Source organism: Nelumbo nucifera, chromosome 3 (genome assembly GCF_055504915.1).
Source record: "Nelumbo nucifera cultivar China Antique chromosome 3, China Antique-T2T, whole genome shotgun sequence".
NCBI classification, from domain to species: domain Eukaryota; kingdom Viridiplantae; phylum Streptophyta; class Magnoliopsida; order Proteales; family Nelumbonaceae; genus Nelumbo; species Nelumbo nucifera.
In genome coordinates this window covers 78,322,140-78,444,035 of record NC_142651.1, presented here as the reverse complement: position 1 = coordinate 78,444,035, position 121,896 = coordinate 78,322,140, and the positions used below count along the sequence as shown (strand labels likewise).

The window sequence follows — 121,896 nt, the reverse complement described above, 5'->3', positions numbered from 1 at the left end:
CCTATTTAGTGAAGGTACATATCAATCTTGGCCAGATTGGGTGTTCCGCTTGTGTTTGTCGGGTTTGCAATCAGCATCATGTTTCAGAAAATGCAAATGCTGATGGCTTGGTATATTTATTTATTTTTCTATCTTCAGTGATTGCGATTCTCTTCATGGTTGTCGATAAAAAAATATTTGTTCATTTCTATATTTCCATTGTTGATGTGAATGCTGGTTAGAGATTGGGTATTGGAGGTGGTTACTGGTTAGTAGGGGGTGTTCACGGTTACTGGTTAGTAGGGGGTGTTCACGGTTACTGGTTAGTAGGGGGTGTTCACGGTTACTGGTTAGAGATTGGAAAATTGGTAACCAAAATTGAACTGAATCAATCAGTTAACCGGTTGACCGGTTCGGTTAACTGTCGGTTCTGTTCGTTGATTTTTTGGTTTTTTAATTTTTATAATATATATTATAAAAATATATATAAATATAGAATAAAAAACTATAAATATATATAAAATATTATATTTTAAATAATAAATAATATATCACATATTATAAATAAAATGTTATATATTATAAAATTATAAAATTATAAATGTTATATATTATAAATAAAATTATAAATATATATTATATAAAATGTTATTTTTAAATAATAAATAATATATCATATATTATAAATATATATTTATATATAATGCATATTTATTAATTTATAATATATAAAAATATTAATATATATATATATATATATAATATACATAAATATATGAAATATATAGAAATATATGTATATCGGTCGGTTTGGTTAACTACCGGTTTTCTATATTGGTTAATCGAAACCAGACAATCGGCTCGGTTAACCAATTTTTTGGTGCGGTTTCAGTCGGTTTGGTTTTCGATTTTTTTTGCTCACTCCTACTAGTTAGAGATCAGATACCAATCATAGGGAAATTAGATGATAGGTGAATGGAATTTTTGTATATGATACTTAACGTCCATTAATGCTTTTGGACCAACTTGATACTTTTTGAAATTTTGGGTAGTGCAATGACACGTTTTTGAAAGTTTGGATACTACCTTAACACTACCCCACAGTTCAAGGTACTAAACTAGAATTTTCTCAAAAAAAAGGGAGAATGACTGTTCAACCCGCCTCAGAATTCTTAGCCTCACCTTAGAGCTGGGATGAATCTCGATGTGGATCGATGCTAGACTATGGGGGCTAAGGGTGCTCACGGTTCGGGTGGGGCTTTTTTTTTTAACCAAACTAATACTATTGGTTTTTGGAAAATTGGTAATTGAAACCAAACCGAAAACAGTTGATTAACCGGTTAACTGGTTCAGTTCATCGATTTTTTTAATTTTTATAAAAAAATATATAAATATATAACAAAAAATTATAAATATATATAAAATATTATATTTTAAATAATAAATAATAAATAATAAATCATATATTATAAATATATATTTATATATAATGCACATTTATTAATTTATAATATATTAAAAATATATAAATATATAAATATATATATTTATATATTTATATAATATACATAATTATATAAAATATATAGAAATATATGTATACCGGTCGGTTCGATTAACCGCCGATTTTCTATATTGGTTAACCGAAACAAAATTGGTACCTTCGGTTTTTTTAAAACACCAAAGCGAAACCGAATTGATTGATTCGGTTGACCGATTTTTCGGTTCATTTCGATTGGTTTTTTTGATGGAGAAGTACAAATAGGCCTAATGTAGAATTCTGAATTCTGCTAAACTCTATAAACATTCAGAAGTTCAAAAATCCACACCCTATGCACTCATATCCGCCCATGAATTGCACCTACTTGAATTGTAGTTTAGGCCTATGAATTCTGACCCTGGTCATTCTCCTGTTTTTTTGATTGGTTCAATTTTTCGATTTCTTTTGAGAGAATAATGGTTCATCCTACGGCCAAAATTTGTAGGCCTAAAGTAATGTTGGGATAAGTGCCAGTTCGGAATTGGTGAATAAATTGTGGGTTATTGAGATTTTTAATGTTTATAGTTTTGTAGTAGAAATCGGAAATCTGCATTGGGCCTGTCCGTAGTTTTCCGTTTTTTTTTTCGATTTTTCTGCGGTGAAAAATCCTCACCCGTGGAATCTTGAGTTCTCAACCCTTCTCTTAGTAAGCCAGAACGATCTCCGGACAAAGCAGGAGCCTCCCTTACAATTGAACCCACCTTTACCTGTAGAGTTTGAATGGTCTGTAAAGGAATTACCGAAGCCTTAATTTCGTAGAACGGTTTCAGCTTCACTTCACCCTTAAGGAAATTCTGATACTACCTTCTGCCCTTTTCCAGTCCTCCGACTTTTAGTACAGAGGTAACCGGTATCGACGTCATTGATACTCCCTTCTCTTCGATGAACCTGTTGTAACATCTGAGACTTCAACTGCCGCCCTGATAGGCTCATTACTGCAGGGACACATTATTTGTTTTGGGTTTGTAGTCTGGTGTTCAGTTAAGGTTATGAATCTTTCTTTCGTATTTGTTGATTTGTTCTCCTCTCTGCCACATACTATTTCCCATTGCAACTCTTAGCTTCCTCTATTTCGTATTTGTTTCTCGGCATTCCTCTACTTTGGTACTTAGCTTCGACCGTGAAGAATCCTCTCCACTTCCTCGCGGGCGAAAACTCTGTTGCTTCCATCCTTCAATTCTGTTTGCTTGTTTCCTTAGGTTCCATTTGTTTTACTGTAGATGGGACAGAAAGATTTTCAATTGGTAAAGTCTCAATTATATTTTTGGACCTTTTATGATCAAACTGTTGTTTTCTTCCCCTTTTACATAGATTGAAATTTTTACCAATTGAAAATACAACTGAGGTCTTTCAGATTGAAAAATTTTATGCCCCTCTTACATAGAAAGAAATGCTGCCAATGACAAGTTTTGTCTGCTTAAGTTTAAGTAGTTCTTAACTCCTAAAAGGTTCTTTTGTTCTTCAGGACATGGAAACAACTCCTAACTTGCCGTTGCCGGAAGCATTTCTTGATTTTCTAAAGGAGAATGATCTTGATCCTTCAATTTATGTTTTGGGTGATGTGACTCCACGCTATATAAGGTTGGTGGTCTGATATTGTTATTGGACTAATAAACACTGATTTTAGCTAACTAAATTTGTTTTGCTTTTTAACGAATTATAATTTGGTGGACTTGAGTTAGTTCTGATGCATGTTGACATATGTGACTTTATCAGTGGCTAGACATCCTTCTGCACACTTTATTGTCCAAGCATGGTAGCCTAGTAGAGACTGCAAACACAAAGTGGCAATATGAAATGCCACATCTACTGATGCATGTCTATGTTATAGTCTTTATATCGCCTTTTGTCCTGAATCCTGATGTTTATGGTTCTATGTGATGATGTGCTTTTTCCCTTTGTCAGGCTGAAGCCAGGTGGTGGAACTCAAGTTGAAGAGATTGAGGCTGACATAAAGTGTATGCTTGAGGAAGTGAGTTGGTTACCAGGGTTTTTTTCTATCCCTCCTCATATTCAGATTGCTAACTCGAAGGCATACCAGGAAGGAAAGGTGAGGCTTAACACGTCTTGGCCTAAGATTTATTTGGCAATGATACTAATGTCACTTGTATTATTGCAGACCTTGCAAAATAAGTTTTCTTGTCTGAAAACATTGTTTTGGGCCTTGACTCCTTAGGTTTGAATCCTTTTAGGTTTTCATACAACTAGAGGCTTTTCTATTTTCATTACCTGTTTGTTTGGTAATTTTGGATACAAGTGTTTCTTAGTTGTGCTAGTCATATGATGTTTTTGACATACTGTACCAATGACAAAAAATAATATGTTACAAGTTGTAGGGTCTAGAAGAACTAGTGGTAGCAAGTTCTCACTTTTGAAAAAAAAAACAAATGAATAGGAAACGATAACAGGTGATTCAACTAAAGGAAACAAGTCCTCACAAAAAGAATGTGTGGCTCGACTACTAGAAAGGAATAAGTGATGGTGCTAGGCAACTCTGATGAAGATGATGAGGTGGTTGTGATGAAGGGTTGATGGTGGGATCTAGAAAACAGAGCTTTCCTCCTTTGCTGATAAAGCAAAACCACTTCATGGTCCACCGGTGGTAAGGTGACTATGAGAGCTGGATCTTAGAGCATTTTCATTGTAGTTGAAGGAGAAGAAGGGCAGAATCACAAGGACTTCTTGAAGTCTTGCTTAGTGGGTACTATTGTTGCAGTTGCAAGGTAACTCCTAGTTGAGAAAATCCAACAATGGGCTATTTATAGTTGGATATTCCTTTCAGGGTATAGGTGAGGTGAATATCCACAAATAGGTTCTATTCATCTTCCTGTCCGAGGAAGAGGCCTTGAGAATTTGAAAGAGGCTTGTGGCATATGTAATTGTGTTGTGGTCTAGGTGCTGCCTGTGTGTGTGGTGGGCCTTGGACCTCATCTGTTCTTTGATTTTTCTTTTGCATTTGAATAAAAATTTACCCTATCTTTAAAAAAAAAAGAATTTGGAAAAAGAGGTCGAGGAATCTGGAAGGGGAGCTGCTTCACCTTAAGCCTGTTACCAATCATGATCCACATCATCAGCATGGTTTGGAAAAATTTCCCTGAAATCTCCCCATTTTTTTTTTTTGAAAAAGGTAAGGTACATTTATTGAATGAAATCAGAACCATACAAAGAAGCCCCAAGGAAGGAGCAAAGGCTGAGAACAGACTCTCAGCTTACATTACAACTCAAACATACTAATAGACCTTAACTGAGTCCCTAAGACCCTAGGATGGAAGCCTTTCACGCCTGCAGTCCAAGACACTAATTTTCCCACTGCACATGGCACAAGACAGTCCACCTCCTTTACTTTATTTTGAAAGATTCTTCTGTTTCTCTCCGCCCATATGGAGTTGATCACAGCTGCAGGGATAGCCCACCACACACTTCTAGCCAGCTTAGAAAAACCTATCATATCCTAACTCCTTAACAGATCTGATACCTGTTTTGGCATGACCCAAGAAATACCTTCAGAAGAGAGGAAATGATTCCATAATCCTGCCACGAAAGGGCAATGGATGAAGAGATGATTGTTTTCCTCCTCTGCTTGACCACACAGCTCACAAAGCATGTTCTGAATCAGAATTCCTATTTTTGCCAAATTCTGTTTAGTTAGGTTTTTATCCAACACTATCACCCACAGCAGAGCATTCACTTTGAGAGGAGGGATCTGAGTCCAGATTATAGCAGCAGGAAAATAAGCGTGTTTGTCTTCCTATTGTAAATCTTCTTTTGATGAGTTAATGAAAGTGTTATTGATAAAAAAAAAAAATTCTAGCAGCAGGAAAATTTTCAATTCCTTCACCAGATAATCTTCTGGCAAAAGAATTCACAGTGAAAATTCCATCTGCATTCCACTTCCAGATCCATGAGTCTTCTTCCAAGGGGTTCAAAATCTGACTAGAAAGCAATTCCAACAAATCCACCACTTGGTCCACTTCCCAATCTTGGAAAGGTCTTCTGAAAGTAGGACTCCAGGCAAGACTATTCCCAATCAGCTCACAACATTCTGCTACCATTACATCTTGATTCTCTACAAGTTGGAACAGGTGAGGGAACAACTCTTCAAAGGACCTATTATTACACCACTTATCTTTCCAAAACTTCAAGCGAAGTCCTGAACCCAACTTAGGAGACAAGCCATTTTGGATCAGAGGGTAGATTTCCATAATTTTCTTCCAAAGAGAGCAACCCAAGGAAGGAAAGTTCAAGGTGGTTAACCAGTCCCCTCTATCTGTTTCATACTTGGCTGCAATTAAAGATCTCCACCAACTAGTTCTTTCTCTAGCAAATCTCTAGATCCATTTTCCCATTAAAGCTCTGTTAAAAGTTTTCAGACTTCTCACCCCCAAGCCACCTCTTTCTTTTGGAGTACACTGTATACACCTGTTTGCAACTGGTTAAGTGTATTTTCTTTTCCTCCTCGCAACCCTTCCATAGGGAATTCCTTTGGAGCCTTTCTAATTTTTGTGCCACTTTAGTAGGTATTGGGAAGAGAGAGAGGAAGTAGGAGGGGAGGTTAGACGGAGAACTTTTCAGTAGAGTGATTCTAGCCCCCAAAGAGATATTTAGCTTTCCAGGACGCCAACTTCCTTTCCAATCTTTCCACCACTGGTTCCCAAATTAGAGAGTAAGAGCACTTAACCCCCAAGGGAAGCCCTAGATACATTGTTGGAAGATACCCGATCTGACAAGCAAGAGCTTCTGCTAGAACTTCAAGATTCTCAACCTTCACCACTGGAATTACTCTACTCTTGGCCCAGTTAACCCTCAAACCTGTTACCACTTCAAACCAACTCAACACCCCAAGCATGACCTCCAGTTGATCTAGATCTGCATCAATAAAACACAATGTGCCATCTGCAAACTGAAGTAACTGAACCTTTTCTCCTCCTGGTGCTGATTCAAACCTCTTCCACAAGCCTTCTTCACTAACTCGGTGAACAAATAGGGACAATATCTCCATTATACAAATGAACAGCAGAGGGGAAAGGGGGTCCCCTTGTTTGAGGCCTCTAGAACTTTTAAAGAAGTAAGCCGATTCACCATTAACTAGCACTGCAAATTTGGGGGAAGAAACACAAACTTTGATCCAGTTCCTCCATTTTTGACCAAAATTAATCTTTTCCAAGACTAAATCCAAGCATTTCCAGTTAACATGGTCGTAGGCCTTTTCAATATCCAACTTACAAATCAGCCCTGTATTACCCTCCCTTCTCCTTGAGTCTATCAGTTCATTTGCCACCAGGACACTGTCTAACATCTGTCTACTCGACACAAATGCAAATTGATTCTTTGCAATCACAGAACTCAGCACTGTTTTCAATCTTTTTGCTAGAGCCTTTGCCAGAATTTTATAGAAACTATTTAGCAGACTGATGGGCCTAAAATCTTTAATGCTTGTTGCCCCTTCCACTTTAGGAATTAAGGAGATGAAAGTGGAGTTTACTTCTTTCCAGAGCTGCATTTTGATGGAAATCTTGAAATACTTTCATTAAATCCTCTTTCACCACCTCCCAACACTTCTTATAGAAAAGACTTGTAAGACCATCCGGCCCTGGGGATTTATCAACTTCCATATTCTTGATCACATGCCATATTTCAGCCTCAGTAAAGGGGGCTTCCAACTCTCTTTGTTGAGAATCAGAAATCTTCCTAAACTCAAGATCTGTTGGAAAAGGTCTTCTTGCCCAAATTTCTTGGAACAATTCTGAGAAGTATTTGGTGGCAATTAATTTCATCTCAGCCCCATCCTCTCCCACTAGCTCCTCAAACTCCAACATCTCGAGCTGATTGAATCTAATTCTTGCATTTGTCATTTTATGGAAAAAGTTGGAATTTCTATCCCCCTCCTTAAGCCATTTGACCTTGGCCCTTTGCCTCCACTTAATTTCATCTCTAACAGCTAGCCTGTCAATGGACATCTTTGCTTCCATCCTTCTCTTTCTATCTTCCTCTATTGGAGGACCAGATTCCTCAGCCACATCCAACTCTTTGATCACTTCAAGGCACCTCTTTTTCTCTGATTCTGAGGTCCAACGGAGTTCCAATCTCCAAGACTTCAGGGTTTCCTTAACTACTTTGATTTTTTTTTTTTTTGCAAATTTGAATGAACTTGTGCCTTCTAGCTGGAGTTCAGTCTATTTAGAGCTCAACAAAGGAACCAACCCCTTCTCTTCAAACCACATATTTTCCATCTTGAAAGGGGTTTTTGAAATCTCCCCATTTTGTTAGGTGGCAATACTGAATTTTCCAAGGATCTTTTTCCTAATATCTTTGATATTTTGCTAATGTGATTGTTGACTATATTTCAGATTTTTATTAAATGTGTGCATAATTGATGGATTGAAAATGTCATTGAGTGGCTGAGGTTGATTCCTTATTCTTGAAGGAGAGGCTATGCAAATTTTCATACTCTATTATAATAAATTTTACCTTCACCTTTCAAAAATTGATAAGCTATATTTAAGGTTTAAAATTTAAGAATATTGTTAGAAACATTCTAATACTTCATGATTCATCAGTGTTTTTGAAAAATATTTTCCTAAAAGGACAAATGGGGATTCGATGACTGGTTTACTATTTATTGATTAAAATGATTGGCTATAACCTTTTTCATACCTGTTCAGAGATGTTTCAAGCATTGGCTAGAGAGTCAAATTTTTTTGTGGCATAGTTGGTTAGGTCATGTTTCTTTTGAAATGGTAAAGTCTTCGTTTTCGGTTTTATTTAAGTCATCTTCAGTGTCTGAGGGCGGGTATAAGTACTTTATCACATTGATCGATGATTTCTCCCGCTATACTTCGGTATTCCCTATGCGTAATAGAGATGAAGTTCCAAAGATTGTGAAAGACTTATAAAGGATGGTGTTTATGCAATTCCATGTTGAAATACAAATCTTTCAATCAGGTAATGCAAAGGAATATTTTCATGGTGAGTTCAATGAGTTCTTTGTCTCCCATGGATCTGTTCATAGGAGCTCATGCGCAAGAATACCACAACAAAATGGTGTTATAGAAAGAAAAAAATAGACACCTCCTTGGGGTAGCTCGAGGGATGATGTTACACATGAATGTTCCAAAAATGTTTTGGATGGATGCTATACTTGCGGCTGCTTGTTTCATCAATCGCATGCCCTCCAGAGTGCTGAACTACATGGCCCCTCATCAGTTGTTGTTCCCTCAGTCCCCTTTATTTTCCATTCCCATGAGTTTTTGGTTGTTGTGTCTTTGTTCATGATTTGTCTCCGTCTCGAGGTAAGTTAGACCCTCGGTTCATTCCTTGTATCTTTCTGGGGTATCCCTCCTCTCAAAAAGGGTACTGGTGCTTTGATCCCGTTAGTCATAAGTTTTTTGTGTCTATGGATGTGTCATTCTTTGAGTCTGAACCGTTCTTCCTTGCTTCTTCTCAGGGGGAGAGTAGTGTGGAAGAGGAGAAGCAGGTTCAGGTCCGCCAAGTCTCTCTTCCTTCTATTCCGGACCTTGCCCCCTTTCGTGTCTTCCAATGTACATGCCGTAGAGATCAACAATGTGACAGAGATGTGGAGTAGCCAAACATTGAGCAACCGACACCATCAGACTCCCAGGAGGTAAGTCCAAACCCTATTGCATCTATTGGTACCCCTGCTCCTACTATGGATGACCTTGACATTCCTATTGCTCAAAGAAAGGGAGTCAGGTCATGCGCTACCAAACACCCCATTACCCAGTATGTCTCCTATAATCACATTTCCCCCTCATACCGAGTCTTCCTATCTGTAGTTTGTTGCATCCTTGTACTCAAAAATGTTGCAGAAGCCTTAATATACCCTGAATGGACAGATGCTATGAAGGAGGAGATTAATGCCCTCCATAAAGATCAAACTTGGGAATTGGTGGATCTTCCAAGGGGGAAAGACCCGATGGGGTGTAAGTGGGTGTTTACAGTTAAACACAAGGCGGACGGGACATTTGAAAGGTATAAAGAAAGATTAGTAGCCTAGGGGTACACTCAAGTATACGGGGTTGACTATGACGAGACTTTTGCTCTAGTAGCTAAGATGAACTCAATTAGAGTCCTCCTGTCATTAGCTGCTAACCTTGATTGAGAATTGCATCAACTAGACATAAAATAATGCTTTTTTAAATGGTGACCTAGAGGAGGAGGTCTACATGGTTCAACCCCCTGGATTCTGTGCCAAGGGAAATGAAAATAAGGTGTGCAAGTTGAGAAAGTCTCTTTATGGTTTAAAACAATCTCCTAGGGCTTGGTTCAATAAGTTTAACATGGTAGTTTAGCAGGTAGGGTTCAAGCAATGTCAGTTTGATCACACACTCTTTGTGAAGAGATGCCAGGAACATGTTGCTGTATTGATAGTGTATGTGGATGATATCATCGTTACAAGAAATTGGAGTCCAAAAATACAAAAATTGAAACAATTCCTTGCATCTAAATTTGAAGTGAAAGATCTAGGTCCCCTAAAGTATTTTCTTGGAATTGAATCGCCCGCTCAAAAAGGGGCATCTTCATTTCTCAAAGGAAGTACACCCTTGATCTGTTACAAGACACAGGCAAGTTAGGCGCAAGGCCAGCAGATATTCCCATGGATGTTGATCACAAATTGGGTGACTGTGATGGTGAACCTTTGAAAGATGTGAAACAATTACAAATGTTAGTGGGGAAGTTGATTTATTTGTTCATAACCTGTCCAGACATTGCCTATTCAGTTGGGGTCCTGAGCCAATTCATTCACTCTCCTAAGAAACCACACATGGAGGCAGCAGAGAGAGTTCTTAGATACTTAAAAAAGTATCCAAGAACAGGTCTACTATTCAGTAAACATGATCATCTAAAGGTGGAAGTCTTTACAGATGCTGATTTGGGCAGGTGCTGTGGATGATAGAAAGTTCACAAGTGGGTATTGCACATTTGTGGGAGGAAACCTAGTGACTTGGAAAAGCAAGAAACAAAGTCTGGTAGCAAGGTCAAGTGCTGAAGCTGAATATAGAGCTATGGTACATGGGGTGGCTGAAGTTCTTTGGCTAAAAAATCTTCTAGGGCAGCTTGGAGTTGTTGTTCATAATCCTATGTTGCTTTACTGTGACAACAAGGCAGCCATAAACATCGCCAACAATTCTGTCGAGAGGACCAAGCACATTGAAGTGGACAAACACTTCATAAGGGAAAAATTGGAAAAAAGGGAAATTTGCATCCCTTAGTCAACTCCAAGGAACAACTTGCTGATGCCCTCACAAAAGGACTTCCATACTCGCGGCACAATGAGTTATGTGACAAGCTGGGCATGATAGACATATTCAGCCCAACTTGAGGGGGAGTGTTGTGAGGATTATTTAATTGTTATTTTACACTTGCTATTAGTGTGCTGTCAGCCTAAGATGCCGTCAGTCAGTTAGTTTCTTTCTTTCTTTCTTATTAGATTGTTACTAGGGAGTGCCGCCAGGGGCATACTTGTAATCTCTCATTCCTTTATATTAAGTTAATATAAATAACAAACTGGCTGCCGCCAGCTACCGTTTTTGGAGACCCTCAATCGTATCTTTCTCTTCTCCTCTCTCTCTCTCTCTCTCTCTCTCTCTCTCTCTCTCTCTCTCTCTCTCTCTCTCTCTCTCGTCTCTCCCTCTCTCCATGAATGATTAAAACATAATTAAAAAAATAAAGCTGCACACTGGGTGAAAATTTTGGAAGCTAGTTATGAAATGGAAACCCCCAACATCTAGTTTCTTAAAACTCAATTTTGATGGAAGTTTTATAGGCAATTTGGGATTGCTTGGGATAGGGGTGTCTTCCAAGATCCAAAAGGAATAGTGGTGGCTTTGTATTCAGGACCCTTAGAGCACTGATGCACTGGCGACAGAACTGGTCAGCTTACTGCAGGGGTGAAAGTTTGCTTAACAATTTGGATTCCACAATCTAGAGGTGGAAGGGGACTCTCAGGTGGTCATTTCTAGGACAAGATGCAGCACCCAAATCCCTTGGTTTTTCAGAACAAACTTAGGGAGATTGAAAACCTAATAAGGGAGCAAAATGTTTCTTCTAATGGGTGAGAAGAAGAGCAAATAGAATGGACTCTTTACCCAAACAAGGGGCTATAAGACAGCAATTGTTTTGGGCAAATCTGTAAACTCTTGTTGTTTGGGGTGGAACTTACATCCACCCTCTTGTAATTTTTAAGTTTGCATTAATGAAATTACTTTCTACTGATAAAAAAGGTTCTAACCATGGATTTTTTTTCTTTTTCTTCAAGTTGGTTGATGTGCAGTTTGAATTATGCTTCAATCAAAATGTGCTCCACCTATTGAGTAGTTAATCCAAGATGTACACTATTTGTTGGATTGTTTCTGTTTCTGTAGTTTGTATATGTTCACGGTTATTGATATGCTTGTTCTGATCTTTCTTTCTATTTAAATATACTTTTCCTCCACATTAAGCTGTTTTTCTTAGTTACCTTTTACTTGGTCTCAGATTTATGGCATGGATGCAGCATCTGGAGCTGCTGTTTTAGCCTTGAATGTCTCAGCTGGAGATCATGTCCTTGATCTTTGTGCTGCTCCTGGTAATTAATTCTCACCTATATCTGTAAATGTTCTTTGTTTCAATTTTAGCAGTTCAAACAATTGTACAAAATTGGGAATGGTCCTTTGTAATGGTGTAGTAGTTTGTTCTATACATTTAAATTGCCAAATCTTTCAACGGGCCTGCCATGGTAATGATTGCATTCAGAACGAAAATGATTTTTTTTGGCAGTCATAAATAATTTATGGAGGTATCTGGATGAAAGATGTACTTATGTAGTAGTAGGCACTAGGCAGTGTTACCTTGGAACATGACTCGATTCCCAATCCCAAATATTCAAATCAACCTTCATAATACAAATCATAGCACAAAGATGTAAGGGGTCATTTCTTGGTGCAATGATAAAATCTTGGGTTGACATGACAAACATGTGAATGCAGGTTAAAGTTTTAGAGTAGGCACTTTTTACAAGAAATACCAAAGGTGAGGTCTGTAGCTAGTCCACTCCTCCCAAGACCCTGGATAGCTAGGACCAACATTGAGGAATGACCCTAAATGGCGAGGTAGAGAACTTAACATCTGTTGAAGGTGATTTTGGGTTGGTCTTTATTGAAAAACGGTCTCCATTATGTAACAGTAGAGAAATGGAAGATGGAGCTTATAAAATCAAACTCCTTGGTCTCCCCTTTAACCTGTGGCAGTTGGAAACTCTTTATAAAATGGTTCATGCATTGGGTGTTCTTCTGGCAACTGATACAACTAATCTCCAAGTGGTGGTAGTTGAAGTGGCTGGAGTAAAACCAGAAGGTGTTCCTCGCTCGATTGATGTATTCCATGGTGGGCTCTGGAGTAAGGTCTGGTTAGCGACAGAATGTGAAGCGTCACTTTGGATAGAGAGGTGTGAGGTTGAAGAAGGTGATGATGTGGCAGGCATGTGCTTATGTGGAAGGAGAGAGGATAAAGAAACAAAGATGTTTCAGAATATGAACAGTCAGAAGCTGGGGGTCAAAACGGGGAAAACATGGAGAAGGAAAAAATTTCAAATGAATTCAATTTGAAAAGGAGAGGTGTACGTGGCCCTTTCTATGTGGAGATTACAAGATTTGGAATGAATTCTGATCTGATACAGGGTTCAAAGCGAAGTAAAGCGTCGATGAACAAAACAGGATGCACTGAACCAACCCACTGGGATGTTGGTCGTGTTAGCAACTCGCTTGGTAATCATGATGAGTTGAGACCTACCGAGTCTTATGCAAGTAGCAAGATGTAGCAAGAAAAAGGTGTTATCGACTAGGGACAATATGTTAAGTCTATCAGCGTCCCCAGTCGATGCGCTTGTTAGAAAAGCAGCACATGTGTGCGTTCAGGTTCGTCCTTGCAATGGGTTTCAAGGCCAGTGGCAACTCAGATGAGTCAAAATGGAGCAGTTATGGACCGTCCAAATCCCAGGTATGCCAGAATCCATTAAGAAGACATTGACGAGGTGGATGATGGTCGGTGGACTTTGGTCAGTCTGATGATGAAGATTCAGGCTTTGGTTGGTAGCGCGGGGGATGAGGAACAAAACCATCTAAATACAAACTAGTTGTTTGCTGAAGTGAAGAAAAGGAAAACGTGAAGGTCTCATCTTTGGGTCCGACGGCAACCAGTTGAGATGTAAACACAGTGGAGTACAAAGAGGTGGATGGAGTGGAAAGTCTAAACCTAAGCAAAGGGACATCAGAACCAAAGTATGATGTGAGGCAGGGTGTCTGTAAGGATGTAGAAAGGTTTACTAGAGGCTGAGCAGGGAGAATCTGGGAAGGGGTGAGCAACAGATTAGTGGATGTGGTCAGAGGATTTATGCATCTACAGAAGGTTCCCGAGTAGCACCTCCATGTGGGTTGACTGGTAAGATCCAAATCCTTGCACAAGAAGAGGCTCCAATGGTCCCTATTCTGGTTGTTTCCTTGCCCCTGACAGAGTCATGTATCTGTGTCAATTCACTAACGCCCTTTTTGTGCTTGAACCTTGTCCTCTTGGTCCACGGGAAGTCATCCAGCCACAAGATGAAGATAAGAATATAGGGGATGGGGAGGGTGGAGAGGTTAGGACCAGAAAGGCTGAAGAGGAGGAAAGGGTAAGAAGAATTTGGGAGATGATTGAAAGCATGTTGGAGGATCTTAAGAGGAAAGAATTTGAATATGGGAGAGATTTTGAAATGAGAAGGGGGAAGGAAAATTTAGTGGTACCTGGTAACTCGGGATGTGTCCCCAATGTTTCAAGAGAGGAAGAAGTTGTTGATGAAATAAGTGATTTTGTGGCCGACTTTGTAACTAAGCTAGGGTGCAGGTTGAAGAATCCAAATGATTTGAAAGTTTTCTTAAAGAAAGTTAAGGAAGGCAAAGTTACTTATCAAAAAAAAGAAGGCAAAGTTGGGAAAAGGAAGAAGTGAGGTTTGAAAGAATGAAGAGATATGTTGAAGGGGGCAAGGAGTTTAGTGGGAGAAAGGGAATAAAAAAGGGGCCAAGTGAATAAAGATGGTAAAATGAAGATTGCAAGTTGGAATGTTAGAGGATTGGGAAAGGATAAAAAAAGTCATTATCAAAGAGGTGTTTGGGAGAGATAAGCCAGATGTAGTATTAATTCAGGAATCTAAATTGGCTGATTTTGATTGTCAGTGGTCTAAATGTATTTGGAGAACTAGGGGCCTTAGTTGGGCAATGTCCCCAGCTTGGGGGTGCCTCGGATGGCATTGTGACAATTTGGAATGATGATTCTCTGATTAGAGTTGAAGAACTTGTGGGAAAATTTACAATTTCAATTAAATTCCGACAAGTAGAAGATGATTTTGAGTGGATACTGACTAATGTTTATGGCCCTAATGGATATAGGGAAAGAAATGAACTTTGGGAGGAGTTAGAAGATATTAGGGGACTTTGGGATGGGCCTTGGTGTTTGGGATGAGGCTTTAATGTCATCAGATCCATAGATGAATCAAATAACCTGAGGCAGAGAATAAGCACAAGCATGATGTGAATAAACCCTAGTTGATTCTAGGTCAAAGTAGAGAAGAAGAAAGAAGAAAGAAAAGAGAAAAGAGAAAGAAGAAGAAGAAGGAGAGAAGAAGAGTGTTCGGCCAGACTAGAAGAGAGAATGTGAAAAATCACTCTCCTAGCCGACCCACTTGAATTTTATTCATAAAACTTAGAGTTACAAGAAAGACAATTTTGTCTCTCATAGAAGATGGGACACATAACTTAAACTCAGATACAATAGACCTTTCACTTTCAAGAAGATACACCAGAATGACCAAAATACTCCTGACTCGAGCATTCTAACACTCCCCCTCAAGCTGGAGAGTATATATCATACAGTCCCAGCTTGTTACAAATGTAATCTATTCTTCCCCGAGACAATCCTTTTGTGAAGAGATCTGCCCACTGATTTCCTGAGCTCACATGAGATGTAGTTATTACCCCACTTATCACTTTCTCTCTCACAAAGTGACAATCCACCTCAATATGTTTAGTTCTTTCATGGAAGATGGGATTGAATGAGATGTGAACAACAGCTTGGTTATCACAGTATAGTTTCATGGGTTTGTCAATTGAGAAACCCATCTCCTGTAGTAAGTTCTTCAGCCATACTAGTTCACATGTGGTATGGGCCATAGCCCTGTACTCTGCTTCTGCACTACTTCTTGCCACCACTTTTTGCTTCTTGCTCTTCCAAGTTACAAGATTGCCACCCAGGAAGGTACAATACCTTGTGGTTGACCTCCTGTCTGATATAGAGCCAGCCCAGTCAGCATCTGTGTACCCTACTATCTCAAGAGTTCCTCCCTTTTGGTATAACAAACCACGACCTGAAGCACCCTTTAGGTACCTAACAATTCTCAGAACAACTTCCCAGTGAGGAACCTGGGGATGTTGCATAAACTGACTCACCACACTCATAGCAAATGATATATCTGGTCGGGTAATGGTCAGGTAGTTCAACTTTCCCACCAACCTTCTGTATCTTCTAGGATCATCAAACTTTTCACCTGCATCTACACTTAACTTGGCATTGAGTTCCATAGGAGTCTCTGCTGGTTTAGCACCTAACAACCCTGTTTCTTCAAGTAGATCAAGAACATATTTTCTCTGACATAGGTTGATCCCCTGTTTTGACCTCGCAACCTCTATTCCTAGGAAATACTTTAGCTTCCCCAGATCTTTCGTATTGAAGTGGTCCTGTAAGAATTTTTTCAGCCTGTCAATTCCATTGCTGTCACTTCCAGTTATGACAATATCATCCACACACATGACTAGCAAGATTTTCCCATCCTTTGAGTTATATTTGAACACATAATGATCAACCTGACACTATTTCATCCCAAAGGCCTTCACCACTTCACTGAACCTGCCAAACCATGCACGTGGAGATTGTTTCAGTCCATAGATTGCCTTTTTGAGCCTGCACACCTTACCAGCCTCCCCCTGAGCAACAAACCCTGGTGGTTGCTCCATATACACCTCAACATTTCAGCAATACCTAGAACATCATGGAATAATTCATCAAACTTCTTGTGCCTACACCTCGCAACAAAACGGTGTAGCTGAACGGAAAAATAGACACCTTCTTGAAACTGCTCGGTCCTTGATGATCAATATGCATGTCCCAAAGCATTTTTGGAGTGATGCTGTTCTTACATCCTGTTTTCTGATAAATCGGATGCCCATGTCAATTATTGGAAGTCAATCCCCTTTCTCCGTGTTGTTTCCCACTTTGTCTCCATTTCCTCTCACCCCAAGAGTCAACCTTCTTCCTCTTCGGTGCTTGTTTGATTGGATGGGAAAATAGCTAACGGTTACCAATAACACTGTAATAGCTTTCCTCTTTGGTGCGACAGTGCACTTAGTCTCCGACCTTCCGGCTGCTGGCCTACCGCTGTTCTACATTTTTGAGCAGTTGAAACTTTGTCCACTGTGGGCCTGCGGCCTAGCGATTCTGCTATTCCATCACTGGTGGCATCACAGGAAACACACCATCCAAGTGCTGTCACTGCTGTGGAAACCAGCGCATCTGACATCTCCCTCTTTCGCTGCCTCTCTCACTCTCGCACTCAACCATTCAAACTCTGAAACGAGAGCCGGAAGGGTTGTTCGTTGCAACCAATAGTTAACAATTGGATTGAATCGGATATCTATTAAGATTAACTGATCGAATTTAAATCAGGTTTTGTAAAATTCTTTGGATTATTAATGGATTCAAATCAGTAGTAAATATTATTGAATCGAATCAGATATACCTCTTACTGAATTCGATTCGATCTGTTTGCGGCCCTAAATATGGATTGTGGGTCAAGAGTGGTCTAGCTTATTGGAGGACTCTAGGGATTGGGTCGAAAGATGGTTTGATTTAAGTGAAATTAAGGAGACAATGTTGGATGATTTCACTATGGCTTTTTATCAAGATTGTTGGGAAGTGTTGAAAGATGATTTGTGGAAGGTTTTGATGAGTTTTATGAAAGGACAATGATTAATCTGGGGTTTAACTCAACATTTATTGTTGGGAAGTGTTGATGCTCTGTACCCAAAGGACTTCAGGCCAATTAGTTTGGTTAATAGTTATACAAAATCATTGTTAATGTTGTTCATTATTCATCCTAGTAAAATATCTTCTTAAAAGGTAATTAAAATTATAAAATCATTTTTTTTTGTGTAAAGATTAAGAATTTAAGGCCCTAACATGGACTTGTTTTGGCTTGCCTTCGAGAGGCAAAGGTGGCTCGTAGAGTCAAGAATGCAAGATATTTTAAGTCACATTAGCTATTTGAAGAAATTGAGGGTTTTACATGCTTGAAAATGTTTAATATTATTTTTAAATTTTCATTTGAATATGCTTTACATGTTATGTTTATGTATTTTAATTTTAGATAAAAGGTTTTTTACAATATATTTTAAAATTTAAGTTTATATTTTATTAATATTATGCTTAATATATATATATATATATATATTTTAATTTTTGATTTTTTGAATTTTTGGCATTTTTTTTTATTTTTGTGCCTTGCTTCGAAAAGGCATGCACCTTGCCTTGCATTTTAAAACACTGTACATATATATATATATGCAGTGTCCACAAAACAGTGTCCTTGCGCAATGTTCCTTCATGCCTCATTTCGGCATAGATGTCCCATAAACTGAACAGGATATCGAGATTACTGTATCTGCATGCCTACCCCTACCTTCTATAAACATCAATTTACATAAAAAAACCAAAGGTATCGGCTCAAAGTAGGAACAACTCCTGCATATCCGAGCTTTTTTTTGCTGTCCTGCTATCGTGCAGTGTTCCTTCATGCCTCATTTCGGCTTAGCTGTCCACAAACTGAACAGGATATATCGATTTACATAAACAAACCAAAGGCATCAGCTCAAAGTAGGAACCGCCCTTGCACATCCAAAGCGAGTGATTTTGCTAAACCCTTAGCTGCACCCCGTTGGTCTGTTAATTTTTAAAAGGAACAAATAGACCTTCTGAGTACCTGAAGCTCTAGTCATTGTGGATAGGATCTCAAATAGCAAAATTTCCATTAAAGAAGCAACAGAAATAGAACTAATCTCTGATCCCTAACCCTAAAATAGAATGAAGTGCGGCCAAACTAACAAAACCAACCCGCTTATATACAGACCAAAAATTGTGATTAGTGATGCTTCTGTCAAACTTCCACATGGGCTTGTTTGGGCCCATTGGTCCTCCACCTCCATGAAGGCCCCAACCTCTTAGGATCAGATTATAGATGCAAGACATCTAACACCACACTAGCTACTTGATGTAATGCAAGTAGGAGATAAACAAACATGAGCAAAGTTTTACATGCTTGAATTGTTGAGTACTTGAGTCACCTTGGTACGATACACATTTGGTTGCTTTCACTTTGATTTTGAATTTGTCTAATTTGTTTTGCTTATATTTTTTAATTTTAGCTAATGAAATGTTTTTTTTTATAATTTCTTTCAAAATTAAGGTTTTCCATTTTTTATGTACTAATTTTATTTTTGGAACTTTTTAAAATTTGTGGCTTGCTTCTCGGGTGGTTGCCTTGCCTTCGCTAACAAATTATGTGAATATTTTAATTGAAGAAAACGTATCTGGTTACTTTCACTTTTCTTGTGCCTCTTGCATTCAAAACACTATTAAGATCATGTTAACAAACTATCTGAATATTTTAATTGAAGAAAATTTATGCCAAAAAAACATATCTTAAAGGCTGTATGATAGAGGCCGATGGGATGTTGAATCAATGGTTTATTGGCTTATGACTATTCCTTTGTCTTTTAGTGAATACTATGTTTTTGGGAATATTTGAAGACAAATTATGTTAGAACTTATCTTAGAGGTGTAAGACAGCAGGCATGAGCCTAAGGACAAAGAAGTAAATTCTCATCAATATGTATCATGAGGATGACGAAAAGATGAGACTGATCCAACCTTATAAAGAGGATATACCCTAATATCGTGAGTCACCTTGCAAAACGAAATCAGATGAGATTGATGAATTGCCTTGCGAGGCGATATCAAACAAGACTCATGAGTCGCCTCACGAGGTTATAATAACTTACCTTGTGGTAGTCGCCTCGCCAAGCGATTAAACCTTGCCTCATGAGAAACTGTCTCATGAAACGTTGACCTCATTAGGTACCACTCATGAGTCGCCTTGCTAGGTTATAATAACCTACCTTGCGGTAGTCACCTCGCCAAGCGACTAAAGATTGCCTCACGAGAAATCGTCTCATGAAGCCTTGACCTCACAAGGTACCTCGTAAGGTTATAATGAGTCCATCTTGTCTAAGTGAAATAGCTTGCGTCCAGGGCCATGCCCACCCTGTAGAGTACAACGAAGGCCAGGCCAACAGTAGAGTACAACAAAGGCCACATTCGGAGTGTCAGACGTGCGACCGGTGCCCCAGAGAAATCACAACTGCTTGTACTTGAGCATTGCACCGACACGTGTTACTCTTTGAGGAGGCCCAAGATTGTGCTCTAATCATCTTGTGGTCCTGAGGGACATGTGTCTTGAAGAGAGAAGTAAACGAGATTTGCCCCTTGTGGCCATGCCAACCAAAGAATATTCTGGAATTCTGGCTTCAGGTACATAACCTTGTTCCCTCACATTTATAAATAGAGAGACAAGGTCGACATTTATCATTTATAAATGTCGCCATGCCAACATTTATAAATGTCGCCATGCCAACATTTATAAAGGAGGGAATTTCCATTCCATTTTGAGACCAAGTCTTCTTTCCCACAACATCTTCCTTCTCGCCATTCCTTCGGAGTTAGACCGCTCCACCACCTTACCGGAGCTGTCTGGCTTACAAGAGGCTGTTTGGTATGGAAGTACTTATAATATTTATTAATTTGTTTTTTTAATTAGTTTCTTTATTGAGTTATTATTATTATTAAATTATAATATTATACCTGAAATATTGAAATTGATTTATCTAAATATCTATCTTCTCATGAGTGTAATGATTTTTTGTGTTTTGACATGAAATTTATAGTTATTTGATGAATATTGTTGCTAAATATTAGTATAGATGATTGTTGGTTACTATGCAAAATAAGAAATCAACTCAAGATTTAGGGGTTCTTTACTTGCAAAACTCATTGCCTAGATGTTGCCTGGTTGCCTAGCTTTGCCTTGACTCATTGAAATCATCTTGGCACATCATTTGGATGGCTGAGATTAATTAATTGATTATAAGAGGTAATTTTGATGGTCCTTATGTTAAGTTTTATTTGATGTCACTTTACATGGCCTGGATTTGTAGAGATTTTTTTATGCATGGTGGAGATTAATTTATTGATCTCAGGAAACAACTTGTTGACTATATTTGGGTTAATTGGTTATGCATTTAGATGTGCCAGTTTGGAATTAATTTCTGATGCTAGGATACCATTTGATGGCCCAGATTTTATTTGTTATTTGGTAAATCACTTGTGATGGCTGTGTTTTTCAGAACTTTTCTAAACTCACTTGAAGAATTGGGATTATTGGATTAGTTGAAACCTTGGTCATTCATATGTACAAACAAGTGGGTAATTTTGTAATTGTTCACTTTTAACACTGTCAGGGCTTGGGGATGCAAAGCCTGTGGGAGGATCTGCCAAAAAAAAAAAAGAATAGAATTAGGTGCCAAACCCGCAAACTATTCGGGGGGGGGGGGTGGTCCCTAGAGTTTACCTTCAACTCCCTCTGCTCCCATGCCAAGTTTGTTCACTCACAATGTGTGGGTACTGTCACAATCCTATTATTTTTCAACCCACTTCCACCTTTGCTTCCCCTTCCACCATTTATGGTTCCTGATAAAGTTCAGATCTGTATACCTGTTGGTTTCAGATTAATCAGAGAAGAAAAGATAAAGAAGAAAGAAAGAGAAAAGAGAGGGGAGAAAGAAGAAGAGTGAGGAGAGAAATCTGGTTCGAACAGGAGAGAAAAATCAGTCCTCTCTATCCGGCCAGGATGTATTAATCTTTCTATTTTCCAGTACAAAATGACTCTTGTGCCCCTACTTAAGTATGGGACACATCATCTAACTCAATATTACACCTCATATTAAACACAAACAAAATGACTAATCTACCCCTACATAATTGACACTAACACCCCCCTCAAGCTGGAGAGAATCCCGGCTTGTTACATATATAGTCTACTCTTGCCCGACTCAACCTTTTGGTGAACAGATCTGCCCATTGGCTTCCTGTGTTAACATAAGTTGTACTTATTACTCCACTAAGAACCTTCTCTCTCACAAAGTGACAATCAACTTCTTTATGTTTTGTTCTCTCATGAAAGACTGGATTGGAGGAAATGTTTTGTTCTTCAACCACACCAGTTCACAAGTTGTATGTGCCATGGCTCTGTATTTAGCTTCTGCACTACTTCTTGCCGCCATTGTCTGTTTCTTACTCTTCCATGTTACCAAGTTACCCCCAAGAAAGGTTTCAATAACCTGTAGTCGACCTCCTATCAGATACAGAACCAGCCCAATCAGCACTGGTGTACCTTTCTATTTCAAGTTTTCCTCCACTCTTGTATAGCAAACCATGGCCCGAAGCACCCTTCAAGTATCTTACAATCCTTAGAATTGCATCCCAATGAGGGACTCGAGGATTCTGCATAAACTGACTCACCACATCAACTGCAAATGAAATATCTGATCGAGTGATAGTTAGGTAGTTTAGCTTACCCACTAACTTTTGTACCTTCCCGGATCTTCAAACTCCTCACCCATATCACTACTCAACTTAATATTCAATTCCATAGGTGTTTCAGCTGGTTTGGCACCCAACAATCCTGTCTCCTTCAGTAGATCAAGGACATACTTCCTCTGGCACAAATTAATACCATGTTTGGACCTTACTACCTCTATCCCTAAGAAATATTTTAGTTTGCCAAGATCCTTTTTCTGGAAGTGATCACGCAAAAAGGTCTTCAGCCTATCAATCCCGAACCTGTCACTGCTAGTAATAACAATATCATCCACATATACCACCAACAAAATCTTCCCAGCATCAGAATCATAACCAAATTTTGAATGGTCGACTTAACAATGTTTCATGCCAAACTTTTTCACTACTTCACTGAACCTTCCAAACCATGCACGAGGGGACTGTTTAAGTCCATAAATAGCTTTTTTGAGCTTACACACTTTACCATCCTCCCCCTGAGCAACAAACCCGGGTGGTTGCTCTATATATACCTCCTCAAGAAGATCACCTTGCAAGAAAGCATTCTTGATATCAAGCATGAAACTTAATATTCTCGGCCATTATCTGAACGTAGGATCTTAATATGGATACCAAATTGAGTGCGGATTTCAGCATGAAACTTTTGGAAAATAGAAAATAATTCACTTCTTTCTTTCACAAGATAAAGCCATGCCATCCTTGAATAATCATCAACAAAAATAACAAAGTACTTGTATCCATTGTGTGACACTATTTTATTTGGACCCCAAATGTTCGAATGGACCAAAGAAAAAGGACTCGACAAACGATACTCGACTCTAGGAATAAAGGAAAGCCGATGATGTTTCCCATACTGACACGACTCATAATCCAAAGTAGAAAGACGACTCAATGCTGGAACAAGTTGCTTTATAGCTTTAAGAGATGGATGGCCAAGTCTGCAATTCCACTGGAGAGGGAAGAGAGACGACTGAAGAGCTGTTGATGAACCACCGCCACCACCACCATCAAGGTAATACAGTCCACCGGCTTCATGCCCTCCACCAATCTTCATCCTCGTCTTGAGATCCTGAAATACACAAGATGAAGGATAAAAGGTGATAGAGCAATTAAGAGACTTGGTTAATTTACTAATAAACATCAGATTAAAAGGAAATTTAGGAACATATAGAACTGAAGACAAAGATAGTGAACTAGTGTTAACATCACCAATACCACTTATGGGGAAAGTGGAACCATTAGCAAGGGTGCTAGTGTGGGTAGTAGAGGATGAAGAAAGTGAAGATAACACACCTGGAGTCCCAGTCATATGATCGGAATCTCCAGAATCAATGATCCAATGGGAGGGTTTGGATGCCAGACAAGCCATGCCTGAGTGGGCAAGCGTAGCTGTACTCGGCTGAGAAGTTGCCTGGATTAACCACTCATATTCAGTACGTGAAATACTCATCATCTCTTGTCCAGAGGCATCTGTAGGTGGAGGTGTCTGACTGGTCTGTTGACTCCCTTGTTCCATACCACCACTAGCCACTACATGATTTGCCCAAGATGAAGGTGAACCATGCAGATCATAGCAAAATTTAACAGTGTGTCCATCCATACCACAATGCGTACACCTCCTCGGACCATTATTATGTCTTCTACCACAAGCTCCCCCTGAATCTCGGCCTCCAACACGCCCGCCACCACGACTGTACATGTGTCCACCTCTACTACCACGGCCTGGCTGACCCTGATGAACTACTCTTCTACCACCACGACCTCCCTCCTTGTCACTGCAAAAGCAGACCTATCTGGTATGGTAGGGTTCTCCAGATGTCCAATGGAAGTCCTCCGGAGACGGGCAAACACCTCTTCAAGAGAAGGGAGGGAAGATCCACCCAAAATTTGGTTACATCAAGCTGTTCTCTCTGCTGTTGCTGAATTTTGACATCTGATGTAAGAGGGTGATACACATTCAGCTCATTCCTTAGATTCCTCAGACTAGCATAGTACTCCTCAAGACTCCGATTACCCTGCTGCAGATTAAAATACTCTTGATAGTGTTGGTATATCCTAGTGGTATTGTCCTGCCCTGAGTAAAGCTTCTTTGCATGATCCCAAATGTCCTTGGCTGTCTAAGAACATGAAGTTAACACTAATCTTGGGTTCCATGTTCCATAACCAAGTCATAATCTGTGCATCTTCTTGTTCCCAATCATTGTACTCTTCGGATTCAATTAGGGGTTTTTCTTCTCTCACATGTTTCACTTTCTTCTTAGCTCTGAGAAACACTTCAACAGATTTGGCCCAAGGTACGTAATTTTCTCCATTCAGTTTGATGGAGGTCATTTGCACATTCAAGTAGTCAGGAGGGATCATAACAGATTTGTGTTCACTACTGCCTCCCATGGCTGCCGAAAAAAATATTTTTTTTTTCTTATTCACACTAATATGTTACCCCAACTCACCAACAACCACCACACTACACTCCTATAGTTGAACAATCACCATTATCCCACACTTGCGGCTGACCATTGCTGAAACATCCACTATCACAGATTTCAGCAATGGTAGTTACCACTTTTCTCCTCTTTTGGCACCTCACAAGAAACCACCACACACAAGAATATCACACCAGCACTCCACATACCCTTTGACCAGCTGTCTGAACCACACGCCTGAACACAGATCACGAGTTTACTGTAGCAACCCTCGTCTGTCCATCAGAGGTTTCCCTACCAGCCACCTGAAACGACCACACCACACTCAATCGGAGGCATTAAAACCTCCAGAAGGAGAAAACGACCACTCCTTTTCAGCCTTTTTGTCAAACTCCAAAAACCCTAAGAGAAAGATAAAGTTAAGATCTGTATACCTGTTGGTTTCAGATTAATCAGAGAAGAAAAGATAAAGAAGAAAGAAAGAGAAAAGAGAGGGAAGAAAGAAGAAGAGTGAGGAGAGAAATCTGGTTCGAACAGGAGAGAAAAATCAGTCTTCTCCAGTCGGCCAGGATGTATTAATCTTTCTATTTTCCAGTACAAAATGACTCTTGTGCCCCTACTTAAGTATGGGACACATCATCTAACTCAATATTACACCTCATATTAAACATAAACAAAAGGACTAATCTACCCCTACATAATCGACACTGACAGTTCCAAACCTCAGTGATCTACCCATCCTCAAGGACTAAAATATATGGTGGATATTTGGTTAGAGCTTTTGGCTCTTTTTTCTTTTTAAATTAAAAACACATGGGGCATTTGATATGATTTTGCAATTCATTTTACTTTCAGGTGCTAAGCTGTGCATGCTCCTGGATCTTCTTGGGTCCTCTGGTTCTGTGACTGGTGTAGATGTTGCAAGACATCGTTTAGCAGCTTGTCGGACGATGTTACAGAAATATGGATTGGGTGACCGGTGCCGACTGTTTGTTGCAGATGGAACAACATTTTCCCTCCGACCTCTGAGGGGTCATTTTGACTTAAAGTCATATGGTGATTAGATTACAGCACTTGTTCATAAAAAAAAAAAGATTAGATTACAGCACTTATAATTTCAATTGAGAAACTTGTGCACTTCTATGTCTCTGGGTAATTTGTTTTTTCATTCATCTCCCCGATTTTTAAGTGTTACTGTTCCGTTAGAAATCTACAGGTACCTCTGCGCCTCAGGAGAACAATGGTTATTTTAAGGAGTGGACATCCAAGAGATCATGGAAAGAAAGAAAAATTGCGAGTAAGGCAAGAATTGGCACTGCTTCAGAGTTAGTTATAGGGACTCGAGAGCCAGAAATGATATTTTATGGGAAACATTCTGGTGTGGTTGGACTTACTAAAAGTGAACTATTTCAAACTGCTTGCGGCAGTGAAGCCTTGGATTCTGGCTATGACAAGGTAAAGCACCTTTTTTTTTGATTGGAAACAGTAACTTTCATTAAAATAACTGTTAGATACAAAAGTGTCAACCATTCATAGCATGAGTGTTGAAGATTACTCCCACTTTGCCAAGTTATCAGCCACAGAATTGGCTGATCTCCTTACCCATTTGAAGATTACTCCCAGTAACTTTCATTAAAACAAGCTTTCCCTGAGAGTCTCCTGCTTTGCCAAGTTATCAGCCACGGAATTTGCTGATCTCCTTACCCATTTGAAGATTACTCCCACTTCTCTTTCTAGGCAAAGTATTTCCCTCATCTGTTGTCCAAGTGTCCATACACCCAAGATTTTTTGTCTGCAGCCATTCTATTAGAAGTTTAGAATTTCCCTCTACCTCAAGGTTTTGATATCTCCATTACTTTGCCAATCTCATACCTTGAAGTAGACATAACTTCAGCCCTTAAGGAGTCTCCCACACCTATTGGGCCAGAATAAAGTGCTTGCATTCTGCCCTCCCCATTCTGGAAACTCCCCCAACTCCAGAGGGCCCTGGGTTTCCCAATGAGCTTCCATTGAAATTCAATTTTGCTCTTTGTTGTTCTGCAGGTGTCCAAAGGGGCTGAACCACACTTTGTGCAGCTGAAAAGTTAGCCACTACTGACCATCCTCTTAGGATATCCTCAGCTGAGAAATTTTTGAACGGTTCAGTTGCTTTCAGCCAATGTATGATCCTAACAATTATGGAGTCAATGACTTGCTCCTTAGTTCTTTCCACTCCTTAGAATATCCTGTTATTCCTCTCTTTCCATAAGGACCAAAGGATATCAGCTCTTGTTGCTCTCCACATTATTCTGCCCCTTTTCTTTGGTAATGTGAAAAAACTCAGATTAAAAAGAGTGGCCACATCCAGAGGAGTCCACCTGCAACCAAACAGAGAAGAAAACCAATTCCACACAAACGAAGCAAGAGGACAGGATAATAACAGATGTGTAATTGTCTCTCCACAGCCCAAGCAAAGGCAACAAACACGAGGGGAGAGGCAGCAATTTGGCCTTCTTCTTTGTAACTTATCCAAAGTGTTGATTTTCTGAAGTACCATTTCCCAACAAAAGGCTCTTATTTTTGGGGGTATCGGGTCACACCAAACTTCCTTTGTAGGGAAGGATGTTATTAGATGATAGGACTTGAGGAGAGCAGTGAAAAAGGAAGCACAAGTGAAATTTCCAGATGGGAATACTAGCCAAATTCTACTATCTGAGATCACTGCTCTTTTCCTATCTTATTTTATGCGAGCCCTGATTGATGTAATCTTAACCAACTAAGATTGCTCATCAATTCTATTTAGGCTTTCTTTCAAGTGAGGTTTCACTTTGTTCTATCCCTTATTATATGATGTGTGTGAAGTTCTTTGTTGTGAACATAATTGGTCTCTGAAAGTCTTCTTTTGTACTCTCTACCCTTTTTTATCTTTAACAAATCAGGACAGCCGTTAATATTTCATGAGGAAAGAGTGATATGTGAAGTACAGTGGGAACATTACTTGCTAGCTTACCCATTAACATTTCAGTTGATTCAGTTGTCTGATTGCTCAATTTCCCTTTAATCATTAAATATGCTCTTAGCGGGGCCACTATGTAGTGTTCAACCCTACTCAGTTGAAGGGAAGCATCCACTATAGGGCTGATAGAAAAATAGGAGAAAACATCCACAAAAGAGCAAACATCTCATAGAGGATGCAAGGCCCATAACTCAGAAAAATAAAAAACTTGGGCTTCCAACAATTAAACAGAACCAAGGGGCCAAAGGCTCCACCATATACAGACAAAATTGGTTGGGACCTGTGTTGGCAAACCCAATACCAGTATCTATGTTGCAAGACAAGTGTTTTATGAGCTGGAGAAGAGAGAGAGTGCGAGGAAATGGAGTTAGAAGGTATGCTTGGGACTATCAGAATTAGGTTGAGGGAGGTTAGGCATAGTTAGAAGGTATTCCTTGGTGTCCAGAAATGTAGAAAATCCATTTTAGCCATGTCCAGAAGCAATGTTGACCACAAAAATAGCATCTTAAAGTGGACTGAAGATTCTAGGATCTTTCTAAGTTAATCCCAGTGCTAATCCAATTCCATGTGGGCTCCATATCATTGTAGTGGTGCCAAATAAGCATAGGATCTGGTTCCGAAGGAGTTAGTTTTTCTTTTTTAGTCTTCTTTTTAGCTGGCTGTTTTTGTTAGTGTAAGAAGTGTCTAAGTTAGTCTGCTCTTCTTTCGGGTGATTTATTATCACCTTCCTTCTGTATTCTCTTTTTTAATGGATTTTCTTATTTACTTTTCACAAAAAAAAAGCACAGGAATGAATTTAGTTCTCCCTAGATATGCCTTGAACTGATTCCCATCACTTCTATAGGGTTGGGAAGAATGAGAACCAACATTCAATCTCTACAGAGTCAACCAAAACCATTCCAAAGGCAATTGGTCTCTACAATGAACTATACTAACTCCAACCAAGCCCAACAGACCAATCACAGTTGGTCTAGCACTAGTTCACTACTACAGGGTTCATTTTGTGATCCTGAAATAAGGGGGATAAGGTGATCGATCTCTCCAGAAGTACCTAAATGGTAAACAATCCAGATTGATCTCAATAAAGATGCAAAGCTATCTCAGAAAGCCCTGAATGCCATACCCAGTCCATGTAATCACCCTACGTGCAGTGATTTATAGGTTTTCTGTGGTTTATTGTGACTCCTTGGCACTTCTCCAAGACTCCTGCTGGGGAGCAACCTTTATCTCTTCAGGAAATCACCAAAACCAGGCCAAAAGAGTTGATTCTTCCAGCACTTCCCCGTATCTCATGCAGTCTCCTGGACTAAGACTGCATGAGAACTAATCTCTAGGTTGAAATAACTCAGCAGTAAAAAGTAATGAAGAGTTCTATAAGAAACCCAAAATAGCAATAGGTTGCAGCAGGAAGAAAGAAAAGGAGACAAGAGAGGGAGAAAAGAGCAGAGAAGAATGTGAGAGAATCAGTCCAAGTTATGAGGTTTGAGGGAGTGCCCACAACCTTTTATATTAGTTACCAATTAAAAGGAAAATTAGATATATGCTCTTAATAGGGTGGCAGAAAATAACAAATAAGAAGATTAGTCCATGTGCCCCACTATTTTTTTTTGATAGATAACAGAAAAATCTTATTAATGAATAAAACAAGTATATACAAAGATGCCAAGCATCCCATTAATCACATACAAGAATAAAATAATATCAGGTCCACTAATAAGTAAAAAGGATATTTGTTGGCCTGTCAAAAACAAAGTTGAATACAGTTGCTTTACATTTTCAAGAAAAAGGTATTGTGTGCCCATAGCAGACTGCTTGCTGGTATTTAGGTATATGGTTGGCCTTTTTTTTTGTGTTCGTTCATTGAGTTGGTTATTCAACTGTTTCAACTTTGTTCGAGTTTTATGTTATTTGCTCCTTTCATAATGGAGTGATTCTTTGAAATTTCAATCAGGTTCTTGTGGATGCAGAGTGTACACATGATGGGTCAATTAGACACATTCAAAAATTTGAACATTGGGGCTGGAAAACTCTTCAACGTCGAGTATTGGATGCACAGAGAACTGACAATTTGACCCACCTTCAGGTAACTGATTGCACACATATTCAACTTATATCTTATGCATTTGATAGTACTTAGAGGTCTAGGGAACCGAGAAAAAGAGCTACAATCAAGGAGTTGATCAAGAAGGAAAGTCTGGATGTTGTTTTTCTTCAAGAGTCTAAGGCCATGTTTGGTTCAATTCTCATTCTTTTTTCCTAAGAATGAATTCTTTTCAGACTGGCAAGTGTCCCATGTTGCTTATTTTCATTCTTAAAAAAATTGTGTTGGTATTAATAAACCGCCAACCTAGGTCTCCAACAGTCGATGTTTACCAATTGGCATAGATGTATTGTAAAAGTACTTTCTTAAAAGTGCTTTTATAAAAGTATTTTTGTAAAAAGTGCGTTTATAAAAGTACTTTCTTAAAAGAGCTTTTATAAAAGTATTTTTGTAAGTACTTTCATAAAAGTGCTTTCGTAAAAAGTGCTTTAATGTAAAAGTACTTTTATAAAAGTGCTTTCATAAAAGTACTTTTATAAAAATGCTTTCGTAAAAGTACTTTTGTAAAAGTGCTTCCATAAAAGCATTTTACTTTTGCAAAAGTACTTTTCATAAATTTACTTTTATAAAAGTTCTTTTGTGTAAAGTAATTTTATAGAAGTGCTTTCGTAAAGTTCTTTCATGTAAAAGTGCTTTTATAAAAGTTCTTTCGTAAAAGTGCTTTCGTAAAAGTAAACATCTATGGCAACAATTTTGTAGGCAGAGTTTCCTCAAAGAATGAAATGAGCAAGATGGAGCACAATTATTTTTCATGCTACATGCTATTCAATTTTTGGGCTATGGGGCTGGTTTTTCATTCTAAAAAGAATGTGGCCCATGGCAAGAATTTTGTAACCAAACACTTTAATGTTATTCATTCTTGCCCAAAATGAGCAAGAATGAAAAGAATGAGGCCCAGAGTAGTGAACCAAACATGGCCTAAATTGATGAATTTTGATAGGAAATGGGCTCGAAGTTTATGGATGGCCAAAGGTATTAGTTGGGCCTTTGCTTCCTCTTTGGGATCTTCTAGGGGCATTGTTACCTTGTGGCAGAATGATTGCGTGGAAGGAGTGGAAGAATTTGTGGTAAATTCATAGTCTCCGTGAAGTTTCTTCAGGTGAATGATGGGTTTGAATGGGTTCTAACAAATGTTTATGGTCCGAATGGTTATAGAGAAAGGAATGAATTGTGGGAGGAGTTGGGTGATATTAGAGGTTTGTGGGATGGACCTTGGTGCTCAGGGGGGACTTCAATGTGATCAGATTTGGTGAAGAGTCCAATAATTTAAGACAGACAAGCAGCTCCAGTATGAAGAAGTTCAATCAATTTATTAATGATTTTCAGCTTAAGGAATTACCTCTGTCATACCACAAGTTCACTTGTGGTGCAATCATTAAGCTAATCCATTATGTTCCTTGTTGGATAGATTTTTGTTTACCTTGGACTGGGAAGAATATTGGGGAAGTTTGGCTTTCAAAGCTTTACCTAGGGTGACTTCAGACCATTGGTCTATTTCCATTGCCAAGGAAGAGTTTAGAGGGAATGGCCCTACTCCGTTCGGATTTGTGAACATGTGGCTCTGTCATTGTGGCTTTTTGGAGAAAGTTAAGGAATGGTGGGAAGGAAGTCAGCCGAGAGTTAAATGGAAGGGCATGTTATTCCATAAGGTAGTTGAAGGATCTGAGAGCCAAAATAAAACAGTGGACTATCCATCAGTTTGGGAGATTGGAAGAAAGAAAACAGGAATTAATTAGCCAAATTGAGGAACTGGATCTTAAAGATGAGAACAGGACCTTGGGAGTGGAAGATAAAGATTTGAGGTGGCCCCTTAGGAAGAAGTTGGAGGATGTGTTGTTTAAGGAGGAGATCAATTGGAGACAAAAATCTAGGCATAAGTGGATTAAGGAAGGAGACAGTAATACTAAATTTTTTCATGCTTTGGCAAATGGTCGGAAAAGAAAGAATTTCATTTCTAAATTGGTGGTGAATGGAGCCATAATTACCCAACAAAGTGAGATTGAAAAGGCTTTTGTGGATCACTTTAAATCTATCTTTAGGTCTTTAAGGGAGAGGGTGTGGCTGGATGGGTTAGAGTGGCTGAGATTATTAGAAGATCTTCAGATGTGGGTGGAGATGAGTTTTGATTTGTAAGAGATCATAGAAGAAACTTTTTCTATGGATAGATCTAAAGCTCCTTGGCCGGATGGTTTCACAATGGCTTTTTATCAGGACTGTTGAGAGATTCCAAAAATTGATACCCAAGAAGTTTCCAATGAATTTTTCAGGAGGGATGTGATTAATCCTGGCTTAAACCCCACTTTCATTGCCCTAATTCCAAAGAAGGATGATGTTGTTCACCCTTAGGACTTCAGGCCCATCAGCTAGGTGAATAGCCTCTACAAAATTATTGTAAAAGTGCTTTTTCATATAATAAGGCATGTTCTCTCTTCCATTGTTTCCCCAAATCAAGGGGCTTTTGTGAAAGACAGACAAATCATTGATCATATTCTCATAGCCAATGAAAGTGTAGAAGAAATGAAAAAGGTGGAAAAAAAAGGTTTCGTTTGTAAATTGGATCTTGAGAAAGCCTATGATTCGGTAGATTGGGACTGCCTCTTACAGGTCTTGAGGAGTTGTGTTTGGGGACAAATGGTGTAAATGGATTAAGGGGTCTATAAGGACTTATCACTATTTTGTTTTGGTGAATGGGAAAGTTGTTGATCATTTCCAGGCTCTTAGGGGAATTAGACAAGGGGACCCTCTCTCTCCATTGCTTTTCATTTTGATTGTTGATGTTCTTGGAAGACTAATTTCTAGGGCGGATTCCAGAAACTTGGTGAAGGGTTGGAGAGTGGGTAGAGAGAGTGTTCCAAACTTCCAATCACCCATTTATAGTTTGCTGATGATACTATATTGTTTTATGAAGGGGGTGATTGGAGGTGGACACAAAATTTGAAGTTGGTGGTTCAATTATTTGAGAGATTGTCAAACTTGAAGGTGAATCTTGAGAAAAGTTGCATTGCAGGGATTAACATGGATCAGGGAGAGATATCTGATGTTGCTGAAATCTTAGGTTGTGGGGTGGCTTAGTGGCCTTTGATTTATTTGGGGCTTCCTTTGGGTGTAATCCAAAATGTGCTAGTTTCTAGAACCTAGTGTTAGAGAGGTTCACTAAAAGGTTGGCATCTTGGAAGAAAAGCTATTTGTCCTTGGTGGGTAGAATTACATTGATTAGTTCTACGTTGGCTAATTTTCTTGTGTACTACCTTTCAATTTTCAAAATTCTTTAAGGTGTGAGTGGAAAATTAGAAAAATTAGTGAGGGACTTTTTGTGGGAGCCTAGTGAGGAGAAGAAAGATCATAGGGTTAGGTGGGAGGTGGTGAGTAAGTGCAAAAAATTTGGAGGTTTTGGTGTTGGAAATATTCAGAAAAGGAACATTGCTCTTATAGGGAAATGGTTATGAAGACTGTCAGTTGAAAAGGATAAATTATAAGCAAAGGTGATTATTAGCATTCATGAGCTTGCAACTAATGGATGGGATGCTGGACTGTTGAACAGGGATACAAGAGCTTCTCCATGGAAATCAATCTATGATATTCAGCTGGTTTTCCTTCCCTTTGTTACATACAACCTTTGCTCGGGTAATCTTGTCAAATTCTGGGAACATGTGTGGTTGGGTGACCTCCCGTTGAAAGAACAATTTCCCTCCCATTTTAGACGTTTTTTTTTTTTGTAATAATGAACTTGGTACCTCTCCAAAGAAAGAGACAAAATTGGTACATCCTTTGCAGGCTAATGGTGAGACTAGTTACCACTTATTAATTTCCTGCCCTTTTGCTCCTTATATTTGGGAATGGTTTCTTTCTTTGTTTGGGTGCAGGTGGAACCCCCCGCCAAATGTTCAAGGCTTGTTTGCTTCTTCCCTTGTTAACTTGAGAAAGAGGAGGAAGAACCCTTTGGAGGTGTACAAGAGTGGCAATATGTTGGGCAATATGGGAAGAATGAAATCAAAGAATTTTTTTTGACAAGGAAAGGAACAGAGAAGAAATCATAGAAGCCATCACTGTCAGAGTTATCCATTGGGTTTTTTAAACTGAATTTTGATGGTAGCAGTGTGTTATGGGTCCGGAAATAGGATCGCGTCACGGGTCGGTCCACAGGGAAAAGCTCATGTTTTCCCTTGTTCCTCCCCTTCCTAGCTGAACCTATCTGTGCGTCCTAGAGGGTGATTTGTCCAAGAGATCACCGAACTCTCCTTTTACTCTCTTTCTTGACTGGAAATTTGATATCCTCATTCAATAATGGGGTCTCCTTAAATAGGAGATTACAAGAGTCCTAATCAAAGGGAGTCTCCTTACTGAATAAGGAGACTTCCAGTTCTATCTTGCTAAGGATAAGATAAGCTAATCCTAATCTGATAAGCTACTAACAAGATAAGATAAGAGCAATAGAATAAGATAAGAACAAGCAAGATGATCTAATCTAATCTAGATAAGGCTGCTGTTGCCGAACTGGGTAGGATGAGAATCATTGAATCACTGGTGGTGGTGGTGGTGGGTCGGGTGCCTGTTGCTGCCGGTGGCAACGGGTACGTCTTCCCGAGGAATGCGTCCATAACACAGTGAGGGGAATCTGAGCCCTTTAGGTATTGGAGGTGTTTTTCAGAACGAGGAGGGAGGAGTTATTGCCCTTTTACTCATGAGCAATAGGTGTGGGAGACTCCTTGAGGGCAGAAATCCTGGTTGTAATGGAAGGGATCAGTAGAAGTTGCTGATTACAGTTTTAGATGAATTCCTTGTGAAGAAAAGTAGAAGTTGAAAGGTTTCAGCAGTAGAGAAGAAGAGAGGAGAAGAAAAGAGAGTGGAATGTCGCCCAAAACAGAATAGTTCTGGCCGCCAACCCCTCTTTGAATTATATACATAAATTAAAATAATGAGAGATTACAAGAATGCCCTTAGTAGGGCGGCTACTTAAGTAGTTGAACAGTCACAACTTAAAAACATAAACTAATGGGCCTAAAGCCCAATAACTTCCTAACTTAACAACTTAAAAATAAAAGATAAATAACTGGGCCCAATAACTTGAAATTGGCCCAACTCAACACTCCCCCTCAAGTTGGGAGTAAATGTCACACATTCCCAACTTGCGTAGATCATGCTCCAGTTTGTTCTTTGCAACACCTTTTGTGAGAACATCAACAAGCTGCAAATCAGAAGCAATGTATGGAAGACAAACTTCCCCTGAAGTCACCCTTTCTCTTATGAAATGTCTATCTACTTCAATGTGCTTTGTTCTGTGATGTTGAACTAGGTTGTGGGCAATGTTAATTGCTGCCTGATTATCACGGTACAACACCATAGGTTCTTCTGCCTCAACACCAATCTCTCCTAACAAGGAGCGGATCTTGAAAAGTTCTGAAACTCCATGTGCCATGGCTCTGTATTCAACTTTTGCACTTGATCTTGCTACAACTGTCTGTTTTTTACTTTTCCACGAGACTAGATTACCCCCAACATGGGTGCAGACTCCTGAAGTAGATCTTCTGTCATCAAGGCATCCTGCCCAATCAGCATCTGTATAAGCCTCTAGCTTCAACTGTCCATAGTCACCAAATAGTATGCCTCTACCTGGGTGTCCCTTCAGATAAGCAAGAATCCTGTCAACAGCCTCCCAATGCTAGACTCGTGGGGCATGCATGTATTGACTCACCACACTCACTGCATAGGAGATATTTGGTCTTGTCATACACAAATTTAGCAGTCGCCCCACAAGTCTCTGATATCTCCCAATGCCCTTTACCAGCTCACCTTATGATGCATTAATTTTGTGATTCTGATCAATAGGAGTACTGGCAGCCTTTGTTCCAAGCTTCCTTGTTTCTTGTAAAAGATCCAGAACATACTTCCTCTGAGAGATAAAAATTTCATGTTTTGATCTTGCAACTTCAATGCCCAAGAAGTACCTCAGCTCCCCAAGATCCTTAATTTCAAATTCTCTGTGTAGATTCTTCTTCAAATTTGTCAATCTCACTTAGGTCATTTCCTGTGACAACAATATCATCCACATAAACAATCAGGACTGACACCAAGGATCCCCTCCGCTTCACAAACAAAGTATGGTTTGATCGAGTCTGAGTGTAGCCAAAAGCAATCAAGGCCTTCTTGAATCTATCAAACCATGCTCTGGGAGACTGTTTTAAACCATAAAGTAACTTTTTCAGTCTGTATACCTTCCCCTTTTCAGCATCGCTGTAGAAACTAGCAGGAAGATCCATATATACTTCTTGCAAAATTCCATTCAGAAAAGCATTTTTCACATCAAGTTGAAACAGGGGTCAAGAGTACGTGGCAACAAGAGAGAGAAGGATCCGAACAGAAGTCATCTTTGCAACTGGTGCAAAGGTCTCTAAGTAATCAATGCCATAGGTTTGGGTGTATCATTTTGCAACCAGTCTGGCCTTATACCTTTCTATACTTCCATCTGCCTTATATTTAACTGTATAAATCCATCTGCATCCAACAGTCTCCATGCCCTCTGGTAGATCCACAATTTCCCATGTCTGATTTTTAATTAAGGCTTTCATTTCTTCCTGCATAGCTATCTTCCACTTAGGTTTGGAGAGAGCCTCATTGACATCCATGGGTATAGACACAAGAGTCGAGAGAAGAAAGGAAAGCATGATAAGGAGAAAGTCCATTGTATGATAGGTACTTTGAAATACAATGAGCAGTACACTTTCTCTTCCCTTTTCTGAGAGCAATAGGAAGGTCCAAGTCATCTGTAATGAGATTAGTAGAATCAATAGGAACTGAAACATTAGAGTGATCAAGAGCAATACCTGAATCCATGTCAACTGAATCTGGAGTCTCCAAGGAACCGATAGGAATTGATGCGAGTTCTTTAGCAATGGAATCAACCTCCTTGTGAAGTTACTGTCGTGAGTAACACTGAGAAGCAGGACGCAAGGAAGGTCGTAAGGTAGGTGACATAGGAGGATCAAACAAAGGAGTGGACACAAGAACTAGAACTGGAAGAGGAATAGACTGCTCACACACTTCCCCAAAACACTCCTCTTGAGAAGGATCCTTCGAGAAAAACGATGTGGATTCAAAAAAGGTGACATCCATAGTAACATACTGACTCCTAGAGACTGGATCATAGCAACAGTATGATGGGATGGGAGATCCATCATATGGATGGCCGAACCCTGTAGGAAGGTTGGGATATACCTGATACGTAATCCACGCAAGATGCTCCTCCCAACGTAGGTGTTCACGCCTAAAGAGAGTACCAAATCGTCCCTCCACTGAAGATGACACAACTTAGGGTGAGGCAGGATCAGTAGGTAGTTCTTCACCAAGAACTAGTGATTCTTCAGCATGAATCGAATGAGACAGTGAGCACAACTTCTAAATTGTTTCTTTTGGCAAGAAACAATATCAAGATCAAATCTTGATCCAATCCAAGAATTGGAGATCGAACAGGGTAGGGCGGCAAGAATAGGAAGAAAAAGAGCAGAAGGCAAGAGCAGTCTAATTGTGTTGTCTTCTCTCTGTATTCAGCGAATGTGTCTTTGGAGGTTCGCCCTGCTCTCTTATTTATAGACTTAAAGAGACAATTTCCTAATCCCATTAGGAGGTTTCTAATCCAAATCTTTTATTTGGATCTGGACTCTTTAAGTGATAAGGATAATCCCTTATCTTATCTGTAGATAAAGATTAGACTTCCTAATCAAATTAGGAGTTCCTTTGATCCAAATCTTTATTTGGATCTGTACTCTTTAAGTGGATAAGGATAATCCCTTATCTTATCTGCTGATCCAAATCCCAGATCCGCTCCTATTTAATTAATCTAATTAACCCAGTTAGAAATGGGATTTTAGGCCCATTAAGCTTTCAGGCTCACTTCCACTTTAATGCTGGCTAGCTTGGCTCTCTTTATATGGCGTGGGACCCTATTATTGATCTACACATCAGCCACATGGGTTCAGCCTAGCCTCTGTTTCAAGGCCTAGCCGAATTCACTGCTGAATACAGTGAATCCCTGAGTCCATCACTATGGGATTTTAATGGGCCCAACATTTACATTAAATGGTCATTGGGTCCAGCCATATTTTGAAGGCCCAAGGATCAAACACTGCTCGACAAGAGAGGACCTTTCCCTCGGCTGCAGGGTTCAGTGCTGCACTCTCTACTCACATGGATCTCGGGAATTAAAACCTTTTGCAAACATTTTGAAACCCTAATATATATATATATATGTATATCTATATATAATTATATTTTGCAAAAACAAATTTCAACGGTTGAAATCAATTGCCGACAGTTTAGGTTTTCATCAGAGAGAGTGCATCTCCTATCATTCACTTTGTCTGACAAAGGGAATGAACACCTTCCTTCATTAGGCAGCCTCACTTACGGCAATGTGCTCGGCTTGGGTTGTGGACTATTTTTCTTACTACACAGGACCCCGTCGTAAAGATGTATCCAGATGTGGACTTCCTATCATTTGGGTCTGACTGGAAATCGACATCGATATACCCAAAGATCTGTAGTGAACTACCATCGAATACCAGACAAAACTCTTTTGTCCTTCGAAGGTATTTCAATATGTTTTTCACAACGGTTCAATGCTTTTGTCTTGGGTTAGATTGGTATCTACTTACCACACTCACGGCCTGAGCATTGTCTGGCCGAGTGCACAGCATGGCATACATGATGCTCCCTACGACAAAGGCATAGGGAACTTCCTTCATGCCTTCAATCTCCTCAGGTGCCTTGGGAGACATACCCTTGGAGAGAGTGACTCCATGCCTGAAAGGCACATTTCCTTTCTTGGAGTTCTCCATACTATATCTTTTGACTATCTTGTCAATGTAAGTAGATTGGGATAATCTTATTATCTTCTTCAATCTATCTATATAAAGTCCAAGTCCCAAGATATAAGAGGTTTCTCCAAGATCTTTCATAGAGAATTGCTACGAAAGCCATACTTTCACCGCAGTCAATCATTCCTACATCATTCCCAATGAGTAGAATGTCGTCTACATACAGAACCAATAACGTAACCTTATCCCCACTGGTCTTCCTATAAACACAGGGCTCATCCGGATTTTGCTCAAAGTCAAACTGTTTGACAATAGAGTCAAACCGGATGTTCCAACTTCTAGAAGCTTGCTTAAGTCCATATATTGATCGGTTGAGTTTACATACCATGTGTTCCTGACCTACAGCTATAAAACCTTGCGGTTGCTGTATATAGACATTTTCAGTAAGATCTCCATTCAGGAATGCGGTTTTGACATCCATTTGCCAAATCTCGTAGTCATGGTATGCTGCTACAACTAGCAGGATCCTAATGGATTTAAGCATTGCCACGGGCGAAAATGTTTCTTCATAATCGATTCCCTCTTTCTGAGTGTACCCTTTCGCCACAAGACGAGCGTTGTAGGTCCCAACCTTACCATCGGGGCCTTTCTTCCTCTTATAGATCCATTTGCAACCAATTGCTTTTACCCTAGGGGGCGAATCTACCAGTGTCCAGACTCCATTGGTCTCCATTGAGTCCATCTCAGCTCTCATGGCATCTACCCACTTCAAGGAATCTATGTCCAACATAGCTTCCGTATAAGTCACGAGATCCTCTTCACTGTTCGTGGCTTCTACCAAGTAACTTTCTTGGACATAGCCGTAACGAAATGGAGGCCTGGATGCCCGGGTAGATCTCTTAGGTTATTAACTGGAGCTTGTGGGACATCTTCCACTACTCCTGAGTTCTCCTCATCAAGAACAACTTCCTGACGGTGATTGTTCAAGATATAATCTTCCTCCAAGAAATGGGCATTTCGACTACAGAATACCTTCTGCTCTCCTGGGTCATAGATTAAATACCCTACACAACCTTTTGGGTAACCTACAAATAGGCAACAACTGGTTTTAGATTGCAATTTGTCAACACTTGTTCTTTTAACAGGTGCCGAACAACCCCAAATCTTCAAGTGTCTCACACTTGGTTTCTTATTGGTCCAAAGCTCATAGGGGGTCTTCAGAGCGGATTTGGTTAGAATCCGGTTCAGCACGTATATCGCAGTCTCCAATGCGTAACCCCAAAAAGATGTGGGTAATTCCGAGTGTACAAGAAGTGATCGGACCATATCCAATAAAGTCCGGTTCCTCCTCTTTGACACACCGTTTAATTATGGTGTAGCAGGTGGAGATAGTTGTGATACTATCCCATTTTCCTTTAAGTAGTCCCTGAATTCGTCAGAGAGATATTTGCCTCCTTGATCTGATTGAAGGGCCTTAATGTGTCTCCCCAACTGTTTCTTGACCTCTTGCCTGAACTCTTTGAACTTTTCAAAGGATTCAGACTTGTGATTAGGTACACGTAACCATACCGAGAGTGATCATCGGTAAATGTTATAAAATAAACGTGCTGGTTATGTGTCCTAACATTCAGGGGACCACATACATCAGTATGTATAAGGTCAAGTGTGCATGTAGATCTTTTAGGCTTACCGGTAAATGGCCGCTTCGTCATTTTACCCTGAAGGTAAGGTTCACAGGTTGGAAGATCATCTACAGTTAGAAAATCCAAAGGACCATCTTTTACCAACCTAGTGATACGATCTATGTTAATGTGGCCAAGTCAGTAATGCCACAGACACGGATTAATTGTATCACGGGTTTTTTTCTTGGGGTTCTTATTCGACGTAGTTTCGGTTATATTTGTTTCCAGAGAAGGATGGAGAATATAGAGACCATTCTCTAGTTCTCCATATGCGAGGAATTTGTTATTCTTTTTGATAGTAATCACATTACTAAAGAGAACAGAATAACCATCCACACAGTTTTGAAACAGAAGTTAAATTTCTTCTCAAATTGGGTACATAAAGACAATCTTTTAATGTAATTATTCCTTCTCTAAAATACAATTCTACAGTTCCTATAGCTGTAGCTGCAACGCTTGCAGAAGTCCCCAAGTAAAGAATCACTTCATCGTTACTCAGTCTTCTACTTGTCCTGAACCCCTGCAATGTATTACATGCATGAGTAGAAGCCCCAGAGTCAATACACTAGGAAGTAGAAGTCACCAACATATTGGTTTCTATGACAAATGATTCAAAATTACCTTGTTTCTTGGTCTTCAGGTAGTGAGGACAGTTCCTCCTCCAGTGGCCGGTCTGTTTGCAGAAGTGACAAGCATTTGATGCTTTGTCCTTCCTCTGCTTTTTAGGCTTGCTAGTTTTCTTCTGAGGTTTCTTCTTTGCCTTCCTCTTCTTGCCCGATTTGCCTCCTTAAACAAGCATGACAATGGGCTCATCCTTCTTTATCAGTTCTTCGGCCCTCTGCAACATATTGCTTAGTTCTTGAAGGTTAACATTTAGTTTGTTCATATTGTAATTCATTATGAACTGATTGAAGGAAGGAGGCAAAGAGTTCAGGATGGCATCAACTTTGGTGACATGATCTAGTCCAGATCCAAGAGCCTCCAATTCATTGATGTACCCCATCATCTTAAGACAATGGTCATGAACTAGCTGGTTCTTGGACATTTGTGCGGTCATAAACTGTTTTAGGACCTTCTGACAAGTAGAATGATTTTGCTCTTCATGCATTGTCCTTAGACTATCCAAGATATCTTTGGACACTTCGATCTGATCGAATTGTCGCTGTATTTGATTGTCTAAGGAGGCTATGATATAGCACCTGGCAAGAGAGTTTTTCTCTTCCCATTCTTGATATTCCCTCTTGCGGGCCTCAGAAGCCCTATTACCCGGATGATCCGGAGCAGGGTTCTTAGCAACCTTGTCCAATTTCTCGGATGTCAGAACCAACATAAGGTTACGATACCAGTCAGCGTAATTTGGGTCCTTGAGCTTATTATCTTCCAACAGTTTGGCGAATTGTCCGTTTGCCATTTCTAATAAAAGGCAAAGCAAATATTAGTCCACAACCTGATTTGATTCATGTTATCTACATAGATATGGCTTTTAATCTATGTTCCATTTCCATTTGTTCATCTCTGAGATTTCCCTCCTATCTCAGTACTTATGGTCCATGTACGTAGCACATCACACATTCATACATCACATGCATGAAACAAATTGATCCAATCAATTAAAATATCTGTAAAACCCTTAATTAATTATATTAAATCAGTATCAGCCCAACAAAGCCAATAATGTTATCATATAACATTATCTAGGTACATGGACTGTACTGCAAAAGGCAGTTCGGCCCATGTAGCTAAATTAGGGCTGATTCAGTTTTATCATATTAAAGTTAGGTTTTTACAGAGGTGGGCCGAATTAAATCTTGAAGTGGGCCATCAACCCTTTGGCCTAAATCGAATTAGTGTTAAAAAAACCAACCCCATCGAACCAACAATTCGGTCCAACCAGTTTGGACCAAATCTGGTGTAAATCGGCCCAAGTTTTGGTATCCAGTTCAAGAATAATGATCTGAAAATAAATTAATTCAAGATAATCAAATCATCAAGAAACTAAAATTAGAGGGCTGCACTGTGATTTTCTTGGATATCCTACAAACCTGCAAAGAACAATTAATCGCAGATTGTAGAATCGATATCTGCAAAATCGTAGATTGCAAAACTTGTTTCTGCGAAAATTTTTTCTCCTCTGTCGCGCGCTCCAGCAATCTCCGGATGGAAATAAAATAGAAAAACCTAATTTTTCTTTTATTACATCACATCGAATTCCTATACAATTTGTCTAAAAATAAAAAAAATTATTTACAGACCAATATTGAATAGAGAAGAAATCGCTGGGTGTGCCATTCTTGACACCAAAAGGATTCGATCTCCATCACATGTGCAGCCCAAAAATTCAAGAAACATTTACAGAACAATTCTATAAATATCAAAGAATAATAAAGATTTATTTTCCAAATCACCTGCCCATAATCTGGGAACCAAATCCCCAAAAAAAAAAACGTTAACTGCGCAAATCGGGTAGAACGCCTTCTGCCCATTTGCGTAGATTCAGATCTGTTCTAATTTGGTTCAAGACTTGATCTTGGCTCTGATACCACTGATGGGATGGGAGATCCATCATATGGATGGCTGAACCTTGCAGGAAGGTTGGGCGAAATTTCAAAAATTTCTTTACTCTCAACCGGGAATCCTATTCCCAATTTAGAAAACTGCATTTTGTAGGTTCGTTCTTGTAACCAAACCAGACCAAATCTGAAACCAAATTAAGGGAGGGATATACCTCATACGAAATCCACGCAAGAATGCTCCTCCCAACGTAGGTGTTCACGCCCACAGAGAGTACCAAATCCTCCCTCCATTGAAGATGACACAACTTAGGGTGAGGCAGGACCGGCAGGTAGTTCTTCACCAAGAACTAGTGAATCTTCAGCAAGAATCGAATGGGACAGTGAGCACAACTTCTAAATTGTTTCTTCTGGCAAGAAACAATATCAAGATCAAATCTTGATCCAATCCAAGAATTGGAGATCGAACAGGGTAGGGAGGCAAGAGCAGGAAGAAAAAGAACAGAAGGCAAGAACAGTCTAACTGTGTTGTCTTCTCTTTGTATTCAGCGAATGTGTCTTTGGAGGTTCGCCTTACTCTCTTATTTTTATCCTTAAAGAGACAATTTCCTAATCCCATTAGGAGTTTCCTAATCCAAATCTTTTATTTGGATCTGGACTCTTTAAGTGATGAGAATAATCCCTTATCTTATCTATAGATAAAGATCAGCCTTCCTAATCAAATTAGGAGTTCCTTTGATCCAAATCTTTATTTGGATCTGGACTCTTTAAGTGGATAAGGATAACCCCTTATCTTACCTGCTGATCCAAATCCCAGATCCACCCCTATTTAATTAATCTAATTAACCCAGTTAGAAATGGGCTTTTAGGCCTATTAAGCTTTCAGGCTCACTTCCACTTTAATGCTGGCTAGCTTGGCTCTCTTTGTATGGCGTGGGACTCTATTATTGATCTACACATCAACCACATGGGTTCAGCCTAGCCTCTGTTACAAGGCCTGGTCGAATTCACTGCTGAATACAGTGAACCCCTGAGTTCATCACTATGGGCTCTTAATGGGCCCAACATTTACACTAAATGGTCATTGGGTCCAGCCATCTTATGAATGCCCAAGGACTGTGGGCAGATGCAAGATTAGCCCATCAGGTATAATCCTTAATAGTCTTACACTTAACCTCTCAGCCCATAATGATCAAACACTGCCCGACAAGAGAGGACCTCTCCCTCGGCTGCAAGGTGTAGTGTTGCACTCTTTACTCACGTGGAGAGTTCAGCACTGCCCACTCAGATGAATTCTCCCTCGGTTGAAATCAACTGCCGGCAGTTTAGGTTTCCATCAGAGAGTGCATCCCTGATCATTCACTTTGTCTGACAAAGGGGCTGATCCTGTCACTATGATCACCCATTTAGATGAATTCTTGGACTGTCCCAACATACCCAGGTTTTGACCCACTCTAAGGATCTCACTGATTGGCATATCAAAGACAACCCAATCTGACACTTAGTGCAGTATCATAATCGAGTGTAGGGGTCAGGTGTAACATTCTAGTTTTGCCCATTTGTCTCCAAGGTCCAAGGCAATACTGGAATTTTGGTCCGGTTCAGGGTTTCAATAAAAACCCACACTGCATGTACCTCAGGTCTCACCTTGGCAGCTGAGATAAGCCACCCCAACCAACTTGGCGGTACATCAGTGTCTGCCTTGGCAGGATAAATCTCCCTAGATCTATCCAACGACTGTGAAGATTCTAAACTAACACGAGTCTCATATGTGTCTAGTTTAAGGGTATAACACAGAAACACACCATAATAACATGTATCAAATACGTACTTTATTCATGTACAATAAATGTCATTATGTACATCATGCTGATAGGAGCTAAGGGCATACACTGTCTAACACAGTACCCTTTCTAATTTTTTGCATACCCAAGAAAAACACACATCTTTACCTTTGGATCGAGTTTCGAGCGGTAAGGACCAAGAACATGTGCAAAGCAAACACATCCAAACACCCTGAGAGGAATTTGGAACATCTTCCCCACAGGAAAAAGGATGCTGAACGGGGTGCTGAATCCAAGTATACGAGAGGGCACCCTATTAATCAAAATGCTACTGTGAGAACTGCATCACCCTAAAACCGAACTGGAACAGTAGATGTGATCATCATGCTTCTTGCAATCTCAACAATGTGTCTGTTCTTCCTCTCTACAACACCATTCTGCTGTGGACTGTAAGAACAACTGCTCTGAAGGATAACTCCATACTCTAACAGATATGAAGCATGGTTTTTTTTCAAAATATTCCCTAGCATTGTCTGATCTGAACACCTTTACTCGTACCCTAAACTGTGTTAGCACCATCATGTTCTTAGTCAAAATATTCCCGAGCAATTCATGTTCTTAGTCAAACTACTAATAGATAACAAGTTAGCACCCAATCTAGGAACATGAAGGACAGAGGGGAAATGGAATCAGTAATCTTGACAGACCCATTCCCAGCAATGGGAACATGAGATCCATCGGCTGTGGAGACAGTCACTGCCAGAACAGAGTTGGTAAGAAGAAAAAATAGTGGAACTATGGGTCATGTGCTCTGAATCTCCAGAATCAATATTCCAAGGAGGTTCCTCCTTACTTGTAGTAGAAACATAGTTTGCGGTGGCATGTGAACTACCTATATGAGCAAAGGAAGTAGAATGTTCTCCACCAGAACCACCTGTACCTAGCTGTCCACCTGTTATTGGATTAAGGCTGACTGTATCTTGCTGATTTAGGAACTGCCCATATCTCTCAAGGCCGGCCCTCACTGCAGCAGTTGCGATAGACTCCAAAGTAGCTATAGTAGGGGGGCCAGGTATGTCACCAGTGACTGCCATGTGAGCATTTCCCTTCTTGTTTTTAAGTCTATTCGGCACAAGATGAGGATGAAGCTTCCAGCAGGTATCTCTTGTGTGTTTGGGCTTCTTACAATAATCACAAATCAAATCCTTCTTATCTTCCTTCCTGATTTCACTGCCACCCCGGTCTCCACTTCGTTTAGGTTTCACAGTACTGACCATGGCTGATTGTTCAAAACCAAAATTCTTCATCATTACATTTCTCTTACTCTCTTCCCTTGATACAAAGGCATATCTGGAAAGGATATGTTGCCTTGCAATATCATATTCGGGATTAAGGCCAGCAAGGAGTTCAAATACCCTATACTTCTCTAAGAGCTTCTGGTAGGTAGCTGCATCCTTAGTGGTTTCCCAAACAATTGTCTCCAGATGGTCAATCTCCTGCCACAGGGTTTTAAGGGCTGAAAAATAAATAGCAATAGGTCTATCTCCCTGTCTGGTAGCAATAATCTGATTCCTCAATTGATAGGTCCTAGCAACATTTTCACTCTGTGAGTAGGTATCTGCAACTCCATCCCATATTTCCTTAGCTGTATTTGCCCACAAAAAATTTTTACTTATATAGGGCAGCATCGAATTACAGAACCAAGTCATTACCATATAATTTTCTTGTACCCACCGGGAGCTGTTTAGTCTCGGGTTTCACTTCCTCACCAGTGATATACCCCAACTTCCCACGAGCACTAATGGCCATCTTTACAGATTGTGACCATTCTAAATAGTTTGAACCATCTAACTTAAATGTAGCGATGGTCCCAGCCCCGGAAAGGTCTCTGACACCTCCTCCCATTGGTCCCATTTCACTTCTGGGTTTGTTTTCAACTCCGTTACCCTCCGTAATTCTCAAAAAAGGTTAGAAGGTCACTTTAAGATGAAAGAATATGAAATAAATCCCTTCAGGTAACACAGACGCCCTTCTGGTACCCCAGATGATCCTTCCACAAAAGATTCCCTTTCTATGGGACGGAAGAAGAGAGAGAAGAGGCAGCCGCTCTCTCTAGAGACCTCCAAAAAAGGTAGGACTTGCACCGCCCTCTTCAGAAAACTCTAAGTAACCCTAAAAAATTAGGGCACCACTTCCTAGGTCAAAATTGAAGAGTCCTACAAAAACAGGACTCTCCCCCTTTCTCTAGTTGTTCTTGAATTTGATGGGAAACCCTAGGCCAGCTATAGGGCAAAACAGATCCACCAAAAAATCCAAAAACAGGGCTTACCTGAGATCTTCGATCAGCCTCTCAAATCACCATGTAGTCAACCGATCTAGGGCTGCATGATAGAGCAGTTCAAGGAACCTTCAGCCTGCTCTGATACCAAGTAGAAGTTGTTGATAACAGTTTTAGATGAATTCCTTGTGAAGAAAAGTAGAAGAAGTTGAAAGGTTTCAGCAGTAGAGAAGAAGAGAGGAGAAGAAAAGAGAGTGGAATGTCGCCCAAAATAGAATAGTTCTGGCCGTCAACCCCTCTTTGAATTATATACTTAAATTAAAATAATGAGAGATTACAAGAATGCCCTTAGTAGGGCGGCTACTTAAGTAGCTGAACAGTCACAACTTAAAAACATAAACTAATGGGCCTAAAGCCCAATAACTTCCTAACTTAACAACTTAAAAATAAAAGATAAATAACTGGGCCCAATTACTTGAAATCAGCCCAACTCAATAGGATCCAAAAAGCAAAGGAGTTGAATATAAGAAAGTTGATCATAGAAGGGGATTCAAAGGTGGTAGTTAGCTGGCTGTAGAACGGTGGGACTAGCTGGTGGAAATTTGTTAATGAAAGGAGGATGTTGAAGTTTTTAACTCAGGATATAGAGATCAAGTTGCAGTGGGTTAAAAGGAGTGTAAATGCTTTGGCAAAGTAAGGGGTGGGAAGGGATCAATTGCTCTGGGCTGTTTTGTAATTGCTGTCCACTATTGTCATCTTGGGGAGAGTTAAGAGAGTTTATCTCCCTCCTGGATGTTCTCTTGTATCTTGTTTATTGTTAATGGAATTTCTGGTTATTTTGATTAAAAAAATAAAGATCCCTTAGATATAGGATTCAATGATAGAGAAAATGAGTTAATACCTTAAATATGGGATTTAATGAGAAAGCATTGAATGAACTGAATAGTAGTATTGAAATTATATTTTTGTCTCCCAAATGAAGAATATCCATATTCAGAATGAGGGGTATTTTAGTCAAGAAAATTGCAGAAATCAATAGAAGTTAATACCTTAAATATGGGATTTAATGAGAAGGAATTGAATGAACTGAATAATGGTATTGAAATTACATTTTTCCCCCAAAATAAAGTGTTCAAATTCAAAATGAGGGGTATTTTAGTCAAGAAAAATTCCAGAAATCTCAAGCCTCATTTGTGAGGTGAATGGAGTCTACCTTCTAGATGCGCTTCCAAGTTAAAGGAGTCCTCATGTTAGTAGCAAGAGTGATGGGTCAAAGTTAGTGAGTTAAATTATGCATTGGCATAATTGGCTGGGTCATTTATCTTTTGGTTCTTTGCATTGTTTTTTTCCAAAATTATTTGAGTCTGTTAGGTCATCCAATTTGGAGTGTGAAAGTTGTTAATTAGGAAAGCATTGTAGACATTCTTTTAAATCAAGTAAATAAAAGAAGTACTTTTGTTTTTGATATTGTTCACATTTGATGTTTGGGGGGCATTCCATATTTCTTCTATGGGTGACTATCGTTATTTTCTTTTGTGTGTGGATGATTTCTCTCGATATTCTTGGATATATTTGATGAAATTGCATGATGAGGTAATTTCTTAGGTGCGACGGTTCCATCAGATGGTTATCAAACAATGCTAGAGAATACTTTGAGAAGGATCTAGCCACATATTTATTGGAGCATAGGGTGATTCATTATACCAGTTGTATTTATACACTGTAGCAGAATGGGGCAGCAGAAAGAAAAAATACATATTGTGGAGGTGGTAAGAAGTCTTATGGTGTGTGCTTGAGTTTTTTTTTGATTAGAAATGGTATGGTGTGTGCTTTAGTTCTCATTCAGTTTTGGGGTGATGCTGCTCTTATGATTGTTTACTTGATCAACTATGTTCCTTCTTACATTCTTGGGTTTAAGGTACCATGCCTTCTTTTTCCAGAGGGATAGATGTTTCACATACCTCTTAGAGTCTTTGGGTGTGTTTGTTTTGTTCATATTTTTGGTCTCCATCGTAGTGAGTTAGATCCCAAGGCCACGAAATGTCTTTCTTGGGTTTGGGAGTAGGTTTTCACTATGGATGTCACTTTCTTTGAGTCTAGATATTTTTTCTCTAGTGGTTCACCTTAGGGGGAGTGTTTTGGGGAAGAGAGTTCACAGTCTATCCCCCTCCCTATTCTTGCTCCTACTCCTTTACCTGCACCAGGCACTCTTGGTCCTGTTACAGCACCGGTTCCATTAGTTGCTTTGCCATCATCTCCACCAGCTCCTTCAGTTGCTCTACCTGACCATTATGGCCTACCTTACAGTTTTTTCAGCACCAATGCAATAGGGTTGATTCCACTCATGCTCTCCGACAAGGGATTCCACACCACTCTCCATCAGATCATTTAAGATTCCAGGTTTGACTGATATTGTTCCAAGTATTCCCTTTAATCCTGCTATTGTTTTTGTTCCCATTGATGATACAGTTGTATTTAACATTGATGTTGCAAATGATCTTAATCTTCCCATTGCTCTCCACAAGGGAAAGAGAAAGTGTACAACCCATTGCTTTTCACACTATCTTTTTTATAGTAACCTACTTCCTACCGTGCCTTCCTTTCTTCCCTTGATTTTGTGTCTATATCCAGGAATGTTAGTGAAGTTCTCTCTAAACCTGAGTAGAGATCAACTATACAAAAGGAAATGGAGGCTTTTATTAAAAATTTGACATGAAAAATTGTTGATCTACCTGCTGACGAGACAATTGGATGTAGGTGGATGTTAAGTACAGGGCTGATGGCAGTATAGAGAGGTACAAGGCATGATTAGTTGCAAAAAGGTTTACACAGACCTATGGAATAGATCATCTGGAGACCTTTGCACTGGTGGCTAAAATGAGTTCGGTTTGGATTCTTGTCAGTGGTAGCTACTTATTCATAGCGGATCTTCTAGCTTGATGTCAAATCTGCCTTCCTTAATGGTGATTTGCAGGAGGAAGTATATATGGACATTTTGACTGGTTTTTATGATGATATTAGTGAAGGAAAGGTGTGCTGACTAACAAAGTCCTTATATGTTATAAAGAGTCACCTAGAACATGGTTTGACAAATTTAGGAGAGCATTGATCCGCTTTGATATACATAGATTCAGTTAGGTCATACACTGTGTGAAAAGGAGATGATCATTTGTGTCAATGTTGATTGTATATGTGAATGATATAGTTATTACAGGGAATGATCTAAGTGAAATTGATGCACTGAAGAAGTTAGATGGCGGGTGCTGTTCTCAGTTGATCAGAATTCTGATGTAGCTTTAGCAGGAAAAACAAAAAAGAAATAACAGAAGAAGAAGAGAGAAAGAGAAGAGAAGAGAAGAAGAATGTGAAGAAGAAAAAAGGGCGCAAAATAGAATAGGTTTCTGCTGCCCAGAATTAGAATTTATATGCTTCTATTAAAACAATAAACACAAAGACATCTATGCCCCTGCCGCCCAACACACTCCTTAATCAATAATAACAGAAATAATAATAGGCTCAGTAAGGCCCAGAAATACTAATAAATAGAAATAATAATAGGCCCAAAAGACTAATAACAAGTAAATAAAAGAAAAGACAACTGATAATGGCAGGGACTTCACTAAAATACTAGTCTATTTCTCCACACTCCCCCTCAAGTTGGGAATAGATATTAGTCATTCCCAACTTGCATAAATCTGTCTCTAATTTGACTCTTGTAACTGCTTTGGTGAAGAGATTGGCCAGCTACATATTAGAGGCTGCATAAGGAAGGCACACTTCTTTAGAGGTAACTCTTTTCCTGATAAAATGTCGATCCACCTCAATATGTTTGTTTCTATCATGTTGTATCGGATTATAAGCAATATTTATAGCAGCCTAATTATCACAATACAACATTAGAGGCTTTTCATATTCAACCTCCAACTCCTCAGGTAATGATTTTAACCACAACACTTCAGCCATCCCATTAGCCATAGATTTGTATTCTGCTTCAGCACTGGAGCGGGCAACAACTGTTTGTTTCTTACTCCTCCAAGAGACAAGGTTGCCCCCAACAAGGGCACAATACCCTGAGGTAGATCTCCTATCATCCACACATCCAGCCTAGTCCGCATTAGTACACTTCTATCTTCATATGACCATTATTCTTGAAGAGTATACCTTTGCCTAGACACCTTTTTATGTAGGCAAGTATCCTCTCAACTGCAAGAAGATGGGATGTTCTGGGAGACTACATATACTGACTGACAACACTAACAACATAAGAAATAGATGGGTGTGTTAGATAGAGGTAGAGAAGCTTTCCAACCATCCATTGATACATGGCTTTATCTTCAAGTAGTTCACCCCCTTCTGCATTTGTCTTATGATTTGGCCCAATTGGTGTATCTGCTGTCTTAATTCCCAATTTTCCAGTTTCTTCTAAGAGATCAAGGGCATATTTCCTTTGGGATATGAAGCTACCATGCTTGGATCTAGCCACTTCAATTCCCAGAAAATATCTCAAATCCCCTAGATCTTTTACCTCAAACTCCTTACTAAGAAGCTTCTTGAGAGAATTAATTTCATCACTATCATTGCTTGTCACCACAATATCATCAACATATACAGTCAGGAGAGTTAAAGCTGAAATTGCTTTCTTGAAAAAGAGAGTGTGATCAGATTGAGCCCGTGCATACCCGAATTTTTCCAAGTCATGTCTAAACCTGTCAAATCATGCCCTTGGAGACTGTTTCAAGCCATACAAGGTCTTCTTCAATCGGTAGAATTTTCCACTATCTTTATTACAGAAGCTTGGGGGCAACTCCATATACACTTCTTCCTGTAGATCACTATTCAGGAAAGAATTTTTAACATCTATCTCGAACAACGACTAAGAGAAGTTTGCAGCAAGAGACAACAACACTCTGATTGTGTTCATTTTGGCGATGGTGCAAAAGTTTCTACATAATCAATACCATAAGTTTGTGTGTATCCCTTCGCAACTAGTCGAGCTTTGTATCTTTCAATTGACCCATCTGCATTGTACTTCACTGTAAATATCCACCTGCACCCAATCGGTTTCTTGCCTTTTGGTTGATTGACTAGCTCCCACGTATCATTTTTCATAAGTGCATCCATCTCAACCTTCTTTGCTTCCTTCCACTCAGGTACTACTAAGGCATCCTACACAGTTCTTGGGATAGGTATAAAAGAAGCAATGGATACCAAAAAGGACTTATATGATAGTGAAATATGGTCATAAGCAAGAAATTGAGAGATGCAATGGGTAGTGGATACCACTAAGGCATTCTACACAGTGCATCAATGCTTTCCTTTGCGTATTGCAATAGGAATGTCAAGATCATCTGTGGGAGGTTGAGGTTCAGTGGTGGTAGTAGGCATATCATCTACAGAAGTAGTAGGTACAGAGGGTGAAATACCCGAATCTGGTGCCACAGAGGATACTGGAGGTGGCCCAAACTGTTCATTACTGGAACCAACCTGCTTCCACCATCGTCTGTGGAACACTCTCAACTCCTTAAACTTTTGACACCCCCCTTACTACACTCCCCTTCATTGACAGGAATAGGCAATGGAACTTCCCTTGCAAAAACACCCTGCTCGCCACTCTCCCCCTGTGGTGAAGTCCTAGAGTAATAAGGGACATCCTCAAAGAATGTAACATCCATAGACACAAACCTAGTCCTAGAGATTGGATCATAACAGAAATACCCCTTTTAATTTTGTGCATACCCAAGAAAAATACACTTGGCTGCCTTAGGATTAAATTTAGAATAGTGACACCTAAGGATTTGAGCAAAGCAAGTGCACCCAAAGGTCTTAAGGGGAATAGTGAACTAGTCTTTGTTAGGGTACAATAGGTTAAAAGGTGCTTTCATTTCTAAAACCCGTGAAGGAACTCTGTTGATAAGGTAGATAGCTGTGTGGATGGCGTCCCCCTAAAAACGAATAGGAGCATTAGAAGTTAGCATGATGCTCCTAGCAACTTCAAGAATGTGTCTATTCTTTCTCTCAGCTACTCCATTCTATTGGGGTGTACGAGGATAGGTACTTTGATGGATAACTCCATCGAGTAGATATGAGGTTAAGGGCTTTGCGAAATACTCCTTGGCATTATCAGATTTGAGAATTTTATCCTTACGCCAAAGTGAGTTAAAACCATCTCGTGGAATGCACGGGTTAGAGTAGGAACCTCATCTCGAGACCGCATAAGGTAAACCCAAGAAAAACGAGAATAGTCATCAACAAATAGAAGGAAATATCTGTAACCACCCATTGCATTAATGTGATAAGGTCCCCAAACATCGGTATGCACAATTTCCAAAGGAACAATGCTTCTTTTATTGCTCAAACAATAGGTTGATCTACAATTCTTTGCAAGTTCACAACTCTCACACCTTAGGCTAGACACTTGGACAGACTCAAACAAAGTAGGAAAAAGACTCTGCAATGACCCAATTGATTATGCCAAAGCATAATATGACTCACAGATTGAGACAATTGATTATGCCAAAGCATAATCTGACTCATAGAATGAGACACAAAAGACCTCCCAATATCTTTATTCCTTCTAGGTGGATGCTCAAGTAAATTCCATTCATCTCACAGCCAGTCCCAATCACCCTCCTTGTCACCAGATCCTAAAAGACACAATGATCAGGAAAAAAGGTTACTGAGCAATTTTGATTCTTAGTAATGCTACTAACTGAAATTAGATTTTTGCTAAGTTTAGGGACATGTAAGACAGAGGATAATGAGATGGTATCAGACACTCTGATATCTCCCTTGCCTGAAATAGGTACAAGGGAGCCATCTGCAATAGAAACCTTGTCTCTGCCAGAAGATAAGTAGTAGGAAGTAAACATGTAGGATAAACTAGTCATATGGTTAGAAGCACCTGAATCAACAATCCAAAAATGGCTAGTGTTACCTGGGGCTGAAGCATGATATGTAGTAGCTCGAGTACCTGAGTGAGCAAAAGTCGAAAGTGGGAGTAGTAGTAGATGTTGCAGCTGAAGACTGAGATGATCCCGAGGCTCCAACTTCACACTCTAACTGAGTTAAGGCAGCTCTGATTGTAGCTGATCCATCTAGGGATGTGGGTTTTGCAGTAGAGGAGGATGCACAATTAGTAGTAACTGCTACATTGGCATTCCCCTTCTTATTCTTGAATCTTGCTGGAGCAAGATGAGGATGCAACTTCCAACAAGTGTCTCTAGTGTGCTTTGGCTTCTTGCAATAATCACACACCATATCTCTCTTGTCTTCCCTTTTCATTTCCCTCTCCTTATCACTAATAGATTTTGACTTTCCTTCTGCTCTCTTCACTGTGTACTAGTGAATAGGCTTGAGACAAGGTGACACTCCCTGGTGGGTAACTATTGCCTTACAATATCATAATCTGAATTCTGTCCAGCAAGAAATTCGAATACTATTTGTTTCAACCAACTTCCTATAAGTTGTTGCATCCTTTTGGCTTTCCCATTCAATGGTCTCCAAGTGATCAATCTCAAGCCATAGAGATTTTAAGCTAGAAAAGTAAATAGATATAGGTTTCTCCCCCTGTTTAAGGTTATTTACTTCACTTTTCAGCTCATATGCCCTAGCAACATTAAGGGGCTGTGAGTAGGTTTCCTTCATATTTTCCCAGATTTCCTTGGCAGTATTCACCCATAAGTAATTTCTACTGATGTGTGGCTGCATAGAGTTGCAAAGCGAAGTCATCGCTAGATAGTTTTCTTGAACCCATTTTGCAAAGGTTGGGTCTCCCTTTGCTGGTTCTTTAATGTCTCTAGTTACATATCCAAGCTTTCCCCTTCCCCCAATGGCCATCATGGCCGATTGGGTCCATTCCAGGTAATTTGTGCCATCAAATTTAACAATTAACAGTAGTGATCTGAAAAGTATTATCTGACATACTCTCAGACCCCATAGATCCTTCTCCAAAGGATTTTGGTTCCTTCCCACCTATTTCCATACTGGTCACACCACAAAGACCTCAAAAAACTCCTCTAACAGATCTGAACAAAAGCTTTAGCAGTAATCCAGTACAAACTCCAAGACTGAACTACTCCCTTAACAGTCCAGAACTGAAAATAGAACAGAAGAAGTAAATGGGATAGGTTGTAAACAATAAATTGACCTGTTCTCAGTAGAAACCCTAGAATCAGTCTACAAGCTGCGGATCTCATAAAGGGACTGTTTTTAACTCAGAAACCACTGGGTGCCAATGCCAATTGAAGCTTTAGTCCCATAAACCTTAAACTGATCCAAAAAATTCTGATTCTTCCTGGTTATTGGTGATCTCCAAGATTGCAGATCTTGGGCAGCAAGAATTTCTCCAATCAACCTCAGAATCAGGCAAGACAGTCTGAAGAATCCAGCCCTAATGCATCCTCATGTGGCCGGCTGGAAGAAGCCTACATGATCCCTAGCAAACCCTAAACCTTGCTCTGATACCAAGATGGCGGGTGCTGTTCTCAGTTGATCAGAATTCTGATGTAGCTTCAGCAGGAAAAACAAAAAAGAAATAACCGAAGAAGAGAGAAAGAGAAGAGAAGAGAAGAAGAATGTGAAGAAGAAAAAAGGGCGCAAAATAGAATAGGTATCTGCCGCCCAGAGTTAGAATTTATATGCTTCTATTAAAACAATTGTTAGTGTAGGGGTATTTATGTCTTTATACTTATGTTGAGGTTGCTGATCTGTAATATTATATTAGAACTAGTGTCTCTCACTTAAATAAGGGAACATGTGTCTTTTCCATTATATTATTAATATAAAAACATGTCTGGCCAAATGGGAGAGTAACTTTTCCCTAATTCGACCCAAACTTTTCTTCTCTCATTTTCTCCTCCTTTCTCTCTCTCTTTCTTTCTTCTTTCTTCCTCTTTCTTCTTGGCTGTTATCAGACTAACAGAACTCAAAGGCAGGCCGAATTATAACAATAATAAACACAAAGACATCTATGCCCCTGCTGCCCAACACACTCCTTAATCAATAATAACAATAGGCCTAGTAAGGCCCAGAAATACTAATAAACAGAAATAATAATAGGCCCAAAAGACTAATAACAATAGGCCCAAAAGACTAATAACAAGTAAATAAAAGAAAAGACAACTGATAATGGCAGGGACTTCACTAAAATACTAGTCTATTTCTCCACAAAATCATTACAGCAAGAATTTGAAATCGAGGACCTAGGCGAGCTGAAGTATTTTTTAGGGATTGAAGTTGCAAGATCCAAACATGGGATATTCATCTCCTGTTGATTAGAACCACGAGATTAATGCTTCAAATGGTGAGTTGGTTAAGGATGTAGGGAGGTATCAAAGAATAGTGGACCAACTACTGTATTTGTGCATGACTCATCCAAATATTTCTTATGTTGTCAGTGTTGTGATCCAGTATATGCATGCTCATTACATTTATCAAGAAAAAAAATATCCATGCTCCTTAGGTTCAATATTGGGTGGCTATTGATAGGATTCTTGCATACTTGAAGAAACATCTTGGCAGAGGAATTTTGTTTGCTGAGCATAGGCACATGAAATTGGAAGCCTATACAGATGCAGATTAGGCAATGTGCCTTGAGATCTACATTAGGAGTTTGTACCTTTGTGGGTGGAAATAGTCTCATGGAAAAGTAAAAAGCAGTTAGTTGTGGCCAGGTCAAGTGCAGAAGCAGAGTACAGATATATGGCACATGATATCTCTGAACTTCTTTGGATTAGGTCTTAATAAGTGAGATTGGGATTGATGCAGAAGAATCTATGATGTTATAATCAAGTGACAATCAATATTGTCCATAATCCAGTCCAACACGACAACACAAAGCATATTGAAATTGATAGACAACACAAAGTTGGAGAGGCTTGCCTACCATGTCTCTTCTGATTCACAGTTGGCTGATGTCTTTCCCTAGGGAGTTACAAATAGCAAGCTTGAACATGATCTACCCAACTTGAAGGGGAGTGCTGAGGATTTTTCTGTTAACATTTTATTTTACTTATTTTGTTTAGTTAGCATGTTGGGACCACAATCTATTAGTTAGAAGTTACTTAAGCAGTAGTTCTTTTCTTTTTGCAAGTTGTTAGCATCAGCCACCCTATTAAGGGCATATATGTCTTTGTACTTATTTTTCTCTTAAAGTATAGAAGTTAATGGGAGAGGGCATCCAGCATAATTGGTTTCTCTTTGTTTTCTCCATTCATTCTCTTCTCTTCTCTCAAAAATTCTTCCTTTCTTTCTTCTCTTTCTACAGTCTTTTATATATTTCTGCTGATTTCTATCGACAGGGAACACAATGGTTCTATTTAATGAGGGTCAAGTGATTACATATTTTTATATGTTCTGATTTGTAGTTTGGTTTGGATTCCATTTTTATGAATGTAAAAGTTTGTTACGTTTAGAAGGCCTCTACTAGATAGAGAGGTGGAGTGTGTGCACTTGCTGGAGAAATTAGAGGAGATGATGTTATATTCACAAACAAGAGATGAACTGTGGTGGAAGTTGTGTTCAAATGGGAAGTTCTCTGTTAAATCCTTTTAACATGGCTTGTGGGGAATCCAATCCCTCCAAGGATCGAGGCTTTTGCATGGCTTGTGGCTATGGACAGTATTTTTACAGTGGATCACCTAAAGGCTAGAGGTTTTTGCATGGCCAACATGTGCTTTCTCTGCAAAGAACAGGAGGAAATCTGTTACATATCTTTTTATTCATTGTAAGGTTGCTGGTTTTTTGTGGAGTTTCTTCACTTCAATGTTTGGAGTGCCGGATTTTCAGCGAGGAAGTGCTGCAGAAATTTTTTCCACCTTGCCAAAGTTAAGAGGAAGTAAAAAAAGCAAGGATCCTTTGGAGCTGCTTGCTTTTCACTATCTGCTGGAACATCTGGAAAGAGAGAAACGGAAGAGTCTTTTAAGACAAACATTGGAATATGGAAAAAAATGTGGCAGCTAACAGTAACTCGGTTGCAGACTGGATTCTGGTCTCTCCAGCTTTCAGTCAAGTCTCTTAAGAAGATTTAAGTGATAGATTAGGGGAGTTTTTGGAATATCAAATGTGTATCTAGGATGTTTTGTAGTATGATGTTCTGTTTAGCTTTTGCTTCTGTTTGTTATGAGGGTGATGTCTTATCATCTATCAGGATGTACTGTTTTTTCTTTTTTAATGAAGTTTCCTTTTTACCTTCAATTTTTTTTTTTGACTTGTTTCATACTTATACAGTGTTTTATGTGCTTCCTTGTTACTACTTAGTTTGATTTACCCTAGATTGTTTGTTTTTATCCCATGCAGTTACAACTTTTGAGTAATGGTTTCAGATTGCTAAAGGTTGGGGGGTCGCTTGTTTACAGCACTTGCAGGTCTGATGCGTATAACTTATAACTTTTTGTCATTATTGGTTCCTTGGGGATATATCCTTTTTATTGATTCTTTTGTCTTCACATTGCCCTGTATTAGTTTGACAGTAGCTCAAAATGAGGATATAGTGGAGCAGTTTCTTTCACAAAATGCTCATGCTGGTGAGATCCCTAGTATTCCAGTTTTTGCATGTTGGAGTTTTGTTCTATTTCATGATATCTTCATTCCTTTTGTGCTTTATGATCTATTTAAAATGTTTTTGACCACCTGCAATTTTGTATAACAAAACTTGATGATGAAATTTATGGTTGATTTTCTGATCAAAAAATTTATGGTTGATTTGCGTAAAGATTTCATTGTAACAATTTCTTGGTGTTACACTTGGCATATCCAGATGGAAAGTGAATTTCTTTTTGAAATATAAATAAGCATTACTTAGCAAAAAATATTACAAATAAACTGGTCCAGCCAGCCAGTTGGGACAAACCCTTTGGGCTAAAGTATGGGCTGCCATAGTAGCCTGTCTATTTTTATAAACCAAACTGACTGAAGAGAAATTCTTACGAAGATTCAAAATAATATCTAATTTTTCCTGGCGTGATGAAAAAAATATTGCATGATCCTCCTGAGAAACCTTCAATAGCCAATCTGGAATCCGAGACAACCACTAGATTCCTCCACCCTTGGTCTGCAGCAAAAAGGAGAGCTCTCAAAATTGCCCTCAGTTCTGCTTCAAGATGTGTTATAATAACTCCTAATCTCCCTCCTGCAGCCACCATAAATGATTCATCACTATTTAAAACACAGAAAGCATAATAGCCAATCTCATCCTTTAAAACGCTACCATCACATTGAATAAGTTTAGCTCCTGTTTCTAATATAGGAATCAGGTCAATCCTTTGCTCACCACTTTCTACACCAGAATCATTTAAATCTGAAATATTAAATTGCAAAGTTTTGTTAATTTGTCTAATAATCTTGCAAGGGTCAATCTCTGAAAGTTTGAATTTGCAAAAATTCTTTCATTTCTACCCTGCGAAATGTAGTACCAGGCCACCGATAACTAACTTAGCAATTCAGATAATTGTGGTTCACTAAACAATACCAAATAAAAAAAGTTGATGCAAAGATGACAACTGTAATGAAAATCCAAATAAACAAGACCAAGCACAGGAAAACCAAATAGCTCTAGCCAGAGGACAAGCTATAGAAAGATGGAAGAGGGATTCTTGATTATCCTAGCAGATCGAACAATTCACTTCCTGGACCACACCTCGGGAGAACAAGTCATACTTTGTGAGAACAAATCCATTGAGAATTCTCTACAAAAAACTTAAAATTTTGGAGGGACTTTTAACTTCCACACTTTCCTCAATTTATGAGCTAAAACCAAGTCCTGCTCCCCCATAATCTTCCTCTCTTCAATTTGATAAAATTTTTACTCGGAATTTTCCATTTGCGTTAATGGTCCATATAACTTTATCAGTGCCTGTATTAAAAATGTGTGTTTCCAGAATTTTCTCAATCTCTCCGTGTTGAAACAGATTAGAGATTAAATGCTCATTCCATTCTCCTGAAGATGTGGAAATTAAGTCTCTTACCCTTAAGTCCTTAGAATCTAATGGAGGGGGACCCAAGGACAACTAAAACCTTGATCCGATTTAACCCAGTGCTTATCTTGAATGCCCAACTCTGACTGTCCATGAATCTGAAATCCTATCGATTGAGCTAACCCTCTAAGTTCTTCTGCTATAACTTTCTAGATAAGCGAAGTAGTGGTGGGAATTCATCTAGGGACACACTCTGCTTTGCAGAGAGATTTACACTTAAACAACTGAACCCAAAGGCTGTTGTTCTTGTTAAGAAATTTCTAGGCTAATTTACAAATCAGGATTTATTCATTGGACCCATTGTTTTTAGCCCTAAACCTCCAACAGCTCTAGAAAAACAAATCCTCTCCCAACTTGCCCACTTCAATCTCCACCTGCCTTCTCCCTCATTCACCCAAAAAACCCTCTGGATTTTCCCATTTCCTCTATCATTTTCCTTGGAAACTTAATGACATCCGTACAATAAACTGGTATGACTTGCTTGACTGACTGGAGCAGTACTTTTTTCTCAGCATAGAACAAAAAATTTGCTTTCCATTTATTTAATTTAGCTTTGAGTCTCTTAAGGATAAAATCAAAGGAATCACTTTTTCCTTTCTTCCAAAGAAGAGGAACTCCCAAATTCTTAGTGCTTTTATCCAATTCAGACATTTTGAGTTGTCTCCTAATTTAGCTTTGAGTCTCTTAAGGATAAAATCCAAGGAATCACTTTTTCCTTTCTTCCAAAGAAGAGGAACTCCCAAATTCTTAGTGCTTTTATCCAATTCAGACATTTTGAGTTGTCTCCTAATCATTTGAGCCCCTTAGTCAGGGTTCTCTTACTGGAAAGGATTCCATATTTTTGAAAGTTTACTTGAAGTTCAGATAAAGTTTGAAATTGGTCAAGTAGCTCCTTAAAGTCCCAAGCAACCTCTCTTGTATCTCTCCCAAGATCAATGACATCATCCACAAATAAAAGATGTGAAACTGTTGGAGCTTGCCTATAGATTTTAATTCCCATTAGCTTACCCTGATCATTAGCCTTAGCCACCAATCTTGAAAAACCTTCCATTGCCAATAAAAAGAGAAACGAGGAGATAGGATCACCTTGCCATCCGTATACCCCTTGAAATCACAAGATGGCCCTCAGGAGTCCCATTTATTAAAATTGAGAAAGATACCGATGAGATGCAAAACCAGATCATCTGGCACCATTCATGAAAAAATCCCAAGTATTTCAGAACCCACATTAGGTAGTCATGTTCCAATGAGTCATAAGCCTTTGTTATGCCTAATTTGATCGCCATTACACCTCCCCTAGATTTCTTAGTTTTCATGTTATGAATTAGTTCCTGGGAATAATAATATTATCCTGTAACTGCCTACCAGGAACAAAAGCACCTTGTAAAGGGGAGATGCATTTTTACAAAAAGGGTTTCAATGCCAACAATTTAGTTACAATTTTTATATAACAATTACAGCCTTATGCTTGAACTAAGTGACCAAACTAGGTGTGAGCTTAGGAGCTGTATTCGAAGTAGTAGAGAAGAGAAGAAGACCTCTGAAATACTGTGAATGTCGAACTGAATAGCTCAGTCGACAATACTGTTATTTATATTAGAATGTAGTACAATGATACAAGGAATTACTGGAATGCCCTTGATTAGTGATGGGACATCCAGACTACTTAAAACATTAAACAGGCTTAGGCCCATTAACACAGGCCCAGTACAGGATAACTTAAATTTATGTATAGGCTAATAAGAACTCTTATCAGCCGAACACTCGTACATAAAGAGACTTCAATCCAACACTCCCCCTCATGCTAAGCATGGATATCAATCATGTTTAGCTTGCCAAGTATGTCCCTGAACTTTGCTGCTGCCAGCCCTTTAGTCAATACATCTGCAATTTGCATCTCGGATGGAGTATAAGGCACACAGAGTTCTCCCGAAACAATTCTCTCTCTAACAAAGTGTCGATCAATCTCAATATGTTTTGTCCCGTCATGCTACACGGGATTGTTGGCAATGTTGATGGCAGCTTTATTGTCACAATACAGCCTGAGAGGACCTTCAACCTTAATGCCAAGCTCATTAAGAAGAGTTCTGAGCCATAAGAGTTCAGCAACCCCATGGGCCATAGCTCGATATTCTGCTTCTGCACTTGATCTAGCCACTACATTCTGCTTCTTACTGTGCCATGTGACCAGGTTTCCTCCCACAAATGTACAGTAACCTGAGGTTGATTTTCTATCTCCAACAGACCTAGCCCAATCTGCATCAGTGTAGGCTTCAATTTCAAGTTTACTGTTTTTTTCTGAATAGAATTCCCTTCCCTGGGCAAGTTTTCAAGTACCTGAGAATTCTTTCAACTGCTCTCATGTGAGGGATCTTTGGTGAGTGCATGAATTGACTGACAACATGCACTGCATAGGCAATATCTGGGCAAGTAAGGGATAAGTATATCAACTTTCCTACCAATTTTTGGTATCTCTCTCTATCACAGTAGTCCTCACCCATTGATTCTTGTAGGCCATGGTTCTGTTCTATTGGAGTGTCTGCTGGCTTGCATCCCATCATGCCTGTTTCCTCTAGGAGATTTAGCACATATTTTCGCTAACATATGTAAATTCCTTTTCTTGATCTAGCAACTTCAATCCCAAGAAAATATCTCAGATTTCCCAAGTCTTTGATCTCAAATTCTGAAGCTAGGAACTCCTTCAGTCTCTTTATCTCTTCCAAGTCATTCCCGGTAATCACCATATCATCCACATAAACAATGAGTGCCGTAAGCTTGCTATCCTGTCTCCTTGTAAACAAGGTATGATCTGCACCACTCTGAGTGTACCCCACTTTCTTCATGGCCATACAAAGTCTCTCGAACCATGCCCGGGGAGACTGCTTCAAACCATATAATGCTTTCCTTAGTTTACACAACTTCTTGCCAACATCATAGCCTGGTGGAGGTTCCATGAATACCTCTTCATGAAGATCACCATTTAGGAAGGCATTCTTCACATCCAACTGATGAAGTTCCCATGAAAAATTTGCTGCTAGTGACAATAGAACCCGGATTCTGTTAAGCTTTGCTACTGGGGCAAAGGTTTCTTTGTAGTTAATTCCTTCATTTTGAGTAAATCCCTTTGCCACAAGTCTGGCCTTGTACCTCTCGATTGACCCATCCTCCCTGTGCTTTACTGTAAATACCCACTTGCACCCAACAGTGCCTTTCCCCTCTGGTAGGTCCACTAATTCCCAAGTTCTTGCTTTCATTAGGGATTTCATCTCTTCATTCATAGCTTCTTTCCACCTTGGATCAGATGCTGCCTCTGAGTACCTAGAAGGAACATGTACAGAGGAAAGAGCAGACGCAAAGGAGTGATAGGCAGGAGATAATTGTGAGTAAGAAACAAAATCAGCTATGGGATGCCGGGTGGTACAAGAACGGACAGGCTTACGAAGAGCAATAGGAAGATTCAAATCCGAAGTATGTGAGTCAGAATTACCTTGAATTGTAAAGACAGATTGATTTGGGTCCAACTGGTTGCAGTCATGAGGTTGAGAGCCCTTTTTCCTTCTGTTGTAGGTAAGTATCTCCTTCTGTTGCCTACTGGAATCTTCATGAGCAGCTGTTGCATCAGGAGGAGTAACTGGCACATTTGGAGCCTTACTAGGTTGACTCGGAATGTCACAGCTAGGAGTAGTGGAAGATGATGGAAGACCTAAGTTAGATAGGGGAACAAAAAAGGAGGGAGAATGAGAATCCTCTTCCAATCCACTAGTCTCCCTCCGAAGAGGATTCTGAGAAGACTGGAAATAGGGTTGAGACTCAAAAAAGACTACATCTCTGGTGACATACTTTTTCTTGGAGACAGGGTCATAGCACTTGTACCCCTTTGGTGTAGGAGAGTACCCCAAAAATATTCCCTTTGTAGCCTTGGGATCCAGCTTGGTTTTCTTTGGATCCTTCACATGTATGAAACATATACAACCAAAAACCCGTGGGGGAAGAGGAAATTCTGGAAGAGTGGGACACAAAACAGAGAAAGGGGTCTTCATACCCAATACCTTAGATGGCATCCGATTTATCAGGTATGATGCAGTGAGTACAGCTTGAGACTAGTATTGCTTGGGCACTTTGTGCTGGAATAGTAGGGCTCGAGCTGTCTCTAATAGATGTCTGTTCTTACGCTCAGCAACTCCATTTTGCTGAGGGGTATTAGCACAGGATGATTGGTTTACATGCCAGCATCTTCCATGAATGAGTTCAGGGATTTTTCAAAGTATTTAGTAGCATTGTCTGACCGAAATTGCTTAATCTTCTTATTAAATTGTGTTTCAATCATCTTGCAAAAAGCCATAGTTATCCGTGGTACTTCATCTCGTCCTTTTAACAGATAAATCTATATGCACCGAGAATAATGGTCAATAAAACTGATAAAGTAACGGAAGCCATCAATGGAAACAATGGGTGAAGGTCCCCAAACATCAGAATGAACCAAATCAAAAGGAGCTCGAATTTCATTACTGGAAGTTGGATATACTGTTCTACATTGTTTTGACATTTGACACGTCACAAATTAAACTCTGACTTGGAATGCCCTTAAACAATTCGAGAAACAACATTGCTAATGAAGAGAAAGACACATGACCTAGCCTAGCATGCCACAGGTGCAACATAGCTATTGACTCCACACTTTCCGGACTAGTAGCAGTAGAAGCTTGTAGGGCTGAGCTGATGTCTGCATCAAAATAGTAGAGGCCTCCATACTCATGACCACTCCCAATCGTTCTCCTCGTCAATCTGTCTTGGAAGACACAATGAGTAGGGAAAGAAGTTATACTGCAGTTCAAATTTTTTGTAAGCTTTGAAACAGACAAAAGATTAGAGGTAAGACTAGGAATATGTAGGACTGGTTTAAGAGAGAGGTCCTTGCTTAGGTCAACCATCCCCTTTCCAGAGATGGTGGAGAAAGACCCATCAGCCACTCTCATCTTATCCTAGCCAGACAACAAATGATATGAAGAGAATAAGGAGGACATATGTGTCATATGGTCAGTTGCTCCGGAATCAATCACCCAAGAAGTGGAATCAATGGAGCTAGTTGCACTAAATGCAAAAACTGTACCTGATCTGGCAAGAGAGGTGGAAGCAAAAGAATTGTTTTTTAGACGGGCTAATGCCCGGCCGAGAACCTCTACCTCACTAGCTGTGAAGCCCAAAGTACCAGCTCTAGAGGAGTCAGCAACCTGCTCTATGGAGGAAGAAGACACTATTGGAGTACTTTGTGAGTTGTCACCACTGTTGTTGTTGGTGGCAAGATTCCCACTTGCCGTATGACCCTTATGTTGTCTCTTGTCCTTTCTCAATGCAGCTGGCTTCAGATGAGGATACAGGACCCAGCATTTTTCTTTTGTATGTTTCTCACCACCACAGAGGGTGCACTTGAGGGACTTCTTGTCTGGATATCTGTTTCCCTTAGTGGAGACTAGGGCTGAATGTTCTCCAGATAGTTCAGTTGACTGTTTCTGAGAATCAACTTGCATCTCCATTCTCATGACTTCTTCATTTCTCACCAGGTAATAGACATGGTGTAGCTCCGGTAATTCATCTCTCCCTAGAATTTGTGACCTTATACCCTCATACACTGGGTCTAAGCCAACCAGAAACTTGAAGGCTCTGCTCTCTTCAATTTGCTTATCATGTCTCTCCTTGTCCCTAGCATTTTCCCAATCCAATATCAAGTGATGATCAAGCTCTTCTCAAAGGCCTTCCAGAGTTGCAAAGTATGTTGCAACCGTCATATCTCCTTGCCTTAGAGCTGCAATGTCTTGGTTCAATCTGTAGATTCTAGCATTGTTCTTCTTCTGGCTGTAGGTCTTAGATACCTTTTCCCAAATCTTAGCAGCTGTAGGGAAATGATGAACAGTTCTGGCAACCCGAGGAGTCATGGAGGCCAGCAACCCAGACATGACTATGGCATTTTCCTTGCGCCACACGGCATGCTCAGGACTGCCGAATTCAGGTTCCTTCTTGTCCCCATCTAAATAGCCTGTGAGATCACGGGAAGTAATGAAAAGTCTTGCTGAGACGGACCACTCTCTGAAGTTATACTCATCCAGCAGCACACTTGTAATCTGCAAGCTGTGCAGATTAGGGTTTTCCAGGTTTGAGAACCTTGCAGCAGGTCTGTTATCTCTAGAGGAAACTTCTCCGGATAGTGAGGACATCCTGACTTCCGTCTTAGAGTAGATGGCTCTGTTTAGAGCTGGCCGAAGTGTTAACAGTGCTGGACAATCAGGTGCTGGTAGCTCGCTAGGTAGACTTCACTTGAGCTGAAGCAGTTCGGGTACAGCAGCAAGTGAGAGGTTCTGGGCTGATAACCAACCTGAAATTAGGGCTCTTTACCACTGTGCTGTGCAAGTCTTGCTGGAGCTTCGAAGCTGCAACTGTAGAAGAAGCTCTCCCCCTTTCGGCTAGTGCTAGGACTGCTGAAATCAGTCCTCAACTAGGTCTGTCCTATACAGACCTCTCTTAGTAGTCAAATAGCTACTATTTGCTGGAAATAACCTAGTAGGACATCTGCTTCTGGGTCTTACTTCCCTTGAGCCCTACAACCAAAGGAAACCCTAGGTTCGAACTTGCCTTGCTCTCTTACAACCCTAGGTTTTCACTGCAGCAACCCAGAAAAGAAGAAAGAAGATGAAAAGACAGCAAGAGAAGAGAGTGTGCCGGCTGAAACCAGGGAGAAGCTAATGCTCTGATACCATGTGAGCTTAGGAGCTGTATTCGAAGTAGTAGAGAAGAGAAGAAGACCTCTGAAATACTGTGAATGTCGAACTGAATAGCTCAGTCGACAATACTGTTATTTATATTAGAATGTAGTACAATGATACAAGGAATTACTGGAATGCCCCTTATTAGTGATGGGACACCCAGACAACTTAAAACATTAAACAGGCTTAGGCCCATTAACACAGGCCCAGTACAGGATAACTTAAACTTAAGTATAGGCTAATAAGAACTCTTATCAGCCGAACACTCGTACATAAAGAGACTTCAATCCAACACTAGGGTTCTTCACCTTAGGGATAAGGGTAATAAAGGTGTGATTTAATCTCCCCACAAATTTGTTATTTTTTAAAAAATTCTAGAACAAATTCAAAAATTTCATTACCTTTGAGATCCCAAAGTTTTTGATACACAAAAGTTGGGATATCATCAGGACCAAGGGGTTTCAAGGAACCTAATGACACCACTATATCCCTAACCTCTTCTAAAGAAGGCAAATCATCCAGTCAGAACTTCATTATCTAAATATGTAATTACAGTATCAAAGAGATCTGGTATACCAACAAACTCTGAATCCCTTCGAGACTGAAATTGCTTGACATAAACCCTGGCTATTTCACTATGATCTTCAAGCCACACTCCATTTTCATCTATAATCCAGGAGATTTGATTTCTCTGTTTCCTAAAATTAACAAAATTATGGAAAATTTTGGTGTTCTGGTCCCCTTCTTTAATCCAACATTGCCTAGATTTTGTCTCCAATTTAGCTCCTGTTGTGAACTAGTTTTTCTTGCAAAATTTGCCGGACCTGGATCAAAATATGGTCTTCCCAATTCTGAGGCTTGGATTCTAGTTCAACTAGTTTCTCATTTATCCAATTCAATCTGGATTCAATTTCTCATAACTTTTCTCTCCTCTAATCTTGTAGTATTTCTTGATTAAGTCCCATTTCACATGTATTCTAAAATTGGCATACCCAAGAAAGCTAGCTTCCCATCCCTCTATAATTTTCACATAATCCTCCTCCAGTAACTAGCTTTGAAAAAGTCTAAAGGTAATGGGATTTGATGTGTAAGACCCATTTATAACCAGCCTTATTGATTTATAATCAGATCCCCACCTTGGCCCCATTGAGCCTTGAACAGCTCTGAGCTTACTCAAAAACTCCATTGATACTAAAATTCTATCAAGCCTTTTACAAATTCAACCCAAGCCCTTTTGACCATTTGTCCAAGTGAAGTCACCCCCTCTGACCATGTTTAGTTTTGATAGATGCAGACAGTCAACAAACTGCCTAAAATTTATAGCTAGAGCAGAACTTTCTCCATTATCTACAATCCAACTACCATTGTCAGACTCAATACAAAAATCATAATTAAAATCCCCAAAGAAAACACATGGCATATCACAAAGGTTTAAATCTCGTAAAACAATTAAAAAATCCGACCAAAAAACAGCTTTCTTCCTTTTATCAGGTTCAGCATAAAGACACGCAAGGAACCATTCACTATTAGGAGGAAAAGATTTTACTTTCCCCAAAATGTGTCTTTTATGATTGATAAAAAAATGTGTCTTTTTATGAACAACAAGAACATCTACCACTAAATTATCTTCCCAGAGTAAAAGCAATCCCCTCGAAAGACCTTCTGAAGAAACAATAGAAGCATTTTGGTATTTTCACTTGCTCTGAATCACAACAATTCTTGTATCTAATAATTTGGTCTCAGAAAGAAAAATAAAATCAGGAGAACCTTTTTAACCATATTAACCATGTTTTGAAAAAAAATCTTTCCTCCCCACACTCCTACAATTCCCAGCAAAGAAAAAATTTCCTTAATTGGCTTTTTGCGAAAAAAGGAGTGTACCTGGGGACTTTGCACCACATCGTGGTCACCTTCTCTCTGATCTGCCTTAGATGATGATGAACTGCGACCACTACTAAACTCTCCCCTCTCTGGATCAAAACCACCTCGACCACTAGAAGAAATCATCAGCTTCTCCACAATACCCTCCCCTTAAACCATGGTAAAAAGAAATATATCAGAGGAATTTCGAGGTTATGCTCCCCCTCCTGCCCCAGACTGGGCTGCAAACTCTCCAAACCTGATGCAATCAGTCCCTGATCCTCCTCAAATTGTCTCCTTGGGCACTTAGGCCCTGGCCCCAACAACTCCACAGAACTAGATCCCAACTGCATACCCGAATTACCCAAACTCCAAACCCGGATTACTTAAACCTTCTATTTGGGTCAAATCCTGACCCAACCTTCATGTATTTTATATCGACAAGAAGGAAGTGTGTATAGCCTACAGCCTAGACGTATCCGTAACCCTACGAAGTTGACTTAAAATCTGCTCTATCTATGCAAACAGAGACTCATGATTAGTATCAATCACTGAACTTGACCTGCCATCACTTCCCTCGGACTGCCAGACACTTGCATGCGTTCCACATGACTCAACCTTGTTCCATCATTCAAACCAGTCGATCTCGACGAGTTACCCATTTCCCATTTGCCTACCTGCACCAGATCTTGACTTTGACCCTGAGGATCTACAAGAATTCACTTCTCGACGAGTCCTCATATCTTCCATATACTCTTGAAGCATTGGCAAATCCACTCCTCACACCATTGGTTGTCCACTTTCAACAATTCAACCATGGCCTGGGATAATGCATTGGTCTAGAGGCATAGTAAGCATTTGTATCTCCAGGAACTGAGATACCAAAATTAAATCTACAAAAGCTATGACCTACTCTTCCACAAACGAAGCAAACACCAGGCAAATTCTCAATATCTATAACAAGCTCAAACCGTTGGGCTAACAAAACAACCAATTTTTCAAAGGACTTTCTATATCGATGATAACCTTCTATATTGGATAATATCTGATTCTCTTCTAGAATTAGTAACAGTTTTTCTTTTTATTAAAGCATGCATTGAACATGGAGACACTGTCATCAAATTATTGACCAATCAAACAACTAATCAGCAGCATCTTTTCTCTTCATGGTCTTCTACAAATTTTATTCTTTTTTTGCTTTCTTTAAAATAAAATAATCAAAAGACATTAAGAACTCAATTGTCATTAATTGCAAAAGAGTATGAATTAAATTATCGTTAATTGAGGTATCTACTTATTACCTCCTAATTTAATTTAGTGTTAATTCAAATCTCTGTTTATTATATTAAAAACTATTTAATATGACTAAGTACAAAAATTTTTATAAGATTAGATGTCTAATAATCAATTTAATTTGGATGTCTCATTCCTAACCAAAATATTCTGTATATTAGAATAGATTTTTTTGTTTGATAAACGGTAAAAAGGTATTGCATTACTATAAAGGAGGGTGAGAACGCTCAAAGATTAACAAGAGAAGTATGACTATGGATATCGGCAGATCATATACAAAAAGCTGAAAAATACTAGAACTCCACTGGTTCCTAAAGCATGCTATTGGGACATCAGCAAAACGCTTCAGAATCCCAACCCATTTCATTAATGATCATTGAGTTATGCTAATTAGAGCTTCCAAAGAAGAGGTCTTCAGCTTCAAAGTCATTCCAAATAGTCCAGAAGATGACAAAAGGTATAAAGTTCTACCGCGCTGCACCCTAACCCAAGTGTAGTGTCAAATGGGTAAGAGTTTATTAGGACGATCCCTGTAAGTGGCCCACTACAACAAAGCCCAATTGTGGTGTTAAATAGGCAAGGATTCTTGCATCCTATTGGACAGGGGTGGGTAAAGAAGTTTATCCAATAGACATGATTTCTGTAGAGATGTAGAGCAGTAATTACTAGTGTGGTCCCTACTTGATTTTTGTCTTTGTTTTATGTTATTTATGTTAGTTGTGTTAGTTATGGCAGTTTATGTTAGTAATTAGTTGTGTTATTTATGTAGGCAGCAAGGGCATTAGTGGAACTACACTAATGTTTTAAATTGCAAATAGTTGAGTGGGGCAGCAAGTCCAGCCTAACCACACTTTTTTTCTATTTTCTCTTCTATTCTCTGTTTTCTTCTTTTTACTTATTGAATTCAAATCAGAAGGTAGACTATTCACTGTCTTTATCATTCAAGTACTTCATTTAGCCACTTGGAATGTAGGAACATTAATAGGAAAGAGTAAGGAATTGATAGACACTATGAAGAGAAGGGTTAATGTTGCATGCTTACAAGAAACTAAATGGAAGGGTAAAAAAGCTAAAAAAAGTTGATGGCTACAAATTATGGTATGCGAGAGAAGTAAATAACAGAAATGGAGTATAGCAATAATAGCAGATAATGATCTAAAAAATGGAATCGTAAATGTTGAAAGAATTGGAGATAAAATAGTTTTAATTAGACTTGTTCTAGGTGAAGAAATGATTAACATAATTAGTGCTTATGCACCTCTAGTGGATTTAGAAGAAAACATTAAAAGACAATTTTGGGAAAACTTAGAAGGATATATCCAAGAAATTCCAAATGAATAGAAGATTTTTATAGGAGACTTAAAATATGGGTAAAAGAAGTACAAGATATGATATGGTGCATGGAGGATTTGGTTTTGGGGAGAAATGAAATAGGAGATACAATCTTAGAATTTGAATAGTTTATGATATGGGAATTTGAACACATTTTTCAGAAAGGGGGGGGGGGGGGGGGAGGGGGTGAACATTTAATCTCATTTAAAAGTGGACCAAATATAAGTCAAATAGATTTTTCCCTTAGTAGGAGAGTAGAATGAATGATTTGTAAGGATTGCAAAGTTATTCTAAGGTAAAGCTTAACCACACAACATAGATTAGTGGTAGTAGATGTACACATTAGGAAATGGAAGAGAGATGGGGAAGAAAATAGGTGTACAAGAATTTGGTGGTAAAACTTAAAAGGAGAAAACAAGCTCAATTTAGAGACATGCTGATAAAAGGAAAGTGGACTTTAGATGGAAAGGTTAATCATATATGGCTTTAAATGGCAACCTATAGAAAGAAAGTAGTAAAGGATGTCTTAGGAGAATCTAAGGGACATGGAAAAGTGCTCAAGAAACTTGGTAATGGAATAAAGTGGTTCGAATTTCACAATATAATTAGATTGGAATGAGCATATTACAAAGAATGACTAAAGACTAAAAATGTGGAAAACATGGAAAAGTATAACCATAAAAAAAAGGAAGTGAAGTTAAACTTAATTTATAATCAGTTTTATCATGAATTAGGCACTAAAGAGGGAGAAAAAGGAATTTATAAACTAGCAAAGACGAGAGAAAAGAAGGAAGAGATTTAAACCATGTTAGGTGAATTAAAGAGGAAGATGAAAGAGTATTAGTAAAAGATAAGGAAATTAAGAAAGATGGAAAAACTATTTTGAAATGTTATAGAAGAAAAAACAGTCTTTTGAGAAGAAAGGAATGTTTAGAAAGTTGCAAAAATTCAAAAGAAAGTAGCAGAAATCAGAATTCAAGAGGAGAGAAGAAGAAGAAGAAGGTGGCGGCAACTTGGGTTCAGAGAGATATTTTCGAACATAATCTCTTCTCTTACTCCCTTAATTCTATTTCATTAAGTTAAACTTTAGTAGTTTACAGAGAAGTCCCTAGTTGGGCAGAAAATTAAAAAGACATAACATAAGAAAGAATAAAGCCCAGATTAAGGCCCATTACAGCAAAGAACATAAAAGATAAAAAAGGATAAACAGCCTATGGGCCATTCGGCCCATCTTCTTTACACTCCCCCTCAAGCTGAGCATAGATGTCAATCATGACAAGCTTGCCAGTATCATGCTGAAGTTTAGCCTTGGGAATGCCCTTGGTGAGGAAATCAGCTAACTGTCCTTCAGAGGTGATGAAAGGTAGACACACTTTTCCAGAAGCCACTCTTTCTCGAATGAAGTGTTTGTCAACTTCAATGTGCTTAGTTCTGTCATGTTGCACTGGGTTGTGAGCAATGTTGATGGCGGCCTGATTATCACAGTATAACATCATTGGCTTATCATGCCCAATACCTAGTTCCTCCAAGGATCTAAGCCACAATAGTTCCGAACTCCAAGAGCCATGGCTCTGTATTCTGCTTCGACTGAAGATCGAGCAACAACTGATTGTTTCTTGCTTCTCCAAGAGACAATATTACCTGCCACCAAGCTACAGTACCCAGAGGTAGATCTTCTGTCATCAATGTTTTCGGCCCAATCAGCATCTGTGTAGGCTTCAAGTTTCATATGGCCATGCTTAGCAAATAGAATTCCCTCTCCAAGGGAGCCCTTCAAATAACACAGAATCTGCTCTGCTGCTGCCATGTGAGTATCCCTGGGAGCATGCATGAACTGACTGATGCAACTGACAGCATATGCAATGTCTGGCCGAGTCATGCATAGATAAAGAAGTTTTCCAAGTAGTCTTTGGAAGACTCCCTTATCTTCTAACAATATTCCATCTGAAGCAGAGAGTTTATGGCTCATATCAATAGGAGTAGCAACTGGTCTAGCACCCATCTTCCTTGTTTCAGAGAGCAAATCAAGAACATACTATCAATAATTATGATCTTACGTATGGGCAATTCCTCAATATCTTGTTCATTCGCAACAAAATATTTTCTTTGTGCGTCGGTAAAAAAAAATATGCTTTTTTGGAGAGAGATACTATTTCACCAATCGAGTCACAGGTATCTAACATATTCATACCTAACGGTTTTCCACAAAGTGGTGACGAAACGTATAACTTGTACAAATCTTTCCATTTTCCAATTCGATTAGTAATGATGTCTCAGGGATTAATGATCTCAAATTTTTCCTTCATACAGAGTTTGAGATCAAAGATCTGGGGGAATTGAGATACTTTCTTAGCGTCAAAGTTGCTAGGTCCAAGGATGGGATCCTTATCTCTCAGAGAAAGTATGTTCTTGATTTGCTCTCTGAAACAAGGAAGATGGGTGCTAGACCAGTTGCTACTCCTATTGATATGAGCCATAAACAATATCATCAACATACACAATTAGGTAAACGACTAAGGATCCTCTCCTCTTCACAAAGAGGGTATGATCAGACTGTGTCTGTACATAGCCAAAGCTAACAAGGGCAGCCCTAAACCTTTCAAACCATGCTCTAGGGGACTGTTTGAATCCATAAAGAGATTTGTTCAGCCTGCAGACCTTTCCTTTTATATCTGTTTCATACATCCCTGGAGGAAGAGACATATAGACCTCCTCATGTAACTCTCCATTCAGAAATGCATTCTTTACATCTAGTTGATAAAGTGGCCAGTCTGAGTGTAGCCAAAGATAGCAAAACTCTCACAGAAGTATCTTGGCAACAGGGGCAAAGGTCTCCAGATAATCAATCCCATATGTCTGTGTATAGCCTTTTGCAACCAATCTAGCCTTGTACCTTTCAATGGTGCCATCAGCATGATATTTGATAGTAAAAACCCACTTGCAACCTATTGGATCCTTCCCTTCAGGCAAATCAACCACTTCCCAAGTGTCATTCTTGTGCAGGGCATCAATTTCTGTTCTCATAGCATCCCTCCATTGTGGAATAGTAAGAGCTTCTGACACGGACTTGGGAATTGGGTTAGAAGCAACAGAAGAAAGGTAGGCAAAATATAAAGGAGAGAGCAAACTATAAGAAAGGTGTTTGGAAATGCAATGTGCAGTACACTTCCTTTTTCCTTTCCTAATAGCAATGGGGATATCAAGGTCTGGGAATGATGGCTCTAAAGGGGCTATAACAATACCTGTTGTCTCATCTGTAACTGGAAGTGCATGAGGCTCATGTGTTGGAGGGGAAACAATTTGCTCATTTCTGGTTCTCTGTCGTTGGTACAACCTGGGATTAAAAAGAGGGCGAAGAGGTAAAGGAGGAGGAATAGGAATACTAGAATGAGAGTGAAATGACTGATCCTCCCTTGACTCATTAGAAGGAGTAAGAGACTCATCAAAAGACTCAACTGGGACAGGAAGAGGAAGAGCAAACACCTATGACAAATCCTCCCCCTTTGGACAATGTCTCTCCAGAGAAGAACCATAAAAGGAAGGAAGCTCATCAAAGGTGACATCCATTGAGACATACCGAGTGCCAGTCTTCGGATCAAAACAACAGTACCCTTCTGTGTGGGGGAATAACCAAGGAAGATACACTTGTGGGCTTTTGGTTCAAATTTATGTCTTTGGACACTTGGAATATGTACATAACAAGTGCAGCCAAAGACACGAAGAGGAATAGGAAAAAGATCCTTGTCCAGATGAAGAAGATTGAAGGGGACTTAAACCCTAAAACCCTGAATGACATACGGTTTATAAGGTAGGTACCAGTGAGAACAACATCACCCTAAAATTTTGTAGGGAGATGTGAGGCAAATAGAATACTTCTTGCAACTTCAACAATATGTCTATTTTTTCTTTCAGCAACTCCATTCTGTTTTGGGGTCCTAACACAGGAGCCTTGATGAATAACCCCTAAATCAGTGAGATAGCAGGTCAGTTTTTTCTCAAAATATTCTTTTGCATTGTCGGATCTGGAAATTTTAATTCTAGTATCAAACTAGATTAGGACAAATTCATGGAATTGCCTAACAAGTCTGGGAACTTCATCACGGGACTTTATCAAAAATATCCAAGTGAATTGAGAAAAGTCCTCAATGAATAAGATAAATTATTTGTAGCCACCCATAGAAGGTAAGTGCTAAGGCCCCCACACATCAAGGTTCACAATATTAAAATGAGAAGATCTTTTATTACGCAGAGGATAATTGTTTCTACAATGTTTTGACAGTTCACAAGACTCACAATGGAGATTGGACAAACTAATTCCCTTAAACAGTTTTGGGAATAAATGACTTAATGTAGAAAAAGAAAGATGACCCAAACGAAAATGACATAACATGACTCGACTGATGGACTCTGTAGATGTAGACCCAAAAGCAGCTTTTTCAGGTTATTCATGGCACTGTCCAGGAGTAACCAGCAGATATATTCCATTCGCCTCACGGCCACTCCCAATCACCTTCTGAGACTCCAGATCCTGAAAAACACAGTAGGAAGGGAAGAAGGTTACACAACAGTTTAATAACTTAGTTAGGCTACTTACAGATATGTATTTAGTCTGGGTACATGAAGAGCAAAAGGAAGAACCAAGGAGTTTGTAGCCTTGATGGTTCCCTTGCCGGAGATAGGGGCAAGAGAGCCATCGGCTAGGGTGATTTTGTCACGTTCAGGAAGTAAATCATATGAAACAAATAAAGTAGAAAGGCTGGTCATATGATCAGAAACACCAGAATCAATAATCCAAGGGATCCTACGATTACCTGAAATGGTTGTATGATTTGTAGAAGCCCATATACCTGAATGAGCAAATGCAGAAGAGGTTGAATTTCCTGGAGGGTTGGAAGAAGAGGTCACACCCTCTAGGTGACTGATCATCCTCCCAAACTCCTCATATTCTGCCTTCATAGCTGCTAATTGCTCACTAGCCGTCATCTCTTCAGTTTGGTATCTGTCACTATCTGGACCAACAACAACATTGGCACTCCCTGCCTTTATATTATCAAACTTCTTCTGAAACCGAAGTGGTAGGAGCTCAGGATGCAATTTCCAGCACTTGTCTTTGGTGTGTTTTGGCTTTTTACAGTACTCACAGATAATTTCTTTCTTTCTTGAGCTACTTGGAGTCCTTGCAACCCCCTTGGGTTTCACTCCTGTATTAGCAAAGTGATCATTTAGACCAGCCCCTTGGACCTGGACAAGTCTTCTGCTTTCTTCACTGCTTACCAAGGCATATGCTGACAGTGAGACACTATCCTTGGATAAAATATTTTGCTTTGTAATGTCATACTCTAGATTTAGCCCTGTCAAGAACTCAAACACCCTGTTTCTCTCAACCAGTTTTCTGTAGGTCTCAGCATCCTTAGTGGTGTCCCAGGCTACAGCTTCTATCAAATCTATTTCTTGTCATAAAGACTTCAGTGTTGAGAAGTATACAGCTAATGGTTTCTCCCCCTGTCTCAAATTTTTCACATCACTTCTCAACTTGTAAACCTTGGCCACATTTAATTTTTGGGAATATGTTTCAACAACACTATCCCAAATTTCCTTTGCTGAATTCATCCACAAATAATGCTAACTAATCTGTGGTTGCATTGAGTTCACAACTCATCCAATAACAGTATAATTTTCTTGCATCCACTTTTCATATGATGAATCATCTTCTGGAGGAGCCTTTTTGCTCCCAGAGATAAAGCCCCATTTGCCTCTACTACAAATATGAATTTTTAATGATTGTGACCAAGCCAGATAATTAGTTTCATCCAGCTTGACTGTGGTCACAGCCAGTAGAGAGTCTACAGAGGCTCCCGGAACTTGTCTGGATTCAGCAACATGCTTGTTTTCAAAGTCTGAGGAGTTCATCTTCTTAAATACTCCAAAAACGACTTCAAACAACTTCGAATAACAACAAAAGAAGATAGAACAAAAACTGTGTTGTGAGCCAACCTCTATGCAGCCGTACCAATAACCTGCGTCATACCCGGAAGCTGGGAGAAACAAAGAAAACTCAGCCGCTCCTTGTAGACTTGACAAAACACCAATCCACTTGATTCGATCTTCAAGAAGAAGAATGAAAAGGCCTTAAGTCACTGAGCGCCCAGGTCAAACTCCTTGTGGGGCCCGCAATCAGATTTCTCCAAAAAATTAGGGTTTTGGGCAACACACTTGAATCTGTCAAGAGGATAACAAAACCAGTCCCCTTCTCTCCAGAAACCACTAACAACTAGGCTGAAATAGGTTTCTTTAACTATTCATACGATACAGTTCTCCATACACACTGTGTATGGGAAAAATGGTGAAAAAAAAGGGAAAAAAACGAGCCTGCTCTAATACCAAGAAGAAAAACAGCCTTTTGAGAAGAAAGGACTGTTTAGAAAGTTGCAAAAATTCAAAAGAAAGTAGTAGAAATCAGAGTTCAAGAGGAGAGAAGAAGAAGAAGGTGGCGGCAACTTGGGTTCAGAGAGAGAGATTTTCGAACATAATCTCTTCTCTTACTCCCTTAATTCTATTTCATTAAGTTAAACTTTAGTAATTTACAGAGAAGTCCCTAGTTGGGCAGAAAATTAAAAAGACATAACATAAGAAAAAATAAAGCCCAGATTAAGGCCCATTACAGCAAAGAACATAAAAGATAAAAAAGGATAAACAGCCTATGGGCCATTCGGCCCATCTTCTCTACAGTTATTAAATATGAACATATAGAGGGCGTTGAGGAGAGACTAGTAATAGAAAATATAAATAGTGTTAAAAATAGCATAAACTTTTGAAAAATTTGAACTATAGAAGTGAAAGAGGCACTAAAAAAGGTGAGAGAGAATTGCTAGGATCTGATGGTATTCCAATAGAAGTATGAAAAGATATGGGAGAGATAGGCTTATAGTGGCTAACTAAGCTTTTAAATAAGATCAATGTTTTAAAAGCGCAAAGCACAAAAAAGGTGCAGATGTCAATTTGCACTTGAGGCGCAAGGCGCAAGGCGAGGTGCGTGTCTTTTTGAAGCAAGGCGCAAAAATACAAAAAAAGCTAAAAAATAGAAAAAGTCAGAAAATTCAAAAAAATGCCAAAAAAATAAAAAAAAATATTAAACATAATATTAATAAAAAAATATAAACTTAAATTTTAAAATAAATGTTTTAAAAAACCTATTATCTAAAATTAAAATACATAAACATAAGATGAAAACCATATTCAAATGAGAATTGAAAAATAAAATCAAACATATAAAACATTTTCAATCATGTAAAACCTCTAATCTCTTTTTTCACTCAATTGCATTACTTCAAGTAGCTAATGTAATGTAAAACATATTACATTCCTGTTTCTATGAGCCGCCTTTGTGCTATGCCCCTCGAGGCAAGCCCAAACAAGTCCATGTTAGGTGTTAAGTTCTTAGCTCTCACACAAAAAATAATGAATTTATAATTTTAATTGCTTTTTAAGAAAATATTTTATTAGGATGAATGAATGAACAACATTAGCAAATAGGGGGTTCTCGGAGCACGCTTGGGCTGAGGTGCAAGGCATAGTATGGTGAGGCGCACCAGGCGTGCACCTAGGACCTAGGCGAGGCGCATACCCTAAAATGCGCCTCGCTTGTGTGCCTAGAGGTGCGCCTTTTAAATCACTGAATAAGATAATGATAGAAAAGAAGATATCAGATGATTGCAGAAAGAGTAGTGTGGGTGCCTATATGTAATAACAAGGGCTATATACAAAGTTTTTATTTATTTTTTGAAAAGACTGAGGAGCTAAACAAGATGGGGGTAGCTCTTCCACAAGAATCAAAAAGAAAAAAAAAATAAGGCGATATACAAAATTGTAATAAGATGGTTTTGTCATGTGCATAGAAGACCGTTAACAACACCTGTAAGAACAACTGATTTGTTACAAGTTCAAGGGGGCTAAAAGGGCAAGGGGTGGACTAAAAAGAGCATGGGTAGAATTAGTAAGAAATGGTTTTAGTGCCAATAATTTGACAATGGATATGACATTAAACAGAATGGACCGGCGAAACAGGATTCATGTAGCTGACCCCATATAGTTGGGATAAGGCTTGGATGATGATGAACTGAATCTAATCATATGGGGCTATGCCCCTTATCATAGATGCTATGTCCGTCCCAACCTGATCCATGATCGTCCCTATTTCTTCCAATCTGTAATTCCATATCTTGGCTTATCCGGCCTGAATTTTTATATCTTCAAAAAAGAAAAATGTCTGTAAACTAAGTGTTCAACATAATTCTTTTATTGCTTAGTTGTAGTCTATCTTAACTTATTTATGATTTTGCATCAATTTCTTAAATTTAGAAGATATCTTTCTTTTCATCAACCAGTCAGCACCTCACCACATTGATAACACTGTGGAAATGCCCAGTATCATTTGTTTACATACATGTTTTTGTCGCTTATCTTTTGTAATCAAAAGCATTTCTTATTGCATGTATATGTAGAAAACATGGAATTCCCATACGTATTTCTTGTTGCATGTTTTTTCTGTTAAATTTCTAACACTTGAGTTACCACGGTTGCTGTTTTTGGCAAAACTTAACTACCAAAAATTTCCATAGGAAGAAAATGCTAGATTATATATCATGACATAATATCTTTGTCAATGTCTTTTATACCACCTATTATCAATAAAAAAATCTTCTTCCTAGAGGTGCAACTTGGGCGGGCCCAACCTGAACATGATTTGATTCAACTTGAATTTTTGCATGGGTTGGGCCTGAGCTTTAGGGCTGCAGTCTGGGCTTGGGCCAAAAAACTCAGGTTTGACCTAAGCTTGGACTGGGCTTGGGTTGAGGTCTCAGGTAGGCTGAGCCCGACCTGGGCCTGATCCAATTTGAGCCTGCCTGGAAACACATATACATATATGTATTATATTTATACAAAAATATCTTTTTTTTCAATTATATATACATGTGTACATGCACATTTGTAAATGAAATTTGTACATATTTTGAATCAATTCTACTCTTAAATTGGTCCATAAAGCCCATAAAAGATGGCTATATAAAAATATATACATAAATTCTTTCAAACCCAACTAACCTGCCCCAGTCCAACTAATTTAGCCTGATCCAACCCAAGCTTGAGCCCAAGCCAAGTTGTGTTGTGTTAAGCTTGGGTTAGAGCAGGTCCGAGTGTGAGGTTTGCTCCTTTAGGTTTGGGCCTGGGTTGGTTGACCTTCAACCTGACCCAACCCGCCTGAGTTGCACCCCTACTTCCACCTTTTGTTACCTAAAATGTTAAACTCTTAAAATTCTAATGTTTCCCCCTTTTCTTTAAACACTCTATAACAAAGCAATATATCTGCTTAAGTTTTATGAGTTTACCCCATTTTGGTACATGAGATTACTCTTCTTGATACTAACTAAATTAAGAAAAAAAGCAGGTGATAACTAATTACCCAAGAAAGAAAAATTTGAAAAATCATACTAATTGTACCCCAACAACAACAAAATCCCCACAGAAAACCAGCCCAAGAACATATTCACCAGAATGTTAGACATCCTTAACACATTTTACAATTTATAAAATATCATACATGAACAAAAACTTAAACTGTGACCCAAAACCACACCCCAAAAACAAGATCATGACTAGTTCTTTTCTAAAATGTTCAGCAGTCACCCATCATCTTCTTACACAAATGTCACCTCAGAGTATCTACTAGGGCTGTTCATAAAATTTTATAAACTGACCAAACCAGACCGATTTAACCCGAGACGGTTGGTTATAAAAAATTCAGTTGGTTTTGGTTTGGAAAATAGAAGAACCAAGAATTCGGTTTGGTTGCAGTTTATAGCTTTGAAATCTGATCAACCTCTTTCTCCTCAGTCCACTGACCTCTTTCCCAATTCCCAAAAAATGCTAAAATGCAGAAAACATAAAAGTAAAAAAAATACACTGTAGACTGTGCAAGAAACAAGACTCAACGCCCCTGTCACTCTCACAATCTAATCAAAGTACAGCGATTGTATACCCATTCCAGTATTCTTATTAGTTTAGTTTATGTTTTGAATTTTTTTTCTTTCTTCAAACCTTTTAGTTTTATGATGCTTGATTAATATAAAAGGCAAAGTCTCTTCTCTCCTCAAACCTTTTACTTCCTCAGTTAATGTAAAAGTCTTAATCATAAACTATAGTTGTGCAAGTGTTGGATGTTTGACAGTTGTTAAGTTCATTGAAAAAAGAGATAAACAAAGGAACACATACAAAGAATATGCAAAAAATGTCAGAAAACAAAATGTCAGTTCGCCAGATTGAGGTAACAATTGAAAGTTGCAGTCGGTGTAATTCAAAAACTGAAACTGATACCAATGTAACAATACCTTACAGTTGGTTTTCACATATTACCGATCGGTTTTGGTTGGCTGCAAAGTCAACATGAAAATTTTGGTTCAGTTGACAATATAAAGTGAAACCGAACCGAACCAAAGCCCTAATATCTACCTCCCTTCTTCTACCTGAGCTCCTCCAATCCTCATTTTACAATCCTTACCCTTTAGACTAACATTCTCCAAATCTCTATCATCAAACCACACCCTCTTGGATTAATTCAGCTTCTTACTTTCTCATGAGAATGGAATCTTAATCTACAATAAAACAGACTGATGAATCTCTGCCATTATCTCTTTCTTCTAATTCTGAAAACATCTTTCTCAACAACAAAATTTATATACACCTTTTTATTTGCTATAGCAAATTACTAGTCTAGGAGGCTCAAGATAGTGAGGAAAATTATCTCTTAATTGTCTGACATGTGTCTCAACTTTTGAAATATATCCTGCATATATGTTCCACCCAAACTGCAGACATATTGTCTCCCCTTAAGTTTTTTTTTTTTCACTTGTTTTAGTTAGCAATTAAATATTCTTTTTGAGTGTGCAGTGTTACAGGAGATTGATGCTGCCAAAAGTTGGCCTTGTAGGAGTGGCCGTATACCAAATACTCTTCGTTTTGATCCTTTGACATCCCAAACCAGTGGGCTTTTTGTTGCGAAGTTCACAAAATTGGCATCTTAGTCAAGGTTTTCTATTCTATACCAGTTGTCACATAAATATGTTTCTCCATCATCATCATCATCATCATCATTATTATGTTTTATTGGTGATTTCTAGTGACTTGTCGTGTTGCATAAATTCTCCTAATAGATGATGTGTCAATAGTAGCGGGCATCCACAGATTCCAATACTCAATGGATTCTTGAGCGGCATTTCTAAATAATATTTATTTAGCATTCTTTCTTTTTTTATTTGATAGAAATGAACAGATATGTACACAATAAATGCCAAAATTACTATAATATGTTATTAAGGCTCTGTTTGTTTGCAGTGCAGATCCGAGCCAGATAAAATTTTGTACCCGGTTCAGTTTTGCATCCTTTTGTTTGTAACTATCATTTGCACTCCTATCAGATGCAAAATTTGCACTTTTTGTCTCATTTGCACTCACTGGCACTGCAAATTTTGCATCTAAAAGCTGATGCAGTGTTTGTACCACCTTCCTCCTACCTTAATTCTCTTTCATATAAAGTGGGGAGTGGGGGCCACATCATTTTTCTTCTTACCTTGTTCCTCCAAAACAAATAATCTTCCTCCTGCCTCCATTCTTTTTCATATAAAGTGGGGACCACATCATTTTACTTCCTATTTTGATTCTCATACACAAATAAGACAAGCCAAATCTAAAGCAAAAGTAAACCAGAATTTACACTAGGTCTGTCAACGGGTCGGGTCTAGGTAGAACCAGTTCCTGAGCCGATTATTGGGACTAAATCACAGACCCAGAACTGTCCCAGTTAGTAGTCATTATTTAAACAATGACTTAAAATTTGATAATATAACCCTAATAAAAATACTAAATTATTTATATGTTAATAAATTAAACATTTTTAACTAATATTATCTTATTTATTATTTATCAAATTTACCATTTCAAACATAAAATATGATAAAAATTATAAGAAAATTAAGAAAATATTATATATATTTAATAAAATAATTGATTCCAGTTTGAATCGTTTTGGAACAGGCAAGAACTAGAATGACCCAATTATTAATCGGGACAAAATCATGTTACCAGAACCATTATAATTGATCGGTTCGGTCAGTTCAGGTCCGTTGAGTAGATCTGACCCATTGACAGCCCTAACTTACACCAAGCCCATTTGCACTGCTATGCATTTATGCCAGGGCAAATGAAATTCAGACAGCAAACAAACTTGGCCTAAGTAATAAAAACTTTTAAACCTTTTTCTGTAGGTATATGATGTTAGAGTCCGAAAGCATATAGACTATTCTAAAAATATATGCTTCTCTATGGTTGTGTTCTAGAGTCCTTATTTTTTGATCTTACCAAGCTAGACTCCCAAACATGTCTTAGATTAATGTTAAAATCCAAAAACATGTAGACTATTTTAAAAATTTATGCTTTTATATAGTTGTGTTCTAGAGTCATTTTTTGGTCTCACCAAGTTGGATTCCTGAACATGCGTTAAATTCTGATTCCCATGGCTCTGTCCATGCAACATAGCTATGCTCCGTGCTTATAGCTGCATGCACTCTAGCATCTTTTGTAAATGGTATCTGATTTGTTCTTTATCATAATTCTTTTCCCAAAAATATTTGTAGATCATTCATCTTTCGAAGTACAATTTCACTTGAAAACCACCAAAGAAGTACCATTGGTTTCCTACAACTTCCAGGGGTACGTAGTATCCAATATCTGGGATTAACAATGGTGGAGTTTAAATGAAGGGAATGAAAAATGGATCTTCAGACAGAACATGTTATCCCTATAAAGAGGCTTACAACAAGCATTACCAACTAGATGAGGGCAACAAAGAATGACTCTCCAGACTTTTATTTTATTTCTACTTTTAGACTTTTGTATCATAATATGATCATTCTTCATATTTTATATGCAAGTTAAGTTGATGCTACTTGAGGAACTTGAATGGATCCATTGAACAATGCGAGTATGTAGCTCTTTTTTTAATTTTTTTTTATTTATTTCTTTGTACACAAGTACAGTGGTAAGTAGGTCAGTGACAAGGGAGAACCTTGCTGAAGAACATTGTTACCTTGTGGCTTCACCAGTTTAGTACTGCTTACATCAGGGAAAGTCAATATTAAGAGTGCTAAAGCTTTAATAGACCCTAAGTCCCATCCCATGTTAGTTTGTTGTGCTGGTATGCCACCGTAGTTGTATACCTTTCACTTAAAGGTCTACATATAAACTGCTTTCTGTAACTGAAGAAAATCCAATAATTAGATTCCCGAACTAACTATTCGACATGGTGCAGGTCTCTTTATGTAACTTGATAATGAGTAAAGGTTTTGGGAGTATTCATAAAAAATTCCCTGCTTAAAATCTTCTTTAGGTTCAGTCTCTTCTCTCCATCTGTAACATTGTAGCATCATCTCTTGGCTGAGGTATAGGCTACAAAGCAAAACAAAATGGAGATCCAAGAAGAGAAGCCTTTTTGCAAGGGAGATTAATTCATTCTCAAGTGTGTTATCAGTGGCTTCTGTTTTTTTTTTTCTTAAAGATTGTAGAGCTTGTTAATGCCCTCAATTGCTGAAGGGCAAGAGAGCATGCTTAGTGGTTTTCGCAAAATTCACATGTGACAGCATCATCATCTTTAAATGTATGACTTTACAAATCTTGCTGGAAATAAGAGTTGTTCCCAATATTACCACTACTTCCATTTTGAGCAAGTACTAAGGGTGTGGGGATTCCCTCATCATGTGGTGGTGGCATTTGTTACCTTGGTTGGCTTAATGGGGAGGGAAATTTGCTGGTTAAGTGTCCTTTATGGAACTTATTGAAGAAGTCTTTCTTTTGGTTGATAAATTTAGCAGTGGATTATAGAAGTCTGTTATATCATTGCACTAGTCCTTTGTAAGGGATAGCTTGTTGGTGAATTAAACCACTGGTCAATTTCTTCAACGGTGATGAAGGAAAGTTGATTTGTGTTGATTTTTGAATGGGAGGAATAAAATGGTTGAAATTGATGAATGCAGCCTTAATAGGAAAATGCTTGTGGAGGTTCAGTACTCAACCAAATGGATTATGGAGACAGATTATTGAGGAGACGGTTAAATGTAATGGCTTCTATGATTGATTGATTGTTCCATTTGGAGATGCGTGGGAAAATTCCATGGTAGCTTTCTCCCAGGGATTAAATTGAAAGTGTAGGTATAGGGGGCAGAATAAGCTTCTGGAGAGACATCTGGTGTGAAAACAGGCATTGATGGAAAGATTCCCACCTCTATTCATCCTAGCTGACAATAGAGAAGCACAGGTAGAAGATTTCTGTGAGGCCATTGGGAATGTGGCAACTTGGTGCCCTTCTTTGAGAGGATCTAACTACTTTAAGCCGGGTGAAAGAGATGCAAGAATTTGGAGGTGTGACGGCTCAGGCAGGTGTTCAGTTGGGTCCTTTAAGAATCTTAACGGCACAACAGCATCAAAAGCGGCTTTCTTGCTCTGGATTGCTGTGCTGGAAAATGCCTTACAAGAGATGTCCTGGAAGGAAGGGGCCTAAACCTTAGCCCGGTAAGGTGTGTGTGTGTGTGTTTTCTGTAAAGAGAATCAGTTGACCATCTGTTTCTCAACTGCCTCATGGCTAAGTGTACGCCCACTTCTGTAGAGCTTTGAACCGCTGCTGTATTGGACGGGAATGTCCGGACAGTGTGCATAAGGTGCAAGGCGAGGCACGTGCCTTGTCGAAGCATGGTGTAAAAATGCAAAAAAATTAAAAAATAAAAATATTAAACATAACATTGATTAAAAATATAAACTTAAATTTTTAAAATATATTATCTAAAATTAAAATACATAAATATAATATGTAAAACATATCAAATGAATATTTAAAAATAAAATCAAATATATAAAATATATTCAAGCATGTAAAACTCTCAATCTTTTTTTCCTTTTCCCAATTGCAAATTGCTAATGTCATGTAAAACATTTATTCTTCTTGATTTATGAACCACCTTTGTATCAAGTGAAAGGGATGGTAGAATCCATCGATTGGATGCCAAAGCTGTTGCGGAATGGTGGGCGAATTTCAAAAATTTTCTACCTATCTTTCAATTGGGAACCGCATTCCCTGATTTTAGAATCAAGATTCAAGGATCCTACTTGAATCATAACCGAACTAGATCTGAACCAAAAAAGGTGGGAGTGATTATATCTGATCCAGAGAAATAATATCTCTGAAAGTTGGTGTTCACGCCCAAAGAAGACACCAAGATCTGCTCCTACCGAAGATGACACAGCAACTGTGGAACAGAACCAGTAGAGTGCATCCTACCCACTAAATCCTTCACAAGAATCCATTGGAAGCAACGAGAACCGAACTGAATCAGCCTTTCTGCAAAGACTGATATCAAGAACTTTTCTTGATCTTTCTCTGACAGAGAAATCGAATTGCAGTAGGTGGCAGTTGTAGAAGGAGAAACTAGAGAAGAAGATGGCGATCTGCTTTTCTTCTCTAGGATTTCTGAGATCCTATCTCAAAACTACAGGGTGTGTTGTTTTGTTCCCTAGAGTTCGAATTCTTGTAATTCGAATTAGGGTTTCCTCTAGTTAATGATTAAGAAAACCTCTTGATCATATCAGGAGTTGCCCTTATCCAAATTTTTATTTGGATTAGGACTCTTCTTAATCTTATCTGCAGATTAGATAAGCTTTTTGGGCTCATCCTAATCTCAGATCCGCCCCCTGTAGTGGGTGATCATATCAGCCCAGTTCGAAATGGGCTTTTACGTCCAATAAATAAATAGTGTTCAATAAGTTTCCAAACTGCTGTTCAGTTAGGCTCCTTTGTATGGCATGGGACCCAAGCATTGATCTACACACCAACTACATGGGTTCGGCCCAGCCTTTGTTACAAGGCTTGGCCGAATTCACTAGAGGACCCAGTGAACCCCTGAGCCCATCACATGGACCCTATAGGCCCAACACTTACACTAAGTGGTCCCTGGGCCAAGCCATCTTATAAAAACCCAGGGACTGTGGGCAGGTGCAAGATTAGCCCATCAGGTATCATCCTAAATGGCTTTACACTTAACCTCTCAGCCCATAATGGTCAAGCATTGCCTGACAAGAGAGGACCTCTCCCTCGGCTGCAAGGAACAGTGCTGCACTCTTTACTTACATGGATCCCGGGAATTAAAACCATTTGCAAATATTTTGAAACCATACTTAGGTATATATCATATATATAAATTTTGCAAAACAAAATTCCAACGACTGAAATCATCTGCCGGCAGTTTGGTTTCAATCAGAGAGTGCATCCTCGATCATTACCTTTGTCCGACAAAGGGGTTGATCCCGTCACTATGATCACCCACTCAGATGAATTCTCAGACTGTCCCAACATACCCAGGTTTTGACCCCCGCTAAGGATCTCATTGATTGGCATATCAAAGACAGCCCGATCTGACACCCAGTGCAGTACCATAATCGGGTCTAGGGGTCAGGTGTAATTTTCCAGTTTTGCCCATCAATCTCCAAGGTCTAGGGCAACACTGAAAATCTGGTCTGGTTCAAGGGTTCAAGTAATCCTACATTGCGTGTGCCTTGGGTCTCACCCTGGCAGCTGAAACAGGCCACCCCAACAGTTGGCAACACACCAGTGTTAGCCTTGGCAGGATAAATCTCTCCAGACTTATCCAACGGCTGTGAACATTTAAAACCAACACAAGTCTCATTAAGTGTCAAGTTTTAGGGTCTTACACAGAAGTATACCACACAACATAAATCAAACATGTACTTCATTTATTTACATTAAATATCAAAAGTACATCAGAATTGATTGAAGCTAAGGGCATACAAAAACTGTCCAACATCAAGCCCTTTGAGACAAACCTAAACAAGTCTATTAGGATCTTAAATTCTTAATCCCTATACATAAAATTGATTTTATATTTCTATTTGTCTTTTATTTGGATGAGTGAATGAATAACATTAACAAATAGGGGGTTCTTGGATTTGGACCAATCTTATTGAAGTACATGGCTATTTTTCATAAATCTCTATATCAAGGTTCAAAGTATCAATATGTATCGGCCCGTATCGTATTTGGAGCTCCCTGATATGTCCCTACAGAGAGTGTATCAGAGTTTAGATCGGTTCAGGGGGTAGACGGTCTCCTTAAACTGGCTCCTCTGAACCGGATTTGGAAAAAAAAAAAAAAAAAAACTACTGATACGCTTCTACCGGCGTATCAATATTTTGAACCTTGCTCTATATTTAAAAAAGGCAATAGGAAGTAAAATGACATGGTCCCACTATATAATCGTATAGAAGTAGGCAGAGCTAGGTCTATGAGTCTTAACCACCCTTGCCCACTTTCCTCCCAAAGGGGATTTGATTGGGCTTCACAGGACTCTCCTGATCTCCTCTAGAGATATCGCTCCTACACACCCGCTCGATGCCATCTCCCATAATTTTATTAATTTAAAAGGTAAATGAAAGTATGCACAATGATGGACAAACTTGAAAGAAGAGAAAAAGAGCAACTTGCCCCTCCCTTCTTGATAACAGATCAAAATGTATCAATGTTTTGGCATCTGTTAAATACAAAGAAACAAGGAAAAAATAACAGAATTGGGTTAAGAGAGAGAGAGAGATGCCTTTGTTCATTTTTAGAGGAATGTGTTAATATATTTTAATTGGAAGGCATGGGGGACAAACCAACACCGGCTATAACCAGCACCAACATAGTGTTTCTTTGGGACTTTTGTTGCTTTGTCTCTCCCCACCCCATCAACCCTCCCAAAAATCCAAGAACGGATGGTCTTAGGGGTGTCACTACTTTCTTTCAAAGTAAAAAGTAAATAAATAAATAAATAAAAAAAAGAAAGAAAAAAGAAAAAAAATATCTAAGCTCCCTTTTACTTTTACCCATTTCTTTTATATTTGCTCCCAACTTTTCAAAACCTTCAGAAATACTTGTCAGTGAATTTTTGTTATCCAAAGGTCCATTTAGTTCATGGAAATAAGAGTTTGGAATTAGAATTCGAATAGACCATTTTGATTCCAACTGTTTGGTTGGGTGGAATAGGAATCCCATTCCTATTCTTGGAGGAATGGCATTGCCCCATTTAAGGGAATGGCCATTCCCTCTGTATGAAACTGACAGGAGAAATAGATGATTCCAATTCCAACTGCAAACCAAACAGACCCTAACTTACCTTCATTAGGTCACCATTCGTGACCATTAACAGAATAAGTCGAATTAGGGCATTAATTATTTTTAATGACCAAATCTGTTAAATGATCATTTAAGAAAGAAAACAAGTAAAAAATTTCTTCTGTTGTCCTCCAATTCGAATGTCCCAAACCCATTTCGATGAAGAGCCACCAAATTTCAGGAGTCTTTCCAGATGAACCCCAAAGTCAGGATAAGTTTAAGAGAAAGGGGGAAAAGTGAAGAGGAGTTTTAATAATAATCCAACTCTCCCATTCTCAGGCCATAATGATCAGAAAGGTACTAAAGCTCTGTTTGGAAGGTGTACAAATACAAATATGTAGAATGCAAAGCAAAACCATGTATTTTATATGTATTTGCACAGTACATATTTATATTTTGTACTACTTCCAAAGGTTTTTGGTAGAAAATGTGTAAATCTTATTCATGCATGATGCATGTATTTACATGTATGGACTGAATTTGGTTGATGATAGTTCATTCAATCACCAAGAACGTCTTAGTTATAAATGCATATGCATTTATCCCCTCAAGGAGTCAAGGGGACATGGTACCTGAATGATTTAATGGGTGGTGCTCGAAACTTCATTTTCCACCTTAAAATCAGAAAGAAAGAGTTAAAGTATGACGTGCAATTGTGCCAATCACAGGACGCATGATCCCTCAGGAAAATGGGTTGATTCCAACATACAGTCTGTTGCCAATGCCTTTAAAAAAATTAAGAAAAAAAGTTTTGGAAGCTGGTGAACTTCCAGTCGAACCCTTTTTTCTTTATACCAAGGATAGAAAAAACCAGTGCAAAAATGCCCCACCCCAGAAATCCAAATGTGTGGCCAATGCTTTCAAAACCGGACTGGACCAGAAAAACCAGGAACCGGTCACCTGACCGATTCTGTTTTACCCCAAAATTGTTTTTTAACTAAAAACCATTAATTTGTTCAGCAAACTGCTGACTCAGGCAGTCGAACCATTGAATTGTTGACCCAAACAACAATTTTTGGCCTATTTTTTGTTAGAATGGGCCATCTGTTTGGACCGGAGGTCAGGCCGTTTGACTTGGGAACCAAACCCAGAGCGATTTCCTATCCGGTCCAATTTTAAAAACCTTGTGTATGATAAATCCCATGGGAAATTGTGACCCCAGTCTAAGGAGTTCTTCCCTTTATTTGCATGTCAATCTGCTGTGCTGCCTGATTTTCCTTCTCTTCAAGTTATCCTCCCTTAAATTTCAGCATTCATTAATCAAATCTTTACATCTCCGTTGGAGGTCTTTCGGAGCATTCAAACACTCCCAGTCCAACCTTCAAAGTCACTAGGAGGGTGTGTTTGTCGACATTTATGATTTTGATATTCAAAACAAAAACAAGTGCTTCATATGCAAAACCATTTTTTTTTCCTTTTTATCAATAAAATCATACATATTGACAAACACCTCCTAAGTTGCACCTTACGCTTTGATAGGAGTATGTGCATTAATTTCTAGGGCTGTCAATACAGTCTGAAAACCTGAGGCTTAACCCGGTGATCTTATTATCATGAATTCGGATTACCTACTTATACAGACTAAACTTCAATACTTTCAATAATCGGATTATAACGAATTAATTCATCAGTTTTACACCTATAAAAATTTATTCCATGTGCGTAATTCAAAGAGTAGTGAGGCTTTTTGGCTTTTTTTTTTTCTATTTTTGTTTGTTTCAGACGTGATTAATTGGACCCAATCAGATTTTGAAAATCTAGAAGTTTGATCAGATACAAAATTGATCCAAGACCCCTTAAATCTGATTGAATCAAATCCAGTTTAAGGTTTTCAACAATTGGATCAAACTCGAATGTATGGATGCAAATGGATTGGATCAGCATATTTGAATCTGATCTGATAATTCAGATAGTAGATTCAATCCGATTCAAAGATCTGAGATCTGATTGAATCTCACAAACATCAATTTGAATCCAAATCTGTTAAGGATGTCAGATATCGAAATCTGATCCAATCCACAACTCTGGTTATTTGTATGGGTGCAAAAAGACCACATTATGATCCTATCCGAATTCGAATCCAATCCAATTTTATAAGATTTGGATACCCCAGTCAGATTTTTAGGATTGGATCAGATCGCAAAATAGGATCCATTTCAAAATTGGATTGAATTGGATCAGATCGGATCCCTATTTTGTTTTAAAATACATAAATATGATAAAATGGTTGTAATTTTATTAATAATATAGACCAAAAACTGGAAAGTGACCAAAACTCTACAATTGAGTTGAATTGAGTCCTTATGGAATATTCGATAAAATGATCCGAATTGAATTCGAATTAGGGGTTAGAGAATCCAATGAATTCAAATTCCAATTCCAATCATTTACATTTTCTATCAGATTGGATTCGGATATACATCGATTTGAATCCGATTCGATCCTTTTGCATCTTTAATTGTCTTTGCTTTGTGACAGATGAGCTCAGATCAACTATCAACATAAGGTCCCAACAACATCCCAACATCCCAACCAGTCTTGGTGGAGATGTTGTCAATGTGTGGCTACAATGGTCTGTTGGAAGCACTTTTGGTTGCAGATCCTACCTGTGACCGACCCCCTTTTGGTCATTTTAAATTTTGTGGTTTTTCTTTTTTTTTTTTTAATTTCTTTTTTCGATAAATCCCTTACACCTCCCCTGGGTTTTATGAAAAGGCCTTAAACCAATGAATCCCTTAAACGTTAAACCTACCTATTTTTTTCTCTTAAAATGAACAAACTTATTGATTCAAGTAAGGCATTTGATTTTCCAACGCATATTGCCCTTCATTAGTTCGGTTTTTCAATGCGAGGCATCTCTCCACTATTTCTCGAGTTCAGATCTGTGCCCTACAATGTCCCACAGTACATCTTCACTGTGTATCGGGAACATTTTCCGATGATGACATCATTGGTTCTGGTATTATCATTGAGAGATGTTTCCAATACACGACGGGATATGCTATGGGACGTTGTGGGGCACCCCCTTGTGGAGTGCAGATTTGAACTCCCATTTCACAGCACTGAAAGAATCAAGAGGGAAAATGACGTTCCTGAATCCTGGTTGGTTCATATTTTTGGGTAAAAATATAAAGCCCTCTCCTAAAGTTTCTGACATTAAAAACCTCCCCTGAGGTTTCACAAAAACCTGCGGTTATCTCGCTTCCATCTTTGTTCCAGCAATGAAGACTTCAGAGTTACCAAATTACCCTTACAATTTATTAGGACATCTTTCAATATAATTCGAAAATGCTAGATTTGCCCTTCTAATCTTCGATAGACCTAATGTTTTTGTAGAGTAAAATTACTTTATTCTTTTCAATCTAGTTAGGGGATTTTCTTTTTAATTAAAAGTGAAAATTTCTTTCGGAGTATTTTAGTAAATTTCCATATAAATTGATAAATTTAAGGGTAAAGTTGGTATATGATTTTGAAAAACTAATGCACTAGGCCAACGTTTTCCATACAGGACAATAAGAAAAGGGAGCTAACAGCAGGTTTTTTCAATGCTAACTTCAGTGGAGGTTTTCATTATTTCATATTTTACCTTTCATATGGTTTGGTAACAAAATAGATGAACTTTTGAATTGGGTTCGTTGAGGAAGCCAGAGCTCTCTTAGGAGTTCTGTCTCCAGGAATATATAGAATTAAAGGTACTGCTTATTGACAATATTTTTAATTCTTCTTCTTAGATGATGTAGTTGTTACTGATCAACATAGACCTGACCAAGCAAATTTTCCCTTCTATTTTGTAAAGCTTAAGCCCCATTACTTCCTTTTCTTTGGAATGCCAATATGCATAAATCTTTTCTTTTCTTTTTTTTTTAAAATCTTCAGTAGATAATAGGAGGAAGTGATTTTTGGGAGCTTGGAAAATTACTTTGATGAGCTTAGGAAATTACATATTTAATTAGTGTTTATTTAATACCTAATTAATATAAAAATATTAAAAATTATAATTTGCAATTCCATTTATAATTAAATGATAAAATTACTAGCACCATTATAATTAATAAAAATTATTAGTTATAAAATTATAATTATCATTAGGATTAAAATATTATGATAACTACTATTATAAATAACAAAATACTTAGTTCACAAATTAATCATTAATACAAACTTTAAAATTAATAATAATTATGTTAATATTAGGACTTTATAAAATTATAGTATTATAATAATTATTGTTAATAAATAACTAATTAATTAGTAATATTATCATATTTCAAATAAATGTTTTATTAATCTAAATAACTAACTTAATTTTAACATTTAAAATAAATTTATAATTAATAGCATCACATGTATTCATAAAAATTGTTATTTATTAATTAGTAATTAATATTAGGACTTGCTTACTACAATTATTAATGCACCAAGTTTTTGAAAACTGCATTAAAAGATATTTTTTTCTGCTACAACATTACAAGAAATTTAAGTGAATTAATAAATGCTAATAATTAATTAATTATAATGCATAAATAACTAATTAATTATTAGTATCGTAGTAATTACTGTAAGAGCATAAACATGCTTATTGGCACATACATAGTTTAATGGGTCATTTATTAGAACATCCCCTATAGTTTCACAGATTTACTTAAACCTACCCTATAATTTACATTTTACTTAAACACCCCTTATTGTTTACAATCTATTTACTTGATCCAACTTTCATTAAGAAATATTTGTTTTGCAATCTGAAGATAGTAATATGATCACCTAAACTAAGTGAAAAATGTTCAAGGTCATGGATCCATGGTTGTTTATTCTAAAATTATCCCTAAACTAAGTGGAAAATGTTCAAGGATATGGATCCATGGTTGTTTATTCCAAAAGATCCCCTAACATTTTTTTGTATAGAAAAAAATTGACGAAATAGAAAAAAAATAGAGTGGTTGTCCATGTTTTACTAAGGGCAAAAGTGACATTTTTGTTTTTAGTTTCTTCATTAAACTTATTTGAATGGATGCTAGGGTTAAAACTGCCATCTTCCACTTTCATTTAATGGAAGGTTGATTAAGTAAATAGATTGCAAACTAAAGGAGATGTTTTAGTAAAACACAAATTATATAGTAGGTTTTAGTAAATGACCCTAGTTTAATCCATCCTAATTCGAAATCGAGTTAGCCCAGTCCAATGACTAACTCAAATTACCAAAGCAATACTTCCGAACAGATTATAGAAGTGGGTTAAGAATAAACTAGTGACGCATGGATGATGTGTCATAGAAGGTTCTAGAAACCTTTCCACTTAAGATAGTAATTATTTTAGGATTAATTAATAACTAAACTCAAATTAAAGTAAAATAGTAGGGCTGTAAATGGATGGACTGAACTGAAGCTGATATAGGTAGATCCAAATTTGATTCATTTATATTTTAATAAATTCAAGTCAAATTTGGATTGCAATCGGATATTGAATATTTATAAATAAATTTAACTAAAAATTATCAAAATATTATATATTATTAACGAAATGAAATAAAATTGACTTTGATATTGTAATTCATGAGCAAAATAAATTGAAAATTACTTGAATGATACTTGATACATGAACTTATTTAGTAAAAATATAACACTAATCCAATATAGATCACCCTTAATGGGACTGAATTTGAATTAAGACAATAAAAACCATTTGTAACCCTAAAAGTAAGTAATGTTACATAACTTTAAATTAATAAAAAGTAAAATTACTTACATTAATTTCAAAATTAAGTAATGTTAGATTAGTTCAATTTCAAAAATAATTATGTGAAAGTAAAAAGTGAAAAAATACAAAAATAATAATTTTAAGTTTACTAATTTTGAAATTAAATGATAAAACTTTAAAAGTCAATTAATGGGAATAAAAAATATAATTAATTGATCAAAATGAAGGTATAAATAATTAAATGGTGTTGTAATACAATAGTTGTATTAATTTCTAATTTTAAAACTAATAAGATTTTAAGTTTTTGAAATAACAAAATTGAAATATTTATTGATTTAAGTTCCATTTAAAAATAATTACATTAAAGAATTTAAAATATAATTTTAATTAAATTTAAATTAACTATTAATAAAATAATTATATTAAAAACCCCATTTAATAATATCATAATATTAAAAATATTATATTGATTATAAATTGGGTAAATTGAAATCCCCTTCAATTATTTAAAATAAATTCCATTTGGAAATTAAATTATAGCTAATTATAACCTGAGTAAATATTATTTTTATAAATTAAAATCAATCCAAGCTAATTATATTAAGAAAAAAATCATTCCCAATTTAGTTAATTTTAGACTTATTGAAGATTGAAAGTTACAAAATTAATAAATTTATATTATAAAATTTTAACTTCATAACATATTAAAACTAATCAATTAAAAACTAAAATTAATTAATTTTGTTAGACTTGAACCTGCTTGATCTAATTGGGAATGCCATAGGGCTCTTTTTACTTCAATTTTCTTAACCAAGCCTATGCATTGCATAGGTCCTAACTAGTATATTTCTAAAAAAATAATGAAATTGTGAGAAAAGATGATCTTGTATAAAGCATTTAAAGCTCAGTTTAGAAGGAATACAAATGCAAATTTGTAGAATGTAAAACCTTGTATTTTGTATGTATTTGCACTCTAGGAAAAAGAAGCCTCAACAGTAAGGCATTTGATACTATTCTAGTTAAACTTGTATTCGCCAATCACATCCCAAGTGCCAATAGAAAGTTGGCTATCAAAACTCAAAAGTATAGCGTCTTCTCAAGAAATTTAGATTAAATCAAATCCTATTATATACAAAACAAATTATTAAAACACGGTTTGATGATCTGGTTAATCAACTAAATGACCTTTCAGCTTTAATTGTCACCACATTCGCACATGTGCAATGAAAACGCGACGAACATGTCGTGAATGACCCAGAGAAGCATGTTGTGCTAGCTCACTTAGCTAGATTCCAAGTTAATTTTCCCACGTAAAACAAAAATTTTTTAATGGTTGAAGCTGTGTTATAGATCTTCTAACAAGTCTGTCTATATTATAAATATATCATAGTATAAATTTTTTTATTCCCTTGAACTTATCCCAAAGTTTGTTTACAGAATTTTGTCCTCAATAAGTTCTCTGTTTCGTTAAATAACCTTTAGATAGCTTCTAGGTTGTATCTAATTAATTAGTTGTAGAATCAAATCAAGTCAAATATTCAGTGGGCTATATATTAATCCTAGTGAAAGTCTACGGGCTGGCTATGTGATATGATGCATGCATGCATGGAAACACATACATACATACATCACACATAATATATATGGATGGATATACAAACATATATAGTACTATTGAGATGGATATATAAGCTGTGATTGTGAAGTGAAACATTCAAAAGCTGCTTCTCTGACATTAATGTTCCATCATTATGGATCAGACGACTGATGTTTGAACCAAGTTCAGTGAAACATCCGTACCCATTACACAGATGGGTGGTATTTCGATTATTGGAGTCCCACAGTACAGAAACCTTAAAGCCCAATTCATACGGTAACTTGGAAAGTAACCACGCACAAAGGGGGTCATTAAATCTGGGCATATGTAGCTTTCAAAGTGGTGTTTTTTTCTGTATATATGTTTGTTGGATCTGTTCATATATATATATATATATGGTCTGTTCTAAGACTCTGAAGGAGGGCAACTGTAAAACAAAAGTTCTCTCTTCATCTTCAAATTGTTTGTTTAGAGAGAGAACATGGAGAGGAGGGCATGGCTAAGGGGTATGTGGGAGATGGTGAAGGAGATGTTTTGCCAAAAGCTACTCACTTGCCATCTTCCTTCTTCTCTTGTTCTACCAAACCATTTATCTGCTCTTACCATCATCGTCACCGGCGCGACGAGCGGTATTGGTCTTGAGACGGCAAGGTATTATCTCTCTCTCTCTATCACTTTAATTAATTGGTTTCTTCACTTATCTTTCCCTTTTCATGATAGTTAATTTACAGCAAATCAATAAGAATTTAAATCTGTTGTTTGAATTTTATCCCAACGCAGAGCAAGAAAACCATCTATATAGGAAATACATATAGGCTTTATGAAGACAATACCCAGAAAGATAACTCTTCAAATTTGTTGTGGAATCAATAGAAGAGTGAAGGAATTGTTTTCTCTCTTAGTAACCTCCAAAACTAAAATCTACCAAAACTGTTAGAACGGATCAAAGAAGGAAAACCAAGAGCAACCAAAGCAAAAAGAGAAAGAATTTAAAGGAGAAAAGCCCAAATATATAATTTGAAGATATATATATGGCGTATATATACGGCAGTATATAAATATCATAGCAAGCTGGGGGTCAGTGCTCTGATCTCTCTCTCCCTACGACAGGGAACTCGCTAAGGCAGGGGCCCACGTTATCATGGCTTGCAGGAACACCAAGGCTGCAAATGATATCGCACGTCAGTGGAGGTTGGAGGTGCACAATAGCAGGTCTCTTAAGGTTGAGGTAACGTGCACCAGGGCTATAAATTTCAGCTTTAATTGGAATTATTTGTATATTTTTGTGTTATTATTGAAGCATGCAAGATGACGATGCATGTTTCTCATCATCACTCAGGTCATGGAGTTGGACCTCCTCTCGCTCGCCTCCGTCCGGCGGTTCGCCGGCGTCTGGGAGCAACGAGCAATGCCCCTGCATGTTCTGATCAACAATGCCGGAGTCTTACTCATGGGAGGTAAGAGTTCAGTCAGTCTTAGAGAAATCAAGTAACAGATGATATATATGACATGGAACGTACTAGGGTTTGTATATATGCTTTGTAAAAGTAATTTTCACAAGGTGTGATTAATTGATTATTTTATCACTGAAATTATCAGAAAATTAAATATTTAAACCTTCAATCCATCCTCTAAAATTATCAGTGTGAGGACCAGAGTTTGGTCATTCTGATGACATAGCATATGGATTTAAAATTAGGTGTAAGATGTTGTTAGGTTCATTGAGATTATTAGTTTTTTTTTTTAATTATTTTATCCATAGATACTTGTAATATTAAATTATTTATTTTGTCCATAGATACTTTAAAAGTTGGTGTAGATTCTATATATACTAGGAGAAAAATTTATTTTACTATATTTGTCCACTTATAGTTGAAATTCTCTTTTTTTATTTTTCCAAATCTAAAACAGTTTTTTTTTTTAAGTAGTATAAGTAAATTATTTTTTGCATATACTAGTAAATATATCTTTTAATTGAGAATTTCTTTTCAGGCACTTTATTTATTTATTTATCTCTATTTTTTTTTACAGAGCCACAACGATTTTCCAATGATGGTCTTGAGCAACACATTCAAGTAAACCATGTCGCACCGGCTCTGTTGACGCTTCTTCTCTTACCATCTCTACTCAGAGCTCAGGCTTCTCGGATTATTAATGTTAATTCTGTGGTAATTAATTAATTTCTTCCTATTTGTCTTTTCTATTTTAATTATTAACAAATAATAAATTATATGATGAAGTATGAAAAAAAAAAATTGAAGGCCAACCCTAGGTTAATTAAAAAGTTAATTAATTAGCTAATTAAATTTGCATTGGCCATGCACCTTTTTGTATTCCTAAGAAAATCCTTTTATATGGTCTCCAAAGGTCAAAGGTTTGCATTACCACTACTTTAATCTGATTTGTGGTTGATCCCATCAACTTTAAATTAAAAGTTTGTCTGAAATACCATGATCAGGTGTCATCTAGGACTTTTGTTTCAGACCCAACTGACCAACCCCTCTTTATTCTTTGACATGTATGTAAAAGGGGGGTTTTAACTGGCAAACTCCTCAAGAGCCTTCATGGGGTCTGGACTCTGGAGGTCAGGGGGCAGGGGCTACCACAAACTGAGCCCATGGGGCTCTCAATTTGCTTTTGGTTTCAGTGTTCACAGCTTCACCAGCTTTGTTGAGATGTTTTGAGAGACCCAAACTGACCAAGAGCCCTCATGGGTCTGGAGGGCAGGGGCTGCCCTAAACTGAGCCCATGAGGCTCTCAATAATTTGCTTTAAGTTTTAGCCTTCATAGCTTCACCAGCTTTGTTTCAGAAAGTGGAAAGGTATTGAAAGGCAGCAGGCTGTAGTAAAGCTGCAATGTGCATGCCAATATATTGGTGGGGATGATGTCAGCTGGGGAATCCCTTTTTTTCTACTAGTTGCCTCCAAGCCCATCATCCATGTTTTTTGTGGGCAAGTAGAAAGAAAGGTTAATGGATTATCATGTGTGCCTTTCATTTTTCAAATGATAATCATTGTTCTTGGGAGTTGGAGTTTTTTTCAAATGATAATCATTTTTCAAATGATGTCAGCTGTAGTAAAACTTTTTCAGTTTTCCATGTTTGTTTCTTTCATCTACAATTACTACTTTTACAGTTTTACTATATATGTTTCATTGACAAGGAAAATGAGGTTGAGGATGTGATGAGTATTAAAAAAAAAAAAGGAAAGATTAGAGTACTGTTTGGTTTTATGATTAATTTCAATCTCTTTTATATGTAGGCTCATCATTGTGCAGTGGTGGAGCCCAAATACTGGAACAGCAAGATTAACGAGTGCAGGTTCAGTGGCATCAAGGCATATGGGGCCAGCAAACTTGCACATGTACACAACCAATATTCTCTTTATTCAGTTAGTTATGAATATTGTTGAATTCCCATGGTTTTTAAAACTGGATTGGATCAGAAAAATCAGGAGCTGGTAAGGTGATTGGTTCCGTTTTACCCTAAAACCGTTATTTCCCCAAGAATCGTTGATGTGGTCAGTAAACTACTGAATTGTTCGGTTTGAACGATCGAACCGTTCGACCCAGGAACTGGACTCCTGACTAGTTTGTTGTCTGATTCAGATTTAAAAATCTTGGAATTCCCCCCTCCCAAAAAAATAAATAAAGAAATAAAGAGATATTAATTAATGTGTTTCTTCATTGATGCAGCTCATGTTTCTAAAGATCTTAGCTAACAAACTTTTAGAACAAAAAATTAGGGCTTCCATTCAATGCATAGCTGTACATCCAGGAATTGTCACTACTAACTTGGTAAGATATTAAACTTGTTTGATTCTATTATATTACAAGATTGAACTAATCTAAAGTTTTATCTAATTTAATCTTCTGATCAGGTTCCTGGTGTCAAGAAGAAATCTTTCTGGATGTTTGACCCTACTGAGGGTAATGAATTGATATCACCAAAGAATTTTAGATGAATATAATCTTTATCTCAAATTTACCACGTCAGCTCAGGTGGATCAAGTTTGAGCCTATCACAATGTAAATTTATTATTTGACAAATTTGTAAATTGTTCTAGGGGCAAGGAGTGTCCTCTTCTGCGCAACAAGCGATGACGTGGCCAGAAACCTGGAAAAGGGTTTTGCATACTACTCATGTAACTGCAAGCCAGGAAGAGTGTCACCCCATGCAGCTGATATGGATTCATGCTTAGATGTCTGGCAGAAGACACTGGACATTTTGCAATTTAATGGTGATTATCTTTCCCATGTCATCAATTAAGCATACGATAGACTCAACTAATTAAAATGTATATTTTCTTTAATTAGCTTAATCACCACCACAATTTAGCTTTTGGTACCCTTTAACTAATTTGATTAATTTAATGCAGTTTAATTAATTTGTAGATATGGTTATTCCTAAAGCTTAATTTGGTTCCAGAGTTTCAAAAGTCTCTCTAATAAAGAAACTACCACTAGAAAGGGATCTTATCTACAAAGCTTTGTAAAAAGAGGTTTCAAAGACAAACTTTTGCAATGTCAAAAAGCAAATTTTATCTCATTCAAACCAGAAATCCACCAACATGATGATTAGAAATCTCATTCCCTTTAAGAGTCAAACAATCAAAATAATTTGGCATTATCAAATCAAATCTTGTTCATCCAATATATTATATCTCTTGATACCCAATCAGCTTTTTCTGACTTTTTTTTTGTTTGCATTCAAGATCATGACCATGATGAAGATTGAAGTATCTCCAATCCATTAAAAATCTTCAATTCTGTAAAGAAAAGCATTCAATATGTATGGCCTTTAGTATATATCCCTTTTTCACTAAAAGAGACAAACAGTACCCAATTCCTTATCCTAGAACTGTTGACCTAAAGTCTGCTTAGATTAATTAATGAAAAGGAAAAAAGAAAAATTAATTAGATCGAGCACACGTGTGGAGTATTACTCTCAACAACCTCTTTGGCCTTGCCCACTCCATCGTTGCCTGCAAGCGTTCTGTACTTGTCCCTACGTGTGAAGTTTGTGCATTGAAACCCAAGAGCTCGTCCAATCATCTGTTGCACCTGATTGGCAATATCATAGCTAGATTTCCCAAGGGACTCACACGTGCGGACTCCAGCAACCTTGTCAAGGAATTGAAGGTGGTAATGGGGATTAGGGTTCATGAGGAAGAAGAAGGAATCCAACCATTTGTAACCTCTTACTGTAGTTCCATGAAACATGGTGGCATTGGCTGATACATCAACTGGCACAATTACATCTGCAATCTCTGCAAACAATGGACTAAACCGGAGAAGATAAGGCTCCCGGCAGGTGGTGCCCTCTGGGCAGACCACCAAGTCACCCTGCATTAGTAGGCCACGCATTGTAGCCCCATCGTCGGCACGGTCACGGCGGAGCCGGACGGTTCTTATCGGCGAAAGCAGCTCGGAGACCCTGCTGACACTGTAAGTGACTGCTGTGACATGCCGTTGCAAGGCCGAGGCTACAATCACTGGATCAATTAGTGTCCGATGAGAACACACGTAGAGTGTGTTACAGGTCTGGTTGTTTGGACGACTCTTAGTACTGTACCCACCAAGGAATGGTGCAGTATGGAAGCCTGGGTCGCATGAATCACAAGTGCAACGGGTGTATGGTGTATGAGTAGTTTCAGACGTCTGATCAGCTCCTACTGGAGGAGGAAGCTTTGCTCTGATCTTCAGGCCGGTGGCTGCTGCGGCCATCAAACCCAACTTGTATGGCAGCAACTTTCCGACTGAAAGTCGGGTAATGGCTAGAATGACTCCCATAGGTACCCACAGTAAAACTGCCAACGCGTTTAATGGTGTAGGCCTTACCACTGCTCGTCCGTCGTGGAAGATTAATGGCTTCGAATAATCTTTTCTCGGCAAGGATGGGGCCTTCTCCTCCACCGGAACAAAATATACTTCCTGCAACTGACAATAACTCAAATGTAGGAGAAAGAGAGAAAACATGGCATCCATCTAGGCAAGGTGAAATAACAAAATCAGGTGATCAACCATAGGAAGTGCTCATCCAATGGTTTTTCTGAAAATCTAGAACTTCTGTATGACATTAGGTCTACTTTCTCAGCCTAAGCCCATCTCATTATATGAATCTCTCAAATTCAAGCCAGCCCAATAATTCATGTTGGGCCACAATCAAATCATTTACTAGTCAAAATCCATATCACGAATTCATTCATATAGAGAATAAATAGCCTAGTCCTAAGCCCATACATATGCAGCTTTTTTTTTTTTGTGCCCTCGATGAATTGATATCAATTCCGAACCCGCACCCATCCAAGTGCCCAACTACTTTGAATCTAAAAATTCTGACCCTAGGTTGAACTGTACATATATAGCTTTAAGTCCTTTGGTTTAAGAGAAAATAGGTAGGTAAATACTGATTATATTTCTGGGCCTATAAATCTGGCCCATTTTTTGTTTTTTTCTGTGTGTGTGAAACTGTGAAGGTATATTGCAGGAGACGGGATCTGCTCACAAATGGGCGCCTCATATGCACATTCACTGTGCATTGAGACCATCTCATATAAATAATAATTAATAAATACGGAAGATGTTCCCAATGCATGATAGGATGTGAGTGTAAGGCGCCTCACAGGTGTGAGGAACAGATCCAGTCTCATATTGCAGCTTTAAGTCCTTTGATTTGAGAGAAAATAGGTAGGTAAATATTAGTTCTATTTCTGGGCCTCTAAATCTAGAATGGATCGGTTCCTCAAAATGACCTCACAGGCACATCCCATCAGGAATATCTCCCATACTGATGTGTTTATTCATGGGAGATTCTCCCAATGCATAGTGGGGTGTGCCTGTGAGGTGGGCGTGAGGTGTGCTCCGTAAGGAACAAATCCCATTTCCTCTAAATCTGGCCCATTGAACTAATAAGGTCTTACTCTATCTAGTTTTTCATGCTTTTGCTAGCCCATTTTACAAATGGAACATTGAATACCAAATATATGATAATATCACCAAATAAAATGGCCCTGGAACCTGCTACCCACAAGAACGCTACTCACACCTACCCCACTACACACCACAGCTGCACATCGAGAACATCTCCCCCATGAAAGGTAGGGAGATGTTCTAAGTGTGGGTACGGGTAGAAGATCTGGACTGTCCAAAATGTCCAATTCTCAGACGGTAGCCTTACAGGGTCAACTTCTGCCCCAAGCACTCCCTGAGGGAATCCAGATCTGTTACTCACAGAACACTCATCACACCAACAACACAGCACATTACAGGGGTGAAATGGGATTTGGGAACATCTCCCATGAATGACAACTTTCCATGTGGGGTGCAATAAGTATGGATCTAATAGGCACATAATTGTAAGCACGCTCAATGAGTACTCAATAAATATTTTGACAGCTGTATAAAAAATAATCGACTTTAATAATTTCAAGGGTAGGGTAAGGGTATTTTAAGGGACAGGCGCCTAGTGAAAGCTTACTTAGAGTGCTCACGGTGTGTACTACCTGATCCGGATTGGGCTGCAATGTGATGTGTGGTTAGTGTGAGAAGTGGTCTGTGAAGAGCAAATCCGGTCTCTCCCTGAGGGTTCTTAATGAATCCCAGGTGCACCTACCGTGGTCAGTAGCAGCTGACTAGCAGTCTTGGGTCACAGAAGGTGAGGGGGTCCCATACTCCCATCTTAACCAAAACAGGCAGCGAGTCAGTGACCCATGAATTACTGTGGAATAGTACCTCCAAAGGGTATCAACGTGTAAAAGCTTAAATGTGATGACAATGTAGCTTCAACAGTTCTGGTTAATCTATCATGCACATGAAGGTAATGGTAGTGATCATGTTGATCATCCTTCGAACTTCAAACCCCACACAATCTTCATTGTAACAGATGGAATTGTTCATCCATGGAAGTGGGAGATTCCCAAAATCAAACAGATTCCATGAACATGGTGTGACCGATTGCTCATGCATGCTTCTAATTCCTGACCCAGAATACAAAAAAGAAAATGTGTTTCTGAGACTGATTAGTACCTTACATAACAGGACATATGGATGACTGGTGAGAGCAGTGTCTGCAATTCCAACGTCGATCATGTTACCGTCTCCCAGAGTTGCTCTTATAGCTTCATACTGTTGGACCCTGGCCACGACGGCCGGAGCAGCTACCAGTCCGAGGCAATTTTTGAGAGGGTCCTCAGCTCTGTGCCAAGGACAGCATCAACATCCAAGTACTCCTGGAGGAAAGTCTCCACCATGATTCTAGGAAACGAAGTGACTACGTACTTCTTCCCTCTGCAACTAGAGAATGCTTTGTAGGCATTCTCATGGAGGTCCTCCAGATAAAACCTCGGGAGGACGGCCTTTGCGACGGCCTTCACATCTGTCACCTTAAGACCTAGAAAGGTGGTAAAGATCATAACTCGAAGAGCCATGGTCTCATCAGAGTAAATTTTGTTGAGTAGCCACAGAAGAGGAAAAGTCAAGAGCAGAAAGAGTGCTCTAACAGGCCCACCTGCTTCAAAGGCCACAAGCATGAAGTAAGGGAAAGAGTCCACAGAAATGAGAAGGGCGCCTTCCAATTTTGAGGGAACGCTGTGGTCCTCTCTTCCCTCGGTGCAGAATTTTGAGACTGAAGAGAACATAATGAACAAGGTTTAGTAGTAGGGTAGTGACGGAGTCAAGGAAATAATAAAAAAAAAAAAAAAAAGAAGAAAGGGTGAATGATGAAGAGAGAGCAGTCAGAGTGTGTCCTTAAATAGAGAAGGTGTACCTGAGGGTTTGAGAGAGGGGTGGTTGCCCTGCATGTGGGGGTTTCATGGATTCAACATTAACAATGAATCCCATTTTTTCTCATAAAATGTCAATTTGGCTGAGTGTGGGAAGAGTGCAAATACAAATATGTATAGTACAAAACCTTGAACACAGTACTTCTAAACCTTGTATTTGTACTATGCAAATTTGTATTTGAACTCTTCCCAATTTGCAGTGTAAATTTCGTTTGTATGAGCATAAATGTATGGGAACGAAGTGGCATGGGTTGGGGTTGGGGTTGGGGCAGGGATCAAACTGTTCAAATTTCTACAGTACAAGTATATACAAAATAATATAAAATACAAGGCCTTGCACTCTACATATTTGTATCTGTATTCTTTCCAAACTGAGCCTAAGGGATAAAATTTATTCTCCATCCCCATTTTCAAATTTTATATTTTTAAATTAAGTTATATATATATAATATATATGATATTGTATTTTTAATATAAAAATATTTTATATATAATTGGGGTCGGGGTGGAAGGGGGGACTTCACTTCCCATCCTCGTCCTCATCACCATTTTTCTCTTTAAAATAAAGAAAAAAATAATGTTATCCCCACCTTATATTGCAAAAGAATGGAGGGTAGGAGGGTTATTTGTTTAGGAATGAGAGAGAATTGAGGTGAGTGAAAAGTGGTGCAAATTCCACACAAGTTTTCAAAATGCAAAATTTGCCTTGAGACCTCTTTTTTTATAGTTTTACAACATAAAATATCAACAAAATATGGACTACTTTAATAATTAATAACATTTTTACAAGTCTATTTCTTCGAAATGCCATTCAGACTCCTAACATGCATCGGATTCTGATTCTCATGTCCGTTCCCATCTAAAATTGCCCATTTTTGTAAATCCAACAACCAGCTATGTGAATTTACATCTGCACCCCACAAACGCCCCAGACTATCCCAACCGTGTATTGGGAATATCTCCCACTGGCAACTTTGAGAGATGTTCCCAATGCACACTGAGATGTGCATGTAGGGTATTTGTGGGATGCCCTCTGTGGGGCGCAGATGTGATCTTCTTTCATGCTTTTGTCTTAGGGGCAAATTAGGTTAATTTTCTAAATTTTGGGATAGGAGGTTTTCTCACACATAAAGGAAATGAGTGAAAAAGCACATATAGTGTGTGGTATATGAAAAATACATGATTGGCATAATTTTTCATTTTCTATTCTCATTTTCTTTTTCTTTTGGGCTATGTCTGGTTTGACGGAAAATAATAGAAAGAGAAAGTTGTGAGGAAGTTCTTTTTTTTTATCAAATACAACCTTAAGGTCGGTTTTGTTTCTATGAATCATAGGCCATAATCAACAATATATTAGTGTTCGCATGACATAAGAGCAAGGTTTTTAAAATCGAACCAGACAACAAACCGTTCAAGGGTCCAGTTCTCAGGTCGAACGGTCCGATTGATCGAACTGAATGGACAGCCCGTTCTAACAAAAAATAAATAAAAAATATAAAAAATGGCCAAAAATCATTGTCCAGATTAATAGTTCAAACAGTTCAATTGTCTGGGTTAATGGCTCACTGACCAAATCAACAGTTTTTGGCCAAAAAACGGTTCTGGGGTAAAACGGAATTGGCCAAATGACCATTTCCTGATTTTCCAATCCAATCCGGTTTCGAAAACATTGCTTAAGAGACTATTTGCATGACTAAGGCCAGGCTTCATGGCATCTCGGGCCTGCAAGGTTGCACGCCATAAGGGGGAATATACTTATATACAGAGGGCAGATCATTGGGCCAGTTCGGCACGAGGACCAGCGCCCCTGGACTGGGTTTTTTCATCCCAACTACATCTATAGAAACTCGGGTGGGATTGGGCTCTCAACTAGGCCCAAGGCCTCGCCATATTCTTATCCAATCCTATGGTCCACTTTATTCATCCAATCTTTCAGTAATGTTTTTCACAAGTAAGAGTAGTCGTTTTAATATTAGATTTAATAAGAGTATTTTAGCGTGGAATAAGAATGGTCTATTCTCCTTGCTTATTTGGTTCAGATAGGAGTCAAAATCAGAATCGAAATCAGCTAGAATGGAATTTTCATTCTCAGGGAGGGAGAAGGAATGACTATTATCTTAAATGAAGAAACCTCATTCCACTAAAAATAAGAACCGAGTTCCAATTCCACCCAACTAAATGATTAGTTCCAATTTTGATTCCAGACTCCTATCCTCACATGGCATAGGTATTGGACTCAAATTTAGCCCAAAGAGATGATTGCAAGGAACTATTTTGGGCTCCTATGTCCTAGCCAATCTGCCCCACGTAGGATTCCTTGGTCGTTCAGCGGAGGATCTGATGGTCAATCCAGACAATAGCAAAGGGCAAGGGTATTGGGCTCAAATTTGGCCCATTAATAGACGACAGCAAAGGGGCCATTTTAAGCTCTCATACATCATCGACCGTATGTTTTTTTCCATGTGGAGGATCTAATGAACAATCCAGATTGTAGACTTGTCCATTAGTTAATAGACGAATTAGCCATATATTCAATCCTATACATATGTCCCACCTTTTTTCAATAGAAATAGGAGGAGTTATACAAGACGGGGTAACTTGGCCCCAAGCATCATAAAATCAAATAGAACTTAAATCCCTAGGGATAAAGTAGGGCTGTTCACGGGTTGGGTTGGGTTGGTTTACTGAGGTTTTCTCAACCGACCCGACCTGGTCGGGTTACTTGAACTTGAAACCGAAACCGACCCAGTGTTAAGCAAAATCGACCTGGTCAGTTTGAGTTGGGTTGGGTCGATTCGGGTCGGTTTCGGCTCTAAGTTCAACTATGCTTGACAAAAACTCAATTGCAATATATACGTGGGGACTGTGGCACCACAGTATGTGAGGTAATGAACGCGGGAAAAGCCTTGTTTTTGAAAAACAGGATATAACTCTAGTCCACAGTTTGGACTTTGAAGAGGAGAAGAAGAGCAAAATCCATATATAATAATAATGCCTATTATAGAGGTATATATGTTATATATCTTTTTAGTAATTAAGTTTTATCTCCAAAACCACCAACCTATCCCTTTGATTATATATTCATTTTGAAGTTTAATTGTCTTAATTGGGATTTGGGTGAAATGTGTAGGGAGACTTCAGGACAATTAATTACAATCATTAATCTAGCCAATGTAATAGATTTGAAGAGGGACAATTAGTTATGGGGGCTTAATTAATTTAAACTTCATAAAGGGACAATTAGTTGGTTTGGTTCGGGTCGGTTTATGATGTTTTACAACCCGAAACCGACCGGTGCTAAAGATAACCCGGCCGACTCAGGTTGGGTCAGTTCAGGTTGGTCGGTTTGGTCGGGTTGGGCCTTCTTATGAACAGCCCTAGGATAAAGAAAGAGCAAAAGCTGAGAGTGTTAAAGAGGGGAAGAAAGAGCTTGGTTTTCCATCAAGTCCGTAGCTTGATTGGCTTTACTGAAAACTGGTTGTAAGTGATTCCACATTTCAAATCTCTTGCCAGTTTCAAACACTCTTCAATGATGGTCTTCAATTTCCACGAGCAGTCCACTTTGTTCTTTAAGCACAATATCATTAAAAGAGAGTCTCCCTCAATGAAAATGAGGAGACCCCTATAATTAAAAGCTATGTTATGGGTCTTTCACGCAGCCCAAGCCTCCGCTACATTAATTGAGGAATTCCTGATAGAATAAGCTTTGGTCTCTAGAACATTCCCCCATTGATTTCTCGCAATGTATACGATTGCACATTCACCTTTATCATTTCTAGATGCATCAAAATTGATTTTGATAGAACCCCTTTTGGTGCTTTCCATTTGATAGGCTTCCATACTTTAATTTGTATAGGGTTGGAGTTAGAAATATTCTCTATATTGTGATTAACATATAGAGATAAAGCTCTATCTATAATGACCGAAGGATGGCAACAACGGTTATGAAAGATCTTTTGTTTCTATTCTTGTTTCTATTCTTCCAAATCTGACACAAGATAATTTTTTCGTTTTTATGTCTCACCTTGTATACTTGTATTTATGTATTTATGTTTATTTTTAATTAATATTAGCCATTTGAAGTTTTAATGAACCCAAAATTTACAAATAAAAAGGGGCTTATTTTGCATACAAGGGGTCATTTAATGACATGTACCTAAAAGTGCAAACATGGATGAAAGGGGCTTATTTTACACACAGGGCCTGTTTTCGAAAGCACAAAGCTCAAAAGCAAAAGCTTATCCAAACAGAGTCAAAAGTGAAACATCACTGCTTTTGGATCAACCCTTTTCCAGGTGAAAGGTCACTGTTTCAACTTCAATCATGGATGAAAAGGCCAGGCTTCTGTAGCAGTTCTTGACCGGCCCTAAATAATAATAATAATAATAGACAAAAAAGATGTCAAGATGATAATAATCGACCTTCCTATACACTGTTCTATCCTCCAATCCGTGAACAAGTTTGTACTTTGTACTGTCTTATATTAACATTTGTTTGACTCGACAAACCAACTTGCACTAAAAGGATGTAAAATCTAACTGTTTGTTGTAGGTTTCACCAGCTTGTTTGTTCTCCTACGACTCAAAAGTTTCAACTACTGACAAGGATTCCTCTTTTTCTTAGTTGAATCATCATCAAACAGTCCCGCTGAAAATCATTTGTTTATTATTATGAAGAGATTCATCTGGATCGAACCTACCCATCTTGGAAGAAAAAGAATAGATGGGGACCTCTGCCATGACAAACCCTATCAACATCTACAGTGCTCTATACGCATGAAAATGGTTTGGTTTGAGATTTGGGTCCCCACAAGGGGCCACGAGGAGTTCCATTGGACTCTTGATCTCCTATCTGCCCACACCTACCCACAAAATACTATTCCCCGTGTATTGGTAACATCTCCCCATGCATAACGATAACATCATGTAAGGGCGTAAAATGTTCTCCATGTATGATTGCGATCTCATGTGAGTAAAATGTTGCGGGTAGGAGATCCAGACTCGTTTCATTAGCCTTTTCCCAGTACTGAAGCCATACCAAAGCCTTTGAATCTAGACTAGCTAGATTTAAGTGCCGTTTGGCGTGTTTTTTTGTGCGGCCTTTCGGTTGTTTACAAGTCGGGAAGACCGAAAATAGGTTTATTCCCATTTGGCGTGCAGAAGATCTAGCCGCCAAAAGACATGGCACCGAAAAGATGCGCGAAATCCATTTTGGGCTGATTTCGGGAAGCTCCAAATGAAGCTTCTCGTGTCTTTCATGTTTTAATCTCACATGGAAAGACCCAAAACAACGCACGGAAAGACACGCATCTACCAAACGGTTTTCGGACTGCTCAGATCTTATGCCAAAAGCTCAATGAATCTATTAACTGTCATAACTACAAGAAGATCTTCTCAAAAAGACTTGTCAAACGGACTCTTAATTATTACTGACAATAGGGATAGAATTAGATCCATATTTGGTTCATTGATATTTGGATACCAAGAGATTTGGGTCCCATGGAGGAGGCAAAGAGGAGTTTCATTGACCTTGATCTAGTACTGAAGCCAACCAAAGTATTTGAATATCCTTTGTTTAAATGATTGACGCCTATGGCTGCAAATGGATCAATTTGAATCTGATATACCAAAATCGAAATTTGATTCATTGATATATGAATTCAGCGATATTTTAGGTTCCCATGGAGGGAGTTCGGATTTCTTACCCCAAAAATCATCCCACATCCCTATCTAGAGGAGGCTACAAGTGCATATTGGGAATACCTTCCTTGTAATTCATGGGGAAGTTGATGTTGCCAATATGACTCTGGATCTCCTGCCCACGTCTACCCACAACACACTACTCCCCGTGAATTGGGAACATCTCCCCTACATAATATTATCAGAGGATGAGATGTTCTCCATGTGTGGTTGCAATAAACATGGGCAGAGTTTGTGTGGGCAAGAGATCCAGACTCTCCCAATACACAATGGTAGTTTCCTGTGGTTATGGGTAGGGATGTAAAAGTGTTTGTGGGCAGGAGATCTGGAATACTAGGCAATCCAGATCTCCTACCCTCACCTACCTACAAGACATTACAGCTGTACATTGGGAACATCTCACCATGAATGATAACATGCACATATAGGAAACATTCTCAATGTTAACTGTAGTAATGTGTGAATAGGGTTCTTGTGGATAGGAGATCCAAACACCTTTTCTTATGGGGTGGACTAAACTCTAAATTTCCCTTTCTTTTGTTAGGCTTATCGTTCATTTATAGGGCATTGGACATCGTGTTTGCTTTTATTTTTGAAAATAAAAACAGCTATGTTGCCAAACACCCCTTAAATGGCTGGCACCTAGGGCTGCAAACAAGTCAGTTTGAACCTAATGTACCTAGATCCAAATTTGATCGTTGATATTCAGATTGGAAGGTGATCTTATGGATTTATATTAGGTCTAATTATTAAACATGCAAGTGGTGGGATCCATTATTTCTCTTTCACTACGAAGGGGGTGTTTGTCTTTCAGATTTTGAGAGGGGGGAAGTTGGTCAATAGGATTTTGACTCCCATTGACCAAGAAACGTATGTTCTTTTTTTAGATTTATGTGGAGATTAGGAAAAGTTTATTGACCAAGAAACGTATCTCCCAGGTGCCTAGGGAAAAGTTTCCAACACTTGGATGGGACAAAAATGATCATTTTTTTTTATTTTCCTAGAAAACTTTCGAAAGGTCAAGCTAATTACATATAGGTTAGCTACCCAATGACATTGATTTTTGGTGTAAGAAAATCTGACCTTAAAATGAATGTTGTGGGGTTTCAAGAGTAAGGAACTAAGGATAGGATATATGAAATTGCCCGTGCTAGCTAAAGTATGAATTATTTAATTTTCTTTTCTTTTTCCATATTGTGGGGTTTGAAGAGGTCATAATCTAGCTACCCAATGACATTGATTTTTGGTGTAAGAAAATCTGACCTTAAAATGAATGTTGTGGGGTTTCAAGAGTAAGGAACTAAGGATAGGATATATGAAATTGCCCGTGCTAGCTAAAGTATGAATTATTTAATTTTCTTTTCTTTTTCCATATTGTGGGGTTTGAAGAGGTCATAATCCTTCCCAGCCGTAATAAAAATCTGATGAAAGGAGAGGTACATATCTTTTGATTTTTGACTTAGATAATGGATCGATTTTCCTTACTGTTAGAATGCTTTTCTAAAATAATCCGGATCTCCTACCCACAGAATCCTACCAACACTACAGCTGTACATTGGGAACACCTCCCTATGAATCTTAATGTGTAAATATGGAAGATGTTCTCAATGTATTACTGTAATATCCTGTGGGTAGGAGATCTCTGCTCTTGTTTTAATGGCTATTGCATGAACATGATACACATTATCAGTAGTGATCTTCTACCAACGAACCACGTCTCAACCCTTTACCAACTTGATGTAACACTGTACATCTTACCATGAGATTGAGACCCATCATAAAAGTAAGACCTACCATATATGAGATGTGTGTGTAAAATTATGTTGATAGAGGGTTGGAACATATTTTATAGACAAGTAATCCAAATTCACACATCACATGGGGTTAAAGGCGTGGGAACAGAGTACGGTGCAAGCAAAGTCCATTGACTTTGAGACACCCTGTCACAAATCCAATGGATGTGCATGACAAGTGCAATGCAGAAAAGTGCAACATCCCATTCAATTATCTCATATTTAGATGAATTATATACAATTTTGGATAAGATTCAGATGAGCGAATAGAATCTGATTGAAAATCAAGCTATACTCTCAAATCCGATCCCATAAAAATCTTATTCCAATGTATAATTATATATTAATATATTATATATAGTATAAAATATTAAAGCTGGTAAATAATTGACATCTGACTTGACTCCATGTATATTATATACTAGCAGGGGTTTGTGCAATGCACATTTTGTTAAGTGAAAGATAAATGATATAAATACATAAGAGTATACAATTGTTTTATATTTTAATTTTTAAATAATTAATAATTATTTATATTTTATATAATATTTTTAATAATTTTTTTAAACAAAAAATAATAATAATTAATTTCAACTAGAATGGTTCATCAAATTGATGAAACTGACCAACCCAACCTAACTTCACTTGAATTAAATCGATTTTTACTAATGGTTGGTTGGTTTCAAGTAGACTTGTACAAGGGTAGGCCTGAGTCGGGCTTTTCCTCTTTATAAACAAAAAAATGACTAGGCCTGATCCTATGCCAACCTATATCTTGAGCCCAAGACCGAAGTCCAATCTAAAAAAACATTTTATATTATATTAATTATACATTATTAATAATATCTTATATATTTTATAATATTCTATCTATATATTATAATATACAATACCTTTTTCACTACTAATTTTATTATTATATATAATATATATACATATATTATGTATTATTAATGTATATTATATATTTTACTATATATAATATTATTGGGTTGGGCTTGGGACAGATTTATTTGGGAAAGCTCGAGCCTGAGCCCTTAGGCTTAAAACGTTGTCCAAGCCTGATTTTGAATGGGCCGAGCCAGGCTAACCCGTTGGGCTACCCAGCCTATGGAACATCTAGTTTCGGGTGACCAACTCTCCAATCCAACCAAGTTGGTTTAGTTCACCAAAAATCCTCCAACCAAACCGAAATGATCCATGAAAACTCCTAATTTTAGCTAAATTAATGGTCTAGTCTCAAATAAATAAAAATAGTTTAATCTCCAATAATTGTTAAGAATTTATAATGAAATTACAAAATTATTGAAAATAAATTTATAATGAAAATACAATAAATAATAATAAATATACAATGAATACAATAATTATGAAAATACAATAAATACTATAAATTTATTAAATTAGTCAATAAATAGTGTAGTATCCATTAATAGTTTTAATGAAGGGTGATTTGGCCCTCTAGTGACATCACGACACGTGGCAGTTCAAAACCAACATATGACACCTCAGCGCCACGCTACCATGCAAGCAACGACCTTAGATGCACCACAAACACCTAACACACATTGCAAGAAAGTATCGATGCTACCTCGACAAGGTCAATCTGTAGACACTTCAGCATAAAGGGGTGACCTTTCATCGCCAACCTAACTGAGGCCTGACTGGCAACTTGCATGACGTGGTGGCCGACCTCCTTCACCCATGAGCAATCATCTCTGAGTCCTCCAAGAACATGTCGCCTCATTGGCGGAGCTAACTCCCACCCCACCTACTCCAGAAGCAACCGAATAAGTCTATCGCTTTATGTATAATCCATCTTCAAGCGTGAAACCACCTCCGAACGAGGCGGACAAGTAAGCCACGTCCTCCCAAAGATCTCAGACGCGGTACGTGAAGACCACAACAGCCTATGCCTATATAAAGGCGTCCCATTAATTAGAAAATCTACGCATGATTTATCTCTCAAATTCCCTATGCTATCTCGCTTTCGAGTATTCGTACACTCTTTATTGACTTAAGCATTGGAGTGTCCACCTCAGGTAAAGCACTCCGAGTACTCTGACGTGGGACCTAATCACTTTACAACATAGTATAGATATACATAATTGAACTTTGGAATATTATATAGTATAATATATGAAAGACTTTTGTTCATTTTCATTGAACTTTTAAGTCTTGTTTTCAATAAAAAGTTCATAGTCTGTTTAGTATACTAGATAATTTGAAATATATCAAGGATTTTTCTTTTTTGGCAGAGGTTAAAATATGGAGAAGTTTTAAAAATCATTTCTCGATGGGGATACACAACTTGGTGATCATTCCCAAACCCATAAATCCTCCCCAACCTTGATGCAAGTTGGATTTGATCCTAAGTCTCTGCTAGATACAATCAACAGGAGACCTTACCAACCAACTAATTGACACTACGACATAGGATGTTAAAACTAAATTAATAAAAATATCTATTTATAATTTATTATTGTTTGCACAATAGAAGAAAAGAAATAGAAAGAAAAATTTGAATATCTTAAAAATCCTTAGTACAAATATTGATATAAATAAATTACTTTTAAAAAACATATGAATAATTTTCTGAATTGATATGAATAAATTTTCAAAATTTATTGATATGAATAAATTAATTTTACAAAAATTTTAAATTTATGAATAATTAATTACTGAAAATATAAAAAATTAAGTAATTTATATTTTTAAATTAACACTCACTAAATTAAATTACCAAAAACATGAAAATATAGTTTATGGAAATCACTACATTAAAAATTCCCAATAAATACCAAAAACCAATGTAAATTACGATAATTATAGAAATTAATGATAATTACCAAATATAAATTATAAATATTAAAAATTCCCCAATAAGTTTTCAATTTTCTAACTACCAAAAACCAATGTAAATTACTAATAATTCATTATGGAAATGATTAAATGTTTAAAATTTAATAATTTTCAAAAATATTAAATGTTCTAAATAGTTATGGAAATTATAAATATAGTTTAAGTTTCCCAATAATTTTCCAATTTATTATTTAACAACTGCAGAAAACCAATGTAAACGAAAATATTGATAAATACTTTTTATTACCAAAATTAAATTTCAAAATCAATAATTTTTTAAAATTATGTAAAAATTTCTGAAAATTATTTATTTTGCAATTTTAAAAATAAATAATTATCTTTAAATTAATAAAATTTTCATGTAATAATTATGAATTTCAAATAATTCTAATATAATTCATTTCATATAATAATAAATTAATATCTAAATATTAAAATTTGCTTATTCAATAATTATTGATATGGATAAATTAATTTTCAAAAAATTATGTATTTTATGAATAATTAATTACTAAAGTATCAAAATGAATTGATATTTTCATTATTTTAATTATCTTATACATTTAATGTTTGGGAAGTTTCCAACTTTGTTACAACGTTGAAATGGGAGCAGGGTGACATGGCTAAACGCTAAGTGCCGAAAGATGTGGCCAAATGAGGGACCTAGGTACGGTGAAGGTAAACCTATATGGAATGCAACTTGTGTTTATTTTTCATTATTTTAAAATTAGATTTAAATAGTGTTGAAATCAATAATTTTTTACTTTTATGAAATTTTAATTTATTTACTAAATTATTATTGATGCATAATTTAAATTATGATATTATGCTAAGTTTATTACTGTTTAAAATTTTTAATCTTGTTAGAATTTGTTATTATAACTATAATTAATTTTAAAAACTATTGTTGTTAAAATTTAAAAAAATGGTAATTTATTTTGAATTTTCTATTAAAAATGGTACTTTCATAAAAGTACTTTTGGAAAAGCACTTTTAAAAGTGCTTTTCAATGCCAAAATGGTATGTCTTTGTTATTTTCAGATTTTCTTCATTTTAATATATTTTTGTAGTTTTTTATATGTTCTCTGTTTTTTATATAATTTTTTATATTTTCATTTGGTTTGGATTGGATCCAATCCAGTCCATTTATATTTTAATAATTGGATTGGATTTGGTCTGTATTGAGTTTGGACTGAATTGGGTCTAATCCATTTGTAAGTGAACTCACATTGGACTGAATTGGGTTGGACCAAATCCAGTCCAATAGACACCTCTACCTGTAACATGTGAGTAGCATAGGTCACCTTATCCTCCTCTGGGCATTTCAACCCCTTGAAAATTTTCTCCATCTCTTACACCCATTTTCCAACCTCAATTGGATCTATGGAGCCTTCAAAGGATGGTGGATTCATTCTCTTGAATTCTGTAAACCCCTAGTGTTCTTTCATGTGAGATGCCACATTCAATTCTAGTTGCCGCTAAAAGTATTTAATTGTTGTTGTAATTGACTTAATAATGCAGAAAGGTTATTATTCACAGTGTTCTGTTATTGTGTCAATCCCACCATTTGATATATTTCAGGAACATTCTCAAAGTTAGGCGGGGTAGGATGGAAACTTCATTACCATTATCATCCCTAGTGTTATTAGTAAACCATTATTTCCATCTTGTTGTTGATTATTTGTACGAGGGGAAGCCATGCCAACCTATTTTTTTTTTTCAACCACAAAATCACAAGTGTAAATCAATTGCATATACTGTAAGCATTCAAAGCTAATTATATTTAAGAACTCAAAATTCTAAGCTAGCCAATCAATTAATTTAAGCATGGTTTTTAAAACTGAACCAGTCAGGGGTCCGGTTATCGGTTTGAACAATCCGACTGTTTGACCCAAATGGCCGGCCTGTTCTGACAAAAAAAATAAAAAAATTTAAAAAAATTAAAAAATTTAAAAAACGGTCAAAACTGTTTGAATGGTTTGAACGTTTAACCAGCTGGTTCAGCGGTTTGCCGACCAAAATCAACAGTTTTGGGGAAAAACAGAACCAGTCAAGTGACTAGTTCCCGGTTTTTCTGATCCGACCGTTCGGTCTGGTCCGGTTTTGAAAACCATGAATTTAAGATAAGAATGCAAATCTAAACTTTCCAATCAATATTCTAATCTCCTAATCTCTACCCTACTCACCACAAACCTATGTGAATTCTAATAGGTTATCAACTTGACTTTGATATTAATAAATTGTCATGCCCCCAACCAAGGTTAGGCACGAGACAACGCCACATGCTTAGTAGCATGTAAGGCCTTTATTGTTTATTATCAAAATCTAACTTTCTGGAAATAAACCTTTAAATCAAAATAAATTATAAACTAAACGTAAAATCATATAATTTCTAAATAATCGAGTTTCATCAAATATCTAAGGCCTTATTGGAAACTCCATCTATAAAACATACTAAATCCGAAGTCCAACTAATAAAGTCTACTACAAAGTTCTAATGTAAGAAATCTGTACTAGTTCTCTCTCTCTCTCAAGCAATCCCATACAGTAGTTATTCTTCTTCGATATCTAAAAAGGAAGAGAAATGAGAATAATAAATACAACCCTTAGTAAGTAACATTTCATCTCCCTAGTTGGACCAAGCATGCAGAAGAAAAAATAATAATACTAATAACAATAAATAATTCAATAAATCCCCATTCACAACATAAGTTTCAAACAACTCAATCCGTCATGGAGAAGAAAAAAATTTACATACTCATAAGAATATCAAACTTTCTTATAGTTTACAAAATAATAAGAACAATCTGAATGGAACACATGTTATGGACTGATGTCGGTATATTCAAATTCAAATTCAGAGTCACATAGCAACTTCACAAGGGTAGACTATGACCATTATTGCCCTAATGATAAGGAACCACATATATGCCTTGTGGTCAGTGTCGACACAAATTCTGTGTATTAGATTAACACAAAATATGGAAACAAATTACAAAAATAAATTTGTAATAAAAAAATACAAGGGATTTGAATTCTCTTTTATTTCTACTCAATGACGTGAGCAACCTATGATTAATGGTCGAATTCGGTGAAGACGAGGGTCGTTGGCATGTTTCTCGTACTTCTTGAAGTACTAATGTAGATGTCCTTGAATTCTGAAGAGTTGATGTAGATTTCTTCACTCTGGGCTTTGCCCTTGATCGACTTCAAAGGATGCTTATCTAAGAAGGGCCTTTGTAGTGGCTTGATCTTCTTGGGAGAGTTTGAATCCAAGTGTGGTGTAGAGAACTAAGAAGCTTTTCCCTTCTTTTTTCTCTCTTGATCTTCAAGTTGTTGGAATTTGGAAGATCTTGTGGTTGCTTGCAATGCTCAAGTGTTGGTGTGTGAGAGCTTTTTGCAATGTGAGTGTGTAAAAAGGAAGAGCTCTTTCTTCCTAGGCAAGGCTATTTATAGCCTATGATTGGGGTTGCCACCTTAGCCTACTTTGCTAACCAATTCCATGTAAGTGCAGTGTTGGGTTAGGGTTAAATCCTAAACATGCTCCATTATGTAGGAGTTAATGGTTTTGCCAATGGAACCATCCTATTACAATAGGACATGGGCCCAATTGGACTTTGTACACTTGGATTTCCAGGCCATGGTCATGTTTATATAGACTTGGGCCTTGGGCCTATGGAGGCCCGCATTAATTTAGAACCTGCCATGTAAATTAAACCCATTTATTTGGCTTTAAAATTTACATGTCTACAATGAGGGCCCAAATTCAAAATGGACTAGTCCAATATACCACTGTATTCATCCCCAATGGCAGGGTCCAGAATGTAGTCATATATTATTAGAATATGATAGATGCATCAATTCACACACGAGTTTTACAAAATGAATTTAACATAAGAATAATAATATAGTTAAAAAAGAATAACAAGTTCACAAAAAAAAATCATTGATTCTTTTAAGGAATAACAAGGCGTCAAATATCGAAGTATTGCAATAATCAGCAAAACAATATTTCATCTATTTTCCAAATTCATAATATTCACATGCTTGGATCCCAATTCAAATAAACAAAAACAAATGCACAAATATATAACCAAGAATTTATTTGTTAATTTAATTGATAATCGACAAAAAAGAAAGAAAAGAAAAAATATATAACTAGAAGATGAAAAGTCACTTACTGAACATGCTGAGTCTAAAGTAACAATACAAGTGAGTCATGGTATATCCAAAAGTCTAAAGAGTGGTTTGGTGCCAAAAGTTCCTATCTTGATTCTACAATGATGAATTGTCTTCACCTTCTCTAAAGTCTGAAAAGAGTTCTTTCATTAACTAAAAAAATTAGTGTCTTTTTCTCTAAACATTTTCTTACTTTTGCTGAGTATGGTCCCCACACCACCCTCAAAAGGAAATTTCAAATTAGACCTCCCTTGTCAATGTTATGTCTAATGGAGTCATCCAAAAGTCTCTTTTGCTCCTGTTAGTTCTTCAAATTTTCAGAATAAAACAAAAGAAACTAGAAACCATACTCAAAAGAAACGAAAACTTGGTATGTACCAAATCCCAAACTATGTTCAAGAACAATAGTAGAAACCAGAAACCCAGTATTCATGGAGTTCATTGAACAACATTTTCGCTGCTAATTAAAAATCGTATGATTCACAATCGATTATAGAAGGGAGGAAATAAAATGTTAAATAAATTGTCCTCATGCCCATCAATCAATGCCCCTCATCACACTTTTCATTTTGAACGAAGCATCAAATGATGCTTAGAAGGGATTGATTCCATGGGTGGGCCTTTGTCTTTCTGATATGTTACGGCCATGGATCAATGCCCTCGTCCCCAACCTGGAAATCCATCCCTATGAATAAATGCATAATGATGTGGGGTGACCCAACCCAGCCCATTTGAGGCTGGGAGGCCCAGCCCACAAGCACCAGATCAGGGAACGAGATCCACTATAGCAGGGGTTGCCCTGCCCCCATCGTATGGAGCCAACCGCGATGCACTCACATGACCCTGCCAAACCTGCTACAAGCCCTCGTATGGCTCCCATCTTAGGCATTCATCTCCACCTATCTCCAAGCAGCTCAAGTATCAATAGGGGTACCCCCCTCCAGGTAAGGGGGTTACACAAAATCAAGGCCAACAACTATGGTCATAAGGGCTATTGCAATAACTACTGTTATGACTTTATTCTGGAATTGCCTACCAGGATCCTACCCTGGTACTCTCCCTTCATACCCTGTACTAATTTGACCGTTGGAGACTTTGCCTTCGGTTCTCACCCGGGGCCTCTAACAAGTTTCTGCCTTGCAGCACTTCGGCCACCTACCCTCGGCTTCTGCCGTACTCAGAGTCCACTCTGCCTCGGCCTTAGTAGCGACCTCTCCGAATCCTCAAAGCCTTCAAAGCCTAGGGGCGAAATTACTTTGTTGTCCTCGGCCATTCCGAGCACCAACAATTGGCGCCGTCTGTGGGAATGACACTGATACGTTCCCCAAAAGAACTTTAGCAAGTTAGAAAGTCCCCAAGCTTCGACCAATCAACATGGTATGAAGAACGAGGAATGCACAAAATCTTGTCACCAGTTAACAGTTCCAGGCCATGCTTGACTGCCTAGAATATTTGACCCAGCGAGTCGAGCAAAACTTCCCCCAGGCAGGATGTCGCCCCCAAGGTGACCGCCCTGCCGGGGAGTCAACACAGCTGAGTCGGCGTGGGTCCAACACCCAGTCGGCCCCAGCCTCGGCCACGCGGAGCGGGCTAAGCCCTTAGAGTTTGGCAGCAGTCGCCTGGCCGACCCACGCTCTAGCACCTTTAGACCTCCCAGCCGAAGGGAGGAGGATCTGGAGCGATTAGAGGATAGCCGTCAGCCCTCCGAGCAGCATCACCGGCGTCGAAGGGCCAATCCGAGGGACGAAAGCGGGCACCACGATCACTCCAGCGCCCGTTCCAGGGCCAAGGGCTGGCATCGAGTCTCTTCCCCTCACGTCTTCGACCTCTGGGACGTCCTTAATGACCACCGTGCTAAATGCAAAGCACATGGTCTTAACTCCGAGCACTCCGAAGTCCGTGTCGAGCACTATCGTGTTCGCGAAGACTAGGATGGCAT

General features: G+C 38.1%; 3 protein-coding genes across 12 annotated transcripts; 2 read left to right on the top strand and 1 right to left on the bottom strand.

Annotated features, from left to right (window-relative positions):
* The first annotated feature begins 2,056 nt into the window (after window positions 1–2,056).
* On the top strand, window positions 2,057–84,294 carry LOC104610247 (S-adenosyl-L-methionine-dependent methyltransferases superfamily protein). Of its 8 annotated transcripts, none has more exons than XM_088901169.1 (12): window positions 2,057–2,480; window positions 2,985–3,100; window positions 3,425–3,569; window positions 12,014–12,104; window positions 25,567–25,767; window positions 25,928–26,166; window positions 29,658–29,789; window positions 49,179–49,271; window positions 58,167–58,234; window positions 58,332–58,393; window positions 82,030–82,168; window positions 83,772–84,294. In XM_088901169.1, the coding sequence occupies exons 2-11, from the start codon at window positions 2,988–2,990 to the stop codon at window positions 82,161–82,163; spliced, it is 1,278 nt and encodes a 425-aa protein (XP_088757295.1). In that variant the 5' UTR covers window positions 2,057–2,480; window positions 2,985–2,987; the 3' UTR covers window positions 82,164–82,168; window positions 83,772–84,294. The 8 variants fall into 8 exon arrangements, with proteins under 8 accessions (XP_088757295.1, XP_088757296.1, XP_088757294.1 ...); XM_088901170.1 differs by having other exon boundaries at window positions 2,057–2,499; XM_088901168.1 differs by having other exon boundaries at window positions 2,057–2,505.
* Window positions 84,295–96,784: 12,490 nt separating this feature from the next.
* On the top strand, window positions 96,785–100,997 carry LOC104610245 (dehydrogenase/reductase SDR family member FEY-like). Of its 2 annotated transcripts, none has more exons than XM_010276775.3 (8): window positions 96,785–97,295; window positions 97,797–97,872; window positions 97,984–98,101; window positions 98,676–98,812; window positions 99,905–100,006; window positions 100,338–100,439; window positions 100,523–100,571; window positions 100,709–100,997. In XM_010276775.3, exons 1-8 carry the CDS (start codon window positions 97,126–97,128, stop codon window positions 100,909–100,911), a joined length of 957 nt encoding a protein of 318 aa, XP_010275077.1. In that variant the 5' UTR covers window positions 96,785–97,125; the 3' UTR covers window positions 100,912–100,997. The 2 variants fall into 2 exon arrangements, with proteins under 2 accessions (XP_010275077.1, XP_010275076.1); XM_010276774.3 differs by having other exon boundaries at window positions 96,793–97,295; window positions 97,755–97,872.
* A 99-nt stretch (window positions 100,998–101,096) lies between these two features.
* Window positions 101,097–105,405, bottom strand: LOC104610264 (glycerol-3-phosphate acyltransferase RAM2-like). Of its 2 annotated transcripts, none has more exons than XM_088901601.1 (2): window positions 104,670–105,405; window positions 101,097–102,581 (listed from the first exon to the last, which is right to left on the bottom strand). In XM_088901601.1, the coding sequence occupies exons 1-2, from the start codon at window positions 104,730–104,732 to the stop codon at window positions 101,559–101,561; spliced, it is 1,086 nt and encodes a 361-aa protein (XP_088757727.1). In that variant the 5' UTR covers window positions 104,733–105,405; the 3' UTR covers window positions 101,097–101,558. The 2 variants fall into 2 exon arrangements, with proteins under 2 accessions (XP_088757727.1, XP_088757728.1); XM_088901602.1 differs by having other exon boundaries at window positions 101,097–102,575.
* Window positions 105,406–121,896: the final 16,491 nt, after the last annotated feature.

Excerpts from the sequence above, each read along its gene's own strand:
- LOC104610264 (XM_088901601.1), bottom strand. The coding sequence starts at position 104,732 with ATGATCGACGTTGGAATTGCAGACACTGCTCTCACCAGTCATCCATAT. Across the intron at positions 102,582-104,669 it reads CATATGTCCTGTTATGTAAG|TTGCAGGAAGTATATTTTGT; the intron begins GTACTAATCAGT and ends AGTTATTGTCAG.
- LOC104610245 (XM_010276774.3), top strand. The coding sequence starts at position 97,126 with ATGGAGAGGAGGGCATGGCTAAGGGGTATGTGGGAGATGGTGAAGGAG. Across the intron at positions 98,813-99,904 it reads TTATTAATGTTAATTCTGTG|GCTCATCATTGTGCAGTGGT; the intron begins GTAATTAATTAA and ends TTTTATATGTAG. Across the intron at positions 100,007-100,337 it reads GGGCCAGCAAACTTGCACAT|CTCATGTTTCTAAAGATCTT; the intron begins GTACACAACCAA and ends TCATTGATGCAG.
- LOC104610247 (XM_088901167.1), top strand. The coding sequence starts at position 2,740 with ATGGGACAGAAAGATTTTCAATTG. Across the intron at positions 3,101-3,424 it reads GTGACTCCACGCTATATAAG|GCTGAAGCCAGGTGGTGGAA; the intron begins GTTGGTGGTCTG and ends TCCCTTTGTCAG. Across the intron at positions 12,105-25,566 it reads TGATCTTTGTGCTGCTCCTG|GTGCTAAGCTGTGCATGCTC; the intron begins GTAATTAATTCT and ends TTTTACTTTCAG.